Source organism: Aythya marila (assembly GCF_965140915.1).
Source record: "Aythya marila genome assembly, chromosome: 5".
Classification (NCBI taxonomy): Eukaryota; Metazoa; Chordata; class Aves; order Anseriformes; family Anatidae; genus Aythya; species Aythya marila.
Genome location: NC_139046.1, coordinates 8,502,280 through 8,624,175, shown reverse-complemented (window position 1 = coordinate 8,624,175; position 121,896 = coordinate 8,502,280). Strand labels below are relative to the sequence as shown.

Sequence of the window (121,896 nt, the reverse complement as noted above, 5' to 3'; positions counted from 1 at the left end):
GCTCAGAATTAGTTCTGCAACTAATTATAACTCATTTTCCTTGCAGCACTAATGCATAGGTTACTTTCTTGCATGTATTTCACACCTGCCTGAGCTGGAAAGCAACTCTTCTGCGTATGCAGAATATTGAGCCAGGCAGAGTGCTTTGAGTACTGCCTACATGTCCTTGGCCAGCCACGTTTTAACCCAGCACAGCACCGAGCTGTGCTGCTCAGCATACTTTTGAAGTTCAGATCCTTCAGCGGCTAAAGCTGGGGAAAGCATATGAAACCTGATGTCACATTTAAAGTTTCAATGTGATCTGACTCCCTGATTTTCTGAAGAAGCTAAATTGCACTGTACCTTTATAAAGGCAGCTTTCCTCCCACTGGATGTCAGGACCCCTCCCAGGAGTGGGTGGGCGCTGCAGTGGCAGTAGCAGCCTGCTCCAGGAACGCAGACAAGTGTCACGCTGGGAGCCTCCTCACAGCCAAAGTGAGATTTCTGTGGAGTTGTTTCTCGATCCGTGTTCTTCCAGCTGTGGTCAGCAGGCTCCAGGGCAAAAGGCAGGAAGAATGCCTCATCTAGACGCAGCAGTCAGTACAGTCTAACCAATAAAATGAAGTTAATTGCAGAAGAGTCAGGATCTCTCATTTTGAAGATCCACAACAGGAAGAGAATGGAAAACTTTAAACATGAAGTCACCGGTGTAATTTGCATTAGCAAATCAGTCTATTCATGGCATAACCAACAGTTTTTCACCGGCACCCAGCCTGGCAGTACACAGGCCTGCTGTGGCCAAAGTGTGTGCAACAAGAAAACTTGGGTTTCTCACTTACTTTCGAGCATGGCAGCTCCAGAAGCAGCGCTAACAACTGTGTGGGCCAGTAAGACTCCACAGGGTAGCCAAGACAGAAGTCTGAGGGCAGCTGAAGGCTAACAAACATCAGCTGTTCACAGCAGGAATCCCCCCCACCGCACCCACCAGCTGGAAAAACTGTGCAACATCCCTTGTTCTGTGGGGACAAGACTCACGTGCAAACGGGATGAAACACCGGTGTTTTGTATTTCCAAAAAAATGTATAAAAGCAACCACCTGGGGGAAAATGTTTCATCTTCGTAAATGAAAGGATGAAAGAAAGGTGGCAAGGTAATTGTTTGTTTTTAAAACAAATACTAGAGGCTTCAAATATAAATGGTTAAACTGCAAAACTGTGGCTTTATTTCCAAACATACAATAAATAGGTCCACCACAACTAGCCTCTAACTTCATTTTACATGGAAGGATTTTAAAATTAGTTTGTGCATATTTAAAAATTAATCTTCCCTTTGCACATAATTCCATACATTACCAAACTGCATTACATACCAGCTTTATGGTCTTGGCACTGTGATGCAAGCAAGCAATTAGAAACAGAGCTTTGTGGCAAGCAAAATCACATTTTGTATTGTTGATAAAATGTACCAACAATTTCATCTATTTCTGAAGTGTACAAAAGAGTTCAGCATGTAAATGCTGAAAAGGAAGTCTTCTCCCTGTTGGGGCTGCAAGGTAAGTGGATTAATTAACTGTTCACTATTTGCTACACGATATAATTTTAATACCAAAATATCTTTACTGCATAGTAACATTCCATATTTTCAAATGCAAGAAGAAATTAAATGCAGTCTTTTTTTACTTTATTCCTCATCACAGAATTTAAAGACATTTTTAACCACAACTCTGCTTCATCACAGTGCAGAAGGCCCTTAATATTTCAAGGATTTATTCAGGCATATCTTTAATACAAAAGTAGAGGCTGAGGAAAAGCCAGAGTAGTCTATACACAATGCACAATCTGTGTACATTCTGAAGCTGTACCTCTTCAAGAACTACTTATACACTCTTCAAACAAATCCCTTTATCCAGCAATTCAAAATACTTTAGATCAGAAGTTTTATATTAGAATCAATACATTATATGCATATAAATACATTTATACCCTTCGGTTGCTAAACAACCCAGATGGCTGCAAGGATGTGACCTGAACTGGTTCTCCACTGGTCTGGGAAACCAAACTGTATTGGCAGCTAACTGTTAACCAAAAGAGTCACAGTAAAAAAAAAAAAAAGATAATAAAAATAAAAAGATCTTTGCACAAGGTAAGTGTGCTACAGCATCAGTTAAGACTAGAAATAGTAGGTGATACCCTGGCACCATCAATAGGGCCAGGACTCCAATGTCTGTGAGACGCAACACACAGTAAATGTTTTCTTTCTCTGCAGATGCCCCATTCTTGTAAAGTCCCAGCAGAACAAAAACAGAAAACAAACCAAAGCAAAGCTTTTACAACTACAGATTTTCTTATGAGACAGATGCTGCAGCTTTCAAGACCAAAGTAAAAGTTTTATAGTAAAAAAAAAAAACAATCAAAAACCCCTAAAAAATAACTAGTGTGCAAGTGTGTACTTCAGAAGACAATAGCAAGGATCAATACAGACCTCAATTCAAGCTGAAACAGTATCCAAACTGTCTTACAGAAAAAATAGTTCTCACTGCAAATCTCATCTTCAGTTAACGAGTGCGCTTATATATACTTATATACACACCTGCCACACACACGAACCCTCCTTCGGCACAGCCTGCAGCAGAGCCACCAGCCACCACCAGAACACTTCCGAAGCACGGGCAGGCCCCAGTCCTGACGCTGCATCCGAGAAGTCAGACCCCTGAGCTCCCACAGACACAGCTGCAGGAAGGTTCTTAGTCATCAGCACTGACTCACCGCCTACCAGCAAGTATTTCAGGAGCATTCAGAACAGCGAGCACTGGTGGGTGCAGCAGGAAGCCTTCTCAACTTCGTCTCTTAAAGGATACGGAAATGGTGACTCTGCGAGTATCCTCCCAAGGTGCTAGAAGTTTTAAGTTTGAAGCGTTTCTTTCTACAATGCCAGGTATACAAACGTGTATCTTTTTAAATAATATTGCACATAAAAATCATCTCAAACTTTGTAGTGAAAGCAGGGCTGAAGGACAGTGTTTTCCAAAACAGATTAAAAAGCTACCTGTACATAGTAAAGTTTTAATTTAAAGAACGCCAAGATTATTCAAAATCTAAGCACATAATACTGACGGAAAATTGTTAAATTGCACAATCTACATATAAATTACATTTGTAAATACTTAAAAGTTTTTAAACATTGAATACCCTTGATTTCACAAATCAGCTAGGTCACTGTCAAAGGATCAGCTTAATGAGTTAGAAGTACTTTCCCCCAGAAAAAAATAGAAACAAAAAGATCTGCAGTCTTAGACGAAGCACTGGAAAGAGTTAAAGCATTTCAGCTCAGAGGTAGTGCTAAACACATCCAACTAGAAGTTCATTATATTTGAACTATGATGAAATAACGTAGTAAAATGTAGAAAGACTATAAAATTTACAAAAATAAATAGTTCTGAATGCTTTAGAAAATGCAAGAGACTTTGTTGACAAGTGTCTTGATCTGCTTTTCCGACGAAAAGAAAGCAAAGCGTGTCTCATTTTTAAAATATACCCATCTCTAGTAATGTGTCTGCATCCAGGCAATCCAACTATGCAACTTGACATATGCCAACCTGGCATAGACTCTGATATTAAAAATAAAGTGGAGGCTTTGTAAAAGATCATTTCATATGAAATTTGTTTTGCATGTAAATTCTTCTGACAAATTAAAAATTGCACATAAAAAAGTTTATTGAAAGAGGCATGAGGGGTGATAAGGGTATGTGCCTATAGTTCCACATACACCCTGGAAGGAAAAAGATGATTGCACAGTTCTGATAAATAAATATTTCTTTAAAAAAAAAAAAAAAAAGAAAGAAAAAAGAAAAAGAAAAGGACTGCCACTTTTCTGGTTTATAAGTTTTGGAATTATTTAGAGAACCCCACTATGGACAGATTATTTTTTACTTTGTGTTTTAAATAATTCTTTACAACTTTTCCAGTGGCTTTTATCCTGAAACCAAATGAAAGTGGCAGTCAAAAAGTATCTTTGGGTAAAACAAGTATCAGGATCCAACGAGAATTTCCATGATGTGGTCCAGCTCACTCAGGTCTGTTCTGCATATTTGAATGTTGTTTGCTGAAGAAGAATTACACGATGGGAAGGTTTTCAATGGTTCTTCTGTAGCAAGAGGTGGTGGTCTGGGTGGCGTTAGCGGAGGGCAACAGAAGTCTGAATCATACATTGAAGTGTCAATATCTTCAAAAATGTCATCTATTGCCAAATCCTTCAAGTAGCTAGTTGAATTCGAAATCTCAAAGGAACCAAACACACATTCGGCTCCCTTCAAATCCTGTCTATCATCTTCTAGCTTTAGACCGGCATTTTCTGGAAACTTTGGCTGGTCATCTCCAGTAGGAACCAGACAAGTAGGTGGGCTTATGTCTTCTACAAAGTCTAAATCCTTCAGAATTGATGAAATAGCAGACGACATATCATCGTCTGAAACTATCAGCAGGCTATTTTCTATCTGGTCTTCTGCAGACCGCAAGTCACAACAGTTAGACTCTTGCTGACTAATACCTGAAGGCAACTGTAGGGAAATCCCAGATGACTCCATCCCTGTGTAGCTGTGAGTACTAGGAGTAATGCCAGCGCAGACATTAACTGGCTGCTGATTACTCTCTTGTCTCATTTCCTCTTGAATTTGCCGCACGGTGTTGGCTATGAGGACAGAGCGGTGCAAGTTCGGTTCCACCAGCATTTTGTACGTCTGTAACTTGGTGAGGCACATGTTAAGCACCAGCTGCCTCTTAAGCGGATATGGCAGATTTCGACTGGAATCGAAGGCACTAGAGAGACCAGCCATGTTCTCCTCATAGTCACTCAGCTTGCGTTTTAGACCTCTCCCCAACATGAACCTGAAAGAGAAACACTCTGAATTAACCTTGGGCAAGACTTCTGCAAGATCTCAACAGGCACTTTCAAAAGTCCACAGAGTACAATTTATTGGTTGACTTAGATTCTAATGCCATAGAGCACTGAAAGACAGTAAAATCCTACGTAACACTCTCATTGAGAAGGTGCACTTTCCAACTCTATTGCTTGACAGGATTTTCTTCAAGAGAAAACATAACAAACACAGTAACTGCTGTCTAAAAAACAGTATTTAGAAGTTCTTAGACTGCTTTTGAAGGTTTACTTTTAACTCTGCTATGAGGATATGAACATACTTAATTAAAAATATGCTAGGTTAACTGTGTTTTTTAACCTTACCCATTTAAATTATATGGAATACAAAATTCATTAGTGATGAAAGTCTTATGTCCATATGAAATGAAATAGATGCTTATATTTAAACATTTTTAATTTAACATTCATTTGTTACTAGGCACAGTAGCTTAGAATGTAAAACTAGTTTTAATGCCCATTTTTAATCTCATTAAGGTATTCTTAATGTCTTGCTCAGTGTCTCTTTTATAGAATTCACTTCTTGGGTGACCTAAAATTGTTCTACTACAGTAAAACCACACAGCAAGACCAGTAACAGGGCCTCTTAGGGGATCCTTCTGCCCAATTCATGGCTGAGAGTAAACCTGGCTGGGCTGCAAACTCCAAGGATTATCATCACTGCTCATGGCTACTGGTTCACAACCTGCTACTGACTTAACTCTAAGAACATCCAGCAGGAGGTTATTAAACAGAATTTTAGAAGCAACCAATACTGCTAAATAGATACAGAAAAGAAGTAGAACTTTGTTGGTTCCCACCTGCTCTATGTGCTTTTGCACTGAAATACAGGCAGGTCTGTAACAGTGACACCAAAACTAATTGTGGGCATGCACACCTAAAATACAGGTGATCCAAGCAAAATACATGCTTGAATGACAACTACCCAGCATCGAAATACAAAGTGTTTTATTTAGTAGGGACAACGCACACTAAGCAACCACTTGTGCACACAAGGAAAAGAAGTATACCATGAGCAGGGAACACTGGCAGAATCTTGATTATACACATCATGTTCCCATGGAACAGAGACCTCACTCCCACACAATTAACAAAAATTAAGCAATCATAAATTAGACACCCCGTGGCAGATTTAGGGCAGATCCTTCATACACAGCGATCCAGACACTGCATGCTGCAGAGGGCCTCCCAACTTCCTTTTCATGTGAGCACTGCACACTGCCAGCAACAGCTCAGCTGATTGCTGCAGCTGCCAGCTGCCAGACTTTTGGGGACAAGGAGATGGCAGCAGGATAAAGCTTCTTTTACTTTTGGGATTTCTCCAGATTTGCAGGAAGCACTGCAGGGCTCCATGGCTACATTCATCTGCCTGGACTAGGCTGGTGGAGAACTCAGCTCCTCTGGAGGAACAATTCTGCCGAAGTTACATTTTGAACTTCAAAAGTTTGCAAGTTTACATTTTGTAAGTTTGAAAGTGTGCTTTACTCCAAAGTTTTCTGCTGAACCTCCACAGCAGCAGCTGAATCTCTTAAAAAAAAAAATATATATATATAAATAAATAAAATAAAAAAAGGTTTCTGAATGTGGCTGCCTCTTCATGTCGGTGATCCTCCCTCCCACCCCATCTCAGCACCCCACCTAGAACCAACAGAGCCAGGCAGCGCTGAGGACTCAGAACAAGATCAGCACCAAATACAATAATTGGAAGGACTCTGGGGGGGCTGCGTGTGTGTGTGCGTGCGCCAGGTATCCCCGGCAAAGCTATCAACAATGCTGCCAGCAACTGGTAACGTCAGACACAATCTAAGGAAAACTACAAGTTATACAGGCCTTTGCAATAAGACTGTTACTAAATATACTAACTCGTCACGTATCATGGAAATAAATAGTGTCTGCAAATAATTGGAAAAAAAATCCAGAAAATTATTAATTCTCCATTTTAAGTAGCACTTAAATGCCGTGCTACCTAAGGCATGCCCAGACTCTGTATGAATAGAGAATAAAACCACACATCAAAACAGTTACGTGCTCTCTGTGCACCATCCTTCCCATATTAGCTGTTTTCCTTTTCTCTCCACTAACACAGACCAAAGTTCATGCTCATAAGGCAAGTAAATGAAGACCAGACACGGAAGACTAATTCTGTCATTTTATATATTCAGAAGACTTGTTTTTGCCACTTTACTGCTTTTAATACATTGTAAAGTATATATTTACACTATATTGTACACACAGGGAAAACTAGACTTATCTGTTTGAATTATATGAATAGTTAATTTCTAACATATCAAAAATGTGGTTTTTACTTTCTGTACACAAGCTTAAGAGCAAGCAAACTTGCATAAGCGAGGATATATAATTTCACAAGAACAACTTAAAATCAAATGTTTAACTTTTAAAGTCATACAGTAGTCTAATTAGACTAAATATTTAACGCTTATATACACAGACACCTTTTCCCTTCCTCAAATTTCCCTCATAAAAAATTGTCCTTGAGCATTCTAGAAATACATAACAAAGTTTGAGTGTCACAGTATCCTGAACTATAAAAATTAAATTCAAGAAACTTTATTTGCTCCAACTTCAACTGTTTCTAGTTAACAGATTCCCCAGATGTCTGAGAAGGTGTTTTACAAACATGTTCCTATTTTACGTTTCATAAATTCTGCCTGTTTACTATGACTTTCTCCTAACTTCAAGTCTACCCTCCAGGAGGGAGGTGATTTCAGAGGTTACATAAAAATTTGAAAAGAGCTAATAAAACTGGAGTACCACTGGTACAGTGGGCTTGAAAATGACTAGTGTCATGGTTGCTACAGGAGACATTAAATTTCAGTTCTTGTCAAACACACACAGCTGCTGACCTACAAAAGATACAAAGCCCCTTTGTTACCAGCTAATCTACATTTTATCAGGCCTTTTGCTTTACTTTTTAGCATAAGAATTTCTGACAGGGTCATATTCTTAAACTACCTCATACTTTATAAGCAATTTGCCCTTTTGCAGCATTGTGTGTTAAAACACAAACCCCAAAACCAGAACTCCTAATCCAGTCAAATACTCTCTTTTGGCAGTGCTACTTTGTGACATATCAATCACATTAATTAATTATGCACTGTTCCCCTCGTTTCAATTTTTATTACTAGTAAAAACAACTGAATCCACACAACAAAAACTACGTTTCCATGTCGATGCATATTGCTGCTTGCTGGGTGCAGCTGTCAGTCCTACCAGAACCACACAGCCTACTTCAAGAAGCACAAGTTCGGCACGGTAAAGTACAAAGAGGGCACCTAGAAATCACACTTTCCTTACTCCTGTCCAATTCTAGGAACCTACTGAGATCTCAGAACATTGCATCTGGTGACAGGATTTTGGCACACGCCAATCTGATAACTCTGTAATTTGTAAGAAAATAAACTGAACAAAAATTAAACTTTATGCCAAGTTCTAATGTGAAGTCTATGTGTAGCTGTTCAACAATAAATGAGGCAAATTGTAATTCTTTCCTTGACCATTAAGAAAAAGTTAAACGACCATATTTTTAGAATCTTTTGTCATGGAAAAAAATAATAATTAAAAAATAAAAACAATAAGGAATGTAAGATCTCAGAAACTTTTTCTGATTTTTCTCATCTTCTCTCATTGTAGTAACGCAAACTGAGCCACGGGCCATTTATAGCAAAATGCTTTTTTATTTTAAGTTATTCTGTGGAAAATGAAGCAAAGTGAATTCAACATTTAGAAGTGCCAAACTCTCGACTTATGTCAATGAACTATGAAGGAGTCTATACATAAAATTCTGCCCCTGACAGCACGTTCCTCATTTACTTCCAGTTCCATGGAGTCCATTTCATAGAAACTCCTCCCTGCTAAGATGAGAAGAAGCCTCCATGCTCTGTAATCCTACACTGTACCCGAGCTGGAAAAAACTTGGAGGGAAGAGGCACGTCACTGGCTGGCAGATCCGCACGGAATACCAAACAAACAGGCCTGGTCAGAGCTTGCAGCTACTCAGAAGAAACATTCCAGCCTACCAAGAAAAATTCACATTGCGACGTGTTGTGGACAATACAGGACTCGTGCCACCATTTCAGAGGAAAAACACAGCTCCATCTGTCACGGGGTCTGATAGTGCAGTGCAGCTGCCACTGACACATGGTTAGGAAGTGCAGCTGGAAACAGTCACAAAGAAGAACACAGCACGTGAAAACTCTTAATTACTTCTACTTGGGCAAACTACTAAATTTCTTCTTCCTCACCTTCCAAAAACATTTTAAGAACAAGTTAAACAACATTTAGAATCTGGAACTGCACAGAGCTTTTCATTTTTAGCACAGAAAAGCTTCAAAAACCATGAGCATATAAAACATGACTGGCACAGTTAAAGTTGTCTAAACACATACTTTTCAGGCATAAAACAAGCACTCCAGCTAACTACACAAGAATTACTCATTTTCCATTAAAGACTGTTTAAGTGGCAAGATCACCACCAGAGTACTTGGCCTGCACTAGGCGGGAGGTCAAAATTATTTCATCAATAGCGGTCCCTTCTGGCTTCTCTTCCAAAGTTATTAAATTCATATTTGCTATTTCTTGTCATACAGACAGCATTGCATTTTTCAGCCTAAAATTGTCTTGGGTGATAAACGACTGTTCCTCACGAGACGCAAGTGTTAGATTTGAATAGGCGCAAGCACCCCAGGAGTGAAAGCTGTCTGTCCAGTTTTCAGTAAGGGAGCTCTGCTAACTTGTATTCACATCAAAATTAGAGACTCCTTGTTATTGTAATTTAGGTAATTCTCTTTCAGAGTCTCCTTTGGCTCATAACCATGGAAAATAACTAACAGTAAAGCCTGCTAGAAGTCTCCTCGGATCAGAGGCTCATGTTAGTGACTGACTGAAGCTGATTGATAACCTGATTTGCTGCTCTCCTCTCTTCCATGGACACATTTCACAAGCACGCATCTATCTGCAGGGAACGTGAAGGAAGACAAACATCCCCACAGCTAATGGATATTTCTCAGAATTATTCAACAGATGCTGGAGACTGGTTTTAATGGTATCCTTCCCCTATCCCCCATAGGTTTTAGCATAGGTGACAACTTCATTAAGCTTTAATTAAGTGGTGGGACGGGTCTTGACTAGTACTGCCTGTATCAGAAGCTGCCCAGAAGAAAGGTGAGGCTAAAGGTACAGTTAACAGACACAGCATAAATCCTTTCCTCCCATCCGGACTTAACACTGATCGCTTAAACATGACTTACGTAACCCTGTAAGCCGTCAGACTACACAGAACAGCCTATCTGATCTGGTGTCCTCAGCAAACGTTGGAGATCCCCACACCACCAGTCCTTGGCTGTGAGCAGAAATCAAGAGGAAGGAAGGGAAGGAAAACACCTTTAAAAGACATGAAAGGAAAAAGTAACCTGGACCAGAATACATTTTTAAATCCACAAAGATGTATTTAAGTCTCCCCCTCCCCGCCCTGCCCCATTTTAGCCAAGATGAGTAACTGCTGGAGGTGGCTAAAAATGTACATATGGGGAGGAGTGCAGTCCTACCAGCTTACTCCCATACCTAAGCTCCTATGTAACCACGTCTCCACAGGAGTTAGAAACAACCAGAAAAGAGCTGCTCAGAGAAGGGAGAGCTGATGTCAACTTCTGGTCACAAAATCCCAACCAGTAACACACCTAGGTCTTTCTGTTACTGCTAAAGCAGCTAGAACACAGAACCAAGACATGCTACTGTTCAGACTTTAAAAAGAGTAAGAAAACTACCACCAACAAAAATAGAAAACATACCTATGGATGCACCTAACATCCCTTCCCACATTTTGCAAATAAAAATATGCGGAAGAGTATTCATTTAGAACAGGAAAGAAATGAGAGGAAGAGTAAGCCAAGGCCAGCATTACAGCCTGGAATTCATAACCTTCCCACTGTCACTTCACTATTTTTGGAAGAAGTGAACAAATATGTATCATACAACAATATTTCAGGGACTGAAATACTGTTTACCAAGCACTTCTGAGTGAGTTTTACCTTGATTTAGAAGTTAGATGGAACCGCCCCCCCCAGCTATTTGTATCATGTCTAATTAATTTTGAAAATTCCTGCATTTAAAGGTCATCTTTCTAAGTTCCTTACTCTCGTTTTTTTCACACAGCACTGGTAAGAGAATTGCTTTATAAACTACCATGACTATCTTAGTTTCAGGTCACAACATTTCACTCTGGACAAGAAGCTCCTCTGTTACGATGTGTACTTTCCACGAGTTAAAAACAAGTGGCTCTGGGCCATTTACAACAGTAAATGAAACATATTCTTAGCAGCTGATATCTGTCACTAGAGGCTGATGTATACATGTACTGAGGCAGTATCAGTGTTAGGCAGAGAAAAATTTTCATACTTACACAAACACAGAAACAGTGTCACTCCTCTCCACTTGTGACTGTAGTTCCACACCAACAAAGCTCACAAATGTATGTTTTTAATACGTGTGTGTTTAGCAGGTATTTTTCAGGAAACTGATATATTTTTTTCTAATTCTTTTTTTTTTTTTTTTTAAGCAGAAAGAATGGTCTGGAATCATTTAATCCAAGGATCAATAACAGGTAGCAAAGCTACCACCTGATCAAGAGTTACCAAATCTGAAAACTTCCCAAATAAAACAAGATCATAATTAAATGAGTACCTACAGGAATCCAAACAAGCATGGTTCCACCTAAGCAATATCTTACTGAAGAGAACTATAAATGTGATGACAAACCTCTTCAGAGTTTGTTCTAATCAACTGAACAATTCTCTATTTACTTCAAATAGAGAGATACTGAATGCATTCACCTAATTAATACTGGCATATATTTTAGGGTTACGGTGACCTAAATAAAGGTCCATTAAGAACAAAAGTCATAGCTTATTAACAATGTCAAATTTGCATGCCCATACTTAGAAATACAAGATCAGACCATTAACAGTAAACGAAACCAAAAAAAATACCTTTTCCTGATAGAAAAACAAACAAACAAACAAATAAACAAAAACATTAATCTTTAGCTCTCTGTATGGGATATTCACGTAACTTTGAATAGCCAGCTCAGAAATCACTTCCATTTTCCCTAACAGAGCTGCCTACAGCAACCTTTCTCCAGTATCCAAAGTGCCTTCTCTCACAAGAAGCCTGTAATACTGTGCAAAGTCCACGGGCACGTGGTAGAAAAACTGCATCAGCTTCAACAGCTGCACAGTGGGCCTCACTATAAGATTGGGGCCTTTGTTAACAAGGATCCAATGCAATGATCTTTATTAAGATCATTTTTACTAATTTTTGTTACGTTATAGCACTGTCTCATTATAAAGGAAAAAACAAATTAAAAATTCAAATTCAGAATATTCAAACCAAAGAGCTTATACTATTCAACAAGCCTAAAGCACTTCACTTCAGATTATATACCGCAATTTTAAACATTATTATTCAGTTTATCATTCCAACCCACAAAAATAACATCTACAGCTGATTATCAGAACATGGGCTATCCACGTAAGATATGATTCAATAACAGTACACAAGTAGTTACCCTCAGAAAATTGAAAGGAGTCCAGGCAGGAAGATTCCAGATTTTGCATAAAGTGTGGTCATCCAAGAGTCTTGAACTATGCACAAGTCCAAGCCATCCACAGAGGTAGGAGGATGTGACTTAAGGAGAAAAACAAAGAAAAAAAATGAATATTTCATTACTATGATTTTTTTTTTAAATCAGAATTATTGAACAAACAATTCAGTACAACTTTAAAAATTATTTCTGCTAAATCCCACTAAAGCAGTCAAACTGAAATATGAAAAACTGAAGTTCATTAATGAACTGAAGTAAGAGGACCTCGTAGTTTCACCTATGAGCACATGAAATGTGTTCATAAATTAATACTACAGAAGAGAATGCTGATCCTCCAAATGTTAGGCTTTGGAGTGAAAACTTGCACTGACACCCCTTCAGGTTCCTGAACACTACTGGAATTTGTAATAGTTTACGAAATCATGAATCAGGAGAGCCTATACCACGAACTATAAATAAGTACATTTCAGAATTAGCCCCTAATGTTTACAGACTGTAAAAGGAGTTCAGTTGTTATGAAATTCCCCAGATTTCCTCATTTTCATCACCCACAAAACCCCTACAAGAAGATAACTGCAGGATACTCTTTAATTGCAAGCTATATTCAGCATATCATCATTTTCATCAAAACCCTGATAAAGCAGCATTTGCAATTTGCCAACAGAGTACACAGATTAAATCATGGATTAGACCAAGGCACTGGAAACTGTGGGGCACATAAAAAGGGTGAAGTGACAGTAAACTATGAAGGAGGCTAGAAGTACACAGAAGGAACTGTACAATCCATGCCCTTGAGGTCTCACCTCTACCTGGAGAATCTACGTTCCTCAGTTCCAAGGATAAAAGCCCTTATGCAGGCTAGCAGCCCTCTGTCTGTATTGCATCTGACACGTTTGTGTGCGTGCAGCGTAAGACAGGTACACACAGAGACCCACCCCCCAGCTGCAGTGCTCCAATCACTTTACAAAGTTACCACAAGAGCAAAGATCAATAGTTAGCCGTATGATTGTGAAAGACTGCATTTAAGAAACAAGAATTCATGTTATTTTACAACTCTTCAGTGAAAGCCAGTCTTGTATTTAGGCAGATGGAGCAGTAAATGAATACAGTTCATTTTACACAGCGACTCATTGCTTGGTGCTACCAAAGGGCTCCTCCGTTTACAGATTCTTGGAGCTGAAAAGATGCAGTAAAACAGCAGCAAGATGCCCCTGACCTAACAGTGCTAAATCTAACCCACGGTAATAAATACAGCAGTAGCCCATTCCTCCTCTCAAAAACTGGCTTCTTTCCTATCATAACCATATTATATGTGGTTAAAAAAAATAAGGAAAAAAAAAAAAACAGAGAAATGAAAATTCATTATCTTTTTTGGCTTGAAACAGCAAGAGCTTAAAAGGTCAATACTGAGGTTTATTAAAGTGTACTTGCTAAGTCACAGGGGGGAGGAGAACACTCAGTGACTGCATTTTCTCTGCACTTAAAACATTTGTCCTTTCGTTTTCAAGTGTGAAATCTTTTGAGCATTAAAGAACTCTCAAAAAAAAAAAAAAGCCAACAAGTGCATCAGAACATTTAAAAGTTTTTGACTCCAGTACCTTAGTTAAGAAAAAGTCCAAAAGTCTTTGATATAAAAATGAATGCCGTCCCCTGTATTTTAAAAGTCTGACCTTTTACTAGAAGAAGGTGGAGTCCAAAGAGTTATCAAATTTGACTCGTTCATTATATAATGCACAGAAATTGTTCAGAATTAACTGTGGGGGTTGTGATTTTTCCCCTACTTTTTTTTCATAGGGGAACGAGTGACAGCAAGGAGCACAGAGGTAAGGTTATTAGATTTAGATTTTACAATCTGTTATAAAAAAAAAAAAAAACACTTATACAAGACACACGGTAGCTGTAAATCACTATGAATAATACACGCAGCAGGTAATTTTTTTCCCCTTTCATTTTCGTCCTCCGCCTTCCCTCGCGCTCCTCAGCTACCTGTCTTGGGGTCCCTTCAGCGAGCCGAGCCCCCTGCCTTTATTTTCGGGGCACTTCCCAACGGGGCACCCGGGGCCTAAAGCGGGCAGGACGGGCTCCGGGCGGCGGGCACCGAGAGTTCAGCTCCCCCCTCATAATTCCGGTGGGGTCCCCTCAAAGTTAGGTGCCCCCCCCACCCCGGGCAGGGCCGTGCCGGGCGGTGCCCCCCCCCCCCACCCCATGCAGGGCCCGGCCCGGCCGTGCCGCCAGGCTCGGGGCCGGCCCTTCCTGCACCCCCCCCGCCCTCAGGTCCCCGCGGCCATCCCGGGCGGCGAAAAGTTGCGCTCCTCCCCCTCCCTGCCCCCCGGCGCTAATTATAACCGCGCTAACAACTTCCAGCCCCCCCCCACCCCCTCTTCACCCCCTCTTCCCCCTCCCCACCCCCTCCCTAACGGTCCCGCTCCCCTCAGGGGCTCCCCTCAGCGCCCCCCCCCCCCCTATTTTTCAGCCGTTGCCCCCCTCAGGGCGCCGCCGCCTCACCTGCGAGCCGCTCCGCGCCGTGCCAAGGCAGCCGGCCGGGCTCCCTGCGGCGGGGCTGGGGCTCCGGGAGGCGGAGGCGGGCGCCACCCCCGCCGGGCCCCGGCAGCCTCCGCCCCTGCCGTCCCCTCCCTCCCTCCGCCCGCCCGCCCGCCCAAGGCACCACAGCGGCGGCGGGGTGGGGAATGAGGGGGGGGGGTGAGGGGGCCGCGCACGCCGCCAGCTGGCCGCGCTCCCATTGGCCGGCGGCCCTCGCAATCTGCCCGGCAACCATTTTCTGACTGGTCCGCGAGGAAGGAGGGGAAGGGCTGCGGCTGGCCCCGCGCCGCCGCCCAATGGGAAAGGGAGGAGAGCGGGGGTGGGCGGGGACAGCGCGAGGCGTCGCCCAATCAGAAGGCGGGCGCCACTGAGTCCACCCCGTCTCCCCCCCCTCCCCTCCGGGCCGCGGCCCCTCCCTCACGGCGCGGCCCGGGACAGGACAGACCCCCCCTCCCCCCCCCCTCCGCCTCACAGCGCCTTGTCCCAAACCCGCCCGATTTAACCCCAAAGCAGCGCTCCCACACCTCCCGCTGCCCGCGCGGCTGGCAAGCGAGGCGCGCACGTCTCTGCCCAGCGATAACACGAGGGCAAACATTGCGAAACGCTCCCCGAAATGCGCACTTTTACCCCTTTTTCTTCACCCCCCCCTCCCCTTCGTGCCCTGCTGCCCCCGCTCCCCTGAAGCTCTTGGCCCTGTGGGGTCAGTTTTGTCACCCATTTCGGGTTTTTTTCACCAGAAATGGGCACTCGTGCCGGCTCCAGCTGTGTTTTTTGGGGAAGGTCGGTCTCGTAGGCGCCCTGAGGAGGCTGACATGGCCTCGGTCCAGTGCCCGCTGCCGCGCTCTGGGTTTACAGCCCCCAACCTTCACAGAAGCGACAGCGGTTGCTGGCAGAGGTTTCTGTCACTTTTTCCACTTGTGTGAAATGTCAACAGGAGGATTCACGCAAGAGAACTGGAACCCAGCTCGGGGACTGCTCCATCCCACACAATTCGTGCCCCGAGCCAGAGCACGGTGCTGCCTCACGGGCTCCCAGAAACCGGAGCTTTTGCCTCAAATTGCAGAGCTTGCTTGAGAAAACCCTTACTTCCTCAAGAGATACCACGTTCTACCAGTCCTTAATGCTCTCCCACATGTTCTAACAGTCCTAAATGCTCTCCCATTTTGCTTTAAACTAACCTAAAGGCAAACAGGACACCCAGCAATATGAATTTTTTATGATTAAAACACGGTCTTTCAGTCTGACTCGCAGTCACCATCGCACGCCAGGATACCATCCTCACACACAGCGTTTTTGCTTTTGCAGCGAATTTCGCATGAACCAGAAAAACCACACCCAGGGTCTCTATATAACTCATCCGAAAGGACTACTGGGGGTCTGCTGCTTCTACTTACCTTAGCACCAGGCAGCTAGTCAAGACAACAGTTCCAGGAACACAGGAACTAATGAAGACTGTTTTCCTATGGATTTATGTCTGTGATTAATTGACTCTATGTCTAAGGTACTTAAAAAATGTCTGTCTGCCTTATCTGGATTACTGGATGTCAGTACAGTACACGATTTCTTGTGCTCTTTCACCTGCGCACTTGTAAAAAATAGTTTTCTAAACATACAGCAAAATCCAGTTTAATTAGCTATTCTGAAGCTGAACGGCAGAACAATCATGCTATGTCACACTCCCACAGGAAAATGAGGAAGAAGAGTGCCTTGTTAGTTTTACCACCTCCTTTGAAGCCTCTATGAACTAGTAACTAATCCTAGACTTACTCAAAATTAAAAAAAAAAAAAGCCATGATCCCACATAGAAATTTTTGTTTGAAAACACATTATTGAAAATTTGTCTGAGTTTTAAGTTAACCATTATTCTGTTTTGCCACAAGAAGCCTGATTAACAACAAAAGGTGCTTTCTCTCCATACCTTTCAAAGCAAGCAGAGGCACAGAAGCAAACCACATTACTGGGCTTCAATTAAAAACATATCCATTCAAAAATTTAATCCTAAACTTCAGTCAACCCACAGTAAATAAATAAATAAATAAATCCACCTGGTACTCATCTCACATTTCTCTCAAACACACAGAAGTGAATTTGTTGTAAGCACTGCTTTTCTCCTCTGAGTGTTAAACTCTTTTGGTGTTTCTTCAAACAAGATAACCTACTCTTCCTTAGAGTCTTGTTTTGGAAATTTGCACAACCGGAGACCAAAATTACATTTTCTTGATCTCCAAGACTTGTCTGTCAGGGGCACATGAGAATTACGATGCACGGTTCCCTTCTCGTAACACTTTACTACTGCAGTACTTACTTGCCACTTCTCACATGCTCCTAGGGGACTTCCAAATAGAGCAGACATGTGGATACAATTTCTTTTTAATTCTGTTTTTGCAAGAAGTCATGTAATCACCTGTATCTTCAATTATTCTTCCCTAAAAAGATGACAGTTGAAATTACTGCATGTTTTCCCTGCAGTGGAAAGTTGCCCCTAGCTATATATTTTCTTGTTGACAAGTTGGTCTTGCATCAACATTTACCACAATAATTCTTCAGATCGTAAAACACTCATTTTTAGGAGAATCTTAGTTAAGTAAAGGAGTAGCTGTATTTTTTAAAAAAAAAAAAAAAAAAAAAAAAAAAAGCTACCGTACAGACTTAAGAAAATCATGTCAAATAATGAAATTTTAGTATTTTTCACCATCCATAAAAAAGAGACAAGTCACTACATGCAACTTAAGTATATCTTCTTTGACAACTTGAATTATTAATGAATTTCATCTCTTCATGGAACTTTCTTGACAAAATAACAAAAAATTATTTTAACTGTCAGTTTTGCAAAAGACACCAAAAGGAGTTGGGATAATCCTTGCGAGACCTTGTTGTTGAATGAACGAAAATGACAAAAATACATTTTATCTGCTGTATAAAATGTATATATTTCTTTGCTATGGAGTCTTAAAGCTAATTTGTTTTTGTACTTTTAGTATTAATCATGTTTCACATAGTGCGAAATCACACTCATTTAGGAATTGATGAGTAATCAAAAGTTGTCATCATCGGTAATGTTTTTTTTGCATATGGGACTATACATCCTAGTCCTGAGCCATAAACATACTTTCACTTTGAACAAAACTCACTTTTGAAAGTGTTTCTGTCTCATGCTGTTGTCAGCAAATAAAAAGATTTATTTTTTTTTTCACCCTGGCTTTTGCAAAGGTTGTTTGGTTATATGGGAATATAAATTAAGCTGCAAAACTGTAAAGCAGTCATACACTCCAATCAATACCCTGAGACATGAGACATCCGTAATGGACTGATAATTACAGTATGAAACTGTATCATCAGTCAATTTACAATAATGTTTTTTAAAATGTCTGCTACGCCAGTCCAGACATACCTGAGACTTCAAAAATCGACCAAGGACAGCCTCAAGCACAGGTAAAAAGCAGACTCCTGTGAGAATCCCCAACCTGCTAAAGGATGAAAGCCAGTCACAACCTCTCATTGCGGTACCTTTGAGACAGTTTGGAAAGGTGTTTTTCATCCAAATAAATGATTCCCTCCTTGTTTAACAGATTTATCCTTTATGCAAATACGGCTACATTCATAGCGCTAGGCAACATCTTGCGCTACAAAAACTCACATAGCGCTGTGGATGAGAAAAGGGTTCAAATAAAAATCAATATATTAAAAGGAAAGCAATAAGCAGACATGCCTTCAAGTACACAAGCCATCCTTAACTCAGCCTGGATTCACACTTTTGCCTTTGCTGGATGCCCAAACTCCAGAGACCCCATCCACGTGTTCTGGACTTTACTGCAAAAGAAGAGAAACAAAACCACAGGCACAGAGGCAGAAAGGACAGATATTCAAGGTTACCTGAGAAGGAAGCAGACTGGGGGTTAGCTGTGTTTGAAGGTACTTTCTTTTGTGCAAGTCTAAAGCTGAGTTATGTCATTCAGACCAACAGCTTAGTTTCAGACGCAGTGCTGACTGCTGTACAAGTTCTGTGACTCTCTTCCCCAGGAACACATAAAAGAGGCCACAAGAAATGGTAGCAGAACCTTACAGAAGCTGTAACAGAGGTTAATTTTTTTTCCCTTTACATGCAGAAATTCAGAAAATCGCCATCAGCAAATACCATACATCCCCGTTTCACAATTCACACACACAAAAAAAATCAACACCTTACAGGCACTATCATTTCTAATCTCTCTCTGTATCAGAGGAACGCAGAAGGGAATAATATTGTATTAACCTTTAACTGATGCATATTCAACTACGACCTCTTTGGACTAGCAAAGAAACGACTATACAAGCTAGAAAGTTATTTTTTTTATAGAAGTGAAGCTACCCCAAATGAGCAGCAGAATTTGTGTGAGGCACTGCAAAAAAGCAGCAGGGAGACATGCAGGTTGTACGCTGACTTGCAGTCAGAGCAGCTCCGAGTACACATCTGCAGAGTGACTGTGCAAGTTTCAGCAATACAAATTCTTATACCTGCTGAACACTTGAGCCAAGACATCAGACGTGTAAGAGCACATACATTTTGGCACAAGTTTTAAGAACATAATAAAACAGGATATATATTCCTGTTTAAATACTTAACTACATAAATGCATGCTTGCCTAATACCCTTCCAGTTAAGCCAAGTAGTCTCTACAAATTATTCTGAGCTGGGCATGGCTTCCCCAGTAAAGGAATGTTCCTGTCTAGATGTTTGGTGTGATCATGGACACACATACACAGTGCAACAGTGCAAGAGTTATGAACGAATTATAGTAACTCCTACCTTTAACAGGAAGGCTGAAGCACACTGAGGAGGAAGGGGTGAGCATTTTAAATATTTACACTTGAAGCTTCACATTTAACAAAAATGTGAGGGGGAAGGGGAACACTCAGTTGTTCAAACCTAGGGGTTTTGAACCATCACAGTTCAGAGCAGCTTTTGGGCAATTTCCCAGAGGTACAGAAGGTATTTGTTCCACTCACCACTAATGTTCCATTTAGAAGACTTGGAAACTGCCTGGCTACTTTACCTTAAGGCAGCTGCTGTCCATTTCAATACATCTATCCACACGCAAAGAAGCGTCAGGCAAATTTTCCTGCTGACTTATAACTTCGGAAGGAATCTCTGACACTAACACTGCCAAAGAAAACAGACTATTATTTCACCATGAGGTATGACAGTTTGCATCCTCCTGAATTATGATAGAGTACTAGCACACCTTCCAGCAATCGGTGATGTCCTATTGTTTTCCAGTAATACTTTGTGTTTCTTTGGTCTAGCCGTATTATAAGGACTGAAATTGCAAATGTCTATATAGTGTTTCACACTCTAATACAGTTATTAATCAACTATAGAGGAAGCAATGCTTAACTACTACAGCAAATATGGATTAACATGTATTCAACTATCAAGTTTGAGTAATTTATCAAAATAATGTTGCTTTTCCCCAGAGCTTCTGAAGCACTTTTGAAATCATAAGCTCAGCGTTTGCCTTTTGTGGAGGTGATGCTTGAACATCCTTAACATCTCCCCAGAAGGGGAGGAGGGTTCGAGAACCTGGAAGAGATGGTGTGTAGTAATTAAGGTCACTTGAGGGAAAGCACGGTCTGTCGGACACAGAAATGTACTCTTTTCATGTTCAGTGACTTGCTTGATTCAAGTCTATGGAAAACAACTAAGTTACTGGAGGTTATCTTCCCCTCACGCAGCCAACACTAAAACATTCCAGAAACCAAGCAATCTTCCCCCTGCCTACCTCCCTGCTAGCTCAGGCCTCTTCCCCAGCACGAGCTTGGAGGTACATTTTTGGGGGGGGTGTAACATCAACATACACTGTACTTCTTCTACCCTCCCCTCCCCCTCCCCCCAAAAAAAAGAAGTCTCATAGGAATATACTTAATTATACACACTCCAGAATAAATGTGAGTACTTGAAGAAAAGAACACCATCCCATGTTGTATTATCTTTTGTTATTAAAAAAAAAAAAGGCAAGAGGAAACCCTTGGTAAGAGTGGAGCATACTAATTATGACAAGACATCAAGACATACCAGTTGAGATTTGAAGGCCGCTAGTAACACTTTTTGTAGTAATTAGTGCAAGATAGTTATCCCATATAAACAAATATTTGATGGTAGACTTCAGTGATAAACAATTCACTTGATGACATTTACATATAAATACACATAAATAAAAACCTAGGTAATTTAGGTTTGCAGTTAACAAAAAATACGGTCTGAAATGAATTAAATTTAATTGTATCTAGTTGGATCAGAGCTCTTCCTCTAATGATACTCAAGTATATGGGGTATAAAAAGCATAATTGTACAATTCTCAATTTAGTAAAGTACTACTCTATAAAACAGATTCATGAAAACAGCTCTTACATTTTAATGTAAAGTATAAAATCGTATATTTACATTTACATACACTTTACTGAACTACATTGGGTAGCTCACAGTAAAAAAGCATCCCTTTTTGAAAACCTTTTAAAAAATACATCAACTGCAGTTATGATCAAAAGTTGCTAAGTTAGCAGCTGACATAACATCTGTAGTAAAAATATATTTTAGGAAAATACCTGGAAAAATCTAAACACCAATAAACACTTTAAAACTATTTTTAAAGTAAAAATTGTAGCAAAACCCAGAATAAGCTAGCTAGAGTAACAAGAACCATTGCATACTGCTCTTTAAGAGCCATGTAGCAACTTAGATCAGAAGCAGCAGATATAGTAGGAGTTATGTCCTGTAACAAAGTAGAAACTAGAGGAGAATAGGAAAACAGCTGACCAACTTCTCTCTCTATTTATTACCATTTTCACTGGGAGAAGGGTAAGAAGGAGGGATTCTCTCACCCCTCCTTTCAGTGAGCATGTCCTCCATCAAAGGCTAAAGCAAATTGGTAAAAGGAACCCAATTTTGAAAGCCTTGGACCCCATACTTAACCATTTACCGTATGTTCTTACAGTTCAGTGGACAAGAAATTGGATTATTACACTACAAGTTGCAGGTTAACTTTAAGAGTTAACTCTATTTTGCAATATGAAGTGCTTTTTTTAATATATATATCTATATAATATATAGATATTTGTAAAATACACGTGCAGATTTGATAGAGCAAACTGTGGAAATAGCTTTCCTTGAGTCTTTTTTCCATTAACACATTTTTCTCTCCTACACAAGGAGTTTCAGGATTCAACAAGGATTTCCACAATATGATCAAGCTCGTTAAGATCAGATTTACAATTAGAGCTAGAAGTTGTAGTTGTTGGAGAAGAAAATGATTCTAGCCCATCACAGTGTCCCATTTTCGTGTTGCTCATCATGCCTGTTAACATAGTATCAAGATCGTAGTAAGAGTTGTCAACTTCTGAAAAGAGGTCTTCCACTGAATTAGGAGTTTTGTTCTCCAGTGTCTCAAATATTTGATCTAATGATTTTTGAAAGTTTCCTTTGTTTTCCTGTGGATTCTCCATTTCCCACACATTACTTGGCAGGTTTCTCGGAGCTTGCACTGAAGAGGCTGTTGACATCGTTTCTGAACTATCTTGTGCCTGGTCGCCCTCAAAGTCTTTACTGAAAGTACTGTAACCTGGAACATGCTTTCCCTCAGCTTGTTCCCTAGATGAGCGACAGAGGATATCTGTTGAAACAAGACGATCCACAGATGCCTGGCCTGTGCTCTGTGTATTTATCATCTGCCAAGTCCCATCTTGGGTCATTTCCTCTTGGATCTGGCGTACCGTGTTGGCTATAAGTACCGAACGACAAAGGTTAGGTTCAACCAGCATGTGACACAGCTGAAGTTTAACCAAGGACATATCTAAAAGTGACTGTCGCTGAAGATTGTATGAAGGAATAGCCTTAATACCAGCCAGAGTTCCTTCAATATCTTCTTCGCCATCGAAACATTTTCTCTTTAATCCTCGCACAAACATTGTGTCCTGTTAAAATAAATAAATAAATAAAAAACCTGTTGTACAACATAAACAGCTCAAAAGGAGGAAAAAAGAGACTTAAAACAGAAAACTTAAATTTGAACAGCAAGTTCTTTGAAGATATAAACATCAGAATTGTCATACCAGGTTATAGAATGGCCAGTGTGGTACAACAGGGGTCAGGAACATATGGACTGGATCCCAAAGACGATATTCGGGAACCAGGGGTGAGCAGGTCCACGAGTCATGGCTTCGGAGAGTGGCATCTGAGAGAGGCAGAGGCTCCCAGCTCCTGGTTCCCATTAAGTTCCAAACTTGATGGAAGTCAGGAGCCACTGCTTCGCACAGAAGCGAACATCTCAATGGCTGTTTTTCACCTAGCAGAGAGGCAGTTTCTCCTCGCTCCTCCTGAGTTTCTACTGGCATGATTAGCCTCTAATTTTGGAAATAAAAATACAACCTGGCACACCATCTTTGAAAGATTTGACCCCTGGAGAACACCAACATGCCTAACAGAGCAACATTTAAAAAAAAAATAAAAAACATATATCATCGACAGTATATTTGAAAAGGTTAGGTTACTTTGGCTACTTGGAGTGTAACATCTCCATTTCTTCCATATAACTTCATACATTCAACTGAGGTGTCTATAGCAGTCTTTCAGGTTCCCTTACTCGAGTGAGTAACTGAACAGTGCAATTCCAATACGAATTGTGCAATTCCAGTAAGGACAGGCAGAGTCATCCTCCGTATGGGATGTACTTCTTTCCCAGCTGACTAACAGAAAACAAAACTCCTGTATTCCTAGTTTAGGTTCACCAGCTAAAAGTAAGTGGGGTGCATGAAGGCTTCAGACTATTTCCACCCAAAAAAATCACTTGCTGAATTAGCCGAGGTATGAATCTCAAGCACTAGCCTCCAGATTTTCATCTGAATTGCATTCACTTTTACAATAGTGCCCCACACGAGTGAAGTATTACAGCTGATCTCTTGAAATACCTTTTTTTTTTTTTTTGTAAATACAATGGATGTTGTTTCTTTTATTCTTATAAAAGCTAGGATGCAAATGAAAGCTAATACCTAATCTTTACATTTATGCACATTTTATGTCCTTTCCAAGTCTTCTGCCCTTATGGTTCCTCTTTTTGGGGATTTTTAATGTAGTGACCTGATCAAAATGACGTTTTTCAGCTCAAAGCCGATAAAGCCCAATTAGTATCGCAATGTCTTTTATTCCACTTCTCTTGGTAAGCCCAAACCTCTGCCTCACTTTTTTTTGGTTGCTACTGAATGATCCCCATATTTTCAGAGAGATCTCTTTCAGAGTCAGTAAAAATCCACCAAAGTGCAACTACATTATTCCTTTCATCCTACATTACAAAGTTATCTGCCCTGAAAACCTGGGAATAACATTGTAGCTACATAAACACTGACCCTGTATCACACTTCTTACACTGCTGTCTGTATCTGTGAATTAACCTTGTGATGGATTTGCTGACTCTGAGAGACTTCTTTCCACTGAAGGTACAAAATTCTGGAGAAATCATAATACAGAGACTATAATACAGAATACAGGAACTTCATCTTAAGGCCATGTTTAACTGATTTCTTAAAAGCTATTAGAGGACTATCAATACATTAAATGTTTTTGAAGTTCTTTGCAAAAATGTTTCCTGTAACTTAACATAGCTGCATTATTCCCATTAAAAACAACCCAAGTTTCTACTTTTAGATATTCCTTCAAACCTTTAGACTTTTAGATATTCCTTCAAACTTCACAGCTGGGGATACACCATTTAATTTTTCATACACATTTGTATGTACACATACACACCCTATGTGGAACAACCTCCAGGAGACATCTTTTGGGACCGATGTTCATACAGCGTTAATTATGTTATTAAGCTTTACACATTCTGTGCAGAGTTTAAAGCTTCTTTTTATTTGAACTTCTTCTCTTGGAAAGAATAATTAGAACTTCAATGGAATATTAACCTGGTTTTCAACCATTTACTGTTTGGCATTTAGATACCTTCTAAGGCAATTCTATGGCTATTCAATGGAATAACTGAATATATCACAAAACTTGAAAACATAGATACATCACACACACACTCAAGTGGAGAAGACAAAGCAAAAAGAAAAAAAACCTTATATGGATTCTTAAATATTTCACAGATTTCACTGTAACGTTCCTTTTTTTTAAAAAAAATAATAATAATAAATAAAGTATTTACTTCTAGTCAGTATCTTACACCATAAAAACCAGGTTCTTTGTCACCCTATTTTTGAGTCCGCTCAGAATACTAGAGGATTACTGTTTCACGTTAAGGAGCAAAAAGCTACGTACCAGTAATTGTGTTTGATGTAGTCCTTCCTCTTCTCCCATGCTACTGAGCAAGAGTCCATACAGTAACAGTTAGGGCAGCACCTACCAAGTACCAGGAAGCAAGGCGTCAGGCAAGTACAGGAGATGCACAGCCAAACAGTTCCCCATGTCAGAAACTTATACACCCCTATCTTTCAATTGCTTCAGTATCTCTATCCTCACGGTATTTCTAGAAATTTGGATTAAATGCAATTTACAGCCAGAGTACAAAGGTGATCTGTGAACAATACATGCAAAATCTGCGACAGGAGAAGGAAGCTGCCAATTTAAGTCCAAGTCCTAGGCTATCATCCCGACCTTTGGACCAGCCTCACCCTTATCCCTGTACCGATGCCATTTAAAGAGCAAACAATATCTTCAGCCATCATCTAAAAGCTTAAGCGTTCAGAAAAACTGGAAGAAAGTTTATAACAAAAGCATACAGTTTACACATTTGTTGTAGAAAACCATACATCCCTTTAGCAGCTACAGAAAAAGAGTATGTGAGCACAAACATAAAACTGAAACACAGCAAAGACAGGTAGGATTTTCCTTTAGCAGTAACACAGAAACTTTATGACTCAGATTTACTTTGTAAGATGACAATAATGAAAGCAATTACAGTAATGAAATTATTTGAGCTATAAAGGCTGCGTTTTCAAAAGACATCCAAGGCAAAACAGATTCCGATATATCAAATACAACTATCGAGTACGTGCAATAATTCCTTTAATTACTAAAGCCAAAAAGAATGTTGTTTTAATCGGCTACAAAAACCCTGTAAGACAAAATATGAATACAACTCAGATACTCTTCTAGGCATGTCTGTACTGCACAAGACACTTCAGTGTCTGCAGCTGAAGTACATACCTAGAAAAAAATAAGTTAACTGGACGCATATGCACGTCTTTCTTTGTTTTCTGTTGTGGTTGGTAATTAAAGGTTTTGGAAAACCACTTGCTCTGAAAATTGGGGAGGGGGTAGATAGTTGACAAAGGCCTTTTTTCTGGCAGAAAAAAAGCATTCATTTTTCTCCAGAAACAGCATACTTATTAAAACACCACATCAAAAAAGCCACCTTAAACACTCTCGAGCCAAAACCTTTTGACTCAATCCCAAAATATTCAGACTAAAATGCTGTCCTGCCATACGAACTGTATTTCAACCAACTAATTCTCTTTCACAGACTGAGCTCACACCAACATCCAAGACAGGGTCATGAGGCATCTCAACTACCACTCCAGTGACAGAGATTGAGTAAGTATTCCTTATTTCTACCAAACACCTGATTATGCTATTAAAGTTCTGAAGTTTTTGCTCCCGGGGTATACTCTCAGCCCATTCTATAAAAGAAGTACACTAAGAGCCTGTGAGCATTTGAATCCCTAAACCCCTGCCAGACACACTTTTGGCTCAGGGTAGGTGACATGGCTGTAAACTTTCTTACAGAACAACAAACGTGCAGGTAAAGATGATGCAGTCATGGGAACAATAAACAAAGGAGGTTTTCCAGAGCTATTTTGGATACGTGACAATTTTTAAGGAAGCACCTTTCTCCGTTTGCCTCTCAGAATAGTAGACTGACACAGGGGGAGACTGCTGATGGGAGCACACAAGTAAAAAAAACATTATCTTCATATCCACAAACTAAAAGACATGGGAGACGCTGGCAGACCAGTCCAGTCTGTAATCTATTAACATACTGAAGAAGGAAGGAGTTTTCCCATGCAACGTGAGTGTGTAAGACGTGCTGTGTGTGATTCTAGGTTCTTCCCTAGAGCAATAAACAAACCACGTGGAACTTCTGTTAGCATAAAAATATTAACGAATTTGGCCATCATAGCAACTGTTTCTTCAGATTCTATTAACTTGTCATATCAGTGTGTCTCAGAACAATAAAATAAAAAAATACTTTTACAGCCATTATCAGATTCAATTAAAACGTTACAAATAAACGACCTCTCCAAGACTTCTCTGGGCAATCACCAATAACTACTCATCTCAAGAGAACGCTAACTTTAAAACCTAATTAATACAAATGTTAAGCATGTTTCTCTCTGTTAATTTATTTATTAACGTACTCAAAAGGTTCAAGCTGCTGTGTAAAACTTCTTGGTACGTGACTGCAAGATTGCTGCTGCTTTTGAGGCAAAGCATTCAAAATCCCCCAGTAATTTCAAGCAGCGTTTGCCTCTGTCCAAGAGGCAGTACCTGGACTAGCTGTATCCTCTCCCTTCTGCTGCTGCTAACCGAGTGCCACGAGCCCAAACCTAGCGTGTCCAAACCTTAACTGTTGTTTGAAACAGCTGTATGAAAGAAGTTGTCAAGGAGACAACAGCTATCCGTAAAATAACAGTCCGAAAACAAGGGGATTTGCATGGGATTCTTTTTCTTTTTTGGAATAGTAGCACGGTATTATGCAATTCACTAAAAATGTTGCTTCGGAGATTATGACAAATTCCTGGTCTGTTTTACAAATAAGGTGCCTGAAATTTGATCCAGCTCCTACTAGAGCATCAGCTTACATACTCCAGATCCACATTCTATTCAAATTCAGGTAGCAAATGCTGCAAAACACATATTCAGGTGGTTAAAAACAAGGCATTTGGTTAAAAAAAAAGGCGTTTGCTAACAGTTGGGCTCACAGAGAAGATAGGAAGGAGATCCTAGCGCTGCTTGTCCGTGGGTGGAAGCAGACTAGGACTAGCTAAGCCAAGTGCTGGAGGTTTGATTAAGCAAGGCAGTTTTTTTTTTTTTTTTTTCCTTTTTTTTTACTAATATGAAGATAGGCATTGTACCTTCTCCTTGGCACCAAATTTTAGGATTCAGTCCCCCGAATTCAAAACCGCCCTTCGCCAACAGCCGTGGCAAGGCACCAAAACCGCGCATAAAGCTGAGGAGCAGAAGAAAAGCCAAGCTCCGGCCTCCCCGGGGCGCAGATGGCGGCGCCTGGCTCTGAGGGAGGGCTGCGGGCACCGCGGGGGCTGCCAGGGCCAGCACCGGGGACAAAGACCCGAGCACGGCAGCCCCCGGAGGGCTCGGGGGGGCAGCTCGCCAGCCCCCGGGGGGGCTGCGGGAAGGGAGGCGAGGAGAAGCCAGGAGGCTGAGGGAGGGAAGGAGGGAGGGAAGGAGGAGGCAGGGGGCTGGCACCGGCGGCGAGAGGCGGGACCGGCGGGGCGGGGAGCGAGCCCCGGGCTGAGGCAGGGGCCGGGCGGAGGAGGGGGGAAGCGGGCACCGCGCGGCTCCTCAGGGCCCGGTCCCGGTCCCGGTCCCGCTTCGCTCCCCGCCCGTCACCGCCAACGGCCGTTCCCGCCCGCCCCGCGCAGCCGCCATTTTGAAGCGGCTCCGTCCCCCGCCGCCTCCCGCCCACAGCGGCTCCGCGCACGGGGCTCGGCCCCCAGCGGAGCCCCCTGAGGGAAACTCAGGCAGCCCTACGGCCCCACAAGCCCGGTTCAGCTCGGTTCCCCCCCACACACTCACCACCCCGCCGCCGGTGCCGTGACCGCCGCCTTCCCAGCGCAGGAAGCCCGGCTCCCGCCTCAGCCACGGCTCCGCGCTGGAGGGAGCGGGCGGAGCCCAGCGCGGCGCCCGGCCCCGCCCCCCTCCCGCCCGCCATCTTAGTGTCGGAGCCCACAAAGGCGCCCGGGGCGGGCCTGCCCCTACCCCCCCCCTCCACCCCCGTTGCCATGGCGGCCGGCCCTCAGAGGGGCGGCGGCGGAGGAGCCCCCGTCAGGGTCGTCGGGGGTGCCCCGAGCCCGCTGGCTCCGTGAGCAAGGCTCGTGGCATTTCCTGCCCGGGCTGTGAGGCCGCTTCCTTTGGGGTTTAAGGAGGGGGATAAAAAGTCCCCGCTGCCCCCAAAAGCTGCGGCCTCCGCCCCGAGCCCGCCGGGCTTGGCCGCCTCAGCTCGGCGCTGCCGCACAGCTGCAAGCACTTAGCGTGTCCCCAGCGCTGCGGGGCGGCCGGCGGGGGGGAGGCCGGCTGGTCCCGGCTCCAGCTGCTGCCTCCGGCACACACACAGCCCCTGCTGGCCCCGGGGTGGAAGCAGGAGAGCGGGGGGGGGAGCGCAAACTGAGCCCGGAGGGCAAGGCTGGGAGACAACAGAGGGCTGGAGCCGCGTATAAGACAGCAACAGCAAATAGCATCTGCATAGCGAAGTGAGATCAGGTTTTGGGGTGAGACAAGTAGGTTATGAAGCGCAGTGTTGCCCCCTTTTTTATGGTTTCTTGCATGGTGCTCCTCGTGGCATCGCGGTGCAAAAGTATAAATTGCAAATAAAGGCTTTGAAAGAACAACACCACAAAAACAATGTTCTGCGTTCTTCAGCTTGACACTGACTTTTTCTAGATTAGCTGCAATGAATTCAAATAGGTAATCTCACAGCAAATCCTGTGCAGGATCAGTGCTAGGAAAGTACAGAGGCAATAGCATCATCTATATAAGTAAGGTCCACAAGTCCCCTCTCCTTACTTTATTTTTCCCTCTTAGCTACAGTCTTGACATTCTTTTCCCCCATAAACTACTCAGTGAAACACATGAAGAACCAGTGAAATGAAATGAGATTGCTCAGAAACGCTACAATCATTACAGTTTCTGATTGACCAGTTTAATCAGAAAATTGTTAAGGGTTCTCAACACTGTCTTTGAAAAAAAAAATCTTTGAAAAAATGAGAAAACTGAGTTCTTAGTCGGGGTATGACAAGACTTGATTATTCTCAGGAGAAAAAAAAAAACAACTCTCACATTTCATGTATGTGAGAAACAAAACTTGACAAGTCAAAATTGAAAAATCTGGACAAACTGATGTAAAACAACACAGCCCAAAGTATTTACTAGAAAGCAAACAATCTCTGATGGGGCTTAAATAACGTTATAAAGAAAATAATTGAATTGTAACCACAATGTGATAAAGGGAATGATCAAATTTTAACTACATGCTAAGGTTTTTCATCCACCTACTGTTTTCAGAAAATGAAATGTTAACACCAGGCTGAAAAAGAACAGGTGAAAAGATGTTAGTTTCCTAAACAGGCATTTATATCTTGAGAAATTTATCCCAGCACATGAAACCTTTGCAGATAAGGTAATCTGCAAGCAAAAGCAGAACTGATGCCTAAGTTATGAGTTCTGGAGACAAAGCACAGAGCAAAACCAGAAGAGAAATGTCTGCAGAGCAATCTGGTAGGGGAAACTGGAATTAGAACAACAACTGTATTAAAAAAAAAAAAAAAAAAAAAAAAAAAAAAGGAGGAGGGGGTTATTTTACTGGTCTGGAATGGCAGGAGACTTTAAAATCAAAAGGTATTTAGCATATGTGCTCGAAGCTGCTGGAGAAATGAGAGACGTTGCACCTGGTGAGAGGCTGCAGAGCGACCTGCTTGCTGGTGTGATGACTAACACAGACGACAGGGAGGAAAATGATGCAAACCAGCTCAGCAGATCTCTCCTAGGAAGGTGGATTGGCAGCTGGCAAAAACTTCAGAGTGGTCGTCGTGGGGGGGTGTAAAAGCACCGGCAGACTAATGGAAGTGTAACCACCACCGAGGAAATGATGGAACAGGGAGGGTGCTCTTTTTGTGTGAAAGCAGCAGGTTTGACAGGAGCAGGCATCGCCTCAGACTCTCCAAGCAGGGCCTAGGTGCAGATCTGGCCTTAGCGTGGCTGGGGTTTTTTACTTTGGGATTGCCTGCCTGAGATCAGGAGGGCTGGCTGAAGAGGAGCTGCTACCCTGACCCCCTTCCCTTGGCTGGGCACTGGGTAGTTGTGCTCGGCATGTCTGGAGGACAGACCCGGCTTCCCTCTGCGTGAGCTGCGTGCGTGCACAGGCTCCAGCCATGCCTCTGCCCCCGTGGCCGAGCAGCTGCGGCTGCCAGAGAGCCCTGCTGGCAACTGGCCCTGGCTCTCCCCAGCCTGCCAGCTCTGTCGGAGAGCCGGCTCTCCCGGGAGCCGCCAGCCTGCCTCTTCCTCTGGCGCTGGCTGGTACCGGGTGGCGTGACCTGCGTGCCACGCTCGCTCGTCTGGAGGCAGCCGCTACCCGCTGCCTCCCTCCCAGCCCCCTTCCTTCCTCCCCTCCTGGAGCAAGCCCGTGCTGGGCTGCGCTTGATGCCTCCGAGCTCTGCTGCTCCTTTCTGAGAGCCGCCCAGCCCCTGCTGAGCTGGCCAGACTTTCACACGTCGGCGGTGACGGGAAGGCTGGTTTAGGGTTGGACAGTGTTTATAAAACCGCAGAAATTAATAGGAACTCCATGGCTGAGAGCAGGGCTGAAACTGTGCTTTTCAAAGACAGAAAAAAAAAAAAAAAAAAAAAAAAAGGCTTGATTTCCAGCTTATTTGTGCAGTTTTGAGCTGTGTAAAGGATCTCAGTCCATGATATTTCCACATCACAAACACATATAAAAAAGGTGGTTTTAAAAGAGTTTTAAAGGGCCGATGCAGTTAACAATTATGTAGGTGATTAAGAAACAGAAATATATGTAGGGTGAAGGTCCTCTCTGGCTGTCGGGTCACTGCACCAGTATTATTTCTAGCCCATGGAAAGGCCCCCCTGAGGGAGCGTTTCATCTGCTCTGATAGGCACTGTCCCTCACTAGGTGTTTGTACGAGGCTTAGCACCGGGTTTCTCAACCAGCGGGTTGCAAGCCCTCAGATAAAGAGGTTAGGAAAATTAGTCAGGAGGTTGCTTAAGCTCTGAAACAAATAGTTTCAGAGAGATAGGACTGAGCCCTGCCTCAGCACCGATTCTGCGCTGACAACAAGGCATTTTCCACTACGCTCTGCTGCGTGTCTGCGGCGTTTTCTGTCTCTCTTCGAGGGCCCCGGGGGCTCTGAAGCTGGGCGAATAGTTTAGAGCAGGAAAATGTGTGCTCGCGCTGTGCTGCCACTGCTGTGAGCCAAGCAGACGTGAGTCAGCCCTGGCCTGGAAGCCGCGTGGCTGTCGTCAGAGCAGTGCTGTGCTCCGGCTAGCGAGTGCTGTGGGGAGGCAAGGTGTGTGAGCTCAAGCTCCGTGCTGTACCGGCACGGCCGCGTGTTTGGGGAGAGTTTTGGCTGTGATCCGGCTGCTTCAGAGCAGGGACGGCGCCTGCTTGCCTCTGCCTGCTGAAGACGATGTGGACGTGCTCCGAGCCTGTATTGTTTTTCTCGTAATTAGTGTTTGATTAAAGCACCTAAGTTATGTTTGTCTTTTTAATTTGGCTCGGGAGCAGGGCAGGAGGCCCAGCTGTAATGTGCCGTTTCCTTTAAGTCCAACCTGGCAGATTCTGTCCACCTTTGAAATGAGCAGCGTTATGAAACAGTCCTGAGTGCTTCTGCAGACGAGCACATTCCTGCAGCAGAGCACTGCCTAAAAATCCAGGAGCAGATGGAAGGAAGGCTAAAGGAGGTAATTAAGTGTGGCTGCTCCCTAAGAAGTAAGCCTGTTGTAGCAGCTCAGCTGGGCCCTGCAAGCCAGAGACAGGATGCAACCTCGTCACACGCAGCCTGCAGTCACAGCACACGGAATTTAGGAGAAAGTGTTTTTGTATTAATGCAACGTGTTAACGTGCAGACCACAAAATGTCGCTGAAAGTTCAGCAAGGGCAAGCTTCTTCAGGGCTCTGAGCCTGGGAAGGCTGTTAGCCCTAGTTGAAGGGGGGGTAGAACAAAGGACAGCAGGCATCTGGTGCCTGTAAAACAAACCACCGCGTTCATATGGAGTGAGGAAGAGGAGGAGGAGGAGAATATTCCTGAGCTGTGCATTTGTGGGCTAAATGTAGCTTCATGCTGGGTGGCAGGGACACTGGCTTCAAGTGTTAGCGGCTCACAAATGAGAAGAGCAGTCAGCACTCATCACACCCGCTGATGCACACACCAGCTCATGAACGTCTGAATGTGGCAGCAGTTTTCTGACAGCGTTGGCTCAGCTGTTGAGCAACTGAAGAGCTGGAGTAGGCAGGTGACGGGAGGGAGGGTGCACGGCTGGCAGTGCTAGCGAAAGCCATCCCGAGGCAGAAGTTTGCCTCAGGTCACCAGCTTCAGGCCTTTGGTTTTAGGGCTGTAGGTATCTGATCTATCTGCTAGGAGGCCACTAGGGATTAGGGGTGACTTGAGCTAAGAAGTGAGCAGAGAATGAACATGTTCTGGCTGAGAAACCCCATGTGCTAAAACCACCGCTACAGTTTATCAGCTAGTAGCTTTATGGAACTGATAATAAACTGGTAAGAAGAGGTATTAATATATTTAGACTGCAGGAAGTGTAGTAGATACAGGACACAGGAAAGCAGATGGGCTTGTACTAGTCTGCAGACCCTTTTAGCCTGCCTTGCTAACTCATGTTGGAGTCAAGGACCCTTCAGACACAACTACAGGAGTTACAGACCATCAGTTTCCTCTGCTGGTCAAAAAGGCCTGAAAGAACAAGTGCCTTCGTATTACAGTATCCGCCAGTGGTCCTCAGCCACCAGGATGTGACAAAATAAAAATATAAATAATGTTTCCAAGCAAGATTTGCATCTGTCAGCGGATTCAGAGGAAGTGTTCTCAGTGGTGGGTGATACGCAAAACTACAAAAGCTGAAGGGACTACAAACTGTGCTTGAGAAACCCCAGCCATGAAAACACAAATAATGCACATGTGCACTGGCAGGCGGGGGACAGAAACCAGTATGAGGCTTCGTGATGGTGGTAGGACATCTGTGGTAGGAACAAAGTGCAGACGATACAACATTTAGTTCGGACTTGTAAAGCAATACCTACAGGATCAGTAATACTGCGATAGGAAACTCTAGTGGCAAAGCTCAGTGCTCTGTACCAAACGGCAGAAGTCTCCAAGATACGCAGGGGCAGTCTGCAAAGATGGGTTTTAAAGTGCTGAACATTGTTTGGGGTTTTACTTTAAGTGTCTAAGCCCTCTTCTAAATCATCGTGGGAGCTCTGTGCCGTGTTTATAAGGGACAATCTAGTTTTCTTGTTGTACAAGTGTTACGTTAGAAAGATTTTCCAACAACTGAAGGAACACACCTATTTGCTTCATAACGGGGATTTTCTTTTAAACACACAGCTTGGACACCTGAATGCCATGTTGTCTGGTGCTGCTTAAATATGTGTTCCATACCTAAGCATAAATACCATAGGGTATGACAGTTGCTATAGCAACTAAGCATCTACTATTAAATAGCACCCACAAGCTCATAAAACATGTGCAGCCTGTCACTACACAAGGTATTCCTGTCTTTGCAGCAAGCTAAGTACCATATTTTCTTCTCGGGAGTTAGTCTGCTTCTGATGATGTGTTTGTGCTGTGCATACGAAGATCTTTTCTTCTTCACCAGCTCTACCTCCCTTTGAAAACTGCAGATACTGTAAGAACAAAATAGCCTGAAGCGGTTGCAAGCTGAAGAAGTTAATGAATAATTCCTTTTTCGTATATCCTTGAACATACGTTAGAGTATAGCTTTGAGATCTTTTGGTCTGTATGTGAGGCTTATAACTTTGCTGTTCTGCATCTTTTGATTTCGCAGTGTTTTTGTCCTGAAATCAGCCTTTTGGAAGGCATTGTGCTATTTCAAGAAGTTGTGTCCCTGAAAATTACAATATCAACTGGAAACGAATTTCTGCAGTAGTGGCAAACTGGGGAGTTATAATTTGAAAGCATGGATAAAGCTAACACATTTCTTTTAGAATATCTAGGCCAGTTGTTTGTTTCTAATTTTTCTTTATAGCTGTGAAGAATTTGGACCATGAAAACTAGGGGAGGGAAGTAGAAAAAAAAAAAATCAAAACACGGACTTTCTTCCACAGTCACTTAATTGTGCCAACTGAGACTTCAGCAACAAACTGTTGACAGCATTAGTTGTTTTACATTTTCCAAAACAGAAACGGGATTTTCCTCTGACCCACCACTTCTGATAAGGAAAATAGAATTTGGCATAGGTAAGAGAACAGTGGATAAGCTGGTGTGGAAATAACAGTTTATCTGCAAGTGAAATTGGCCCTGTGTGCTCCCTGGAAGAGTAAATGAAGGCAGTGGTAGCACATTGGAGTGCTTGGATTGTTTCCAAATTTTGTTTTAGAGTCTGATGAATTGATAGGTTAAACTGTAAAAGATGCCATATCCACAAGCTATTGCTGATGTTGATTTGATGGTGACTTATCCGAATTACAGTCCATAAGAAAAAATATGTTGTAAATATATGTGTCCAAAGACAGCAATTATAGTTCAGGGAGGGTATCTGAAAATAAGCATAAAAAGTAGATAAACTAGGGCATGAAATGTGCTATTAAAAAGTAATATATATTTTTTCCCCTTAAGGGAAGGATTGTTAATGTCTGTCTGACTTATCTGGTTAAAGGGTTAACCCAGTTAGGAGCGTGAGCATGAACATAGATAACAGGCTGTGAGCGAGCCTCATTCTCTGCTCTGGGTCCTGTGCCTTGATGGGATGACAGCCTTGGCTTCTGTGGCAATGAAGGAATGTTAACTCGTGTCGCCTGCTGCTCTACCGGTGGCCAGCGGTTTCCCAGCAATCATTTCAAAATGCCTGATGTTAGCAGAAGAATAACTGTTTAATTGGCCTTACTTAATGTGACTAACAAATAGCACCGAGGGCCAATGGACTTGTGATAAAGTCACGGGAGCTGCAGCGAGTAGAAGCAGGACAATGTGAGAGGGGTTTGCCCGGGTAGGGAGGCTGAGAGGGGCTCCTGGAAGAATTATGTAGTATTTGTGTGGTGTTTAGATGCTGCACTGCCTGGCTCAACTGAATGCCTGGGGTGGTTTCCCCCGTCACTGACATCCTCTCCAGGAAATCACGGGTAGATCCTGGCGAGCTCCGGCACCCTCAAAGTTTTATTGCGTGACACAAGGGAACTGGCTCTGTCCTTTCCTCTGCATGACTTTTCTTGTTTGTTTTCAGTTCTGTTTTATGCTACTTGGTTTTCTTTCTTCTCACAGGCACCATTTGAAAAAGGTTGTGTGTTTCTGCCGTAGCTGGGTAAACATCGTAACCCAACCTTGCGTCTGCTTAAACAGCTATCTGCGTGACGAGCCTGAAAGCACACAGGCACAGACACTCATGTGTACGGAGTGGTTTACCTAGCAGCACGAAGTCTTAAAAATTTATGATTACAGGCTGCGAGCTTGAGAGAATGTTTTTTTCCTCCCACCGTGAAGTCCAGGACGGCAGGAGGACAGATAGGCTAGAGTCTGGTGCCCTCTTGTGCCTACTTTAAACTCCGGGAATCCCGTGCCTTAAAAGGATCAGGGCTTGAATTACACTGGAAAACACATTATATTTATCCAGAACAGAGCCTGGAAGTATAGGAAAAAAAAAGGAGAATTAACCTCTCTGTGCCATTTCTGAACTCAGAAACTTCTGTTGCATGGTTCATAATAGAGGCAGTGCACTCACGATCTCTATGTGACTATGGGTTGACAATTTGAGCGATACATTGCTTTCGTAAAAGCTTTTCTTCATATTAGTCAATGAGACATACGATACTGAAACGCAGACAAATCAGGATTATATGTTAATATTGTTTCACATGATGTAAGCATACACACAAGCTACTTTTCTACATCAGAAAATGTTTCCTTCAAATCCTGGATGTTTAAAGTCAAAAAAACTTCAGATGCACATTCTGTTATCCACAACCTTCAGGGCAAGAGGGCTGGTTTCAGAGCTTTGGTTTTACTTTGTGTGGAGTTATTTTTAATGGTTTTCAGTATCTCCAGAGAAAATGATGGTTTTCTGGGATTTTTCCTTGTACAGTGTTATTTCCCGTCATGGAATTTGACTAAGAAGAGGTTCTGGTATCTGAAACTGAATGATAAGAAAACAAAAATACAAAGATTTAATGTTTCTGGAGTGACTGGTCCTTGGATAAAGCACACAGGGCCCACAGCCTCTCATTAGAGAAGGCCCCTTGCTGAGCTCTGGGATCACACTTCTCTGAATTCTGCTTTTGTGGAGCTATTACTGCAAGTGGTGCAGGTAAGCACACCACTCCATCAAGAGCTGTGGACAATCAATTCTTATAAACCCTATTTTGTCTAGGAAAAATTTGAAAAAAAAAAAAAAAAAAAAAAAAAAAAAAAAGAATTAGAGATATACAGGAACCATAAATGCAGCTAAATGGAAAATTACAGCATTTTCTTTAATACCCTATCCAATGTCCTTTATCCAACATATTGTCAAGTCACTGATAAATGTCAAACATACAATAATAAAAACTACCTGTAGTGGGTAGTGTGAGCCCAGTCTTGTCCTCAACAGTAATTAAGAAAGGGAGAAAGCTACCCTAAATTAATCAAATAGGTAAATGACCGTGCTGTTGCCTCAAGTGTTTCAGGCTGTCAGAGGCTCACCTACTCCAGAAATCTGGCATCAAGGAAGTGCTTCCCAACCTGCAAATTCTTTGCCAGGAAAAGAAGAGCTTGAGAAGCAGTGTCCACACGGACAGTCTCTAAGCACCGAGGATTTGAAAGATTATCAGCAGCAGCCTGCTATGTGCAAAAGCTGCAACCGCAAATGCTCTTAGCATTACTGGCTGATTTCAGTCTTGTAACGCCACAGCAACCATAAGCCTTGCAAGCACTTGGCCTTAAGTGTTTCCAGTCTAGAAGTCAATTCTCTGGATCTGTTTTGTTAACTTAATCTTACACTCTGGAGGCAACAAAACTCCTCCAAACCCTAAAATATCTCATTGAGGACCAATCCCAGTGAAATCCCCAAGGATCTAATAACCTTGTCACTAGCAGAAGGGCCAAAGTTAAATAAGTTAAACGAAATTCTGCTTTTTTTTTTTTTTTTTTTTTTTTTTCTTTTTTCCCCCTAGAGACCGGAATAAATAGAAACAAATAAAGTGCTTTGAAGCTGCCCCTGAAAGTGCTGACTCAGTACAATTTGTGTTTCAGTAGCTGAAATTCGCCTCCACGCAGTTCACTGCCCCGCTGCAGTACACACGGAACACGCACACCACGCACACCTGCTCGCTCCTTCTAGCATCCCCTGCAAGGGGCCGTGCTTTAAACAGAGAAGACAGACAATGCTCAAGGGAAGAAGTGTTCCATTTTACAGATGGGGAACTGTGATTCAGACTGAAGAATTTATAAGTAACTTTCTGAACACCCAGGTATTTGCATACTCGTTCAGAACATCTGTGACTCTAGGGTTAGGAAGCTTTTCAGGACTTTGTATATCATACAACACTCTTCTCCCACAGTATCTCTTCTCTTTGATTCTTCACCTCCCTCAAGAAAGTATTTCAAGACAGACCTTTGAACATGCAGGGGATGCTTTATGATCGTATATGGGCCCTGTTACAGACTGAAGCTGCCAAACAGGATGGCTCATTTCATGGTGTACTAAGAAGTCTTATCCTGCGGTTGCTTGCGTAGATGATATTAATATGATGTTCTGTGAAATTCTTACCACATAGCTTATCGTCCCTCCTCAGCAGACTTTTCATCTGCCTGAACGGCTGGTTTTTGCTTCATTATCTGTGAGCATTTCTTACAGGATGGAGCAAGAGTAAAACCCTAGAAGTTATCAGTAATCCAAATTACACTGAGTTTAGAGTCCTACTTTTTCTTACTAATTGCTTATGAGAACAGCAACTAGCAACTATTCTCAGGATATTAGTATTAGTCTAATTTGGGATAACAGATTTCTCTTTATTCTTCATTCTCCTTTTACTTGAAATCCGCACATCAGGAGGCCCTGCTGCATTCCTAGTGCAAACGGAACACGAGGAGCGCCCTCTCCTGTGCAAAGCTTTGTTGTGCAGGGAACAAGGCGAAGTGCAGCAGGATGCAAAGATCCCAAAAGAGAGTAGAAGAGATGGAGAGGACTGGTAGGTGTGATATCCTCATCTCTAGACACTAGTCTCCGAGAACATGCTGGGAGATCCAGCTCTGGGGATGCTGACACCTGAATGCTTCCCCTGCACACCAAAGGTGTTCAAAAAATGATTACAGTTCTCTGATGCAATCCCCCACCCTTATATGTTCCATGATTTTGGACTGGCTTGAAAACAAGACAAATATTCTAACTTAGGAGGAAAATTTGCCTTCATTTTGCTCTCTAGAGGATGTTTCCTAAAAGACCTATGCCACAGCATGACTCGTAGGAAGACAATATGCTCAAAAAGGAAAACTAAGATTCTTTGAAAGCTTGGTTCTGAGTTATGTGTCAACACTCAGCATCAAACAGAAATTCAGCATTGAGTTATACATGGTAGCAGGGACTGAATCAGAGCAGCTACAGGATCACCAGCTGCAGATGAAACTTTGTCACGCTCAGAGAGTCTGGGTTTATTCATAGCTGGGTTTGCATGTTTTGTAGAGGAAGTTTAACTGTCCTCTTGAGGCAAAATTTGCTACTGAGCATTCTGATTGCTTCTTAGACAGGAGTGGAGATTTCTGAGTGTTACCACAAGCAAAGACTGAAAAGTGCAGTATTTGCAAATAGTTTAAAATGATGAATAAACAAAAATATGTATTATCATCTGCAAAAACTAGTTTGGCCAGCTCTAGTTGATAGTCAGAAATTATTCACTTTATGCTTCACAGTCATACTTAAAACGATCAGCAATCCACTTATCTCCTAGGTACTCTAAGAATGGCTGAGACACATGTAAAAATAAAATAATCTTTTTTTTTTTTATTATCTCTGGTGAAAGTGACAGGACCTGAAGGAACGGCATGGAGCTGGGACAGGGAAGGGTCAGGCTGGGGGTTAGGGAAAGGTTCTGCACCCAGAGGGTGGTTGCGAACTGGGACAGGCTCCCCAGGGTGGTGGTCACAGCACCGAGCCTGACTGAGCTCAAGAAGCACTTGGACACCGCTCTCAGACATGGTTATTTTTTGTGTGGTACTGTGTGGAGCCAGGAGTTGGACTTGACGATCCTCATGGGTCTCTTCCAACTCTGGATGTTCTGTGATTCTGTGATTCTATGGTCCTACATCTCTGTGGAAACCTGTCCGTCTAAAGATCAAGTTAGGAAGCACAGCCTAGGTTTGGTTCTGTACTCTCTCCAAGTCATCTTATAGCTTAAGATGAGTTGAGAAAGCTGGCAGGTTACCGGGGGCAGATCCAAACAGCTGGGTTGAGAACTGCAGGTAAGATGTAGTAGGTGAATTGTTCTTCACAGAGTGAAGTGATCCCTGCAGGCTCACTGGTGTTTGCCTTCCAGGGAGGAATGATGGAAAGATCCACACATTCAGTCAACCTTTCAGATCTGTTCTGATCCTAATAGTGTCCTTTGCTGGGTCTCCAGCCAGCGTCCCAGTACTGAGATTCTTCCTTTGCCCTGTAGCATAATCAGATGCTGTGTGACAAAACACTGACATCACAAGCTTCAATTTATCACATGGGAACAGTCAGTACCTGATGGGATATTTTAACAACATGGAAATAACATTTCTTGGTGTCTTCACTTAGCCACAAAACTGTTGTTCTACTTATAACTTCTAAAGAAGTTAGGATTTTGCAGTTTTCCCGTATGGATACGTTGCTTGGTACCTGGCCTCTGTAATCCCTTCAGCATTCTGTCACAGAATAATTTAGGTTAGAAAGCACCGCTGGAGACTGTGTAGGTCATCTCTGAAGTTAGATTAGGCTGCAGAGGGGTTTATTTCAGAGCCTGGCTGGACACAGGTGCTCCAAGGATTTTCATTAAGATGCACAATGATAAAGTAATTTGGAAAAGCAGGTAAATTAGGCAAGGAAAAAGAATTACTGTTGTTGCATCAGACCCTAATTCCTGTCCCCTGCTTCTGTGCCCCTGGACTCCAATATTGTTTGCTCTAAATACACTCACTTTTTATCAGAGAAAAAACATCAAAGAGAGATTTCTAAATTCATCAGGGTGAATATCTAATTTGCATCCATTTCAGCCAGTTCAGAAGTCTGTCTCTTTGGTTTCTTCCAAATTCACTGCTGTTATTCATCAAAGTTTTACGGTCAGACTACGAAAATCCTGAGGTTGGTGCAGTTTGCATACACATCTTCAGCGATAAACCAACACCACTGGGGCTGTTACGAGCAACGCCTGCTACTGATTTTTTTTAGTAATGGAAAGTCTGATTTGCAGCAAAGTTGTGGGTATTCAGCACTTCACAAATTTCTCCTTTACACCTTAGAGAGTTTGATCTCTAGGAAGCATATGGAAATAGAAAAACACTATTTGTTAATTAACATCACAACAGAATTTCACATTTTTCCTAGAAACAATATTCTAGTCCATTCAGTACCATGTGAACAATTTTTGAGGACACAAACATTTCATAGAAAGATGCCAGAGGAGTCGTTAAATAATATAAAAATTAAATACATCATAAATACAATAACTTGAGGAAATGCCATTTTGGCACAATGCTTCTTTCCAAAACTGTGTAAGTATCAAGCATAAAGTACAGAAATATCTATGACAATTTAAAAACATTAACAAATATTTACATTAACCTTGTCTAATATTAGTTCAATTCAGCAATGTGGACATTAATGGCATTTAAAAAATATTACTGAAATACAACATTGCAGATAAAGCAGAATGACACCATGGAACACTTTAGAAACTTGTACTCAAATAAACATGCAATTGGTTCATGATCTTCTCCTGTTTTATTTTGATCACATACAAATATGAAGAAAGTGTTCAGTTAAATCTTGCCAGGTGGCAGGTTTATATGATTCTTATTTTGTAATTTCTGGTTTGAAGGCACAGGATACTGCCATCAGTAATTTATTCACAACAAAAGCAGTGGAAGTAACAACAAAATCTGTCCAGCATAGTCTCATTATGCACCACCAGCATGTCCAAGGCAGTCCCTCTCTATGTGCAAAAGGGACTACATTCTCCATGCTGCCACCCTTCATTTTTCTGTAAGTTTATACCTCTTGTATAGACTCCTACACACTGAGAAAAACAACAGATCAATACTGGGAGGGAAATGTTATCTTAGTCAGAAATGAAACACAACTTCAACAAATGTTCAGAGATAGCATAAAAACAGTCCCCAATTCCACTTGGAAATTTATACATTTTCTATATACTTCAGTGCATTCCAGAATTTACAGCAAAACACGTAAAATCTACTAATTCTAAAATATTAAGCAATAGAAATATACATTTTTAAAAATATCAGGACTGTGCCGTTTCTCAAGTAACACTGTAGTACTGTTGCTATGTGTTTTCAGGACACTATTTTGCCCTCAATTATATTCAGAATGTGCAAGGTAGATTAAGCTGCATACTTCTGTATTAGGAACATTTTCAAGGCTCTTATTGAAAGACTTCCTCATTTTTAATATTTTCCACTGGTTAACCGCAAACGTTAACAACGGTGCATGTGTATGAGAATCTAACATGTACCTTCTTGAGGACTAGTAATTTCAACCAGAAGAATGGGCCTTACATTGTTTTCCTAGGTACGGTGTTTCTTTTTTGTCCAACTCCGAAGATAAAACCGTCTCTCAGTTTGTGAAAGGAGAAGAGTAGTTCCAAAAAAAATGAGCTTTTAAGACTTCAGTCTGAGTCACAGTAAATTTCATAGTTTATTCCACATGTCCTTCACAAAGCAAGGTTTGCATTGATGATAGCGGTGGGCAAACTTTATCGTAGGAGAGAAACATAAATAAGAAGCATCATTCCTGTAGAGTCCTCTAGGAGTTGCTGGCCCACGTAATGTAAAAAAACCTTCCTTCAGACGTCAGCATGTAAATACTTGTGTGCTGCAGCAAGCAGCCTGCAGCTCAAGTTTGGAACTTCTTACGTGCTGTCAGAAGCTAGGTGCAGCAGCGAACTGCTAGCTACCACCTTCTGGGTCTTTGCTGGTATGACAGGTCTTTTCAACGGGGGATGAATTTGCTATTTCTTTGTTTTCTTCTCTTTGTACTCCTTCCTGCAATTCTTTTGATGTTTTCTGTCTGTTGCTCTCACTCTTATGACTAAGAGATGAGTTGAACCTGGATGAGTTCGACCTCCATCTTCTCAGAGTCCTTAAAATGTCTTTTCTGACATTTTCACTAACCAGCACGTAAATAATTGGATCGGCAACACTGTTTGCAGTGGATAAACACAGAAACACTGTAAAAACTGGGTATATGTCTTTTTCAAATGGACATGAGCAATTTGTATGAAGCAGAAAGTATACAGACCTTATTAAGAGTACCACATGGTAGGGAGAAAAGCAGATCAGGAAAATGACAATAATGGCAATTGCCAGATACTTCACTTTGGTCTTCTGGCGACAAGTCAAGCTGGTACTTGTTTTTGTACTTTGGAAAATTTTGTAGTTTGTGAAAATGAGGATCATGAAAGGTATGGCGAATCCAAATAGGAATCTGGCAAAGCCGAAAGAAGCCAGTGTTTTGTCAAGGGGTAAAGTCTCAAAGCAGGTATCGTTATGTATACTCTTCATGTAAAATACTGGACTGTGGATTATTGTAACCACAGCAACGAGAAAGCATACTATTATGATTGCCTTTTTCCGTTCTCTTCTTCCCCTTGATTCCAGAGCGTACACCAATGCCACATAGCGATCCACAGAAATACAGCACAAAAGCAGAATGCTGATGTATATGTTGCAGAAAAAAATGAATCCTGTTATTTTGCAAATCTGTTCACCCATGTACCATTTGTGCTCATTTTGCACATAGATAATCCAGAGAGGCAAGGTACTTAAATACATCAGCTCGCACAAAGATAAACTGAAAATGTAAATGGCAACTACTTTGTTCCTTTGGATTTGCATAAATGTAAGCAGGGAAGTTATGCAATTTGCTGGAAGGCCGACTGCAAAAACAAAGCTGTAAACAGCAATGAGAAGTGTCTTGCTGTCTTTGTAGGAAATGCCTTTGCAAATGGTGACATTATCCTTCATAGTTATGAGACAGTCTGTAGAATTTGCCATGATTTCTTTCCAGCTGTTTTTTTTTTTTTTTTTTTTCCTGAGAATCAGAAAAGGCAAAATAGAAAGTTAACATTTGTATCACTTAGAGATGTGCCAGTAAAGGTTAAAGTCCCATAAGTGTAAGGGCATCGCAGGGGAACAAATGGGATGCTTGTCTTGGGAAACCATCTAGGACAGGTGAGCTTTCCAAGACCTGCTACTCTTCTGTAGTATCCCCTGGAAGCCAGGTTTGATTTAGTTCCAGGAAGAAGTGCCTTTCCTCACAAGGAATTTCTTGACTATAGCACGCCTAGTCACTAAAACAGGGGCTGGGGACTTATCTTAAACCAGGCTGCCTCATAAATAAGACATAAGAATCGAGCTGCTGACCAAATACTAAAGTCGCTTTGCAGAGGAAATTAACAGCATTAAGGGCATAAATCTCCAATTTTTTATTTTTATTTTTTTCAAACTCAGTAACAAAAATTGCAAACTGCTGAGACTTCAGATGGAGGCTGGTAGAAGAATCTATCATTTCTGGTCAAATGGGACAATTATCTCAATTGGTTAGGGGCACTTAATGTATCAGAGACTACCCAGCATACAGGAACTAGAATCTGGATACTGGCATGCACTTCCACACTGTAATAAAGCACAGTGGTTCAGATCTAGATAATTCACACCTCTCTCAATGAATAACTGTAGATGAGGAGCAAAAACTTGTAGTGCTATGTAACATTCACCATAGCAAGTCAGCAAAACTGCCTACCACATCTGTTTGATACCTCTGGGAAACAACAGGAAATGTGTAATGAAAGGAAGTAAACAAGATCGAAGAGAAGAATATGAATGCTTTTAAGAAATGGTGGTGAAGAAAATTAATGCTCCTTGAAAAGGAGTGGTTACAAAAACACCTTTCCAAGGCAACCATACACAAGAGCAGACTTGGCATTTGGTTAGTGTTATGTAGTGCTAGGAGAAGCATTTCTTGCAACGTCACACGACTTCCACAAGGAAATCTCCTACCAAGTGAAGAGAGGAACATGGAGGTGAATGTGCTGTAATGGTGTTGTATTCTCTTAAAACTTGTACTTTCCTGTATTTATGAGTTGAAGTTGCCTGCGGTGCAAGACACTTAATAAGAAGAGATCTAGTCTGGCCTGATTTTTGGGCACTCAGGTGGACACCTGCTCCAGGGTACAGTCAGCTAACTGCCAAGGGGAGATGTGTTGGTAGTGTTGAGTCCCTTCACACAGAGGTGGGGTATGAGCCTTCGTCCTCACTGTGAACGAGCAATTTCTTTAACCTTGTGTTCATGCAGAGGAGAAAGTAGCTTGTGTCAGCCTATGAACATTTATTTTTTGTTGGTTTGGGCCAATCTCAAGGAGACATAGGGGGAAGCAGTCTGCTTCCAGGGCAGTGAGGACCTGCATTGTCTCCTACATCTCTGGGAGGGTGGGCGAGCTGGTGGGGCTGTTCCCTCCCCTCCCTGGGGCTGCATAAGCAGCTCCACCTGAATGCCTAACAGAGCACCTATCATTCAAGATAGCCTGAGGGACATTCAGTCCCCTGAGCTAGTTCAGTTAATGCAGATAAGGATGGTATGAGGAAATGGATGCAGGCTGCCTTAGGCTGCAAAATCCTCACAGCAGTGATGTGCTAGCCACAGCCATAAAGACCAAGTCCTCCTGGCCTATGCCAAAATGTGTTCATGTGCAGCAAGTACACAAACACAGTCAGAGCCCCAGTGACAGCAGGTTCGGATTGAAGATGCATTTCCAGTCTTGGTAAGCAAGCAGGTGGGGCAATGGCAGCAGTACCTGCCATCCCCAGCACTGGTGGCACAGAAAGCTGTTCCTCAGGGTGACACTTGGAATGGGGACTCTGTAGACACAGGAACTGAGAAAGTGCTGCTGGTGTGGAAGAAGTACACTGTAGGGTGTGACCTGCTCAGTGTCTACCTTCTACTTCCCTCTGCGGCAAACCATGCTCCGCTTGCATGCTGAAACCTTTAGAGGTTAGCAGGCAGTGGTCACTGTGTTAGTCAGGCCACAGTACCTCGATCCAGCCAAGTGCCAGAGGGACACATCTCCTCATCTGAGAGCTGGACCATCTGGTGTCCAATGGATATGTTCAGGTCCTCTCTAGGAGGATCTGAAGCTTCCTTTAGTTTCAAATGTCCCAGCTTCAGGATGACTGAAGAAGAGGATCCTCACTACTGTGTGGGGGGAAGACGGCACAGGACTCAGCAGGGCTGTTGCAATGTTTTCGAATTTGCTTCCTTTTTTTTTTTTTTTTTTTTTTTTTTTCTAGCAGTGAAAGTGTAGTCATAGCTGGTATTTATTTAGAAATGTGATAGTTGTGATAAGGAGTGACATTCATTTCTTTCTGCCTCTGGGCACCTGCCACCTTGGGTCAATGAGATGAGGCCTTCTGCAGGCCACCAACCAAACAGTGGTGGAGGGGGGATAAAGGCAGCGTTTGATTTCTGGGTCAGCAGAGATTCTGTGCCAGACCTCACCCAGAGCATGGCATAGGAGAGCTCGTCCTCTCCTTGCATCTGAGCGATGTGAGACCACCAGGAACCTGTGTAACACAAACGTGCCTTGAAAACAGAGCTGTGAAGCACAGCAGGTGAATGAACCAGGTGATGGAGGTGATGGAGGCAGCGACAGCCGAGGTGGGAACGTGGCACAGTCGCACGCTGTCTCAGCCATGAGCAACAACACTGTAGCACACAAAACCTCTCCGAGTGGTTGAAGGTGCACTCTCCTCCCCTCCCCCAGGGCTTCATATGCTTCTTGGCCCTGTTTGTCTGCGAATTCTTCTTTTTGCACTGCCTACGCCTGTTGCTCGCCACTCGTTGTGCGAAGGCATGCTTCCCCCTGAGGTACCTGCCTCACCAGCAAGCAGCCAGCAATGGTGCAGAGCAGGAAGGAAGTGGTAGAAGCCATTCTGTAGACACATGTTCCCAAAGAGGACTTATTCTGTAGACACACAGTTCCCAATGTTTCTTTCGCTTGCCACCTTCCTTTGCCTCCTCCCTTCCTGCTCTGCTCCTCAGTTTCTCCAGGCCCAGCTCTTCAGGGCTTTTGGGCCTCTTGCCTCCTCCCGTGTCCCCCATGATGTCTGTGCACGTGTGCAGCACAAGAAAGGAGGGGACGGAGCAGCACAGGCCCATCAGCAGGGCTCTGCTGTGCACTGCCACTGCTCCCAGCCTGCTGCTTCCTCTCTGCACCGTGCTCTTCCTCAGGAAGGTCTGCGGGTGCTGGGGGGGCAGGGAGAGGCATGAAGCCTGTCCCGGTGCCTCCTCTCTGCATCAGCCAAGTGATGAGGGAGAGGCAAGGCCCTGCCTCCAGGCCATGTCTCCTTCCTGTGTGTCTGGCACCTGTGAGAGCCTCAGGAAGGAGATGCATGTGACTTTTTAATCTGCCTGCACCAGGCTTTTTTTTTTTTTTTTTTTTTTCTTGTCTGTCAGTGCAGCGCCTCAACCACAAGGACGATGCTGGGCTCAGGAGACCCTTGCCAGCTGCCAGCCGCAAAGTCTCAACCAACAAAGAGCGGTCACAGGCATGAATTTACACTCAGGAAGAAAGAAACACGTGCCTGGTGCCTTTTGCAAAGGTCTGGTCTGTCAGCTCAGGAGCCTGGATCCTTCCCAGCAATAATGCTCCCGTTAGCAGCCCTGTTCCAGGAAGGAGGAGGGGAGGGCACCCATTTGCTCCCCTCGCCCCCTGCCTTTCTCCTGGCTCTGGGCCCTATCCAGAGCAGTCTTCTGGCCCTGAGCTTGACAATTTCTGCTCAGCTCACCAGGACTGGAGAGGGTTTTTGCCCTCAAACTGCAGATCAGAAAGCAGCACTGAACAGGCAATTCATGAAAATTCTCCTTGTAATACTGACTCACTGGAACTGAATGCATGTTATTATGCAGGCCTTTAGAGTCTGCTGTTTTCATGCCCTGCTCATCCCAGAGGACTCGAAGTCCTGTCTTCCTCTGTGGTGGCTGGGCTGTGATAGCTGAATCCCCACATCTCCCTAATGCAGCATTCACGATCCTACTGCTTTGTCTAAAGGAGCATCTGGTAACCCGTGGACACCTCACTGGAGGCAGCAGGCTAACCTGTTGAGCACAGCCTGTCCAAAGTAGCTGTCCCCTCCTTTCTGTGACAGTTCTGTTTCTGCTAGGGCTTACCAGCTACTGTTAGGTGTTAACATCAGATGCTGGTTGTGTTTTGCTTCAACAGCTCAACACATACTTAGCAGCATGCAGGAGCTTCTTGTTCCCCGAGGCTCACCGAGTAAGACTCAAACCTCAGTCAGCACATGCATGTTTATCACCTATAAAATATCTCATCTTCCTGGTTTGTTGACAGAACAGAGACAACACCTCTGGTAAGCACCTGAGCACAAATCACAGTAAGATGGGATAATCTACTGCAGAATATTTGCTGTGAGCCTACTCTATATTTACCCTCTTCCTTGGACATCTGCTCTTGGCCTGGGTTATACTCACAATATTGGGGAAGGTAGATCTCTGGTAGGGCTTCTAATCCCACTGTGTTATGTTCCCACTTGTTAGACAAATAGGTAATTACATTTCTTGCTCCTAAAATGGAGTGCCTACCTGCTCTAGTGTATTGAGATCTTACACAGAGACAATCCTAGAAGAGGTCAGGGCATGTTGAGATGCTCAAGTAAAAAGGGTGTGGATGGAAGAGGCAAGTAGGATGTGAAATCCAATTTTCTTGATGTGTGGTAAAAAAGCAGCAGAAATGCCCTGGAAGTCTTTAAAAGGCATTTAGATTTAGAGCTTAATGATGAAGTTTAGTGGAGGACTTGTTAGTGTTAGGTCAGAGGTTGGACTAGGTGATCTTGGAGGTCTCTTCCAACCTGGATGATTCTGTGATTTTGTGATTCTGTCTTGCTGACGGCCTACCAAATGGGTCCATAAAAGCTTCTTGAAATTGCCTGCCCTTTTCTCCCTCTGTCCTTGATCCACTGCACTTAGCATCTCTTATGGCTGGCAGCCCAGCTTTACTGGGAGGAATGGAAAGGAAGAGTTCTTGGGCTTTCCTAGACAGTGGCAGATCTGAATTCAAACACTGCACTGATGTTTGATCTAGGAATCAGATGTCCCATATTGTGGCTCAGGGCCAAAGCACGGTGCTATTGTGCAGGAGAGCCTGCGTGGTGGTCTTCTGTCCTCTCGCTTGCCCGGCATGAGAGAGCATTGAACTATCCTGCAGAGATGTCCCACACAGCTCGTGGGAGATGAGACCATGAACCTGGGATGCTGTGAGAATGTGGTTTCACATCACAGCCACATCAGAATAACAGCCTGACTGTCACCGATCTTTTCTCTGCCTTCTCCCTGACCAGTTCATTGCCTGACCCTGCAGTGAACTCATGCAGAGTGGTAAGCTAGCAGAAAATGCGTCTCCTTTTCTATCTGGGTCAGTTGTCCATCAGTTTGCCTTTTTGAATTGGCCTTCCAGGGTCACAGCAGCAGCTGGGCAGGCACAAGGGGATTAGCAGTAGCATGTGGCCAGGAGCAGAGCAGCCAGAAGCAGATGGAGGGAGAGGCTGTATTGAGAGCAGCTTAGCCTGAATGTGAACTGCACCCTCCACCAACCTCCAGAGGTGCTGCTGGTCTCTCCTGACTATTTAGGGGCCTTTGCACCAAAAGTACCCCACCAGGCACCTGTGTGGATGCTGCAAGTCCTAAGTAAAGCACCTTGGGTAAGCAGTGCTTGTGGTCATTTGAGCCACATAGCAGATGGACAGCCACTCCAACCACATCACTTTTTTTTTTTTTTTTTTGGTTTTACTTTGAAAACTTAACTGCTAAGTCCTGAAGAACACGTGAGCTTTTGTGAGCCTGTTAACTTAGAGCTTATTGTTTCAGATTTAAAGATCCTCATTGGAGTCTGGTCCTGCATGAAGCAGAAAAGGGTACTGAGAAGGGTCCTGAGAAGTGTGGAGACTTGACAAGCTTCACTGAGTGCTGCTGCTGCATATCCAGGCCAGTTGCATTAATATGTGATCTTCCCTGAAGATTCTGAAGTGCTTTTGCTAACGCTAGGTGTAAAGAGGGAAGTGAAAATGAGGGGGAAAGCAAAAGGCTTTATTTTGCAGTTGTCTGTTGTTATTAGCTGCTCATGTAAAACTTTTGATTTCCAACAAAGAAGTTAGAGCAATAAAATAACCACCATTAGGAAAGGCATAAAAAGAAATTTTCAGATACAATTCAGGGGAGGTAGAAAAAAACACAATAGTTGAACACAGCACTGGTTGAAAGCCTTTTGATTAATTCACCTGAGATACAGAAGGGCAGAAAAGAAAAAAGACACACTGAAAGCCGTAACATGAATACATGAATACAAGTATATCAGCAGAGCACATTATTTATATATTTTTCATTTTCAAATCATTTTCCAATCATCCTTCTATGCCAAGAATTATTGGTAGAGATGAGAATTTTGAGGGGCTTATTTGGAGATTAGTAATGATAATAATAATAAAATAAAGCTATCCTTGTAATGATTAAGATAAAAACAAACCAGCCCTTCACACCTCCCTTCCTGCCCCCAGTATTTGTGAAGGATATCAGCCCTCACTCATATTTTAAAGTGTAAATCAGCCTTTAATGAAACAGGACCTGAGTTTCTCTTTGTTTTGTGTGCTTTTCTTAGTAGTATGTGGTACCATAAATATTTGACACAGTATTACAAAGATAATGTTGGTCTGACCGCTCAAATCTAGTATCGTGAGTCATCAGTTCCTAAATATGGCAGATGTACCACCTACAATACTCATCACCAGCCACATCACTCCCATTCTGAATCTAGGCTTCTCTTTCTCACACAGAAACTATGTTACCTGTCTCTTGAGTTTCCAGCCACTAGCTTTTGTGTCTGTTAACCTTAATAGAAAGTAAGAAATTGTTGTGGATTAGTTGCTCTGCTGTTCTTGAAAGTAAACAATGTTTTTGCTATTTCTGTGGATAAAAAAAGATTATGACCTATTAGCCCATCAAGTCAGTGATTTTATTATTATTATTATTATTTTTTTTTTTTATTATTCCCTTCATTAGTAATAAAGAGACTAGTACATAAAGTCATTCCTTTCAGGCAGGCTCAGCATGTAAAGGAAAGGCAGCAGCAGCTCCACTTATTTACCCAGCAGACTGACCATTTTTAATGGCATACACAAGGCAATGGGATTTGACACCATATCGTTTCAAAATTCTGTATAGAGAGAGAGAGGAAAAAAAAAAAAAAAAAAAAAAAAAAGGTACTTCAAAGCTAGAGGACTATATGAGGAATCCAGGCTGAGCGCAGCTCCATCTTACAACGGCTGCCTCCATCCTAGCTTAATGAAGGGGAAAGCATTCATGGGATTTGAATGCAGAGATAAATAAAAACTGTATGAGGCATTTTTAATACCAACTCATGAAAACCAAAACCATACAAAAGCCTTCCATGTGATTCCTGAAATATGAAACTGGCAATTTTTGTCCATTTGTTAGATTTCTATTTGAGTTTTGCCCTCTTTTGAGCATTCTCTGGCTGTTGTGGCCACGGAGAAGACTCTTATGAAACAAGAAATATCTCTATGCATCCTTCTGCTGAACCAACGCAAGGCATAGGCTTTGTTTTGATAATCAAATGTAGTCATCTGAAGTTTAGGTAGTTTTTTTGTGAGAAGTAAGCACTCCTACATCAGTGGTTGCAACAATCTCCAACTGTGAGACACCAGACAGAGAGCATTGTGGTGAAAGCAGATAATCTCTCTGTTCACTATTGCTGGTTAAAGCAGCTATGGAGCATTTGCAGACCACTGCCAGGAACCACAAATAGCTGCTGTGAGGAAGCCGCTGAACCTTGAGATCAGTTATACAGTTTCAATAAATAACTTTATACTGCATATATAAGTGGTCATTAAAAAATAATAATATATATATATATATTAAAGGAACATATTTGTCAGAAGAGAGAAGATATTCATCATCTGGCATTCAGGAGGAGCAACCATTTCTGATAAGAAGAAAGCGTTTGATTTATTTCGTGATACAATGTTCATAGATGTGAACTCTTAGTAACCAGAGGTTTTAAATACGTGTGTGTGGTCATTTGCCTAGATCCACACATCCACTTCCTTAAACATACTATTGTGCTAAAATAAGCAGCTGTGGGGACAATGAGGTGAACTGTCACGTAATTCAGGGTTGATGAATGACGTGGCTCAAAACTGCAATCCTTCCATAAAACGGGCATCTTATGTTCCTATTACACTGGCTGGTGAGGGACTGTAGATGAAAAAACAATGCCAGGCAGATAAGAGAGAAATGTAAAAATGAAAGCTTCAGCTACAGGGTTTAAAACTACCTCAGTCAAGGTGGTAGGTAAAACTATATACATGTCATACATGGTAAAGGATGAGAGAGTAGATAGGGGAAATTCACAGCTGAAAAACAGACTCCCAAGTCCCCCATATCAGTTGACTATTTTTCCCCAGTCTCATGACTCTGAGTCCATGATTCATGATTTTGGGACTTTTGGTGCTGGTGACTGAGAAAAGTTCTCCTTGAAAACATCAGAGAAATGATGTTGCCAACCAGATTTATTTTATTATACCTATCAGATTTTCTAGAAAATGTACCATGGTCAGAGGAATTGATTCATAATCAAGAGAGCCATCAGGAGCCTCAGAAATGCAGTCATAAATTTGAGGTCAAACTACAAAGCCAGCGATGTCAAAAGGTTGAGGGAAGCATAGATTTTGGAGCAGATGTGGTGAAAGTGAAGAGCTGAGAACAGCCCTGAGACTGGCAAGTTTTGTGCTGCTGTTTCACACCCACTTTTTCCCCAGACATAAAACCAGTAGGCAGTCATGCTTGATGCCTCCATAAAGCTAGCACAGCTATAACTGACAGCCTTAGGAGTGAAGGCTATTTAAATAAGGCTTCTGTTACTCGAGTGGCTTATCTAAAAAATTAACTGGCCAGACTTTCTGCTTAGTTCATGCCGAAATCATCAAGTCTTGGAAGAAAGAGTTGAGAGGGGGATTCCCATGCACAGCATCTCTGGAACCCCCTGGGGTGCTCCCAGATGTTCAAAACAACCAATCACCAGAAAATTTGTCACAGAGGGTTAACATGAAAATGAATGCAGCTCTGGGTTCCCAAAAGAACTGGGGGATATCAGGGAGTTGGCCCTCCCTGGTAGTGTGATGGCCATGTGAGGCAGATTGTGACTGCTGCAGCCTGCCTTCAGCCCACAGGCCTGAGCCTTCCTACTGCTGCGTTAACAGTTGCAGGCACTGGGGATTTGGGATCACCCCACTGCTCTATCTTGTGGCCCAGGTGGCTCGTGGGGCCCACTTTCCAATCCTTGGCACAAAGGTGGAGACAAATCTTGGCTCTTTCCTCATAGCTCTTCAGTGATCTCTTCTTTGTTCATCCTTGTCTACTGACAGATCTGGGCCTCCTTCACATTTCTTGGGTGGGTACCCAAGAGATGCCACAAGAATAATGCCAACAGCTTGCTATGCCACCACCCTCTTGCCCTTAGGTTTCTCCCCAGGAGCTCCTTAAGGACACCTTCCTCCTTCTTCTGGGCCTCAGTCATCCAGGCCTTCAAACAGCAGACTCCTGCCAAACCTCCAACAACTCCAGTCATCAAGAAGCATACCAAGACACAGAAAGGCCTGTGCTAGAGCCATTTTCACCTCAGACCACCAAGACTCTAAATCATCTCTGAGGCAGCAACTGTTCTGAAGCTGCTGGAGATTTCTGGAATGAGGCCATGTATATTTTCACCGTTCAGTAAGTGCAGGCAGGTAGCCATATGTGACACCTGGACCAACACAAGGCCTATATAAAGGCTTTTAAGTCTGTGGCAGAGAAGGCGAAGGACAACAACAGTGACCCTGCAGCCAAGAGAGACACTTGTCCCAGCTAGGAGCATCTGGGTTGGATCCTGTCCAGAGATGTGAACATTCAGTCCCATCAACTCTCAGGCAGGGCGATCAGTGTGGGAATGGCATAGCCATGCCTATGGCTTGTGGTAGCCTGCAGCAGGCACCCAGCTGTGCTCCTGGACCCACAGAAGCTATGTGGCCCCTTGGGCTCTGCTGATGACACACATAAACAAAGTGATGCTGTTGTAACAGACAGGTAGATAGTACATGTTTCAGTGACGTGTATTTATCCTACCTTGTGGCAAGCTTCTTTGCTTTTTTTGTAAGATGGCTGTGGACTGCGGCTCACTGATGGCTCAATTTGTTTCCCTGTATCAGTTGTTCTTTTTTTATTAATGGCCAAGGGTTTTGTCTGACCACAGCTTGGTCTTGTGTGCTCTTGGTGTCACCACTGAGCCCTGGCCAGACTCTGTTCTCTATTACAGATCATGTCACATCCTGCCAGCTTGTCATCACCTGGTTGTGTCTGTCTCCATATGTGGCCTGTGCATTGCCATGGTTTGCTCTTGTCTTTTGCCATCCTGTGGTTGCTTTCCCCCCATCTATCCCAATACAATCAGTGGTTTGCAATCCACTGCTGACCCAGGAGAACTGCATCTGGTAACTTGTACCTCCTTTGCTGCTCAAGTTCCCATGGAAGCTAGAAGATGCTTGCTCAGGGGACAACAATGTCCACTGCCATCAGGCAGTGACGCTTGCAGGGAATATTTATTCATAACCAAACACATCTCCTGGTCAAACAGAAATTCACAAGCTTCCCCCCTTCCTGCACTGACACCTCTATTGCAACAGTGACAGGCACAGGAATCACAGGTGTTCCCTGCAACCTGAAAATACAGCTGTCCCTCTCATCCCACTGAAATTCCACAGACTAAGTGTGGTGTAACAGTGCTGAAAAGAGTCAGCGCAGAGAGGATGTCAGTAATAGGAAATACTCTCTGCCAGCAATAGGAAAACGCAAAGATGCTGTTGAGCTTTGTCCTCGTGACATTATATTTTCTCTCTGCTGTGGGCAATTTACTGGTCTTGGCACTGCCCTCGTGGATTTGTGCAGCAACCACTGCAATGTGGGAGCTGCACTGCTGCTGGTAGCGTCATCATTACTAAGAGGCTGCAGAGAAAGAACAAAGCAAAATAAGTCCCAAATAATTTTGCAACCTTCCAGACTTAGGCTCACTGACAAATTACTTGTTGCTGATAACTCTAGTTAGTTTTCATTGAAAATTGTTTTACTCTGGCTGAAGTGAATGCGGCTCAGCAGGTGGGATCTGCAAAGCCTTGTGAAAACCACATTGCCTTCTATTCTTGAAGCAATCCTATTTTTAACAGAACAGTTAAAGATGGTAGTTTTGAGTGCTCTGAACTCAGACATCAGTATTTCTTCCTCTTCCATTTACCCTGAAATTCATTTTCTTTGTTCCTTCTTGTTCTGTGATTCACTCTCAACTAATTGGAGAACTACCGTTTTCCTTTTTTTCCCAGCCGGGTCACCTCCTATAGCACTAACTCATGTACCAGCAGCAGGGTTTTCCCCTTAAGACTTTAGTTATGCCAGTAAAAACTGTGACGCTCAAAGATTCCTCTTGGTAACCACGTGTCTCTGACGTGTCTGTGAGCCCACTCCTCTGTCTGCTAAATCTCCTGTTATGTCTTGTCCATATCCTCAGCAGACATCTCTTTCTCCCTTTGTACATCTACCACTGAGTATCTAATTCGTGGTTGGGACTCTTAGACTTTACACTGAAAGATATGTAAAAATCCCAGCTATCAGCTATTCCTCAGAGTATCCTTCCTTAGGGATATCAGAACCATGCATTAATTTCAGTGGACCCTGTTCTGAATTTCCCACTTCTCAGCCCTTTCCACTCCATTAAGACCCTGCTTGCCTATGCAATGATGCAACTCACATCACTTTCCAGATGTGAGACTGAGTACTCAACCCTTTGTCTTTACAGACTTCAGGTCCACTGCATGATATTCTTGGAGAATATTTTTGTTGCATGTTCCCTTCCACCAACAGCATCAACCAGGTGTGAACTATAGATGTGTTTGATGGTGTGCATCTGCACTAAATAACCTGATTTAAAAATAGCCTTGATACATGAAGAGAGATAAAATCAAAGTAACAATAATTAAGAGCCAGATTCTGTTGAGCCTGACATGCCTTACAAAAAGCATCTGTAAAGTTGATGGGATTTCTGCCAGCATGAATGGATCCTTGACTACCTCCTCCTCCAGTGCTCCAATAGATCCCCAGCACAGGAGGCAGCACTAAGCAAAACCAGTGTCCCTTGTATACATTGCCCCCACGGAGTTGATTTAAAGCAATGATTTTCACACAGTGAGGCACAGCCTACTGAGGATGCAAGAGCATCTGGCAGAGAGATGTCAGGTAACCCCAGCCAGACCTGCATGAGACATTCACAGCAACCCTGGGGTGGTGAGGAGATATCCAGATGCTTTTGGCCAAGGAAAAAGGCTAAAAGAAAAACAGCCTCAGGTGGAAACGGGACAATGACAACGCAGATTAGTTTTAGCACTGAACTGCTTGCTGCTTTAGCTAAATACACCCCATGTCACACTGAGAACACAGTGCATGTCAAGAAAAGGCAAGCAAAACCTGAGCTTGTGCTGAGCTCAGGCCAGATGTACAGGTACTAAGTCACAGAGAGCAACCACAGAAACCTGTCCTCATGTTGCTGCAGCCGCCACTCCAGCCACGTTCCCGCTGCATTGGGACCACAACTATTAATGTAAGCCCTGTTGTGACCCTCACTGCAGCAGTACTGCTGTCTGCTTCCCCACTCCCAGCTCTGTCTGTTTTGGGAACCAGTGACCTATCTGCACTTTCATAGCCTCTTGTATGCAAAAATAAAGGAACCTGGCTAGGAATGTAAAATCATTCTGAATAAAACTGTGAAATTTCCATTTCAGCTCAGAAGAGATTTGTCAGGGCACCCAGAGATAGTCAAAACATTGTCCTTGAATCAGTGCTATCTGTGTGATCATGATGAGGCTGTAAACTCAGCGTCCATCCAAGAGGCATGGGCAATGCTTAACCTGAAAAAGCCGCCTGCAGTTTCAGGCAGAAACCTCTACAGAAGAGGTGCTCAATTCATACTCTGACTATTTGTTTAAACGTAGTGTCCTGTGTACAGACCTATGGAGAGCTCCTCAGGAGAAAATAAGCCTACCCATTGGCTGTTAAAGAGCAGAGCAATGAGGTTACTAGAAGTTGAAGAGCCACTTGTCTGAATGCAGAGATGGGTTTAATAGTATCACAGGAAAAGCAGGTTAAAACAGCTCAGGTGCACATCAGTCTTTGGCAGAAGAGCAAACTTTGTTTTAAAAGTTCCACGGGAGTTAGTATCTATAATCTGTAGTGTTTTCTATTGCAACATAAATTGAAAATAAATAAATAAATAAGTATGGGGGAAGGTACCAGGTAGGTAAAAATCAACTAAGACCCTATGAGAAACTAAATATGGGAAACAAAGTTCAGTTTGATTAGGGGAGCCTAGCTCTGGTGGGATGTTTACCCTTTGCTAAATTTCATTTGATGTAAGAAAGAACCTTTCTGACCTCAGAATTTCTCAGAATTTCTCAAAACTAGGATCCTTTAAAGTCTCATACTGATTCATTCTGCCCATCTGCCAGTGTGATGCAACTGCTGTTACCAGTCTGTGACTGTCTCAGAAGACGTGCGGTCTCCTTAAAACTGTAGCTACTACACTGAGCAACGGCTATGCTGAATGCAAACGTGTATCAGCTTTTATTTAAAAGCAAGGTCTTGTGTTTGCAGAGGACACAGAATTTTTGGTGTCTCAGAAAAACAAGGCAAATCCCAAGATATTTGGTGGGAAAAAAAAAAATCTCAACTTAGTCTTGGTATTTTTGTGTGCCAGTGATCAATAGTACTGTGTGAGCAGAAGATGAAGAAAAAAAAAATAAAGTTTGTATATCCAAACAGGCACTATAGACCATCAGGCAAACATGATAAAATGTCTGTCTAGTTTTTCCAGCAGAGAAAGGATGAGAGGAAAGGCTGGGTGTGAATTCTCTAATGGTCTACCAAATGAAGTCTGGCAATGCCAACGGCATTGGCATTTTTAGAGTAGTTTAGTGTTCATGCCTCGTGCTTGCAGTGATCATCAGATCTAACCTTACAGCAACCTGGTTCTCCCAAAATCTTTCAGTCTTAGCAATCACTGATGTCTGACTGGAACTGAAATCCTTTCGTAAGGAAAGAATATATTTTGTATAGGAAAGGGAATTTGCAAAGAAAGCAGATAGCAAAGAATCATAGTCATAGAATGTCCCGAGTTGAAAGAGACCCTCAAGGATGAATCAAAGATTCCTTCAACTGCCACGAGCTCTAACTAACACAAACCCAACAGCACTTTATGCCTGTTACATCAATCACAAGGCATTTTAGATGGTGAAACATCACTAGAGTCTACGATACTGAAGCATGAACATGCAGCATGGAAAAGCAGCAACTGAAGCTGAATGAAGCCAAACACTGCTAAGCAGAACGAATGCCTTATCTCGGAGCTAGAAACGACTTACTTCTTTTTCTCCCTGGCTGCTGCAGAGGAGATGATAAGGCACTCCAACTCGTGCTGTGCTCGCAGGCTGCTCTGTAGGCACTTCAGGAAGTTGCCTGCAACACCACGTAGTCGTAAGTGTCATGAGCCGAAAGAAAATACACTGCTGGTGACTTCCTCAGGGTACCAGTGTCACTTGTAGCTAGGTGCACAGTTATAGATAAGAGGGTGACTGGAATCCCCCAGCCTTGAAAATCGTAGTCCTGTCATGACTTGAGAAGGACGTTGTAAAAAGGCATCTCTATTAACCACGTTGGGAAGACCCGCTCCTGAAAGTACGCTGAAAGAGTGAGAAGAGGCAGAAGAAACTGTGTATTAATTACTGTAAGTAGAGGATATTCAGAAAGGGGAAAAAACAAATGGTCAGGACAGGAAAATGTGGCGTTAGTAGGAAGACAGAGGAATAAATAGCATTATGCTCGTGGGCCTGTGAGTAAGCACAGCCCCCGGACTGAGGGCTATGACATTTCCACTGATCAGAGCACACAGCCTATCAGGGTTTCTACAACATTGCTGCAAATTCAAAGGTCTCAAAAAGTCCTGTGAAGCAGTCTGTTCTCATGGATGTCCCCCACATTGCCTTCAGACACTACATGGTGCCTGCACACAGCGCTGCTTTTGCACCATGGACTCTTGCACACACAAGCCGTGCATGGCTGCTGCCTTTCACAAGTTAGCAGCTAAGGAACCACAGCTGCATTTTAGGACGGGGCTTGTGAGAAACGCCCTGCTTTCTGTCCCCCCGTGCCCAGCCAGGCAGCCCATCACATTTTAGGGGTGTTTGAGCTGTTGCCCTTTGCCTCCAGCCTCTATTTAATCCATCCTTCTTGCCCTGTCAGAGAGGCTGTGAGATGCAGGAGGTAAATTTGGGGCATAATGGGCTGGCTGACGAAGGAAGCAGAGACTGACCAGTGCAGTCAGGAGAGCAGCTAAAAAAAAAAAATAAAATTAACAAAGGAAGTAATTGTTTTCAAGTTCAGTCACTTGTTGAGGGGTGAGAAGATATAAGTTCAGATCTTGTAACTTGCAAGCTGCATCTGTGACCAGGAGTTTCACCTTTTGGAGTTCAGTAGTCATTGTGCCAATGTGCTATGGAGGGACAGGAGAGCAATGAACTGCCCCAAAATGTTATCAGAGTTTCTGCATCATTGCTGCAAATTCAAAGGTTTTAAAAAGTCTTCTGGAGCAGCTTGAGCTTCCAGGCTTTGGCAGAGGAAGGGGATGTCTGCAATAGGTGCTTATTTCTTATCTGTATAATGGAGATAAACCCACCCTGGGCATTACACATACAATCACTTGTATATGTATTAGGTTAGGCATTTAGGTGGATGAGGAGCAGTATTACAGCCCAATAGAAGGGGGTGGTGATATCAGGGAAAGACCTTTCTGGTGCCAGTGGTGCTAGAAAAGACAGAGTACTCAGAAGATGAGATGGTGGTTTGAGCAACTTAAAGAAGAAACAGATTTGCAGGACAGTGAAGAACATTGATAAGAAGGACTGTAGGGGCAAAAGCCTTATGTCAGGCTTTAAGTGACAGAGGAAGGAGAGATCAGTGTTACAATGCCAGCTTAGACCTCATTTCTGAGACCTGTCACATGTGTCATGCCAGATATCGTGTGACCCTGAGCAGTTATAACCAGATTTATTAGATTTTCGGGCAACTTCCTGATCAAATTCCCCCAATTCCAGCTGTGGTGAGATGCTTGCAGCTCTCCCTTGGAGGTCTGTCGGTGTTTGTAGGGTGCTGAGGGCTAAGGTAAGCCAGGGAGGAACTGGGTTACAACCAAGGGCGAGCAGATTACTGAATTTGCTTTTTATAGCTGTATCGAAAGTGACATATTTCCTCTGGAAAATAAAAGAAATGCTTGCTATGTACTTTCATTCTGGGGTGAAAAAGTAACTTTGGTTCACTTCTGTCAGAGAAGATTTCTGGGGAAGGGTCTTCTTGTAAAAAACACTTCACTCCCAGTGCCCAGGAGGAACTGGGGTAGAAGAGGCTGAAACCAGCCTGGGAGCCTCTGTCTGTGGAGGAGACCACTGAAATCTGTATCTGCACCAGCTCAGACTGGTTGGCACTGGATCCAGTCTGTGCATTGCTCCACACCCATGATTTCCACCTTGTCCTTCTCTGTGCAGATGCCAAACTCAAAGGAAGCCATGGAGAAGGCTGGGCATAGTGATTCTGAGATGGCCAAAGCTGATTTCTCTGTGTAGCTGACCACTCCTCATTCAGAGATGTGGGACAGGAGAGAGGAGAGTGCTCTCTGACCTGAAGAACTGGAAATTTCATGAGGACTGGTAGGCTCTTCTGTGGTATTTGTGAGCACCAGGTCACAGCTCGCATTAGAGAGCAGTCAAACGTGCACTCAGATACCTGCCTGATTATGCTACCTGTTATGTATACGTGCTCACATTGACACAGGAGTGAGAATACCCAAATAGAGGCACATATGCATTTGCCAACTAGACACATTAAAGGTTGTGTGGTCCTCCGTAGAGAAATGGAAGATAACAGCTCTCTGCGCCCCTCAATCTTCCACATGAACCTGAAAACATTGCTATTTAGAGTCACTGCTGGTTCATGCCTCTGTCAGTGCATGGCCCGAATCAACATCACCCACGATTATTGCCCTAGCAAGTTAGGGTCAGATGTCAAGATTTCACACTTGGAAGATGCTTTCAAAAGCAGGATCCTGAAGACAGGATCTTCAGTGACTGGAGATGAAAACACAGCTAGCACTTCCATGTGTGGCAAAAACAAATCAAACATTTCAAGTAAGTTTAGTCTGTATTCAGTAGAGATAATACAAGCAGTACGGCGATATAAATTTTGGCCTGAGTTATACTGTACCGATGCCATAGCCAGGCAGAAAAAAGATCAGATAAAGAACCATTTGTAGCAGAAGGCAGAAACCCTCTGGCCTCTGTCTAAATCTGATTGAAGTAAATGGAAACATTTCTTTGCACCTCAGGGAGTTTAAATAGGGCATTTTGAGCATGTTTCTTCCTACCTTTTAGTTGCTGGATGCTATTAAGGCAGGTACCATGTCTAAGCATGTTGAACTGCATATAAGCTGTCTTCACTCTTTATCATCTTCATACTGGGGTACACAGACTTTCAAAAAAATTAAAGAGAAAAGAGTCCAGCTTTGTGTTAGCTCACAGCTGCATAACACAGATCTTTCTTGGGATTTTTGCAGCACTATGTTAGAGAAAATGATTGTACACCATTGACCAGAAAACAGAAATAACCATGGAAGTCTGGTGGGGTCCAATGTCTCTGAAGGACTTTCAGCCTGAGTTATTCACTCCCCTTTTTCATTTGGAAACTATTGAGAGAAGCTGGCAGAATATTTGGCATTTCTCTGCTCCACAGCACATGAAAATACTCAGTGTTAGTGTTATCTTCCCCTGCTCATGACCAAAACAAAGAATAATGAGAACCTATGAATGGAGGAAACCTCAAATTTCCTGTCTGTCCTACCTCCCCACAAAACTCCCCAGGACAGCAGTGGCCAGAGTGAGGCGAAGGAGCACGAAGGACTGCTGAGCTCTGTAGCCCTCTCACCAAGAACAGGGTGGAAATGCCTGTGAACAAGTCCCCTTGCACAGGAATGATACACAACTGTGCCTAATGAAGCAGTGCTGTTTTTTGTTTTTGTTTTTTTTTTTTTTTTTTTTTCAGTTGATAACAGGATCGACCGCAGGTTGGATCCCTCAAACGAGATACCGTGGGATGAGCAGTGTGATGAAACCACAGCTCAGTTTCCTCCCAGCAACTGTCTGCATGCAGTCTTCCCCTTGCACATGTGGGACAGCTCCGTCCCACCTTTGCAAACAGGCCAGGTAAGTGGCAAAAGAACTAACGTGGCTTTCTGCCTTCCCATGCACATCCAGCTCACAGCACACATCCTGCAGGGAGTACAGAAACCTTCTTGCAATGCTGCTGGAAGTGAAGTGCAGAAGTGTCAGCTGCTGAGATTTTTGGCGCACTGCCTTTTCTAAGCATTTCACTGCGCTGTTGTAGGGCAGGATGCCAGTCAGATCACTTCTGGTTTATCAGGCTGCATAATGACTGCACCCTGCTTCTGTGCTTTAAAGCTCTCCTGATTTTGGTTCACCTGCTTTTGTGAATGACACGTATAAATTTGCCCTTCCACAGCTTTCACTGGCGCAGTGATGCACCGTGTGCCTAGGGGGTGGCAATCTGTAAGTCAAAGGTGTGACTGATCATGCCCTCTTCAAGCAGAAGTCTCTCACCCTGAGGAGCAAAGCCCTGTTTGGTTGCACAGTCCTGTGCCTTCAGGCACTGGGATTAACATCTACCCTGGCAAGAGCTCCCCGGCACCGTGCAGTTGATTGTCTCGTGGTGCATTTTAGAGACCTTTAACTTATTTCTCCAGGGCAATAACAGTTTTGTCTGTCATCAGAGCATCATCAGAGCATCAGTCTGCCTGTGGAGGTCCTTGTGACAAGGCGGGGTACATCACTACCTTAAATACAGCAACCTCCCCAACAGGTACTACTGCTGGTGGCTCACCCACAGCCCAGGCTGAAATTAGTGAATGCTGTAGCAAGAATGGATTTGGCTCCTCATCCTCAGGCCTTACCACCCATTCACATTATTATTTCATATGGCTCAAACCGCCACAACAAAAAGCAGCCAAAAACTATGAATAGATCCAGATAGCAGGAGAAGACTACAGCCTGGACCACCGAGCTGCAGCGTAGGCTCAGCACTGCTGCTGGCTGCAGCCAATTGACAGACATGGCTGGCTTTTTTTTTTTTTTTTTTTAAAGAAAACACCTCCTCATACTAGGAAATCATAACACCCTCAGGGTGAAGAAAGTTACACTTGTCAGTGTGTGCAGGAAAAGGGTGTGGCTCAGAGAATATGCATGTGTGATTTTATTACTGAGGCAAAGAGGCAGCACCTGAACTCTGGTCAACCTTAGCAGCCACTGAGGGAAGAGCCAACTGCACGTCTACGACACGGTCTGAACTCCTGAGCAACCACATTTATCTTGTGGTGTAAATATGGAGAAATTCAAGCTGGCTTTGCACCTCCTGTGCACAGCACTGTAATTTCAAATCTCACTTCATTTTACTTTTTCCTTGGAAGCCTTCCATGGAAGATCCAAAAGCTGGTGAACTTGCAGTATTTCAGTACGCATCAAGGGATTTAGGAGTAGGTTGGACTTTATCTTCTGGCAACCCAAAGCCTGGTGCTGCTGCATGGTGCTTTTTATTTTTCATTACTATATCTGGGGTTAATGGAAAAAAAGTGTCAATCATGGAAACAGTGTCATAAAATTTGTCCTCTGGCTTGGAAACCCCAGGGAGGTAAATGGCCCAAGGACAGAGAATCAGCACATGGAGCAGGTGCCTTGGACAAACCTGGGATGACAGAATCACAGCCAAACCCCACTCAAAGACCTCAGCCTTGTATCCAAAGGGCTTTTTCCTCCTGTTGTTCCTCTGCAACCAGCTTCAACAAGAGGTTCAACAGGCTTTGGTGTTGATGCTACATCACCTCCTCCTTGCACCCTCAGGGAGCCTTGCTGCCAGCTCTCTGTGGCAAAGACCCCATCAAACCCCCTTGGGGAGCTGCAGTAAGTGCTCTGGGGGTGAGGGGCTTTAGGAAGCTCATGTTCTGCCAGGGGAAATTGCCACAGAGCCGACCAGTGCCCGCGGTTTACCTCATCACATCTGTGCTAGGACTTCACTGCTGAGGGGCACCTTAGAGAAATGCCGCAGACAGGAAAGCAGGAAATGTTTTGCAGAGCAGAGATAATGCTGAAAATAGTAGTCGGCAAACAGTTTGATTTACTGATTGGTATGTGCAGGAGCTGCCATGTAAGCATCACAGGAAAAGGAAATGGGACGGAGGAGGAGTGGGAGGAAAAGGGCATGAGGACAACAAAATGGGTCGGCAGATTTAATCGGGCACGGGACTTCATGTTCTGGGTTTTTTCCTGAGCATGATGCACTGTGCACCTCTGTGATCACATATGAATGCCAAGGATGCGAGTCCTGTGCTTGAAAGGAAATATCTGTATTTATTTACCAAGATGGGCAACTTGCGTCATCTTGGGGTTCTACTGCACCAGAAACTCCCTCGTGTATATGGTTGGAAACACCCTGGGCATGATAGCCCTTATCTACAGCAAACCAGCCCCTGAGTCACAAATCTGAACTTCGACACCTGTGTGTCGAAGTGGTTGAAGTGGTTTCAGAACTGGCATGTGAAGGTGGAGTTGCCCTCCCCTGCTCTGTTTCTGGACTTTCTTAAAAGCTCCTTTTGCAAGAAGACCTCAGAGGTCTCCATGACCTCCCTGCAAGGCACATGGATATGGTCGAGGAGGCCCCAGCCATCCCAAAAACTAAGTATATGCAAGAAGAAGCTGCCACAACACTTCTCCTCTGCACAACCTTTTTTTTTTTTTTTTTTTTTTAGCCTTTGCCAGGCATTTTGCACATATCCATCTGCACCCCCAGTGGGGAGCCCACAGAGCTTGCAGAAGCTCCGCTTGTTTATTCATTTCGCTCTACCTTCTGTGTGTTGCTGGCTTCCACTGGGGAAACTGAGCTTCACGCGTGGTGATGATCTGGGTGCTGACAGCACTCTGCTGTGGCCAGGCCGTGAAACCACCTCCTGCACACAGCTACCTGTAGGTAGCTGCACACAGCTACCTATGACGCTTCTCTTGAGGCATCTTCTCTTGGCCTCGAGGGATGCTGGTAGGTGTGAGACGCCCCTTTCAGCTTCTGCTGCTGTATTGTCACGAGCGACTTACTGTTCTGGGGAAAGGAAAGTGCCCAATTAAGATCTGACATGCAGTTAAAGTGAGGGATTTAGTGGAGCACATATCTTGAAGTATTTTCTTCAGCTTTTTTCTCTGATAGAGTCGGAAATAATAAGCATGTATTTCATTGAGATTTCTGGTTATCACACGCTAAGAGGAAAAAATCCAACCTTTATCCCCTTCCTTTCCCACCAGTTTTTCAGTTCCTTTTACTCCATCATAAAGATACAACAGTCAACAGAAAAATCCACTGGAAATCACCCTTGAAAATGCTGACTTCTGGAGTCTGGCACAATTTTTTTCAATATAAATAGATCTTCCTATAAATTTGTCTCCCTGAAGACACTCGGGATTTTGGCTCGCGTTCAGCAGTTTCCATTCCCTTAAACAATGTATTTACAGCTTTATCTTCCTAACATGGTTTCCATACCTTACTTGGTGCTGGGATTGTATTTCTTGAAATTGTATTTGTGAAGCAACCGTGTTACACAGAAGGATTCTTTGCAGCGTTGCAAGGATCCCTTCCCTCGCCTTTTCTCCTAAGACTGTAGCAGCTTCAGTCACCTCGTAAACAGAGTTTTTCGCAGAAAGACAAATGGTGTAACCTCACCTGGTGCTAGTGTGGTACAGAGGTATTTTAGCACACGGGGCTGGAGACGGGAAGTCTGCCTGCCCTGCAGTCTGTGGTGCGTGGGAGCGACACCTGAGTTAGCTTTCTTAACGTGAGTTTGCAAAGAGGAAGCAAAGCTCTGCGCACTCCAGGTTGCTCAGATGCGGAGCCCTTTTGCATTAAACTTTCGTGCAGGCAAATTTGCAAGACTCAGCATGCAGAGAAATGCAAATATCTGGTTATTCTCCACCAGCTTCAGTAGAGTATGTGGACAAAAAAATGGGAAGGAAACAGATGCAACTCAGTGCTGGACTGATCTTGTGGGCTCTTTCCATTAATCACATCTTTGCACCTTTGTTTTCTCTATTTAGAGAGACAGCTGTGATGACTGCTTCTTTTGAAGATATTTTGAGATGAGGTGGCAAAACCCCACCATATGAGACCCAGAAATTAGTACAAATTAATATATATATAGAGAGAGATCTAAGTGTAAAGGCAAGAAATTCAGAGAATTCTGCAGAAATCAATGCCAAGATTCCTGCTGACTGGACTGGATGAAGGTATCACAGGAGTGTCACCACTCAGATCCCAGCCGAAGAGAACCTCTTGCAGTAGAAAGGCAGGTTGCAGTCCAGCTGCAGATAAGCAGGTCAAAATAAAGCACAGGCTTTATTGGGCATCAGGCTCCCAGTGCTAGATACCCAGGAAAGCACCACTACAAGCATACCCACAAAGCCTGACTTCCTTTTTGCTACAACAGCCCCTTTGTGTCCCATCACCTTGGGTGACATTACAGCACTTTTGGGAGCAGTGGGAAAGGGTTGTGAGGACAAAAGAAGAAGGAAAATCCAGAAAGGATGCAGCTGCTTTGCTCTACTTGTTTTCAAGATGCTCGCAATCACAGAGTGGTTTGGGTTGGAAGGACCTTGCAGACCATCCAGGTTCAGCCCCCTGCCATGGGCAGGGACACCTCCCACCAGACCGGGTTGCCCAAAGCCCCATCCAGCCTGGCCTTGAGCACCTCCAGGGATGGAGCATCCACAGCTTCTCTTGACAACCTGTTCCAGTACCTTGCTGCCCTCATAGTAAATAATTTCTTCATTGTAATAGGAATCTAAATCTAATCTAATCTAAATCTACCCTTTTTTATTTTATTTTTATTTTTATTTTATTTTTAAAGGGGGGGGATAGGATAGGGTAGGATAGGATAGGATAAAGGATAGAATAGTTTTCTGCCATTTTAGTGGAAAGGATTTGGTCTGACAAATGCCAGAGATGGTACAAAGGTGGTTGGCAGCAAATTGTTTTGCTGGCTCAGCTGCCTGCAGCTTATGTCAGGCTGAAGAATGTGCTTCAAAGGCTTTGTGACTTGAGGTCTTATTTGTAGACCTAATCTATGCAGTTAGATCTGAGCCACTTCAGTAAGCAGACCTCTGCTGGAACAAAATCAGGATCTCCAGTGTCTGTTCCTATTAGCACGTGGCAACAGCTTGAAAAAAAAAAAAAAAAAAAGCAGTCTCGATCTGTTGGTTGATTGAATGGTAGCCTGGGATGTTTCTACTCATTTTGTTGCTCTGAAATGTTAATACAGACTGGATACCTGGCTGATGTCTCTAGAAAGCTTCTTCGCAACCCAAAGGCTTAAAAGCAGGGAAAGAGAATAAAAGCTGGAATATTATTTATTATTAAAGGCATCCTCTGGTGTGTTGTAAAAAATTATAAGTGTGTCATGGTGATCAAAAATTTTTGCACAAAAAAAAATCTTAGCAAAATATGTTTTCTCTTAGAATAATGCCTGTTATCTCCCTGTTAGAGGAGGGTGTTACTGGACCGCAAAACAATAAGTTATCATCTTATGTTGCCAAAATCCTTTTGCAAAATACTAGCACGGTGGTATTTACTTTTCAAAGTTTAATCCTTTATTTGGGAATGAAGAGAAGCAACCTCTTGTAGTTAACAACCTTATGAACCTCAATCACAAAATCACATGAAAGGCTGGATTCAACTGCAACTTTATAAGGTGAATTATTACTTCACCGAATAAGTAATTTAAAATAGCTTTAAATGAAAAATCAGATTCTATCTGTTCTCAATCTTTTTTTTTTGTAACCACCAGATTACAAATTGTCTCTGGTTCTAATAGGCTGTTCCGTGTCTGGTACTGAATTTCAGTTCACTTTATTTTAGCATATTTGAGGGGAGTATGTTTATTGTATAACTAAGGGGAATTTCCAGGTGGAGAGGAGGAGTTAGCACTTATAAAGCTGGACTCTGAGCTTTTCTGCTAATCTCTCTCTCCTTTTTTTTTTTTTTTTTTTAATATATAAGAAGGAAAAACCAAAACAACAGTTCCCTTCTACTGATGCTTTTTCATCTGGCTGTGTAGGTGGTATGTTGAAATAATAGTTTGATGGAGATGAAAGGAAGTGAGAGTGCTCCGTATCTTCTATCAGCAGGGGGAATCCCAGCTCTTTAAAGAGCATGTGCAACTACACATGAGTAGTGTTATTACAGGGTTCAAAAGAAAAACCAGCCCAAACAACCTCCTTCTCCCCAGACCTTCCCTAGAACTCCAGTACGCATAAAAATGGGCCGGGTCCTTGTCTGGGGAGGTTTCTGCTGGCCTCTGGGCCTCACAAGCTGTTTCACCCCAATACTCTGTGCTGAGTTCAAAGATACCGTGCTGGGTTGAAGCATCTCTTGCAGAGAGATGCGTGGCCTCACTTCAGAGGTGCAAAGAATGGAGACTCCACCAGCCCCCCGGTGTGTTTGGTCACTTCCCATGATGTTTTGTCTCGGTTGTCATCTCTCAAATGTGCCTCCTTTATTCCAGTCCCAGGTTGTCTGGGCTCCACCAAAGCCAGTACATCATTTATATGTAAGGAGTACACCTGTTTCATACAAGACTATTTCAGCCTTCTCACCTAAAGTAAACAAGTCTTTAGTTCCTGGTATTTTCTTCGCATGCGAATTCAAGGTACGAAAAAGGGCATAACTCTGGGAACCCATTTTTAGCATAAACACTGAAACCTAATATGAACACACCTTCTGCTTAGCCCGCATCTTACCCACAATCTGTTTCCTTACTTAGAAGTCATGCTTTTCAGCATCTGAGATTCCCAGAAAGCTTCAGCCGAGTCTCCCCACATGCCCAGTGCTGAGCAGCAAAACACCTTTGGATTCAAAGGTGTGCGTGGAGAAACCACGGTCACCTTTCCTAAGTGCCTCTCAGATGGAGACCCATCCTGCTCACATCAACGGGTCCTTCCAGAAAATGCTGCTGCAGCTGAGATTTACTTTTGATTTTTTATTGTCATCTTTTTCTTTAGTTCTTGTAATTCCCAGCTGTTGGGGAGTGCCTGTCTGTGCCTGCTGATTCCTACAAAGCTTTTGGTTGCTCTGGAGAAAAGGTGTGATGAAAAGGTGGGGGATGGAAGAGGGTGAGGTCTGCATCTCTCCCACCAAAAGCAGGACAACTACAAGGGAAATACATTTACATTTCAGAAGAAAAGCGACTGGGGAACAGACCCGGTGAGTGGGGAACTTGGCGCCCAGAAGGAAGTCCCAGTCCCTGGGCTATTTTTGTCCTTCAGCAGACAGCTGTGTCAGATCTAATGAAGATCCAGCCCTGACAGCAGTGCCCGAAGCACAACTGCTGCCCACCAAAGGTCACGCCAAAGGCCGAGCTGTGGCGATAGCTGGGACTCGAGAAAGGAGTCTTTGCTGTGCAAATATTTGTGCAATTAGCCTGCATGCAGTCACTGAAAGCTGAGAGGTGATTTAACAGGGATGAATAAAGACTAAAGCAAATAAAGGGCTGAAGAGCAGAGTGAGCCCTGAGCCTCACACGGGCGGGTGTTTGCTCTGTTCTCTGGGTTGGTGCAGGTAGTCCCTGATTTCCCTTTCAGATCGCTCTGAAGAATGCACACATGGGAGGCATGCAGGTAACATAAAACAGTAAGAATGTTTTATGGGGCTTTACTGGGGCCCAGCGGTCTGTCTAGCTCAAGATCCAGTCTCCAGCAGTGGCTAAATGCACTCTCACAGGAAAAGCAGTATCATGGAGGCAGCATCCTCTCCCCAAAGCCTCTGCCTGACCCCACAGGTCTGCGCGTCAGAGTCTGTGTCAGCACTGATCTTTCCAATGCTATGCATGAAAGTGCAAAGATAAAATAATTTCTCTACAACCCTGCCTAAATTTGTCAATGTATACATGCTCACAGGTGCAATTTCTCATATTGTAGTGCTGTTCTGGGATTGGTCATTTGTTTCTATTTGAAATCTCTTACTTCTCCAGTTTATTTCAGGGAGCAGCATCCAGTGCCTTTTAAAACCCTGAATCCACAACATCTAGGCCAGAATCATAAAGGCTGGAACTCAGTTTGGAAATAAATCTTGCTGTTCTTTGAAAGATGCTTGGGAGCATTTGCCTTGGTCCCACCCTTAGCTCACAGGTGTTTGCATCTGACACTTCTATTCTCCTGTACTTGTCCAGTTCATCATCTCTACCTTTTAGTAGTGTGGACACAGTGTAAGCATTTCTTCACACTGAACCAGGTAAGATATCACATCATATCTTTTAAGTGCACTAATCAATCAGACTGCTCATTGAAAATATTATTGCCCAGTATCTTGTGTATCAACCTCTTGAGATACTACCAAGCAGAAAAGTCCATCATCAGCCCCATGTTACACATGTACATGACCTGTCTTCTTTCTGAATACAGATAACAACTTTTTATTAAATTCTCTCCTTTATTATATCACTATTAATTTTACTACCTCTCCCTTGTGACATTCCTGCACTATTGTTAAGCTTCTTGTGGTCTTAATAGATGATGATACACAATCTTTCTTTGCTCTGAGCTGTTTCTGGATAGTTTTAATTTCACTGACTCATTTCTCACATCTTGTTACTTCTATTTTATATTGATTGGTAGCTATTTCCCCCTTTCACCTTTGTGGTAGATTGCTTTTCTATTTCCTATCAATTCCTTTGCCTTGTCGCTGAACCAGGATGAGATTTTTAGCATGTTATGCTTGTACACTTGTCTGACTTTTTGTCTATCTGATAAATTCTTCATCAGAGGATTCAACTTGCATTCAGATTTTTCTATCCACATTTTTTTTTTCTACTGGTGAATCTGGATAGTAACTTTTCTCAAGTTAGAGAACTTTTTAATGCAGAGTGGTTAGGGCACCTACATGTAATGCTTCCATTAATCAGGTCACAATCATGATGGCTGGTATTTAGAGAGTGACAAACTTTCCATTCAGTGAATACTTCACCATGGTTTGCTGTAATGAAGGATCTCACCTTGGCAATAGCACTTGCTGTACCACCTCAGTGCTGTTTTTCTTTCGCCTGCATGCATCACTAGCATATTTTGCCCACGCTGAAGCTCTCCATGAATACAGAACTTCTATTTCCACAAATTGGACAAGGATTTAGTGAATAAGGGGTGAAGGAATAACTCTTTTTTGATTGCCTCACTATGCCTGATGTCTGTAGCAGATCATTCTCCAGATACTCTTCCTCTTTTGCTCAGCATCTCTGTAAATCTGACTTCACAGAAACTCACAAGCTGATAGTGACGATATAGAGAACCACCACCCAGGGGGCCCTTCCTTATCAGCAGTTTTGTTACTGTAATCGGGAAAGTCATCTCACCAGGCTTCACAGGCATTAATTGCATCAAATTTCTTCACAAGTAACATAACTTCCTGTCTGCCTCAGTTGTTACTGAGCTTTCTAGCACTAATATAAATGATTGCAAGTTCTTGGTTTTTTTTTTTTTTTTTTTTTTTTTTTTTTTTTTCTCACTCAGCCTTGCTGAGTTGTTGTCTTTGAGTTGAGTTGCACGATGTTCATTTTCTCAGACGCTCTTTGGCGTTATTAGTCTAACCACCTCCCTATTGCCTTCCGCTAAAAATAGGTGGGACCTATGCAACAGCCATTTTTTTTTCTATTCCTGATGTAAAACCTCTACCACAAATACAAAACACAAGCAAAAACAAACTGTGTTGCCTCATACCTGTTGTGCTGCCTACCTACAGCTTATAATTTTACGATTCTGTGATTCCCAAATTGTTCTGCTTTGCCTTCGTATGTCAGACTAGCAGTTAAAATCTTTTTTGTTGTGTTCAGGCTAGTGTTTCACGTCAGCTCTACTTGGATGAAAACAAGAAAGATCTGAATGCTCATGAGAAAACAGTTTTAGGAGTTTCCATGATCAGTTCTGCTAATCTGTAGGCATTCACTTCTACAAGTGAGACTGACTCTAAACCACAGTTGGGTCACATACACCACTGTTACAGTAATTAATAGAAAATGAAACAACATTTACAATATCTCGCCCAAGGGAAGGCGCTTGTGAGACAAACTGTGATGTTGGGAGTGTCTTTCAAGAAGAGGAGAGAGAAAAGAGAGCAAGACAGTAGCAGTGATTGAACATGGGTTTGAGAAAGGGAGAGACACTGTGAGCCAGCCAGCCTCCCACTTTGGGAGCTGCTGCAGTACATGGCAGGGCAATATGGTAACCACCAGCATGGTCCTGGCCCCTAGATCCTGGATCCCATCCCATAGTGGGTTGGCCAAGTCCACCCAGCACTTGCCCAGATTGAGGGACTGGCCTTTCTCCTGGCTGCAGAGGCTAATATGGGTGGAGGAAGGTAAAAATCTTGAGCCAGATGCGGGTGTCTTCTGCATAAAGGCAGAGGGCTACCCAGGCATGTGGCTGCTGCAATCCCACGACCCACAGCATGGATGCTGCATTGGGTAGTGTGAGGAGGGTCAGATGGAGCCTCCTGGGAGCAGTGAGGGACATAAGGATGAAGGAGTCATCGTTGTGTCTGCTCTGGGAAGTCAGGACCTAGTGGAAGGTATTACAGTCAGAGGAGGCACAAAGAGGATTAAGAACGGGCTGGTGTAGGGAGGGCAAGGGGACTTCTTCACCTGTAGCATTTTGACAAGGAAGTCAGGGAAAAGGAATTTGTGCTAGTGAAGGCTGTTGCAGATGAAGAGGGTGTGAAGACAGGAGGTTTCACTGTGAGCACAATGAGAAATGCCCTAGAGTTTGGCATTGCTGTAAGCAAAGGCAGAAATTATCAAATCTGACTGCAGAGAAATAATAAGAAAGGAGAAGGAAAGGAGAAGGGATTTGGCATGGAGACATTGTCAGGAATGGGATTAGTTCAAAAAGTAATTTTTATTACAGTCAGTATTTGAAATGGTTGTGGGACAAAGAAGACTTCAGAGTTACAGAGGTAACGGACTAACAGCACAGGTGAAAATATCCTCAAATTAAAAGTTACTGTGAAAAGGAATAGGGACAAGTTTGCTGGGGGCGGGTGAGCTGGCAAATGGTGATGCTGCCACTACTGGTAAGGACTGCACAGATGTGGGTACCTGTGGGACAGGTACCAAAGGATTAAAATGTGGCTCCTGGAGCAGACAGGGTTGAAGGGTCACCAGGGAGGCTCTCGGTGGAGTCGGTGCGACTTGCCACCAGGGTTATGTTAGCTTTAGGGGCATGGAGAAGCTGATGGGCAGGAGGCAAGTGGATGTGCAGGCAGTATCAGTTGTCCTGAGAGGTGAGGCACGAAGTCTCCGGTTTTCTGAAGTGAAATCTGGCTGCAAGAGAGCTCAGAATGACTGCCTGAAATGTGGAACGGGAGTGGAGAGCTGCTTTGGGGAGTTAGGAAGGAGAACCTGGATAACAGGGATTGGCAGAAGCTGTCAGATGAGAGTAGGGTTAGGTCAGCTCAGAGAAGAACGAAAAGAGAAATCTGTGGACCTTGTAGAAGACCCTTTACATCCCAAGGGAGCCAAGAAGCTTTGGAGGAAATGAAGAGGGCAGAGATCTGAGAGAAGAAGCCCTTGGAGGAAAGGTTAATGAATATGAAAACTTCATAACCCAGAAGTTCAGCAACATAGAGGTGCAAGTTCACAGACAAAATCCTTCACACAAACTCTTTGTTGTCCATATGGGACAGGCTGAGGGATTGCTGTCAACCCAGGGATCCTACACCTCAGGACTGAGCAGGGACCCTGGACTTAGGACTAAACGGCACCTTTTGAAGACAATTTTTTCTACCCACTCTTCTCAGCTAAGTGAGGAGCATCATGTAGATATCTCTCATGAGAAACACAAACCTCTGAGCGCCCACTCTGCTCCGTGAAGTCCCGGCAGCCCGGAGCGAGGAGGAGGACACCAGAAGTGCTGGGGTTGCTGTGGGGCTTTCCCACTGCCACCCAGCTTGGTGGTACCACGTTGCCTTCCCCCTGACTCAGAAAATTTCCTGGGACTGCCCTGAAAGTCCTCTCTTTGCAGACACCAAACTTACTTCTTGTTGTTGTTGTTGCTTTGAATCAAACAAGAAGGGTTTCAAAATGAAAATGAAGCTCTCTGGCTCCTGTCTGCCTGTCTGCAGGACTGGGAAATAAGAGTAAGTAGCAGGGAAAGCACATATCAGAAGGAAATCCTTTTACTGTCTGTCTGTCCATCTGTCTGCTGGCCAGTCAGACAGCCTGCCAGAGGTGCCCTCAGTAAGGAATCAGAGCTGATCCAGCCAGGGCCACCACCACCTGGTCACTGGGTCCAGGCCCAAAAGGCTGCACAGGAGACATCCTGAAAGCAGCCCTGCTTTTTTTTACAGGAAAGACAATTTTCACTTCTTACCCTGGGGCTGGAGGATAACCACCACAGCCCCTCTCAGGTGTGGGTGCCTGGGTTCCTCACAGACACATGTACTTGGTGCCACATGCCTGGGGAGCTCTGCCCAGCCAGCCCCAGGGAAGGAGGCCTCACGCCGGGCCAGGAGCAGCTCAACAGAGCTCCCTGCTGCTGGTACCAAGCCGCTTTTAATTTTCTACTTGGCTATTTGCTAAAAAGAGACCCTGCAGCTGCGGTGAGGAGCCCATGCATGCTCGGTGTGCGAGCACCGAAGCGGTGCTCATTTACATTTTGCCTGTGTTGTGTTAGGCTGGCTGCCTCGATAAATATCTTCAAATGCTTGTTAGCCGTGCAGAGCTCTTCTTGTTCTTACATGACTGAAGGGAGCTCGCAACTTTTCATGCAGAGAGCTCAGAGGTGGCACAGAAAGGCCGTCACAATCTCCTCATCTGAAGGGAACCTTTCAAAGCTCATGCATTCACAGAGAGCTGCTTCTTATATATATATATATAATTTTTTTTTTTCTGGGTCACTCTTTGTAAAACTATTTGAATTACTCAAGGGTAGAGAAAATTATCAAAGAGTTTGAAAGAGGCAAATTCAGACATGCCTCGGCTGTGCCGGCTGCACATCCAGCCTCTTTGCTCACAGAAGGAATTTAGCTGTTTCCATGTTGAAAAAATAATGTGACTAAGATGTAGTGCATTTGAATAATAAAGAGACCCAGTCTGGGCCCCACTGAGTGTTAAAAGCAAGACCCAGCTTGCAACATGTAGCCTCGAAATATCTTGTACATCTAACCGATAGATGATTTTTGGTCTGAACCTCTCAAAGCAGAGGAATTCAGGAAGGTCCCAGGCTGACTGTACCTAACAGTGGTCCTGCAGAAGGGATGTCACCTTCAGGACATGTCCCTTGACATGGGCACTGAACAAACCATCTGCTGTGACATGTCCAGAAGAAGCCACATCAGTAGGACAGGAAGAAAACTCTGTCCCATCTGCTGTTGGCTAAGGGAGCAGCGAACTCAGTACTCACGGGGAGGTGATGCTGTACATTCTGCAGAGCACAAAGTCCTGCTGGGCTCTGTGGACACTTCATATCATGACCTGAGTCAAGTATATATAACAGGAGGAACAAGGAATTCCCCTGTGCAGAGCACTGCATCTTTCTTAGTGCCTAACCTGTGCTGCTGGTTAAATAGACATGGGCATGATTCTTCTCACTGAGGCTTCAATCCTTCCTTCTGCCCCACTCCCCAGAGCTGTAGCTCCCCTTGGATACACCTGGGCATGGAAACTGCTCAGTCCTGCAGGGAGAGTGTCTGAGGCAGGGAGGCACTTGTGAGCTTTAGACCATGAAAGTGAAATGCAGAGAAAGGTTTCACATGCCTCTGTGGTCGTCATCTGAGCCAATGAAGAGAAGAAGTTGGGACAAGCACTGCCAGCTTTCAGACTTCGAGGCTATTTGTGATTCAAACCCTGGTGATTTGAAAATGATGGGTAACACACATATTTGCTGCTTGGTTTGTTTACTTTTTTTCATTAGCATCTTGCAGAATGCCAAAACATAATGCACATAAACATAGCCAAAAAAAAAAAAAAAAAAAGCTGTGAATGATGTAGGAGGCCACTTTAAGCTGCCATTAAAAGGCTTTGGGAGAGATGTTCAGCACTCCCAGGAGAACAGTGAGAACATCTGAGCAATTGACACCGGTTGTATTGAAAGTATGGGTTGGTACAGCCTCCATTCTCAAGACTGGAAACTGTTCTTCCAGTCCAGGGACAAGCTTAAATTCACATCCATGCATCATCTTCCTCTGGTTTGTCCTACAAATTTCAATACTGAGCTGGTAGGTGCTCTTATCCCATCCAGGATTTTCTAGAGACTTTGTTTTCCCCTACTCAGTCCATATATTTTCCCCAAACCAACAGCACTACCAACACACAGATACACACAATAATAACAATAATCCTGCATCCAAAAAGCAAATCAACTTGTCAGGGTGCTTCTTGGGTATAAAATCTCTGGAGCAGTGACATTTAGGAGGCTGTGGATCTGCTGCTTTGCAGTGTCATGAAAATTTCATGCTCACTTGGCAAGGAAGTTGGTGAGTCAGGCAAATGAGCTCTCATGCTATCTCCCTGACCTGGATACCAACATGCACAGTTTCAGATTACTGTTGTGGGTGTTCAGCTCAGACAGAAAGAGAACCAAGTGTTTTTAGACCTTCAATATCTGAGGAGACTGAGCTGGAGATGTGAAACTGTACCCTTAAAGATTTTTGAAAATTCCCCGGTGCCCCTAAATTACGCTGGCCTTACAGATGAATTTTTGAGTTCTAAGTGCAAAGACTCAAGTCACACACAAAGCATCCTTCTCAGAGTGTTTTGCTCTGGTGGGGGCTCACTCCTTCTGTTCCTGGCTGTTTCTGCTTCAGGCAGCAGCCCTGTCCCACAGCTGCACGCTTCTTCTGCTCTGCAAAGTGTGGCTGGAGGTGGTAGACGAGTGGGATGGAAAAAAATGTCAACTTGTTGCTGAAGTTTTAAAGTATAAAATAAGCCAAGAGTGGGTAAAGTGGGGGAGAAGAAGGAAGTAAAGAGCCAGTAGACCGGGCAGACAAATCTAACCACAGTAAAATCCATTTATACCAAGTAAGAATCTGGACTCTTGAGTTGCTTACAGTTGTGTTACACCAGGTTTTCTGTATTTCCCTGCCTTGCTGTTATCCCTGCCTGTGACCTGACACTCCGATGCTTTTCTAAAAGGCCAGCCCAGCCACCTTACAGGTCTTTTCTGGTCTTCTGCTCAGCTTCTGCCAGCCCAGGGATGCTCCAGCCTGGTGCTGGAGGACTTGTACCGCCTCTCACCAGACGATGTCACGCTAATCCTGCGGATACCCTGCAGCCCCGAGCTTATCTCCCAGCCACAGGCACTGCAGTGGAGGCTTTCACCCTGCTGCATTAATGGTTTGTCGAGCTCTCCTTTATGTACCAGTCACGCAGCACAGAAGGTACCATTAAGGCTTTAAAATTTAATGAGCTCTAATAAAGTCTCTCCCTGCGATATGCAACCTAAGCAAAGGCTATGCTGCAGGAAAGGCATACTCACGGTAGCATTTGCGTGTGCCTTCACATCTTTCCCTCCTCTTTGCGTTAACCGTATATACACAATCACTTCAATAGCATTTCTGCAGCTTGGTGTAGTGCATTTATTGCAGGTTAACTCCAAGAAGGCAGGTAGGGTCTAATTGATACTTTGAGCCTAACTTGACACAGGAGCATGTGCCCTACCTAGCTGTAGGTAGTGCTGACATTCCTGACATGCTCTTGTACACAAACCAGCCTAAATCTTGCCTTGGCTGGGGAGATCACGCCTAACACTACCTGATGATGTCCTGGCCTGTGTAAACAAATGGGAAATCCAGCATCTTTCCTGGCTTGTTTAAAATTTCATTCTTTAAATTTACAGGAGCCATGGAAGTCTGTAAATGGCTACATCCCATGAGCATTTTTAAGCACATCAGTAATCTGCACTGACAACAGATGCCACTGGTTGCAGCCCTCTCCCAGCCTGGAAACCCAGCCTGAGCCTGCGTTTCCTATGGTTCCCACGTCCTGGGAAAGTGTGTGAGCATCCAACTGATAGATCATCTGCAGTCTGGTCTCAAAGTCTTCTGCAGAAACTCTACCATGCTATATAAATAATTAAACATTCACTAGACCAGAGAGAGAAGTGGAAGATGGACTCTGCAGCCCCGTGAGGTCAGGACACTCACGTGTGTGATGTGGAAAAGTCAGGTTACAGGTTACTGCTCCACTGAACAGCTAACTAGCAGCACAAACTGGACCTGCTCCAACAGCAGAGGCTGAGACCCCCCTTCTCAAAACCAAGCAGAGTCTGCTTATTTGGGCATGTCCCTGAGACAGGGGAGAGAGGAAATCAAGGGCCATCAAGAAATCATGGCAATCAAAGAGCTTGCAAAGTGTGCAAGCATCCTAACCGCTGACACAACAAGAGCCGAGAGGGGTGGGGGAAGAACTGGAGGTACCTCACATGAAGCCTGAAACATGAGCTGGGGCAGAAGGGTCCTCCCAGCTCCACGTCTGTCTCCAGCCTTGGCCAAAGGCAGGTGCTAGTGGAAGGGCAAAACCACAGGGTAAATCCTTAATGATACCTCCCCAGGACATGCACCAGAAGGACTGACTTTCCCAAGTGGATTCTAACACCTTATCACTTCTCCTGGGCTCCCCATGGCGTATTCCAGTGCCCCAGGTGGGCACAGCAGCTGTCTGCAGAGGTGCTGCTGTGCAGCACCGAGCACTGTGCGTGTCTGAAGCCTTCAGGCACTGCTGTAACACTGACGTGAGCACTGGCTTTGGGCTGCACCCACGTAAGTGATATCAGCCTCTATTGCTTTTCTTTAACGTCATTGTTATGCAGAAGCCTCTGGGATGATTTTTTTTTTTTTGTAGTCTCAGATCGCATTTGACCTATTTTGCAAAAGGAAGGGGCAAGAAGAAAAGTGCTTCTTTTTAAAAAAGTCTCTGAATAGTTAACTTTCATGTACCGTCAAAGGATTTCTTACTTCCCTGCTCTGTTGCACCACTTTTAAAGTGGAGGCAAGGTGTGGAAAGAGTCAGTGTCTTTTATTAGCCCCTCTGGTATATTTGGACAGAAAGGCAAGCATCCAGGCCTTGACTGGGCTGAAAGAGAAAACTCCAGGCTAAGTTTAGGAGCTTCTATTTCAGACCTGAAAAATAGTAGGAGTCTCTCAATTTGTCCAGATCAGTAGTTGAGCTAATAAAAAATATTCCTTTCCAGACCTTTCCCAAAAGGTACCCTCAGATCACCCCAGCTATCAGCAAGACACAACTGAAGTGAGTGGAGCTGCACAGATGGTAAAACTCAGTAATAGAGGGAAGACCAAAGCCCAGATAGAGACTCCTCATTAGGCAGGTTTTTAAGAACCTTTAAGCATGTTTTCTGTTCCTCTGACTTAAAGTCAAGCTCTGTGCTTAACACATTAAAAGTCAGAATAACTTAGCTTTGGAAGCCCTAGAGACTTCAGGGAGAAGTTGTTTGACCTTCTTGTGTCTCAATCCATCCAGAAAATGAGAGTGAAAAATAAACAGCACCTCATTAAAAAAGAAATAGATAGTGTGACTGACCTGAGATTGCTTTGGTAAATAAATTACAAAGCCATAAAAATGTTTGAGGAGCTGCTCTGTCCGTATGAAGCAACATCCACCTGTGACACTCTCTCTGCACATCACACTGGGGATGACACAGAGTAATCGCTGAAGAGCTGTTACCATTACCTACCTGTCAAGCACCCATATATTTTCCCCAGTCTCAAGGAGAAAATATGAGCCAGTGACAAGAGGTCCTGATAAACACCAAAAGAGAAAGATTTACCCATGAGTTTTCCCAGCTGTTCTTGCCACAGGAGAGTAGCCCAAGCCCAAGTTTATTCCCATTTCCTTCTCCAAACCCAGTGGGCTCATCTTGATTGTTTGCCTGTCCTGAACATCCAGATGCTGCTTTCACCACTGCTTGCTGGGATGCCCCCCATTTCCCTGGAAATAACATTTTGTTGGGGAGTAAGGTACAAAATAGGCAGGGACTGCTGGGAGAAGTGTCAGAGGGGTTATCTGGGACCTCAGAGATTGAAACAACCAGCCAAGCAAGCAGCTCTGATGCCAATACGATCTGGTTTAGATGCTGAGATGACAGAAATGCTCTGAGAGAAGGTCAGTGCCTCAGTTTCTGCACCAAATCTGAACACAGAGTGGAAAAGTCCCATAGCTGAAAAAGCAAAAAATGCCTCTGGAGATGTATTTGTAGGGACTTCAAGGGAAAGTTAAAAATATCTCTAGTACTTATGAATAACATCCTGGCTCTTGAGAAAGTGAGCAAAGCTCTTCCCTGGTCTCCCACAAAGCCCAGGTTTCACCAGGGGTGTTTGCAGTGGATTTGCTACACCCCTCAGTTTTTGTGTCCTCGGGATGTCATAAAAGAGACTTTCCTGACACTGGTGTCATTTCATAGAAGATAACAGGTGGCAATTTACACCAATGTAACAGGATTCAAAGTGGAGAGACACATGTACATCACGTAGCCAGGCGAAGCATCATCTCCTGCCACCACACTGCTTCAGCAGCAGGCCAAATGCACAGGATCCAGTCAAAACCAGCAAACATCCAGCCCCTTTTCCAGTCCTGCAGGGATAACCTGTCCAAGACCCGACACCCTCACCCTGCCTATTCCCTCAGCCCTCCGTAGCCTCTGTCTTTGGGCACGCAGCCTGCCATGGGCCATGGAGGCCTTAGTAAGGCCTAGACATTGTAAAGTTGCATTAACAAGGGTCCTGTGCTGTGTCCCATGGAAAGGTATCATGGCAATAGCCTGAAAAAACAGAAACCTTCCTGGCAGATCATGGTCCCTTTGAAGAGAAGATGCAAACTTGCTTTTCAGTCGTTGCAGAATCAGGGCTTAGCTAAGACACAACTGGCAAGGAAGGATGCAGCTTCTTGGCGTGGCCTATCTACACTGCCTTTAAATTCTTGTTTAATTAAAAAGAAGCAAGGAAAAACACCCAAACCACAACAAGCACCACTTTTTATTGCTCCTCCTGTGCTTAATGAAGTCCTAAGGAGCAGAGAACTGTAGAGACAAGACTCCTGAGCACGGCAGATCGGAGCTTATGGGCTGCATCCAGCCCGCTGCTGGCACTGCACACAGACAACTGCTGCAGCATACAGCCGCAAGAGATTCAGGTCACTTCTCCATGACTGCAAGGTATTTGGTACAGTTAGTGCTGGAAAACAGCTGTGGAACTTACATTAGACACCCGAATACCCTTGGGCTTGTACAGGAGGTGTGATTTTGTGGGTTTTGTCAGCTCTTCTCCCTCCTGCTTGGCTGTATGGAAAGCTCCATTGCCACTAGACATTGTAAGGTGAGGACAGAGTTTTGTCTTCATGTTAAAATAGCTACATTATGCCTCTGAATGAGGAGCTCTTGGAAAGCAGCAAAGTGGTAATCTCTGCTAGGCAGGATCATTTGAGGGGGATCACACTTACTATTTAATTTTACCATTTATTGTTGCATAATGTGGTTCATCTTGAGACACAGATTTATTGAGAGAAGTGCAGTAAAAGCACAGCACTCCAGACAGCGAGGGCCAGTTATATCAGTTCCCTTTCTGTAGTACAGATATTCTGTTACAGTGAAGAGAAAGGAGCTGGTTGCTCACGATGAGCTACAGCACTTTGCTGGCCTCCTGTCTGGGCAGCTCCTCCTGGGCCAGACCCTGCAGGCTCTTGCTCAGCAGGGTTTCTTGATGCTATCAGTGGCAACATACCTGCAAACACCTCAGAGATACAAACGTTCTTGGCTAAGCCACCCTGGGAGCCCTTGGAGTTACCCTAACACAGACTATTTTCCAGCTAGCATTTTTTGAGCTATCTGGATGACTTTATGGGCAGATATCCTCAGGCTTCTCCATGCTGAGCTATGTTTACCTGATGGGACATCCCAGAGAGTAAGGGGCTATTCGGTGTAAGTGGGGGCTCTGGGCTGGCCATGACTTGGAAGTGTTGCATGCAGCTAAGCTCTGCACACTCCAGCGATGTAGTTAATGCAGTTAAAATCAATGGGCTGTGTTAATTTACCTCAGCTGAAGCCCTCAGTGCCGGCATTTCACATGGCTTTTCAGTGCTGCCTTTAAACTCCATTAGTTCTAATGTTTAATTGCAAACAAACTGACTGATGGATCAGTTAAACAAAAATCAACTGTAAAGGGTCAAGGATTTAACCTGTCCTATCTCTATTACTCCCACACAGATCTCTCAGACCAGCTATTTGCATATGTTAAAATCTAATTTGAGTTGTTCATCACATAGAACTAGGTAGGCTTTTTTTTTTTTTTTTTTTTTTTAATGAGAGATGTAACTTCAGGGCACTATTAAATTCTAATTAAAAATCAGTCGAAAGCACCCTTCTCTTAGTGTTTGTGCCTGCAGCAACACTTCCACTGTGGTATCAAAAGCTCAGTTCATTACTTCTTAATTAATTTTGCCTTGAGAAGCTCTAAGTTCTCAGAGGACCTGTAGGATTTTCAGAGAGTTGTCTACATAGCATTGGCTTGTACACAGCAACCACAGCCAAATGACATTCAGATCAGGAATTCTTGCCCATGTAATCCAATTTGGTACAATGGCAGGAGCCAGCCAGCCTTTGGGAAGCTGAAAGACCCTTGAAGCTCACAACACAGAGGATATCCTGCCTGGAGCTACTGATCTGGTGGGGATTTTCCCACCTGCCTATTCCCAGTGTGCATATTTTGCAGTTGAAAAGGTTGGTATATAGGTTGTTTGGATTTATTTAAGTTTATTATTATTATTTATTTATTTTTTGGTGAAGAAGGTCATGATGAATTAACAAACCAAACTAGTTCCTGACCCCCAGGAAATCTTGTTTTCAAGTCCCTGAGTTGGCCAAGCTTTCTTTTGCCTTGCCAGGCTCTGTGTAGCTCCTGAAGATGTGCACGTTCGTGTTCAAGATAAGAATCCTGCAACTATGATTTCTCATTGCAAATGATTCATTTCCTCTCTTGGCCTGGTTGTGCGCACACGTGTGCGAGGGTGGTGAGCCAGGGACTGACCAGTGCCTGGGACAAAGAGAGGAAAAGAAGGGAAAGGGGTGGAGGAAAATAACCTGACCAGTCCCCCAGGGATCATTTCTCACTGATCTAGGGCTTTTCACCTGAATAGTTTTTGTGATGGGCAGAGCATAAGGGGGCCCGAGGTGGCTTGAACATCCAGGACTCCATAATACAGATTTGACAAGAGAGCATGAATTGCAAATGTCCTTCTGAGCCGGGCTGAGGCTGCACCTGTAACTGCTCTCCAAGCCAGGAGAGACTTGAGTGGTGCAAACTTTCTTCAGAAGCCTTTGTATCAAGCCTGGCTTGCAGAAGCAGACCCTGTAACTATCAAAGGCAATAGTTCAAATCTACCTTCATGTGTATCCAAGTCTTCTTGCTGCAAGGCATGGAGTTACATGGGTGTGACGGGGGGAGCCACAGAGGAAAAAAGTAGAAATGGGGAATGGGGAAGACTTAAAATGAGGTTTTAGGGCAGTGTCAGGTTTCTGATTTCCTCTTGGAGAAAATGCAAAGAAGAAAGGGAAGAAAATAAAAATAGAAGAAGAAACCTTGGTAAATGGAAAAGGCATTTTGGACTCTGGTAGAGATGGTATATCCATCTACTCCAGGATACCCCTCTTTTCTCCACGGTATCCTGTCCTGTTCTTCAGCAACACTGCAAAAAAAATGTGGCTCTCCTTTTTTGATCCTGATTTGGGGGCAGAACAGTAGCTGGACATTTTATTCCTCTACTGGGTATGGTGAGGGTGCTGATCAAGAAAGCAGACCGGCCATCTTAAGGGGGACCAGGTATGAATTGCCCACCCTGATGTCTCTTTTCAGAGCTGGTCCACATTGGAGCCAGCAGAAGCAGGTGTCAGGTCTGAGCTCCTGAGACACATACCAGCACTTTCTTTTTTCCTAGAGGCTCACGTAAGCACAGGCTGTAGTGATGGATGGATATGGTCTCACTTATATCTTGCAGAGGCTGGGAGAGGTTGAAAATCTGCCCCAGGTTTGGTCCATATGATCTAGATCTTGGTGCTTCTGGTATGTCATACAGCATCAACACCCACCAGCTACCAGCTGAGACAACCATCCATTGGAGCCAAGAGAACTGCCACCCAGCCTGGATCAGGGAGAGAAAATAAACTTTCTTGCTGTCCTGTCACTCCCTCAACCTTATAGATGCTGCAGTTGTAGACATGCTAAGGTAGTTGGTATGACTGGCCTTTGAGTATGGCCAGTGCCACATTTTGCCAACACAGTCATGTCAGTCCTAGGGAGAACAAGTTGAAGGACTCTTCAGTTTCCATTTTGAGGTTCTCTCTGTTTTGCCAACTTGTTTGTTATTGAAAAGCAGTGGACCTGACCCTAATGTGCTCCAGAGATGCTTCCTTTCAAATGTCAAGGACCTCAAGGGCTGTGGAGCTTGAATGGGAGAAGACGGTGGGAAGGGAGGGTTGGATTCATCCATGAGACGTAGAAACAAAGCTGGCTTGGCTTTCCATGGAGGAAAGAACACAGCACAAGACTGTGCCAAGGCTGTCGTGGCACAGAGATGGCATTTTCTGGGGGAAGCAGGAAGGTCCTTGCCTACTCAGTGAGGCAGGGTGGGTCCATTTCTCTTGGTGTGCCCTGGGATCTCACAGCTGCCAGCAGCAGGACTACGAGGGGGTGCATGGAAAGGGTAGGAGCAGAATGAGGAAAGCCCAGAGGCTGTGTAGCAAATGAACGTGAGCAGGCCCTGTAGGAGGGGAACCTGCCTCACACTTTTTATGCATAAATAGGCCAACTTACTGTGTTGTGCCTTCCCAGGCTGACTGTTTCCCCCCTGAACCTGCTCATGAAAGGAAAAATGTTGTCTGCTCAGGGAGCCTTGGAAGTTATTTGCCAGAATTTTGGGTGGGGAGGTGAGCAAGGCTGCAGGCTAATTTTAGCAGGAATCCCCTATACAGTTGAACCTAACCCTTTTTTCTCTTCCTGTCGAGAACACCTGGCTGCAGGGCTCTAGCTGCAGACAGTGCGAGACCTCCTGGCAGGGAAAGCAAGTCACTTGTGAAAGACTTCCTAAGGGAAATGCTTACATCCAGTGAGTTTTAACACACTGGAAAATGTACAAAAAGGAAAAATTCTTGTGTTGAACAGAGGACGGTCTGGATAAAAGAAGCATTCCCATCAGGCCCTTAGAGTTTACCTACTCACTTACACCGCCTTGCGTGGAGCGAGGCAACGTTGGCATCCTCCCAGCCTGTAAATCCTCACCTGCATCTGGGCAGAAACCATCAAGGAGCCTGAGCCCAGGGGTCCTTCTCCATCACCTCCCACTCCTCTTCCCTCCTCCCTTCCTCTCGCCCCCCTGCCGCCCCTCCTGGCAGCTGGCATCAGGCAGAGCCTGGCCCTTGGAGTACGTGCCTCTGACCACCCTGCCTCCAAGCCGTTTCAAAGCCGAGCACTTCTGCGCGCCGGGATTGCCAGGAGTGAGTTTCCAAGGAATTCGTTTGTCGTTACTTGCAAAATAAATGGAGGCTGATAAGCATCTGCATTCTGTTTCCATAAAAACCTATAGATGCTGTATCTGGTGTCTAAATAGTTTCTCACAAGAACGCACAAGTCACTCATTCTTCTCCATAAAAGCCGGAAAGGACTGCCTGGATCAGCTGCGGTGGTTAATGGTTGGGAGGGAGCCCTTTGCGCTCCCATTATCAGCACTCACCATGAAGTGTTGGACAGGGAGGGCTCAGCGGCACAGCAGGAAAAGGGTTTCATATCTGGAAATAATCTTGCAGAAGTCTCTCCTAAGGCTGAAATTCTTGGCAAGAGCCTTTCGTTTGAATCCCCTGGGACAGCAAGGCAATGGACTCTCGTCCTTTGGTAGAACCCGGCAGGTTTTACATAATTTTAAAAAGCAACTTTTTAGTTTTTATTTTTTTTTTACTTCCAAATTACAGGAACCATATAGATGCAAAACCATATAAACAGCTAGCACTTTTATACGGCAAACATAAAGCAATATGTTCCCTAAGAGATATTTTGGACAGGTCTTGCTCACATCTCCAGAGCACCTGGAGATCAGAGCTTTAGATGCTCAGTCACTGCTGAAGCCATTGTGATATAGTTAGCCACTTAAATACTTTTTCAAATCAAGCCTGTGCTGTCTTTTCATGTATTAATGCATCTGTCCTCACAAAATCTGTATGAAGCATGACTCTGTTTCAAGGGTTGGTGAACACGGGCAGTGTAACTGATGGCCTTGTTTCCTGAAGACCCTGGAGTAAATCACAACACTTTGAAAACCCCACCTTGCAATTTGTCCAGACTCCTGGAGAAGTCCGATAACTATCACCCTCATCTCCAGCCTCCAGACCTGGCCTTCACAGGGCAAAGCAGGCATCAGCTACAGCTTGTTAGGTCCAGTTGTCTATTAATTTTCTATTATTACCTATATTTTTTTCCATTATAAAAACGTCAGGCATTGGGGAGGGGAGGGCTGGGAAGACTTTTGTGCTTCAAATAGGGCCTCACAAAAGGCTAAAAAAATCCCACAGAACACCCAAGATAACATTGTCATCCATAATATTAGTAACGTGCCCCAAATGGAAAGCATTCTTATTGTGAAACCCTCTAGTTGCTGTTTTGTTTGCTCCTTATTAAGAGTCAATAAACAAAACTGTTTGGGTTAATTTTGTCATGTGTACTGTGAGTTGCTAAGTAACATGGCTCCACTCTGCCTGAAGTCTGTGTAGTGAGACAACTGAGAGAGGCATTAAAGTGCTATAAAATAAATGGGATGGATCACATTGGAGTGTACCAGCCCCTGCCTTGGCATGTGGAGCGTGGATTTTTTTTTCTTTCTTTCTTTGAGGTGGAGAAAAGCCAAAGACACAGAGTCCATCTGGTGTACGAAGGGCAGAGAAGAGGTCATGCTCTTGGCAGGTGGGAAGTTGGGCAGCTCTCCATGGGAGGTGATGCCCACAGGTCTCTGCCCATGGCTGAGGTCAGTGCCAGGCTGGGGGCAAGGTGCAGCAGGAGGGCAAACACCAAAGGGCAAGGAGGACAGTGGGGAAATTCAGATTTCTGATCAGGCGAAGGGCTCAATATCTCTGGAAGGTCCTATGTCATGGATCATTGCAGCAGAGAAGGCACACAACATGCTGTGCGTGTGTTGTGCTACAGGACTGCAGCCCTACCATATTTCCCTGCTGCCTTCCAAATAAAAGATGCCCTAGGATGGCTTTTAGCTACCAGTATGATTTCAAGAGCAGGGCTGGGAGCAGGGAAAAGCTGTATTAAATAGTGACAATGCAAGATGCTCAGAGCAGAAACCTCTCTGTCTTTGAGGGACTGGGGAAAGGCAGTGATTTTATCACAGCTCTCAGACAAATAGACTCCTCTTCAAAATGGTGACTACAACTGTCATACAAATGTAAATTGAGAATTGTTTTCTGCAGACAAGCACAGAAAGAGGTACTGTGTGTTAGGTCTAATTTCATACCGAAAGCAACTAGCAGAGAATGAGACACTTTTAATAGCAATAGAGATGGAGCATGTTGCTGGGCTGGAAATTACTGGGGAACACTCTGAAAGCTTTTATCAGATCTGTTTTGTTTAGTTTGCAAGAATTGTTCAGCTTTTGGAGAAAACCTAATTTGGGTATGAGGCTTTCAGTCTTTCAAAGGGGTGTTAGCAGCCGTGGAGTCTGTCTGCCTCAGTCTCCTCCTGGGACACGTTGCTCTCAAGAAAGAGGCACTTGTATTTGGGCCCAAGATGCTAAAGAAAGGATCGCAAACACATTGCTTAGGACCATTTCTGTTACAGGCCTAGAGGTGCAAATAATAGTAAAGCAAATCATTTTAGAAAATTCTTGCGTTGGTCCATTTGTGTGGCGAGCCACAACTTTTGGGGTATGTCAGATTTGGGAATCATTATTTTGGTGCAAAGACTAGTGATTTCAGGATGCAGATTTTCAAATGTGAAACTTTCTCTTGAATTCATTGACTTTAAATAGTAGCAATTATGCTGCAAATCAAGCAGAGCTTAGCGGAGAGGAGAGAGAAATGAAATCCCTGAACGCTGATCAGTCAATGGCAGATGTTGGAGGAATGCGAACAGTGTAAGCTTCAAACTTTCAGATCTTTCCAGGTTTCTCAGAGCTAAACTACTACTTGTCAACATGAAAAAATATATATAAAAAAATAAAAAATCAATCAAACAAAAAAACACAACAACAACAAACCAACAAAAAACTGCCAAACTGTCTGGTCTTTGCTGAAGTGTGGGCGGTAACTGCTGGGTTTAGCAATCTGATGATCTCTTCCAGGACATACCTAAAGCTTTTTCCTTCCAGCAGCCAGCCAGACATCCTCCAAGTGCCTGCAGACAAGCAAAGAGAGAGCTCCCAGCACCGTCTGGGGTCACGGTTAAAAGCACCAGGCTGGCAATTCCCAAGATCCTACCAAGAATGCTTTAAGGGTGGATGGAGCTCATTTACAGCTTCTTCAATCAAAAGGAGGGTACGGCGCATTTCATAGGGCTTACGTGTGGAACGCATATAGATCCTGCACATGCAGCCTATTTTATTTTGCCTGCAGTGCCTGACATAGTACTGTCTGACAATGAATCACGCCGATTCAAACAGCTCACAATGTGCCGCAGATTTAAACATGTAAGTGCCATTTCCTATTGTCCCCAGTCCAAGTGGTTGGTGGAACATCATGTTAAAATAATAGGGCTGCTATTAATAAAGCCGGCAGAGTCTGTATTTAGCCCTGCTACATGACAAAACACATCAGTGAGGCTGAAGTTCTAGTCTGCTGATACAGTGTTCAACAAAAAGCCAAACCCAGCCGTGCCAGAGCTGCTAACGTGCTTCCCAGACTCACTGGAGGCCCTGTAGAAACACGGAGACAAATAAGACAAGACAGAACAATGCGACTTAATGCAAACCAGGAACTGACTCCGTTTCTTATGAATGCTGTTGTGTGCATCACTGCTGATGGAAAGCAGTCCAACCCACTGGCACTGTGTCAGCTGGTCACCATATTTGTATGGAGTTTGCTATGCCAAATGGATGAATGCTCAGGGTCCTTCCCCAAACCTCAGGAGGAGGGGAGATGGGGGACACCTCTTTTGAATAGGACTTTTTGAATAGGTTGAGACAGTGGAGTGTCAGGGCGTGGACAACGGACCTGCCACTTCCCAATGGGAGTAGGAAGTGTGAGTGACAAAATGCAGAGCAGATGAAGGATTATTTGAAGCTTGTTAGTCAACCAAAGGTGTCGGTGGATTATAGATACTTCAGATTGCATGTTGTATGAGGATTTTAAAATTACTTGTATTCTGACCTGGGAGGGATGTTTGGTGCCATGGTTTGGATCTGTAAGGCTGAACTTCCCCAGAGAAACTGAAGATATTGACTGATGAACACTTTCTGGACCAGAGCAGGAACCAGAAAAAAAAAGCTTTGTTAGGAACCTGAGGACCAGATTCACTTTCCCTGGCTGTGAGGACTTAACTGAAGTACCTAATTACCATGGCTTCCTCCCAGGAGAGTTATTGGGAGACACCTAAACCACATCTGAGTTGTGCCTTGGGGAGGTGTTTCTCCTTCTGGGCTGACTTTTGGTGCTTGGCATTGGGTGGGATGAATCCAGGACAGAGCAGCATGTGAGCCCATACTGGGAAGGTTGATCTCCTCCTCTGGAGAATCCAGTCTCTTCCCTGGCATTTGTCTTCAGCTGCTTTTGGGCCTACCTGTATTTTCATTGCATCCTAGCCCTGCTTTTTTTTGACATTCCTCAACAGCCAACCTCCCTCCCAAAATGCCAACTCTAACACCAAACCTTTGAGACTCTAAAATTTCAGAATTATTTATTCCCTCTCCACCCATCACAGAGAAAGCCAGCAGATGTCATATTCCTCTGGTTACTTGCTTCCTAAGAAAGAAAACCATCCTGCTAGCATTGCTGGTCTAACTGTCCACTCATCTTGGCTTTCCACTGAGGTATTCCCTGCCCTGTGGTGCAGATAGGTCACGTAGGCAAAATTCCATTTAAAATAGGGCTTGAAAAATACTGTAAGTGACAGGTGGGCCTCTCAAGGGCCCTTCTGAACCCAGCTGAATTTCAATTCATTGAGAGAGAATTTTCTGAGAAAACCAGAGAGAATTGAATGGTACTATGCTACATGGCACTTGGGTTGATATGGCAACAAAGATTCTAAAAACGATGAAACGCAAATGATATTTCCAGATATAAAAATAGCTGTGTCAAGTTGTTATGGAAACTGTCAAGTAAACTGGGTTAAGAAAGGCTACTTTTTTTCTGCTCTCTCTTGCCCAGGCTTTCTGAATCAGTTTGTAGAACAGTACAAGAGGGAGGACCCATGAAAACTGGGAAATGTGTTGGTCAGAGTCCCTAACCATCCTCTTGAGAGGCCAGAACTTCAGAAGTGGTGCCATACTTGCTCCATTGCCTACAATACATCAATTGAATTAGAAACACAGCTTCACAAGAATCCCCTTCTTGAGACACAGGGAATGGTGGAGACACTCTCATGATTTGAGGCAGGTGGGTAGATTGGAACGTGTTGCCCAGGGAAGTGGTGGAGTCACCATCCCTGGGGGTGTTCAAGGTTAGACCTGATGCTTAGGGACACGGGTTAGTGGGTGACATTGGTGATAGGGTGATGGTTGGACCAGATGATCTTGGAGGTCTCTTCCAACCTTAATGATTCTGTGATGCTATGGTTTTATTTTTCTGAAGGCCCAGAGCCAACACTTGGTGGGTGAATGCCAAAGGGAGTTGCAATCACAGCTGTGCATACAGTAAAGTGCTCTTGGGGCAGACAGGTGGAAGAAGCCTCCATCATGACTAGAAGTGTAGTTTAGTGGGCTTTGAAACCAATGTGCCACCTGTGAGTTGGAGAGGGCAATCAGGTATCCTTTGATGGGAATATGAAAAAGCTGGAAATCAAAGCAAAAATGTTGAATTGCACCTTGGGCACCAAGCTTCTGTCTTAAAGATATTCCAAGAACAGACAGACCCAAAACATTCGAAACTTCTCTGAAGGAGCCTTCTATTCAGCAGAGAGAGACTGCTTTGCCATCCTGTTTTCAACCCCAGTCCCTTTTGTGAGGTGCATAAAGGCACCGCTTAAATTAACCTCTCCTTGTGAGATGCCCACTGTGTTGCATTGTCAGATGGTGGCTATGAGATAATGCACTTGTTCTTGATTCATTTCAGGTCCTTAGGAATTTTCCAGCAACGAAATGCAACTTGATCACTTTGAAAGACATCAGGCAGGTAAATTAACCACTCATCCTATTAACGCTGCCCTGTTATTGTCACTGCATCTGTTCAAGAACATAATTCAGGCAATATCCCTGTTTATGGTATGCACAGCCTTCTTATCTTTGTTTCCACCAATAGTTATCTGGCACCTATCCCTCTCAACATGATCTAGATTAGAGTCAGAGGGAATGAGGCTGTTGAAAGGTTTTTCTTTCATATTTCCAAAGACTTGATAGCAAAGAGAATTTTAAACGGGTATTACTGCGCTGATGTATGGTGGGTATTCGATCCCTATAAAAAGCTCTCTGTCATATATTTGATTCACCTTTCTAGGGCTTAGCAGTCAGCATGCAGAGCTGTGCCACAAGGGGTTAGGGGAATGTGCTTTGTTCTTGTGTATAAATAGATAGCTTTTAATAACGAGCATTCAAAAGTATGCAGAACCGAACAGGATGTTAAGACACAGCGATCCTTTTCCTCTGCAGCTGCGCAAAAGATAAATAAATAAATAAAATTCACACATATGGAGGAAAGAAAGTAAAATGCAGCAAGTTGGCTTGGTGCCAGCGTCACAAAAAGTGACCAAAAAAAAAAAAAAAAAAAAAAAGGAAAACTTCCCCCTTCTCTCTGGGACTTTATTTCTGCCTTTATCCCTTCAGTGAAGAAAAATTGCCGTTTGCTTTGCAAAAGAATAGCATGCATGCACAGTGGGGAAAGGCTGCGACCCAGGGGTTAAATGGTAAAAAACAGGCCCAGCAAATCATTTTTAAAAGCTGAATAAGCTGCACTGTGCTCATGCTGGGATGCAGCTCTTGTGGAGAAGGAGCTGACCCCGCACCATGCCGGGAAGCTAGTGCAGTGGGGTGGGTTGGAAAGGAGAGGTCTCCTCCCGCTTCTTGGTGCTTGCTGGTGCAGTGAGATATTGTTAATGTCACGCTCCACCACCATGTGGCAAGCAGTGAAACCACAGCTGGTGGCGAGGAGGACACTCGTGTGGTCCAGATGAGGGGTGCAGGCATGGTGGCCAGTCCCTCTGCATGCCAGCTCTCCATCTGTCCTGGCCATGGCAATTGTAAAGTCCTCAGATGATGAACTGTTTCCCTCTGTGGGCCTGGGTATGGGCACAATTGGGGATGTTTCTGGCGGTGATCTCCAAGCCCTGTACTGTATAAATCATGGATAAGTAATAAAGAGAAAAGTGATAAGGAAGAGGATCAGACGCTGTGGAGATGGGCAGCAGTAAAAAGACCTGAGATGGATTAGTAATGCAAATATTTCTGCTGAGTGGTGAACGCTTCAGAAGGAAGGAGAAGATAAAACAGAAAATGAATTGAGCACACAACTGAGAGAAGGAAAAGCTCCCAGTGAATGGCTCCCAGCCAAGAAAATATGCAGGCAAAGAAGGGAAGAGTGATATGCAGTCACAACGGCAGCAGTGCAAGGTGTTTCATGGTGGCTTTTATATGACAGAATTAGGGACCTGAAGACACACACAAAAGAAACACCACTTTTTTCCACTAGCTGGAAAATACAATGTCTGCTCTGTTCAGGTGGCTACAGCCCTGGCAGGGTGCAGGGGAATTATCTTTTCTCTCTGCACCATTTCTGGGAGGTTTCTGGTCACCCCAGTATGGATTTCAGAAGCTGGTGGCTGTCTCCTGTGTCCTGGGAGCAGGGGTTACTTTGGTCCTCTGCTGGCTCGTGGCACAGGAGCAGAGCTGCAGGAAAGAGACCATATTAAATAGCATGCTACCCCATGGAGGTTCAGACTGGAAAGGTGCTCTCAGGGGCAAGTTGTGCTCATTATTGCAAGTATTGCATGGTTGTGTCCTATGTTGGACACCGAGTCTCTGTATGCCAAGGTTACAAGTCTCTATTTTGAAAGAGTCTCACAGTCTGAGATTTATGCCTGACCATAAAAATGGGGAAGGCTGTTAGAATTTGTAACACATCTCTGAATGGAGACAACTAAGTGCAAAGCAGAAGCAGAACTACTGACTTGAAGAAAACATTCACGTTCTCTGTCTCTTTTTTCAAATCATTTTAGGGGAGACTTCAGTGGACGGGGGACTTGGTGACAAGTCCTCAGAAGTTATATAGCTCTTTAGCAGCTTCTGGGGAAAAGAAAGAGACAAAACACCCCCCTGCATCTTGGGGCACCGTGCAGTGATTTTCCAGTTCTCTCCAATTGCTTCACATCGCGTGGGCTGAGCAGCGATCGGGAGCTCTTACATTTTAATGCCAAGTTTCAGAAAGATCTTTCTCAACGTCTGCTCCACCTTTGTTTCCTCTTTTCTTTGTGGTTTGGGTCCACCCAGACTCAGAAGCCAAAGAAAAGTGGATGGGCTGATTCACTAGACTTTGCACTCGAACGGCTTCAGACATTTTTCATTCATTCCAATCCTCCTTGGCGGCATTTGTAACATTTTTGCTATTTTTTTTTTCCACAGCCTTACATGTATATACATCGCACCAGATTTCCACTATCAGATAGGGTAATAATCAGCATTAAAGAAGGAGTGTGCTTGTTCACGTCTTCCAGGTGATGTAAGACAGTAATGTAGCCCTCAGCTCAGCTCTCTGCAGCTCTGCAGCTGCTCAGACCGCCCGTGGCAACATCTCTCCTGTTCCCCGAGCCCTGTCCATTTCTTAATTTCATGTTCTTCCTGGTACTATTGTTTCTCCTTGAGATCAGGAAGCACGTCCCAGTTTCCTGTTGCTTTTATTCCCACTCAGCCCCTCTCAGTTTAGCCTCAGTTTAGCTTTTTATTTCTGAACTGAAGCCGTTATCGGGTAAGTTCACAAGCATACTTTGTGGTCTTCACTGGGAACATGGTCTGCTCTCCCAAAAGCCTTGAGACAGCTGGCTCTAGAGAGCAGACCCACAATGACTGCTGTTTTCTTGCCTGGTGGGAGTTAAAAATTCCTTATAAAATCCTCCTGGGAGATACAATACCTTTCAGGACTCTCCTCCCCTTTTTTCTTTTTCCCAACAGTGGAAATGCTTTACATACTTTGCAGATGTGTAAGGCTGTTACGTAAAACATCACATGAAGGCAAGGGCTCTTGCAAATAATAAAATTGCAGGCTAGTTGAAACCGGCCCCCTTATTTCATTTTCCTTAACGAAATGTAAATCTACACCCACACAAACTATGCTTGCTTGGAGCAAAACAGTATTTCACATTCTGCAGCAGGGAGGGAGCCAGCCTCCTTGAGGGGCAGCTACCTGGCCACGCTCCTTCTCCACTGAGCTCGTGCTTCATTTCCACATGAGATCTGATCAGCCTGGGCATCGGCACGGGTGCTGGCAGAGGCACTAAGGTGAGGAAGTGGCTTGCCCATCCATAACTCATAGGGCAGTCTTCCTCGAGCATCTGCCCACCCCCGTGGGCTTTGCAGACGTGGGCTGGAAAGCACTCAGCCTGTTTTCCTGCAGGCACTCTTTCACGTGTCCAGGCAAACTTCCCACTGGGTGCACTAGTGATGGTGTGGGCAAGAGCACAAGGAATAAGAGAGGGGCTCTGTCCAGCTAATGCCCAGCCTGGACCTTCCCCACTTCAGCAGCCTGAACCTGGTGCCCTCTTCCCTTCCATTTCTCACCAGCACTGTCACACTGTCACATCAGATTTCTTTTCCTCTGCTCCATCCCAGCCTTGAATCTCAATCTGCAGTAATGGTAACAACCTTACTTACCGCCCACCCAACATCCAAAAAAAAAAAAAAAAAAGCAATCCAGGAGAAATACCTCAGTGGGCACCTCAAAATGAGGTGCCAAAGAGGTAAATGAGTCACAGGGCAGCCTGAAGTATGAGACATTTTTCCGAATGATGTCCTAAGAAATATGTCTAGCTTCAATCAAATTAATTGTCTATTATTCAATTAAAAATAAGGAAGTAGTGAATCTAAACCTTATTTAATTTATTTCTGTCATCAAACTATGTAATCTGCAGTATAATGAACCTGATGGGTTGTCTTCACATGAATAAAGAATTTTTCCTCAGGCCACCTACTCCAGTCATCACTGGGGGATGGGGAAATCTCAGACCCATTAACAAAGGAGAAGTCCAAAGGTGCTGCTCTGCAGATGGGACAGAATAATTCCCCATTGCTATTAAAGTGCCTTAACTGGAAAGGGCACATTTTGGGTTGCAGAGGGATGAAATACCCCATTTTCCAAGAGCAACGGCTCCCTTTTCTTACATATCTTTTTCAAAAATCCATTTTTCCTCCTGTTCCCAGAGGTGGCTTATTGTATATGCAGTTGTTTCATAATTCACTGCCAAGGATCTGCAGTGTGGCCTAACGCTAGTGGAGAAACCCTTCTACTGAACACCAATGTTCCTGGGCTCCAGGTTGCTGCTCCCACCTCTAGACACCAGCTCAAGCCCAGACTCAGTTTCCCTGAAATCATGCTGCTTGAGGCAGTCTCAGAGAGCATCATCTACCCTGTTTTGCCCCATGTCTCTATCAGCCAGGTCTCTATCCCCAGCAGAGTTAACAAATGTAATATATACTGCTTCTCCATGCTTCCTGCACCTAAACACAGTGTTTCCAGTTCAATCCAAGAAGTTTAAGATCAACAAGCAGTTTATTAAATTGGACATGGAAAGGTACAGCCAGGAAGGATAAGGAAAGGCTGTGTGGAGACGTTACACCAGGGACCTCCAGGTGGTTTAGATGCTGGTGGTGGCTGCACTATTTCTGCACTGATGCAGTGCAGGAACAGGTGACCAAGGGGCACCGGACCAAAAGTCTCTCCTTCATTTTGATCTCCCTTCCAAGCCTAACCTTCAGTTCTCACATGTTCACAGGAACATGCACATGCACATTTCATTACACACATGGTTTCCCTGCCATTGCCCCCTGCCTGTACTGTGGGCCATCTCGTGGCACAGGCTCTGGTTTCTGGAAGCTGTTGGGCCAAAGAAGTGATCCAAAGACCTTCAGGATGCTGAAGTGAAGCCGCAGCACTGACAGAGTCCCTGGCGTGACAGCCACAGCCTTTGCAGGGATCCGTGCTCTCTTCTCCTTTCCTTAGCCTTATATAATGTTACTGCTCAGCTGCAGCTAATGTGACACCAGGTCCTTTGTGTGACTGTACAGCTTTTGCGCATCAGCCAAAATGCAATGCTAAACCAATCAGGATAATAAGCAGCCAACTGTTCGTGTGGTTCCTGGAAGGGGCTTGTATAATATTTCCTAAGTTGTTCCCTGCACCAACCCTGCCTGGTGTCAGCGGTGAGAACCAACATTTTCGGTGGGATATTTTGGCAAGGGGAAGCAGTATCTGGGGTGATTCAGAAGCTCCCTCTTCCTAGGCAAGGCATTCCGGTGGGAATCAAAAGCTCCTGTCCTCAGCAGGAGCCTCCTCTGCCACGGTGGCTCCCAGAAGGGTGGATCCCTGCCCTGCTTCCCCCTGCACCTTCAGGACAAGCTCAGCCTGACGCAGCAAGGGCTGTAGGAGGAACCGGCTTTTCTTGTCCCTGACCCAAAAATAAAACAGAAATAATGCAGAACAAAAAAAAAAAAAAAAAAAAAAAAAAAAAAAAAAAAGGAGGTGTGAAGGGGTTGCTCGTGAGGCCAAGTTCCAAGCCTGAGAAATGAGGTCAGAGCGAGCAGTCAGAAATTCAAGGAGCAGATGATAAATTGGCTGATGCTCCTTTAAATCAACGTCCAGTTCCCAGCCAGCTCTCCGGCATCCGAAGCGCTGTGCAAATAAAGATAACGTGACACGGCATCCTGTTAGGAAGCTCACTAATTGGTCGAGGAGCAGTGGGGATGAAACTCTGCAAGAGGGTTTTTGGGCTGGGAAGACCATCAGCAGAGGCAGCCTGTGCTGTGGACATGGGACCATGGCTCCCCTTGCTGAAGGTGCAGGGTTTGGCTGCTGTTAAGGCACGCACCTGGACCTGACTGCGCATTTGTTGCATGGCCAAGGGGAGGCACAGATGCACCACTGGGGTTTGTGGCAATTGCAGGAGGTAAAGGGGCACCTCTGGGTGCAGAACAGCCCCTTTTTTTGGAGATTGTCAATGTCCAAGGATGAAAGTTTTAAGTCGCATATCCAATAAACTGTTCCCCAGCTATGCTACCTGATTGCACCACCAGCCCTGCATCAAGACTAACCCCCGGACTCCAGCACCCCAAGGAGCAAGTTGGGTAAGATTTCAGCTGTGCAATGCCAGATCATTGCTGCTTGTTTCCAGCTTGGAGTGACTGTGACTTCCTGCTCTAGCAATCACCTGACTACTGCAATTTTGGTCTAAAGCATATGACTCTGGTTATCTTCTCTGAATTAAGCCATCTATTACAAAATTTACATTTTTTTTTTTTTTGGTATGGTCTAGAAAACCATGTTGTTGATTGGGTATGACTTGGCATCTTTCTGGATAGAAACTTGTCTCCTAGTTGCCCGGTGGGAAATATACATTACCAGTAAGCCAGCATGACATATCTAATTCTGATCCCTGAGTACAGCATATTAAAATGCTATTTTTACATCCCAAATTATATTTCATTATGCAGTCAGTTACAATTTTGACAGTAGCAGTGTGCAGAATACATTTCATATGCTAACTAAAACAGACTTTTTTGCTAATTTGCTGAAAAAATATTATGGTATATCCAGGACATAATGTTTCTGGAGTGAAAGGAACTGCAGCATCAGGGATGTAGTCTGTGATCTTTCCTTTGGGTGCCGATTGTAATTGTATGCTCCTCTCAAGATGAAATGACAGACACTTCACTCAGTATTAGAATCATGGAGTCCGTATTAGGATCCCAGTATCATTAGGGTTGGAAAAGACCTCCAAAATCATCTGGTCCAATCATCCCCCAACCACCAATGTCACCCACTAAACCATGTCCCTAAGCACCATGTCTAACCTTTACTTAAACACCCCCAGGGATGGTGACTCCACCACCTCCCTGGGCAACCCATCCCAATACCTGACTGCTCTTTCTCAGAAGAAATTTCTCCTAATTTCCAACCTGAATTACTGAATTACTAAAGACACTCCCCATTTCAATAAATTTATCCTTCAAGAATTTATACACAACTCCGTAAAAGTATTTGCTTATCTAGCTTTCAACAGAAAAGCAGTTTGCTAATTTAATGGTTATTGTCATAAAGGATGAAGCTTTTCTATACGGCTTTTAAAATTCCCAAGTATTTTTTTCAAGAAAGAGAAGGAAAGGTGAACCTGGTTTTATAGATTACTCTAAACCATACTGAAAACCCTTCAGGCTGTTGAGGTGCATTTGGGGTTTAGAACAGGGCCAGAGAATAGACCATTTCTCCTAATACACATCATCAAATATGAAACATGGCATTAGCATTTTTTTGGGAGCCAGTCTCATGGCTTGTCACTACACCACTGGGTTTGGGCAGCCATAGGGCTTGCTGTGGCAGCAGGCAGGTGACTTGTCATTGCCTCCTACTTTATTCTGCTGCTTTCGTGCATCAGCCAGCTCAGCTGGAAGGGGGCACAGCCTGCATCCAGATCTAGCACGAGGTGCTTCCGACCAGCCTCAGGGACAAAACCAGCAGCCAGGTTGTGGTTCAGGTCCCTCCCAGACTGAAGGCAGCCAGGCAGGAGCCTGCGTGCCTGCACCAAGCAGCTCATTCCTTGTCCTCTCCCAGCTCCCTCCTGCTCCTGTTTCTCAAGCAGCATTCACTCACCGATCAATACAGCAGAGTAGATCAAACAGAGATTGCTCTCTTTAAAAACTATTCGTGTGCTTTTATATGCCTAACAGGGATGGTGTGCAGCATGCAGGGGATGTCAGGAATAAAACAATGCTCAGAGGACACCGATGCCCCAGGTTCCCTCTGTCCAAGGTCTACACAGGAGCCCAGAGGCTCCTGCTCCCCAGGCACCAGCACAGCACTGATCGCCAGCACTGCATTCATTTTGGCTCATGTCAGGCCAGCAACACACGATAAGAGATAATTAGTGATTAAATTGCAACCTTTTATCTTGCTCACTTCCTTGTAGGCTACCTATGTTGTCAACGAGCATTCAGGACAAGCTGAACAAATATGTTTGCTTTCATCCACAACAAAACTCTGGGAGAAGCAGCTTCCCAGTCCTGCGGTGGCTTCGGCTCAGCAGCCCCTGGGACGCTCCTGGTGAGAAGTTCTGCAGGAAATGGATGTACACCCGGATTATCTGCTCGATCCGAGCTGCACAGCAGCAGAGGGCAGCAGCTCAACGTGATGCTTCCTCCACCGCAGGCGACTTCTTTTCGGTCTCACAGCAGCTTTTCCTACTGCTTTTTGCAGCCTCCAGGGAGGTATGCGTGCCATTAACGTCAGTCACGCTGTTTTAAATGAATCCAAATGTCCTCTGCAGGAAAGGAGGAGTACCTTGCCCGTGCCCCAGCCTCCTGGGAGGCACCCATGGGTGGTGGGTAGCGTGGAGTGCAGGCAGGTGACACTGCTGTGGGTGACTTGGTGCCTCCCCATCAGCCCAGGAGGTGGAGGTGGCACAGGGGCTTTAAGGCACCATGTGGGATGTGTAGGGTGGAGTGAACATCCTGGGAAGCGAGTGGGAAGAGCCAGACTGGCTGTTGTTGCCTGCTAGGCTCTTCTTTGTGATGGATTTGGATCCCACAGGAGAGGTCTGCAGGCTGTCTATACAGTGCAAAGCAGGCTCTCAGCAAAACCTACGTGGTGGCCAGCCAGTGCTGGCTTCTGCAGATCCTTGTCCTGAATGTCAGTCTTTGGAAAAAAAAAAACAATTCCTGCCCTATTCAAGAGTAGTTTCTGATATAGCACAGAGAACCAGACCTTGTCTCAGCAGTATTAAAAAAATCATTTGCAATACTCTTTCTTGTGGACACTACAAGATTGACCCTAATGCCAAAGGCTCTTCAGACATAGCTTAACCACAAAAAAACTGGCAGCAGCACAAAAATGAGATTCCCTCCATCGGTATCAAAAGCGCCTTCAGAGGCTTCAGAAACCTCAGCAAAGAGAAGGGAAATAAATCATGGAAACCTATGATGAACCCCACCCTGGAAATACCAGCGTACACGCTGCTGGGGCAGAGCGCAATAAAGCCAATGCACATGCAGCAACATGGCAGGCGGGTGCTCACAGCCACATTTTACACAATCCACTGCAGGTATGTGAGTTATTGCCTAGTGCCCTCCTTCCTCTCCGAGACACATTCAAAGAGCTGCACAAACACGTTGAGGGAGCTGCAGGTTATATCTTTACCTGCTTTGGCAAGCTCGGCTCAGCCATGTGCTGGGTGAAAGCTCTGCCCCGCAGCAGGTCCCGGGAGCTACAGCTGGCCCAGGTTTGTGTATGCCGGCGTGTGGACTTGTTTCCCAATGCCACAGCTCTCTCCCATCCCTCCTCGCTTCCTGCGTCATGCGTGGTGGCCCCCAGAACCTCCCACCAGACCTTGGTCCTCCCTGCCCACTGCCATCCGAGGGAGCAAACGTAACAGAAAGGAGAAGACCACCGTGCTGGGGTGCCTCCTTCTCCCTGCTGCTGGGGAACACTCCGTGACAGCCCTATCCCAGTGACAAACTGCCCTGTGCTGCAGTTCCCTCTGCAGGCTGGCTTGTAAATTTTGCATCCAGATTTTCCATCTTGGGCCACTTGCACCGCACACAGAAACGCAGCATTTATTTTTAACCTAAAGGGAGTCACCCAGGGTAGGGTTTCACACAGAGACCCTCGGAGCATTCAGGCTGGATCAGATTTTTAAAGAAGTTAGCACATTATAAATCAACACATTCCCAGTCTGCTTTCTTCACCTCTGATAAAAGAGAAGGTCCAGCCAGCGCCATGAGGTTCCAGACAGAGTTTAAATACCATCAGGATTTGTTAAAATATGTTTTTTGCAATGTCTAAAATGCAAGAAGTAAGTGGGTTCCCATCAGCCTGATTGGCTCGAGGTAGTTCTTGTCCACTTCTTGGCCTGGAAACAGGGATGGGTACATCCTCATGTACCTGTGCACAGACAGACCACTCAAACTGGCATGGACAAGACTTAGCTCTGGACACCAAGCCCTAAACCTACTAAAATCAACAGAAAGCTATTGGGTGATGCCAGGCAAGCTTTTCCTCCCTTTGCAGGAGAACATCACCACTCTGCCTCATCTCAGAAGACCCCAGGACAGGCGATATGGCTGAGTGCACACAGCAGCTCAGTGGCAGGCATTCCAGTTCCTATCTGTCTCACCAGGAGAGCAGATGTGCAGAAAAATGTCCCTGAACAAGTCACTGCTGACACCACAAGTATTTCAGAACCTGATGGGACAGACAGACAGCTGTTCAAGCAGGGTGGCATCCTAGTCTAGAGGCTGAAAGGGCTGGGTTCTGTGTCTGATTTTTCCTTTTTGCCCCTAATAACAGCAGGGAAAGTTCTCAGCAGTTCAGTGGGCGAAGGCGAGGACAGACACTCAGCTAGCACCATAATAGGTTTTCGTCAAAGCCCTTCAACTAAGTCAAAGACAGCCTGCGTGCTCTGTGCTATTGATTTTATAACTGCTCCCAAGGCCTGCTGTGTGTCTACAGCAGAGCGCTTCCTGCAGACAGAAGGCTGCTGCAGGCAAGGAGGAAGGGTTTGGAGCATGAAGTGAGAACGAGATGTGAAGTAACCCCTCGGTGGGCAGCCCAGGAGCTCCTAGAGCTGAGGCCTGGCTCTGGGTCCCTGTCCAGGGGCCTGGAGGCCGGGATCTCCCCACTGCTGGAGCCACGCGTGGCACAGGCCTGCAGCAAAGCCGTGCGGGCAGCCTGCGCTGCTGCGATGACTTCAAGGACAGCCTTGGGAGAGAAAACCAGCAGACCCAGCTGCCACCAGTGCTTATCAGAGCTGGCAAACGTACTGATCATAAGGATTTAAAGAGGAGGATTTGGAATTAACCGTCTGTTAATAATCCCCGGGCATTACCTGTTGCTTGCTCTGTAGATGGCAGCACAAGGAAACCAACCAACTTGGTGAAGGCAGGGCAGGGCGAGTGCATAGGTCTGTCATTAACAGGGTCAGTGGAGGGAGTTACTCCACCTGAGACTTGAACCACTTTCAATTTTTAACAGCAATGGGTTAGGAAAACAAGCAAGACGCCACGGCTACTAACAAGTAGTAAAAGTAACCTGCAAAGAAAGAGAGGCCCTATGTCATGTAGAGATCGCTTTCAGCTCAGAAGAAAAACCCCTATGGTTACCACATAACTGCAGATCAAGAGAAGAAAGCCACCTGAATGGGTTTATTAACTGCCTGTGTTCTTTTGGGCACAAACCTGACCTTTATGCTGTGTTTGAATAGCAAATAGGGACTTGTCTCGATCCCCAAATGTTTCTGCAAAAAAAGGCTGGTATGGCAAAATTTATCAAAACACAACATGTTCTAAAGTGCTTGGAATTTCCATTTGAAAAATGTGGGTAGCTAATAGTTCCTGATCACCTCCTCCTTGTATCTACCCTGAAATCTTTTGGTTGCATTGTGATAAAGCTCGGCTTTGCAGTTTAAAAGCATAAATACGCCCTCCTGAAGAAATACAGGGCTTTTGTTTTCCCTTGCGTAAGGCACATTTGAGAGGGAGCCTGGAGGGACCTTCATCTCGTGAACTCCCAGGGCTGCTATTTCTGAGCACCGATTTCCTACTTGGGATGTAGATCTTGACCTCCGTGCCCCTAGCCGACTGGTTTGCATAAACAAAAGAGCATCGCAAAGAAGTCAAAGCCGGATGTACCTACAGCAAATAAATCTCTTCCTCTCTGACAAACACAGAATGAATTGACCTCTTGCACGTCATGTCTGCTCGTCTGACCAAAGCTGTCAGTCACAACTTTCCCTCTGGAAGCCTTAGATGAGACAAGGGATAAAGTGGACATAAAAGTGACATCAGTAAAATTAAAACAATGAATGACAGGATTTCCTCTACCATCTCCATTACTTGATTCCTACAAGTTTTCCAATCACTGCTGGTCAAATCCCAGCCGGGGTCCGTGTGCATTTGATTCATCTGAAGCAAATAAACCACCGCCTGTCGCTCTCTCTGTGACCCAGCCCCATTTTTGCATTCATTTTCTGGAAACAGTCCAGTGAACAAGTTCACCAGCAAGAACACTTGGGTCGGAGTGAATTTTAAAGCAAACATCTGGGATCTCTGCAAACAGGAAATCCACCACACTTCTGGGCTGGAAACATTTCTAGCCAGAAACTGGGTGCTTGGGCCATGAGATCCCTGGAAGACGCCCTGTAATCCACATGCCCAGTCAAACCCTTGCAGTTCTCCTCAAATTTCAGATGGCGAATCCTAGAAGCGCAACGCAAGGAGACATACCACGAATTACGACAGGAATTATTGCATCGTGAGTCATGGGAAATGAATCTGTGAGCACTGGACACTGCTCCTGGATAATTTTGCTATGTCTGGGCTATGGGGGAGGTGAACGCCAGATTTTCTTTCTGATGGGGTCTTCCCCATGGGTAGGGGGGACATGTGCATGGCCAGCCCTTGTCCCCACACAGGTATGGGGCTCAGGAGGTGAGAGCGCTCACCAACTCTGTGAGCAACAGTGCAGATGCATTCATTGAGTGGATGTTATATAGTGCAAGTTACTTGCTCAGCTTTGCAATGAGATGTGACAAAATGTCACAGACAATTCCCTCCCAGTAAGATTCTCAGCCCCAGTCACACAGATCCATATTTTCTGGTCTACACCAGCCGACCCTATTGGACTAGCACATGTTTATGGCAGCTAAGACTTTGGCCCAGTTATCCGAGGAGACTGCATATATGAATATCAATCATAAAGCTGCTAGGAAGATTGTCAGTTTGCAGGGTCAATGCACAGGGCAGCCCGTACTGAGAAGCACCCATGGGTCATGAAATAGCGGCGTGGGAAGAGAAAGAAGCTGCACATTGCACTGAAAACAAGTGCTCCCCTTCAGATATAGGCCAGATGAGGTAATGGGACCATCTCACAGCCTTCCAGGCACCCGTGAGATGTGAAATTACAGGGTAACCTTCTTGCCATGGACACACCACAAGACCAACCAACCCCTGACAAAGCCTCCTTCCAGCCTGTCCTGTGAATGGGAGCTGAGGCAGCTGCCACTGCAGAGAGGATCATGGTGGGGTCTGCCCAGGACCCTTCCCAATCCCTTTGGTATTGATCTGATCCAAGGGGTGCAGAGATGTAGGGCTGGGCTCCTGGGTGTATTCAGTTCTCATGTCTGGACTGACCTACTGTGCTGGTGTAAATCCAGGCTAATTTGGGCATTTCATGTGGGAATGATGCCTGGAATGCACATCTGTATCATTTTTGTCTTTTTTTTTAAGCCCTGTCAGATTCCAGGCTTGTGAAGAAATGTCGTGTCGGGCAGGAAAGCTCAGCAACCATCAGCCAAAGCAAAGTGAGGGGCAGTTGCTGCTGGGAGATGCTGAATTTTCTCTGGTTTTGGAGAGGAGCTCAGAGCAGACTGGAGAAAAAGGGCCCTTTCTCAGAGCTTTGTCTGGGAACCCTTGCATGAAGCTCCTCAGCTCACATCTGAAAACCTCTGTGCCTGCCTCTGGAAAGGATGTGCCTTTCCATGTAAAAAGGACTGTGGTTCAAATTAGAAGACAATGGGGCAAGTTCATTCCTAGTGTTACCAGTTGCTGTATACCTAAGAGAAATGCAACCTATGCATGTATTTCCACTTTGTCCCTTCTCCCCGTGCTTCAAGGGCTAACAACTTTCCTTTGGAAATGGGGTGCATAAAGCAAATCAAGGCTGTAGTCCCTGTGGTGCCCAACATCTTTCTCCAGGACATTCAAGAAGGTCCCAGCATGTTCTTTGCATTTCATCCTGATCTCACGCCTGTCCTCCAGCCCTGCTTGGACTTGCTGGAATGAGGAGCATGAGGGGAAGAGGAAGATGAAGGCAAAAATGTAAAGAAATAACGAAGGCTCCACCCTAAGTCCAGCTCAGCTACATCATCAGCCTTCCATTTTCATGGATCTTGAAAATAAAAATTCCTTCCACCATAATGTGGGGTTTCTGATGCAATATTGTGGCTGAAAGAAATGAAGTCTCCTTGTTCCCCCATTTGATCAGTCCAGTGCTCCAATGAAAGCTTCCTCCGGCAGCTGTGAGCACTGGGTAATGCTTCAGATGGCAGGGAAGTGTTTCATTTATTTGTTCATTAGTTTGGATGTTGTTTTAAGGGAAGCACAGCCTCTTGTTCTGCTACCCCAGCGGCAAAGTCCCTGTACTGGCCTCAGGTTTACGCTGTCAGAAACACTTGCAGTGTACACCCTCAGGCACCATGCATTTATCTGCACAACAAGTCTGTGGGAAGGGAAGTGCTGTTACTCCGTAAAAAAAATAAATTAGCTTAGAGCGGCCAACACGCAGGCTCAGAACCCCAGAAGGACTTAAAGAAAAATTAAAGGGAGGTGAGGACCAAGCCTGCATGACTTTCCCAAGGGTGGCACAGGTTGGACATGAATCCAGACAGCCTGGTGGTCCCTAGAAGATGTGTTAGACCCCAGACCCGCCTCTCATTGTGGCCAGACCCCCAAGAAGGGCAGCAGGCTGGCAGGCAGGCTGGCCAGCAGTCCTCCCCTGTATCTGAGGATGCAGCTCAGCTAGTATCATATCACACCAAACTAGAAATCACATTTGTTTGCTGAGTTCCCAAGATAAAGCAGCATATAATATCTCAGTAATTTTCCATCCATCCATTCAGTCTCATACACTCAGCATTTACTATCAACTTTACTGTCTCTTCCAATGCAAACAGCCCTACAGAGCAGCCTTTATCTTCGCTTCCTTATCTCCAGGCTTCCAGGCTGGGGGAGCCCTCTGGAAAAAATGAGATTTTTCTCAAAAAGCGGCATGATTGCAGGCAGCTCACTCCAGATAGGTCCTACTACTTCTCTCTCTTGTGGTGGGGAGGCAAGCACGCTAGGATCCCATTATTTAAGTGGAATACTTAAACAGCTGAGAAAAAAAAAAAAAAAAAAGCATGTCTCTGCTGGAAGTGTGGGAAATTTGCATGACTCCAGCAAGCAGAAACCACGGGAGATGTGTGGTCCAACAAAATGGACCCTTCTCTGTGTTAGCTGGTGTTTATTCTGAGCAGAACTAATCGAGAGCACTTTTCGCTGATCAGATGCTCCCTTCTTGACTGTTATGCACTCCTGTAACCAGAATGCAAGAGAACACCTCACTTTATTTTTTTTTTTAAGATAAAACTAGACTCCAAGGTGCATGGGCCAGGAAATATTGGTGGAAGATGCATGGAAATGGAGCAGAGGCTCCTCCAGACCATCGCTGGTGGCAATGAGGGCTCAGGGAGGGTGGCAGGTACTGCCCACAGTGAATGCTTGGAGGAGGCTTGGTGGAGGCAAAGGTTGTAGCATGGAGCTTGGGCTGCTCTACATGCTGGAAATTGTATCAAGCACTCTACCCACTTAGTTCAGTTTCTTTTAAAAGTCATTAAAAGGTATTCAGAGAAGCTGAAAGAAGCCTTGACTTGAAAGAGGAAGTGTGGATTGAAATCCTAAATGCTTTCAGTATGCTAAGTCCACATGTGAAGCATGATTTAAACTGAGATATGTGTTGCCTAACTCAAATGCTTGTAGGGACAGTTACATTAACCTTTTTGGCACTGGAGAGAAGATCACATCCCACTAATACCAGCCCTAAACAGCAAAACACATGCCAGTTGAAAAGTTAACACGCAACTGGCAGTATCTCTGTTTTCAATCCAGACAGTGCCAAGATACTCTTTTCTTATGAAGATTTGATCCAGCTCAATTTAGCAAAAAAAAATAAATAAATCAGTTCCCCGAGTCTGAATCCTAGCATTTGGCAAGCTGCACGCTGGCGAGCACATTTCTCTAAGCAGGACACGTCTTGTTCATTGGAAAAGCTTAAAAACCAACACCTCAGGGTGCATTATTGCAGGAACTTTTCATCACGAGGGAGCAGTTTCCTGAAATCACACAGTGAAAAGGGTGTGGGAAGGCAAAGAGCTTTTCTTCGATTGTACCCCGGTGAAAATGTCTCCTGAAGAATCAGGATTACTTACTCACAGGCTAGACTTAGGCTGCCTCCCTCTTGTTCTTGTGGGCATGCAAAGCCATGAAGCACAAGTGAAATTTGGAGTGCCTTGAGGTCAAGGGAAGCGAGCCACCTGGTACCCTGCTGGGGAGGACACTTTGACCAGCTCCTATCTTCGGAAAGGCCGTGATTAAGCAGAGCTCGAAGGCTGAGTACATCCTCAAGGTCTACGGGGAGGCAGGACCTCGGGGATTGGATCCTGTGGAAGCAGAACTGCCATAATACGACGCGGAGAGGTGCTATATAAATATGTCGTTTCCAGTGATTCACTCTTCCCACAGATTCTTGTCTGTGCCATGTTTCTATTAGTGTTATAAGCAATTTGTGGGTGAGACGGTGTTTTACCAAGGACAGTTATCTGTGATTCAACACTTTCTCCCATCCTGGCAGTTGGAGAACGTGTAGAAGAGTCTTTTGGATATGAGACACGTTTCGTAGTTCCTCCATATGCTGGAGGGTGTGACTGCAGAATTCTCACCTCCCCGACCCAAACCTTTTTGCTTATGTGCAGCATGGCTCTGCTGAAAGCTCCAGCCGAAGCTCAGGTGGTGGCTGCCGGGTGCTGCACACAAAAGTGCCCCAGTTTGCACCCTTGCAAGAGCAGGGATCAGGCTAACGCATATTTGCAAACTCATCTTCACTCCCTATCACCCCCCACACAGTTTTTGGGGGAGAAAACGTCCCCGTTGCTTGTCCCCTGCTCCCAAAGCAGAACTATGGAAATTGCCTGCCTGCGACGCTCCCGATGAAGCTGTTGCTCTGAACAAGTACAGACAGACAGAGGGATTGCTATAGCAACAGAAGTTATGTGTGAAAGCCCTGGGAACGGTTCCTCCTCCTCCTCCCCCACCCATTCAGGTTCCTTTTCAGATTTTTCTCCTTTTTTTTTTTTTTTTTCCAGGTGCCAGTATCAATTCATTCCCAGGGCTGACACCTTGGGAGATGCTTTGAAAACAGCCTGTCGGGTTATGACAACGTGCCACCAATGACTGCGGTGGCAGGCCAACCTTGTGGAGCAGCATCCTGGAAAAAAGCATCCTGCTGGGTCCAGGGAAAGGCTTCGTAAGGTGAATTGAAAGAGACCAGATAGTGGGAGGATTGCTGCCTGCATGTAGGACCTCAAGGGCATATCCCAAATACGCTCCTGATCAAATCTGCGCTGAACTATTTACTTTCTGAGGTGCTAAGTCAACAGATGTGCATCAAAACAAATTAAAACCATTTAACATCAAGCTGCTAATGGTTAGAACCGCACAAAATAATGCAGGTTATTAACCCCATAATAAGGAGCTCATTAAAATGTGAACTACCAATTAGGTTACTTAGGAGAAACACAAGCACCAGGAAAACCACTGAAAATTTGCCAGTTGCTGTGCGTAACGCACCGTGAAGACCAGTGGCCAGGGAGAAGCTCCCAGCTGGTGCAAACTGGAGGAGTTGCCAAGGGCTGCAGCACAACCAAACCATCCTAAACCGGGAGAAGATCACGTTCAAACACCTTATGGGGTCAGCTCAGGCCCTGAGGAGGAGCAGGTTGTGGAGTGGGTGCTGAGAGGCTCAGCGGTGTTTGGCGATACAGACACCAGTGCTGCCGTTCACTTCTGAGTTCAGGTTAGCCCATGTGGGACACTGAGCTTGACTTGGCCAGCAGTGCTCTCCGCGGTCAGAAGGGGTGTGTTAAATGCCCTCTGAACACCACTTTCAGCCCAGAACTTAGCAGAAGCGCTTTTTGTGTAGGATCTGGCCAGAGGGACGTCTAACGGGATGACTAACAGTAGCATGACCTTGCATGTTGGCATCCTCAGACTGCTTTGGAGGAGACTTTTACTGCTCAAGCCGTGCCCTGCATTATACCATTTCACACAGCTCCGGGGTTTTAGCTTATTCTCTCCAGGTTCTATCATTTTTATGTCATCTGGAGGGAGCTGGCGGCTTCCCAGAGCTTGCTTTGCTTTATAAAAAATATTTTCTCCAACACACTCAAAATGGCATGTGCAGAGGAGATGTTCAAGCTTTATATTTTGCTGCTTAAAAACAGTACAGTAACATGCCTGTGTTGAGATCCCCACTTCCCAAATGGCTTCCTTCTTGCTTTCCCCACTCACGCTGAAGTTGATTTCAGATATCTCCAGAGAAGCTGAAAAGTAGAAAGCGCGCTGCCTGGCAGACAAACTGAAGGCATATAGAGATAGAGACAGAAAAGTGGATCAGCAGATCTGCTTTATTTGAGCACTTAACTCTCGGAAACCCTGACTTTTATGAGATGTGTGGCCCCAAACAGGCTTTGAGAGATATCAAAACTGGGATAGAGATTTAAAGGTTTATGGCTTAAGAAATAAGTTTTTTAAAATGTCAGAATTTACCTGTGAATTTCACACTGGTCAGCTCAGCTGATGCCAAAAAGGAAATCTGAGGCAGACAGTGCTCCTATAAAGAATATTTATTGCCTTGAGGGCACCAAGAAAGTGGAAAGGGAAAATGGGGTGGCATTACAGAGCAGAGGGATAAGGAGGAAGATCTCAGTTCTTATATTCCCACTTCTGGTCATTTGATGGCCAGAAGTGGGAATATAAGAACTGGTGCTTCCTTTCAACTCCCTCGTACCTGTGTCCTTCCCCAAAAGGAAGGAGCTGGCTTCCTCAGAGCAGCAGGCACCTCTCCAGGTGGGAGAAGGAAGAGGTAGGATGCTCCAGGGACGGTTGGGGTGTTGCCAGGGTGCATGAGGAGGGGTCTGTGATGGGCATGCTGCCCTAAGGCACTCTGAGAGCACCCAAAAGGGGCTCCTGCACTCAGGGAAGGAACTGGCATTGACCCTGGGAGGACAGCAGCTGTGATAAACCCCATTTGTTGCACAGCTGAAGCACTATATCTTGGTCTTGCATAACAGGGACCACACGACACTGGGACATCCTTTGCAGTCAATCTCAGTGACCAAACTTTCTGGACGAGGTCCATTTAATCGAGTGCATCATCTCCCATGTTTGACAACCCCCCTCTTTATCTGTGTTCGAGTTTCACCAGCCTTTACATTCTTGTTCAATCCTTCTGATTTTATCGAAGTAGTCAGTTATGATCCATGTTTTCTGTTAAATCATTAACTATAGGCAAGTCAGGATATATCCCAGCCTGGATTGCTGCAAGTTTATATCATGCTGCCTATCACTGGAGTGAGCTCAGCTGGGAAAGTGGCTTTTGTTGTGCTGAAACTGTTCCCACAGCTGGCACACTTTACTGAGATTTGGGAGCCCAATTTCTGCCTCTGCTTTTCCAGTTTGCAATCCCTATCATGAGCCCTGCTCTGTCTCAGCATCTGTCCCAAAGACACCCTGAATAAACGAACCCAGGATGAGAGAGGATACACTGGAGTTTAGTAGCTGCCCCATCCCAAAATGTTACTGGTCTCTGACAGACCCCCCACAACGTCCCATGGGGAACATCAGGGTGTGGAAAAGAGACCACACAAGGGACCGCCAGTGTGTGGTGACTCCAGGCAAGTACAAAGCTCTGGCGATGCAGTAATTTACACGGGGACATGAGAGAGCTGTGTGTGCACTTCTTTTTGATACAGTTAGACTGGCACTTCAAGGGGAGGAATTATGCGAGCCTATCAGTAATGTCCTCACACAGCCCAAGGTGAACATTTGGAAGTCATTTAGTAGGCAAAACTTCTTTGAACAGGCAGCAAATCAGGGTCATCTCATTCAACAAAATCACAGAGAACAGCAGAAGCATTAAATCAGTCGAGTCATGTGTTTACAGTGAATAAATTAAACAGCAGCATTGTTGAGGCCAGAAAGATTTGTTTCAATGCTTTGAATTTAGCCCTGTTTTCAGAGCCACTTAAAAATGGTAAATTATTTTCTTCTACTCCACTGGTCTTACAGAAAATCAGTCTCTCCTACCGTGACTTTACAAATGGTGTTTGCCTTAAAGATTGAGTAGGGACAGGACCTGTCCTCTTTCATCTTCCCCAAGGTGTTAACTTTTATACATATGCCTTAAAGAGGACAGAAAAGGAGATAAACCTTTACTAGCATTGTTCAGGAAAGCATTCAAAAGATGTTAACTATATTTTAAACTAGAACTTTTCTATAATTTCAGCTGGTATAGACTGACATATTTCCAAATTTGTAATGGACTGATGCCAGTTGGTATCAGCTGGCCACAGCATAAGATGTTGAAACCAATTGGAAAAACTCATCTGCAGCATCTTAAAAGTAGCAGATGGGAGCAGCAGAGACTCCAGGAAGATACTTCATTTAGGACATTCTGAAAACAAAAGTATATTATACTATAAAGTGGAAAGAGGAGTATTAATTTGAATCTGTATGTTATGAGCTGTAATTGCAATTTAAATCTCATAAATCTCTGCGTGCCTCAACACTCACTGTCAAGGTCTTTGGGGGCAAATGAGGGGAAAGTGAATGGTGCTTTGCCACATGCGCTTAGGGAAAACAAACTTTATATGAGCCAACAGAAATGCTCACCCCTGGAAGGATTTGGTTTTGCAACTCAACTGCTGACCGCAAGAATCTGTTGAAAATGTAGACATTCAGAGAGCTAACAAGGAGAAATTAGTATTCAGTGACCACGGACATAATGCCTGTCGAATAGATGGTTCACTCTTAGTTGTCCCATCTGCCTGGGGAGTACAAGCTGGAGACCTTTGCCCACCCGGACTTTGTCTTGCCTTTGGTTTACATGAGAGCTCAGTCTGCAGGTTTGTTGGAGATCCAATACACATCCAGTGCTGTTTGTAGAACAGACACTATGAGAAGATGACACAGACAAACATGGGAAAAACGTCTGCTTTCTCACTCTCCTTGGCAGCAGGTTTAAGAGCACAGTGCATGTTTTGTAGTGATTCAACATTTGACTACTTAAAAAAAATCAATATTTCCAACTCTATTTCCCGTATGTCTTTTTATTTCTTTAAAGCAGCTGCAGCCATGAGAACCTTACTGTACAGACTGGAATAATCTACAAATGCAAAGAAAAAATGTATTTTTTTATTATAAAATATGAGATTGTTATTGCTGCAGTATATGAAGGAGGATTAAGTCAGTCTCAATGAAAAATTCAGATGGGGCATAATGTTAAAAGATACTTTGTCAATGGAAGTAATGTTGAGGTAGTTCAAAGTTTGGCACAGCTTCTCCAGCTTGACAGAAAATCTCATGCTTTATAAGTATACCATCATTTCTGCTCAGTGAGCTCATCACAGAACTTATCCAAAACCCATGGCCCTCATTGTGCTCTGTGTCAGGTCACCTGTCAGGCTGCTAACAGGAACAGAAAGTGACATGTATAGGATATAAATTGAAAGAGGCACATCAGCATTGCCAAGAACTCCTGGTTTGCAGACACTGAGACCTCTCTTTCCATCCAATTTATTAAAATAAATTCATGCTGGATGGCTAAGAATACACTGAAACTGTGAAGTTTTAAACTGTCTTTCCTTATTAGCTTCTGTGAGCGGATGGAGGGGAATTAATCTCATAAATGTCTACAACTCAGTCACCACAGAAGGCTGAGTGTGTGGGCACAGCAGACACCTAGGCATGTACTTTGGGCTTCTATTTATGGACTTCAAAGCTATATATGACCTTACGGGAGTGTTTTGGGTGGAAGGACCTAGGTCCCTATCAGGCTATTTCCTTGTGACTGTATAAAAAGCAGGATATTTGATGGATAAGCTGAGCCTGACAGGTGCAGGTACAGGTATGTGTGAACCCCTTTGCACCTCTGCAGAGATTTTTTCCTTTGCAGGTAGTCCTGCTGTGAAATGCTCTCCAACAAGAAGGGTTAATTGCCCTGATTGTTTGGAAACTATCTATTTCCAACGCTCCTATAATGACTAAGGCAGGGCTGCAAGAAGAATTGCTCTGCAGAGTTGTCTTTCCAATGACTGTGGTGCCTAATATGGATTAAGCTGAGGTTGTATGAGATGACTAAAGGCCTGGTTGTGGCCCTAAGTCTCCTCAGACACTTTGAAGAACAAGCCAAAGTAACCCAGCCGGGCAGCAGACTCACTACTATCACAGCACTGACTCAGTCCCATGGCACGTGAACATTGTGTTCTTAGCCTTAGATAGGTAAAAAAATAGTAAGCAGCAAATCATATGCATTATGTACAACAGAATGACTGCTTTATACCACCTTGTTTTGATTTCCTCAGGAAAACTATGACAATTAAAGGCAGGAAGGAAGATCATAAATTTGAAAATGACAAAGGGATAACTGCTCACCTGAATAGGAAGTTTTAAATACTCTATCACTGACTCACCATGATTTGGAAAATGGTATATCTTACACTTTTAGTCTAGCTTGCAAAATGTGGAACAGATATATTATGAATTAAAACTGACTTGCATTGCAATTAGTACCCAATCTGATCAATTACCTACATTAGTTTTCCATATACGTTACCCACTCATGGTCTAGATGAACAGCTAGTTCTGGGAGCCATTCTATGAAAATGAACAGTTGATCTTCAACCTTACATTCAACCTCAATAAACTGTCCATCACAAGGCTTGGTCTCCTGATAAGCCACTCAGTCCTTGCCCACACCTAGACATATATATATGCTTCTATAAACCATAGAGACAGTCCCATGTAATATCTAGTTAGCAATGCTACATAACACTTGTTTTCTGTAGTAATCTTGCTCTGCATAAGAGAGTACAACAGGACAGATATCAAGCTGAAATTAATATAAATAACAATAATGTATATTTTAGCAGAATCCTCAATCAAGATCAGGTGTTCAGTTGTGCTGGAGCCTGTATGTCTTAATATTGTCTGCTCTCCAGCTCCCTCCATTTTTTAGTAGATAAAATAGAAAAGTGGAGAAAGGTTTCATTATTCTTATCTACTGGCAGGGAACTGGAGAACATAAGGGTAGGAGGTTTAAATAACTTGGGCTCAGGAATTCTGGATTAGAACTGGGAACTGACCCTAGACTACTTGCCCTACCACCTCAGCCACCAGCCTGCACTTCCTCTCATTTAGTAAAACTGAACTGGAGTGTGATTTGAAGATTAGACAACATAACATTTCCTTTGAAAATATAATATTCATTTTTGGTCCTTGATTACTAGTCCCAAATCCAACAATTGTTCACATATCTGTTTATTCCCTTCACGATTGTTTCTTTGAAACAATACTTATGTAAGCACCACATTGTCCAGTCAGAATAGCAATCCTGGAGCCTTGAGATGCCCCTTAAAAGCTATTTTCAACAACTCACAGTTGTCGTACTTGCATGGCCTCTCCCTGTTAACCATGCTCAAAATACAACTAACTCACAGCTAGCATTTGAGAAAGACAGTGCCTTTCTGTGGCTACTGTGCAGCCAAAACATGCTTCTGAAACCGGTACAGTAACCAGAGATGAGCAGATCCCAAATATTTTGATAGACACATCCCCATAAAACATCAAGTTAGAAACTCGGCAGCCCACAGACACCCATGACTTCAGCGGCTGCTTCAACCTGTATCTAAGCAGCAACCCACATGAGTCAAGTGGTGGGAGTGAATTTCTCATTCCCTTCCTTCAGAGCTTCCGTTAGTGTTGCTACAGCCACTGTTACAGGCACTCAAGTGATGCTGTATGATTATAATGTGCTGTCACCCTCCCAAGCATGTAGGCGGATTTCATATCGCTTAGATTACAAGTAGTGAAAGCCTTTCCACCAAGAATTGCCAGGAATTCCTCAGTCTGCTGTGAGCAGCGCAGCCTGAGCAGAGAGGTGAAGAGCTGCCACTTCTGATGGAGATCAGATAAGAATGAGGTGTGTCTCTACTGGGTGCAAATTCAAGAGCAGAGAGCCTGCTGCAAACACATCCTGCCATAGGCTCCTGAAAGCCCCACATTGATAAAGACTGAGACATGGCTTATGCTAAAGAGAAGAATAATGTGGCAGGTTGGATAGATGGACCATGTACTTTTTATGGTTGCTGGATCATACCCTGTACTGTGAATCCCAGCCAGAAGCTGGTGGGCAGTCAACACAGAAAAATGGAGGCAGTGATAGAATGTATGGTGCAGCTGTTTTGTAAGGTGACCACTGAGATTCCCAACAGGGCACTTCATCTTTTCCCAGGTAGAGTGTTATCCACAAAGGAAGGAGAGACACCAAGAGATGATGGATAAGGCTAGGATTCAAGAATAAAGTTAATCTGTCTGTGGTGAGAATCTCAACGCATTTGTGATCAAACAAGACTTCAGTCCTTGAGGTATGGAAGTGGAGGGTAGCTTTTTTTCCAGTTCCCACACTGGAGAAGCAAGGTACTACCATAGGGATATCTAGAAAGAGATGAGCCCCATGTGAATTAGTCCCCAAGAAAGGGAAATAAGTAAAACTGCTGCAATGGACATTTACAATCTTTGTGCTGAGGATTGGGCATCTGCATGTGATAATTTGTATCCTTTTCTTCGTCTACCACAGATTTGTGTTGCCCAATCTCTGGTTGCACACACGTAGACTGGTCTAATGCCAAGCCACTGGGATGTCCCACCTTTTTTCTGCAGCTACTTCTACTCACAGTGACACCCTTTCCTTGTATGTTGATTTTCCTTCCATTTTCATCTCTACTGGTACAATGTTGAAAATTAGTTGTGTAAGTATGCTCTGAATTTGGAGTCAGCCAGTGGACCACTTTGTGAAGGTGAAGAACCAATCCCAAAACCAAAGCCGTTTGTTTACAGGGAGGCTTTAAAGACTATTCTTCTGGACAGCAGTGTCTCTTTAGAGCCAGTTCTACTAGATGTCTTGTCAAGTCTTCAGATCATTGCTCTCTTTCCTTGTTTGAGTGTGGCCCTGTGTGTGTGTAGCCCCACCATTGCTAACTGATGAGCCCTGGTTCTCCCTCCCACTCAGCAGCATTCTTTCATGGGAAGGTTTGTCTCTATATCAGACTATACCTTGCTGCCTCCCTTTTTTTCTAGGCTATGTATGTGTTTATTTCCTTTGATCTTCATAGTAAATAGGTCATCCCTTCCACCCTCGTCTATACCAGTTAATCTATAACATTACCTGTTTGCCTGCACTCTTTTCAGCAGGCCCTGCCCTAAGTGGTATTCTATTAGCACTTCAAAAGTGGATGGATCCATTTTTTTTTTTAAATGAATTGTCAGTTGTAGATTTCCATGAACATTTTCATCCAGGGGCCTTTTCTGAATGAATTACTGCTCTCCATAGCCTCTGGCTTACTGTTTTCACCTCTCTTCAGTGAGAGTTGTTATCCCGTGGATGTTTCTGCTCTCATGTCTGTTTAATTTCTTGTTATTCCCACTATGTTCCTTTCTTCATTTATTAAAATCCCTTTAGGATGGTGCTTCCAAATGATTTGCAATTCGCACTCCAGCTGGGTGTTATCTTTAAATTTGATTGACATATTTTTCTACCCCTTCCTCAGTGCTACTGCAGATGAATACAACGTCCAACTCAGCAGGAGTTCCCAAGGAGCCCAAGTGAACGTGGCAATATTTACAAGCATACTCAACTTTCTATTGAAAGGGCAGATTTTAATCTCTTTCATTGTTATTCTCTGTATCCACCCTACATCTTTCTTGTTCAGTTTTGGGTCCAGTCCAACCACTGTTAAAGTCAACCGTGTCTGCCTGGTATCCTTTAGGGATGGATCAGGAATAATACGTCTGAAGAAACTGAATAAAATAACTTATTGAAATCAAGAGCTCTTTGCAGGAGAGCTGCCTGTACAACCAGTTGTCTTGTCAGTGAATGAAACCCTTAAGGGCAAATTTACTGAGTGACTCAAGGGACTGCATCCCCCCTCTCCTCCCACCAGCATGGCCCACTATGGCTTATATTCTAGCCCACATGATGGAGAAGTAGCTGCTTATTCTTCACTCCCTTCACCCAGCACACACACCCTGTGGTTTTCCTCCTTCCATCAACATTGTATAATCCAGCTGTAGAGTCTTCCACTTGGATGAAACTGCTTTTCTTAATATGATCTGTCTTTGTGTGTGGTACATTTCTGTTTTGTTCTTCCTGCAGAACATCTAATAATAATTTCTGATTATTAGAGACCAAGTTTCACCTGAAAATGATATAAAGTTAATTGATCTGTAATTCCCTTTTTGGAAGAGAAGTGTAAAGTTTTCCCTCTGTCAGTCATCAGGGGCTTCCTCAGTTCTTCAGGAGCAGTTGATATAATGGATAATGGGCCTAAGAGTTTTTCAGCTAATTCCTTTAATACCCTTGGGTATGTACCATCTGTCCCTCTGTGCTGATTTGAATACATTCCTCTCTTCATATTTCTTTGCTGTTTCTTTAATGATTTTGGTAACTTTTAGTTCTTAGTCTCTTGGCTTTCATCTGATTGTTCATTACACACACTCTTTGCAGAGGAAATTCAGAGATCTGAAATAGGTGATAAATTTGTCGGCCAATTCATGCTCACTGTATTAATGGCAGAAATGAAATCACTTCTAAAACTCACATTTCATGAAGAAGCATTGACTCTTAGAAGTCTGAACTGCAGCTCCTATCTATCACCCTACACAAGCAAAGCCGTATCTGCAGAACATTTTCTGCTACTTGATAGGTCCCATGAAAGACAATTTTCTTTAAGACAGTACATATAAATCTTGTCTACTCTTAATACTGGTAGCAAATTCTGCCTTCTTCATAACACACCTTATTTTCTCTCTCTCTAAGTATATTTATCTGACCCTGCCTACATCCTTCAGGTACTTGTAGACTCATGTCTGCTATTTTCTTATCTCTTCTCCAGCTCATATCTAAGCATCACTTAATCTTCATAAATCAAACCCACACCAAGTGATCTGATCATGTCGCTACCCTTCTTTGAGGCCTCTGATTTTACAGTGTTTAGTAATGGGATGCCAAGAAATTAGCAGCAACCTTCCAGCTGTGTCTAAGCCAGGTTGGTTAGCGCGATGCCCACTGAGAATGGCACAGGCCTTTTGCAATGCAAGCTGGCTGCCAGAAGTTGCATGTAAGCTATCTGCCTATATAACCTCTGAGCCTTTCCTTACATGGCTGTTTCTGAGTGTCCTTCAGGGTTGTTTTTTCCTGAGTGCTGGTAGCCTATATTATTCCAGTTTTATTATGTTATTTCCTGCCCACATTGCTAATCTCTGTAGGTGCCACAGGGTAATTTTTCTGTTCAATAACATTCAAAACTCCTCCCAATTTAGCATCATCACCATCTTGCTTAACTGTTTATTTCCCTTGCCTACACGTTTCTGAGTTGTTTTCATTTTCCAACCTTTTCTTCTTTTTCCTCTATAGTCTTTTCAGAATATTCTTCCTTTAAAAGGACATCTATAGGATTTCCTTTTCCTTTTTCTCTTTATATATATATTTATATATACATATATATTTATAAAATTTCTTCTGCTTTCTACATTTGCATGTTAGACATAATAGGTTTATAGTGGGCTACCTCTAATACATATTCTCCTTGAAATAACTCCAGATATTGATGTGTCTCCCCACATGCTGAAAGATGCAATAAAATGTAAGTAAAATTCCTTAGCTGAAACAGAAAGTAGGCAGCACATCTACCAGGGCACGCTCCCAGGATGATTTCAGTTTGTGCTGGATGGAAATCATTGTCTGTACAAGCCACAGACATCCCAGCAAATATGGGGGGAGCCCCCGGGCCTTTTGCATGACATTGGCAAGGGCACCCTCAAGCAGCAGGCATCTTGGATAGTCTTCAGGCCTCTTGAGAGGCTGCTTGCAGTGCCATGCAAGCATCAACTTTAAGTCCAGTAGTTACCTTCCCTTCACCCTGACTTTGGCAAATTGTTGTGCCATGGTCTCCAGCACTCAGCTCCCTTGGCACATCTTGCAAGATGATGCCTGTATGTGGACTAGTCCAAGCCTGTTGAAATGCTGGATGAGAGGCAGAGCACAAGGGGACGTTGGATAACTTCCCCAAGCCTTCAGGCTCCATAAAACTGACCACTTTTTTTTCTCCTGAAAAATCAAATGATTGCAGAGACAATTAACAAAGGGCTGCATTAAAGCCTCTGCTTGCAGGAGAATGTGAAGATTTCAGTGATATCGTACTCCCCTGCTGGAGGAGGGATTAAGAGTGTTACAGGACAGTTTTACAAACCCTGGAGAGAATAAGTATCCAACGGAAATCTTTGGCAATCCCCTTCCCTTCCTCTTCTGGGTTGCACCCTGGCTTCTGGTAACACTTAGTACAAAACCACCACCTCTTGCTTATTTTGATGTGTTCTGTACTTTGCCCTGAACCCAAATGAAACATCAAAGATCTGGCTCTAGCACTTGCAAGTAAAAATAGCTCTAAAGCCAATATATTTAAGGCCCTTGAATGATATCACTGAAATAATTCATCCTAAGCCCATGAGAGGGGGAATGGTGTTGTTTGTTAAAGGAATGTGCGTTGTGCTGATAGTGGACAGTACTGACATGTAAAGAGCAATGAGTGATACTGCAAAACAAAGGGAAGGTGAGAAAAGGGGCATGAAGTCTGCATTGCACTGTGTTGTGAAAGAGGAGTAAAATACATCTAAGATAAAAGCCAGTTTCAGGCTGCCTGTATTTTCATTTCCAGTCTGACCCTCCTCTTCCTTTCTTAGAAATTCAGATTTAGAAGTGTCTTTCTTGGTACATGAGAGTATGATGCTTGGTACATCTATAGTACATGGGAGTATGGCTGTCTTTCTCCCAACATAGGACTGCAGTTTGTTTATTACTCTCCAGGACTCATGTATTCTCTTGTCTTGTGCTCATTTTTGAAGCAATATAAATCAAGATTATGAAAGCATCAGTCACATTCCTTTTATATGTTTTTTTTTTTTTTTTTTTTTTTTAATCAGCATTTTGTCTCTGCATTGCTCTGTATTTGAATTAAAAAAAAAAATCCATGCTTTCTGATCTCTGTCACTACAAACCTCTGCCTTAAATTCTCCTGCTTCCCAGGTAAATAAAGTTTTCTCTTTCCATCTTCTAGTAAAGAGGTAAATGCAGCTTTGCGGTCGTTCTTCCTTAGTGCATTTATATATGCAGTTCCTCACTGAGCTCCAGGAACTTGGACAAAGACAGCTCAAGCCATTGCAATAGCATTACCAGGTGGGATTTTCTGGAAGAGATCAGTGTAAGTCTTATCTTCCTCTCATCTGATGTTTTTCAGCAAATGGTTCCCAAATGCAAAATTTCCAATTAGTTTTTCTCACATACCATCCAGGGGCACCGCAGGGTATTCCACAGACTCCTGCCCATCTTGATAGGCAATTTATGAAATCTCCTGAATTGCAAAGGAGGCTCTCCATTATAGGATGGCACTCGCAAGAGGTTGGAAAGTATACTCGCTTTTGAGTACAGACTCGCATCCTTCAAAGTCTGCTGCATAGAGAAACCCATTGGTGTCAGTGTATCCTCATGGCTCACCAGTGAGGAACATGCACATGGCCATATGGACTAGAGGTAGGTTTCAAACCAGTACCTCTGAGCAGCCCCGTTAGCTGGGCCCAGAGAGCAGAAGAAAGCATTTTATTGGGTCAAAAAATGCCAAATGCAGAGGGACAAATGCTGGAGGCTGTGAAAAAAACAGACTTATGCCTTCAAGGCTGCTCTATTAACATGAGGGCTTGCTGCATTTATTTAAGCAGGATGAACAAGATAAAAAGAGCTTGTTGGTGTTGGATGCTGAGGCAGTGTTTAAGACATCCCTGACTCACAGCTCGCAAGCTGGGACTCGTTTTGCAAGTTCAGTCCGTGTTCAGATAGGATCAAGGACTGTCTCTGGGCTGGATTGCGAAGGAAGCAGAGTCTTGCCAAATATGCTCTGCCCACAGCACCGTCCAGACCCGTCAGATGATATTTCTTCTAATTTTACTAATGTATGCTTGGCCCCAATTCCATGCTACCTGAGGCTACAGCCGTAACAAAAACACGGCACACATGCTGTGGGTGGGAGC

General features: G+C 44.1%; 3 protein-coding genes across 12 annotated transcripts; all 3 read right to left on the bottom strand.

Annotated features, from left to right (window-relative positions):
* Nucleotides 1–342: 342 nt before the first annotated feature.
* On the bottom strand, nucleotides 343–15,147 carry LOC309878644 (SERTA domain-containing protein 2-like). Of its 3 annotated transcripts, XM_082761407.1 has the most exons (4): nucleotides 15,035–15,147; nucleotides 12,494–12,612; nucleotides 8,963–9,086; nucleotides 343–4,862 (listed from the first exon to the last, which is right to left on the bottom strand). In XM_082761407.1, exons 3-4 carry the CDS (start codon nucleotides 9,025–9,027, stop codon nucleotides 4,007–4,009), a joined length of 921 nt encoding a protein of 306 aa, XP_082617533.1. In that variant the 5' UTR covers nucleotides 9,028–9,086; nucleotides 12,494–12,612; nucleotides 15,035–15,147; the 3' UTR covers nucleotides 343–4,006. The 3 variants fall into 3 exon arrangements, with proteins under 3 accessions (XP_082617533.1, XP_082617531.1, XP_082617532.1); XM_082761405.1 differs by lacking the exon at nucleotides 8,963–9,086; XM_082761406.1 differs by lacking the exons at nucleotides 8,963–9,086; nucleotides 15,035–15,147 and adding an exon at nucleotides 13,333–14,499.
* Nucleotides 15,148–21,001: 5,854 nt separating this feature from the next.
* Nucleotides 21,002–28,989, bottom strand: CDCA4 (cell division cycle associated 4). Of its 7 annotated transcripts, none has more exons than XM_082762289.1 (4): nucleotides 28,860–28,989; nucleotides 25,362–25,442; nucleotides 23,156–23,446; nucleotides 21,002–23,017 (listed from the first exon to the last, which is right to left on the bottom strand). In XM_082762289.1, the coding sequence occupies exons 2-4, from the start codon at nucleotides 25,398–25,400 to the stop codon at nucleotides 22,262–22,264; spliced, it is 1,086 nt and encodes a 361-aa protein (XP_082618415.1). In that variant the 5' UTR covers nucleotides 25,401–25,442; nucleotides 28,860–28,989; the 3' UTR covers nucleotides 21,002–22,261. The 7 variants fall into 7 exon arrangements, with proteins under 7 accessions (XP_082618415.1, XP_082618416.1, XP_082618417.1 ...); XM_082762290.1 differs by lacking the exon at nucleotides 28,860–28,989 and adding an exon at nucleotides 28,178–28,624; XM_082762291.1 differs by lacking the exon at nucleotides 28,860–28,989 and having other exon boundaries at nucleotides 23,156–23,520; nucleotides 25,362–25,398.
* Nucleotides 28,990–40,039: 11,050 nt separating this feature from the next.
* Nucleotides 40,040–58,834, bottom strand: GPR132 (G protein-coupled receptor 132). 2 transcript variants are annotated; one of them, XR_014317501.1, is made up of 3 exons: nucleotides 58,789–58,834; nucleotides 42,767–44,300; nucleotides 40,040–41,503 (listed from the first exon to the last, which is right to left on the bottom strand). XR_014317501.1 is itself a non-coding variant. In XM_082760404.1 (2 exons), the coding sequence occupies exon 2, from the start codon at nucleotides 44,261–44,263 to the stop codon at nucleotides 43,157–43,159; it is 1,107 nt and encodes a 368-aa protein (XP_082616530.1). In that variant the 5' UTR covers nucleotides 44,264–44,300; nucleotides 58,789–58,834; the 3' UTR covers nucleotides 40,040–43,156. The 2 variants fall into 2 exon arrangements, 1 of the variants encoding a protein (XP_082616530.1); XM_082760404.1 differs by having other exon boundaries at nucleotides 40,040–44,300.
* Nucleotides 58,835–121,896: the final 63,062 nt, after the last annotated feature.

Bases quoted from the DNA above. Each gene is read 5' to 3' on its own strand.
- LOC309878644 (XM_082761407.1), bottom strand. From the start codon at position 9,027: ATGGAGCTGTGTTTTTCCTCTGAAATGGTGGCACGAGTCCTGTATTGT. The intron at 4,863-8,962 runs GTGAATTTTTCT...TTTCTCTTTCAG, and splicing joins TGTCCACAACACGTCGCAAT to GTTCATGTTGGGGAGAGGTC.
- CDCA4 (XM_082762289.1), bottom strand. From the start codon at position 25,400: ATGGGAGAAGAGGAAGGACTACATCAAACACAATTACTG. The intron at 23,447-25,361 runs GTACGTAGCTTT...TTCCAAAATTAG, and splicing joins TACATCAAACACAATTACTG to AGGCTAATCATGCCAGTAGA. The intron at 23,018-23,155 runs GTATGACAATTC...TTATTTTAACAG, and splicing joins ACTGGCCATTCTATAACCTG to GACACAATGTTTGTGCGAGG.
- GPR132 (XM_082760404.1), bottom strand. From the start codon at position 44,263: ATGGCAAATTCTACAGACTGTCTCATAACTATGAAGGATAATGTCACC.